The sequence below is a fragment of the Rhineura floridana genome, chromosome 3 (assembly GCF_030035675.1).
Source record: "Rhineura floridana isolate rRhiFlo1 chromosome 3, rRhiFlo1.hap2, whole genome shotgun sequence".
In the NCBI taxonomy this organism is placed as follows: domain Eukaryota; kingdom Metazoa; phylum Chordata; class Lepidosauria; order Squamata; family Rhineuridae; genus Rhineura; species Rhineura floridana.
This window is the reverse complement of record NC_084482.1, coordinates 54,768,443-54,877,647: the sequence shown is the minus strand read 5'-3', so window position 1 is coordinate 54,877,647 and position 109,205 is coordinate 54,768,443. Positions and strand designations below refer to the sequence as shown.

The 109,205-nt window shown below is 43.8% G+C and overlaps 3 protein-coding genes and 1 long non-coding RNA gene across 20 annotated transcripts; 1 reads left to right on the top strand and 3 right to left on the bottom strand.

The window, feature by feature from the left end:
* Nucleotides 1-1,978: 1,978 nt before the first annotated feature.
* USP36 (ubiquitin specific peptidase 36) lies at nucleotides 1,979-30,390 on the bottom strand. Of its 15 annotated transcripts, none has more exons than XM_061615848.1 (20): nucleotides 30,121-30,390; nucleotides 25,900-26,218; nucleotides 25,579-25,794; nucleotides 23,674-23,784; nucleotides 22,959-23,115; nucleotides 22,549-22,616; nucleotides 22,052-22,122; nucleotides 21,314-21,396; nucleotides 20,633-20,744; nucleotides 20,189-20,329; nucleotides 19,257-19,357; nucleotides 16,985-17,123; nucleotides 15,127-15,831; nucleotides 13,546-13,667; nucleotides 10,358-10,879; nucleotides 7,538-7,803; nucleotides 6,682-6,834; nucleotides 5,939-6,054; nucleotides 4,392-4,527; nucleotides 1,979-3,741 (listed from the first exon to the last, which is right to left on the bottom strand). In XM_061615848.1, exons 2-19 carry the CDS (start codon nucleotides 26,150-26,152, stop codon nucleotides 4,396-4,398), a joined length of 3,468 nt encoding a protein of 1,155 aa, XP_061471832.1. In that variant the 5' UTR covers nucleotides 26,153-26,218; nucleotides 30,121-30,390; the 3' UTR covers nucleotides 1,979-3,741; nucleotides 4,392-4,395. The 15 variants fall into 15 exon arrangements, with proteins under 15 accessions (XP_061471832.1, XP_061471833.1, XP_061471823.1 ...); XM_061615849.1 differs by having other exon boundaries at nucleotides 6,682-6,837; nucleotides 21,314-21,393; nucleotides 30,121-30,389; XM_061615839.1 differs by having other exon boundaries at nucleotides 6,682-6,837; nucleotides 30,063-30,387.
* LOC133379832 (uncharacterized) lies at nucleotides 29,046-46,396 on the top strand. The gene is made up of 2 exons (XR_009761281.1): nucleotides 29,046-29,874; nucleotides 46,252-46,396. It is a non-coding gene; the product is annotated as an uncharacterized LOC133379832 (long non-coding RNA).
* TIMP2 (TIMP metallopeptidase inhibitor 2) lies at nucleotides 35,932-81,668 on the bottom strand. 3 transcript variants are annotated; one of them, XM_061615857.1, is made up of 5 exons: nucleotides 81,122-81,668; nucleotides 46,295-46,395; nucleotides 44,457-44,565; nucleotides 41,288-41,412; nucleotides 35,932-38,552 (listed from the first exon to the last, which is right to left on the bottom strand). In XM_061615857.1, the coding sequence occupies exons 1-5, from the start codon at nucleotides 81,249-81,251 to the stop codon at nucleotides 38,355-38,357; spliced, it is 663 nt and encodes a 220-aa protein (XP_061471841.1). In that variant the 5' UTR covers nucleotides 81,252-81,668; the 3' UTR covers nucleotides 35,932-38,354. The 3 variants fall into 3 exon arrangements, with proteins under 3 accessions (XP_061471841.1, XP_061471839.1, XP_061471840.1); XM_061615855.1 differs by lacking the exon at nucleotides 81,122-81,668 and adding an exon at nucleotides 80,486-80,707; XM_061615856.1 differs by lacking the exon at nucleotides 81,122-81,668 and adding an exon at nucleotides 80,037-80,137.
* A 12,671-nt stretch (nucleotides 81,669-94,339) lies between these two features.
* On the bottom strand, nucleotides 94,340-105,530 carry LGALS3BP (galectin 3 binding protein). Its single transcript, XM_061613361.1, is given in 11 exon segments — nucleotides 94,340-94,569; nucleotides 94,732-95,121; nucleotides 95,124-95,199; nucleotides 95,668-95,795; nucleotides 95,798-95,817; nucleotides 96,864-97,124; nucleotides 97,740-97,815; nucleotides 97,818-97,868; nucleotides 103,574-103,676; nucleotides 103,678-103,743; nucleotides 105,489-105,530. Coding segments are annotated over 11 exon segments (1,443 nt in total).
* Nucleotides 105,531-109,205: the final 3,675 nt, after the last annotated feature.

Below are 109,205 nucleotides of genomic sequence, written 5' to 3'. Positions count from 1 at the left end.
CTAAATTTAAAAGAAATAACGAGTTGCCGCCCTGGGCTCCTTGAGTAGGAAGAGGAAGATATAAGTGAAATAAAATTGATCCTATTTTATCAGGAGCTGGAGAGCAGTATATGCGGGGATGCCCGGGTCCCCTGAGGAGAGAAAACGCCCCTTACGTTCTTGTGTTGCTGGGCGACAAAGCGGAGGAAGAAGCTGACGAGATGGATACTAGAAGCTTTGAGCTTTAAAGATACAGAAGACCTCTTGGAGGCCAGACCTGGCAACCAAGAGGTCTGTATCTTTAAAAGTTGTGCAGGGAGAAGGGAGAATTCCACCTTGTGGTTTTTCCCATTACAATGTTGCAAGAACACCTGCACTTGGCTGACTTTCTCTTCTCCTAAAGATACAGGATCAGTCTCAGGCCCTGCACCTGGCAACCCTACCTTGTGGGTATATCTACAACAATTTATTGAAGTGTGAGGAAGTTTCTGTAGATGATCTACAAGTTGTAGCCTGGACAAGTTAAAGACGCTGTTTCCCAGTCCTTTCCTACTGTCTCAACTAGCCCAACTAGATGTCAGCATTCTAGATCAGCAATGGGAATATAGGAAGCCGCCTTATACTGACTCAGACCATTGGTGCATCTAGCTCAGTATTGTCTACACTGACTGGCAGTGGCTGTCCAGGGTTTCAGGCAGGAGTCTCTCCCAGCCCTACCTGGAGATGCTGGGGATTGAACTTTGGACCTTCTGCATACGAGGCAGATGCTCTACCACTGAGCTAAAGCTCTTTTTGAGCACAGGAAACCATAGATGTCCCATCATATGAATGTTGAGGATTCATGATAAAAATAATTAATGCAACCCTCTTCTAGAATTCAGGCTTTTAGATTTCCTTGAGCCAACCTGCATTCCCGTTCTCTTTGAGAGAGCCCAACCCTCTGCTCTGAACAGAGTTTTAGTTTTTGGCATGGGTCATATTTGCACTGATTTATTACTGGAACTACAAGGGAAGTGTCCTCATTACTGAATTAAGTAGTAATTGGCCCTTCTGCAATAGTAATCCAACAATAAATTGCCTTGAGACTCTGCTGGCAGGCTCAATGGCAGTGCTAAGAACATCAGAGTGCATAGTTCTGCTCTCCTAAAAAGCCATTACTGCATCATCCATAGCTACAGATCAAGCAGGAGTCCATGTACTTCCTGTTCTTCTCGTCTCAATTACTGCCACACTTTGCCCCCCCAAAAGCCCTAGTTTGACCAAAAAAAAAAAGAACTTTAGAGCTAGAAATCAAGGAAAAACAGCAGCTGGCAACAGCATCTACTCTTCTCAGCATGAAGCATATGCATAAGGGCAAACCAAATAAAGAACATTTGGTCATCAGAACCATTTACATTAATTCTACAGCTGTAAAGTTGTTGAGGCAGTGGTAGGGTCAAACCAGAAATTACACGGCCTTTCAACCATTGCAATGAACCTCCCCCTCTCAAGCGTTTGAAGAACCTGTGCAATATTGCATATTGGTTCCCAACTCGCTGACCCTCTGCTCCAGTGTAGAGGCAGTTAACAACTAATTCACATTAGCCACCTGCAATGGCACAATCCTACCCCTGCCCCAAAAGCAAAGCTTTACCCATTGTTTCTGCTCATTACGTCAAATGGCCTTTATTTTGGAGATTGGTCTGAAGCTTTTCTTGCTAGCCTCTGCCTTCAGTTATGCAACAGGCCAAAGCACTGGGGTACTGTATTGGGAATTCCTAGAAAGAAAGAGCCCATCAACCCAGCCAATCCCTACATCATAGCCACACAGGATGCAAGACAGTTTGGTGTCAACAGAAAGTGGGATTTAAGGACACAGTAGGAAGAAAGGGAGGTTTGAGACAAGGGATAACAGTGCTTCAGACTAATGGCAAGCCCAGAGGGCAAGCAGTCATGGTGGAATTACTATTGTAATCGATCACAAGAGAAACTGGTTGACAGACTGAATAAAGAGGACACATACACAAAACATTCCTTTATTGCACCATAAACCACTGCTACAACTAGGGCTACTGCAATAAGCCCCAGCATGAGGTGCAAGATGTACCTGTTTAGGGTATCTACATGTTGGTAAGAGATTGTTAAAAGGGCACTGCCAGAGAGGGAGACTCTTCTCCCCACTGAGAGTATCAAGAGTCTCAGTGCCCCCCTCCCCTAGGAATAATTTAAAAAAACCATTAGTTCAAAATAAATGTAATGGCCAAAACTGTTTTGGGAACTATTTTGATATGGACAGAATAAGGCTAGTTTTCAACCTTTGCACCCAATCTGCGAATAGAGAAAATGAGTGCCAAAGTTCAATGAGCAATGCAGGGAGTGCAAGAATGGGTAGGATGCACATGAACTGCCCTCAAGATGATCATGCACTTTTGAAAAGTTACAGGTAAAGGCTGCCTGTCAAGGAGTGAACTGCTAAGGCTAACTGCTTGACAGCAGCAGATGCGAGGGAATAATGAAAAAACTAGGTCAGCCCTACAGAAACAGGAACCCTTGCACCCACTTGGTTTGACAACATCCCCCTGAAACAGACTGGCACAAGCACATTTGGGTCTCTTTTCATTTTGTCAGCAGACAACCCACTCTATCTTGGTGTCAAAACAGCTATGTTTCAGACAGCCTCTCCCCAATACAAACTGAGGCAGAAATCTGCTGTATGAGTCAAATCCTCTTGGAGCCATTAATTTCTGCCACACAAACTGTGCAATGATGCCCACCAGAATTAGACCTAAGAGGAGCATGGAGAAAAGACCCAAACTAAGGACGCTTCAGATTGCAGGTGTGGAGGTGAGTATCTGAATACTCCTTCATGGGAAAGCTCCTAGTTTAGGATGTGCATGGAATTTTATTATCATTATTATTGTGGAGGAAATGCATTCAAATATTTCCTTCCCCACCTGCAGTTTGAAGCAACACTCCTCCAGCAATAGATACATCACTACCTCAAAACATACTGAGACTTAACTATGGCTGGGAGGATGCCACTAAGAAATTGCCATGACTAAGCAGCACCTTTGGAGGGCCCCGGTGTTATTTAAACACAACTACACAGGGCCCGAGAGCCCCACCACTAGCTTTCACTGCTGTATAGAACTCAGTTCCAAAAGTTCTATGCAGCAGGAATGGGATGTGGGAGACTGCCTGGAAAAATATTTCCAGTGAAGAGCATTTCATACTTCCTCTGAAAATGTAGAAACTAGAGAAGGGGACACAAATGAACAGAGAAAAGCCACATAAGTTACATCCTGCCCAAACGACAATAGTGGGGCAAGGGGCAAATATACCACTTCAGTCAACGCAAACAACATCCAGCTCTTCAGAAGGTGGACACAGCTCTCAGCTTTCTCAGTCTTTACTGGCAGGAAATGCAGCAGAGGGCATCACGGCTTATCAAGCCTAGGATTGTGGGGGTGGAGGCAACAGAGGGGGGTTTCATTTTAAAGGGCTGGTTGCTTCCGGCTCCACCACTGCTCCATGCCCAATGCCAGAGGTACCCTGGGACAGAGCCTTCCACAGGTAAAGGCTCCTCGTAGCACTCTTGTAAATAAGTGGCGATGGGTGCCTGAGTTCCCCAGACAATGCACAGATGATCCAGGGCAAGATCCAGGACCTTCCTTGTGAATTCCATAGAGCTGGCAACCTGCAGCTGTTGACAGTATCATGTTGGCCAATGGCAGCTCCAAAGAACTGGAGTCCGTCACAGCACGGCTGTGGCCAAGAACTCACCTGTGGGGTCAGGATGGAGAACAAATTAGTGCCACAAAAAAATTGTTTATTTGATTGCATCATGTGGAGCATGAAGTAGGGGGAAGAAAGTGAAGACAACAAAGGTGTGGGTAGAGCACCATAGACTCTGCAAGCACAGGTTTAAACAAGGGGAAGGGGACAGAAGAGGAGGAAGACTGGCAACGTTTTGTAGAACTCCACCAACAGTATTTGCGTGTTGTAGAACTCCTACAGGTTTCCCCCATAATCACACATTTCCTCAAGACAGAAGGTGGGAGCTGTACAAGACAGGAGTGCAACTTCGATATTAGGAATAATGCAGTCAGACTAAACAAGGCCCACAATTGACATTTGCTGCAGGTATTCAAATATACACATTTTAAAAGCAAACAGAACACAATACCTACAGCTGATGAAGGACCTTGTACTGCGCAAACACAAAACCAGTGCCTTTCTGTTTGCACCATTTAGCAATTGCTTTTGCAGGATTAAAAGCACCTTCTCATCCCTCATGCACGGGCACCAAAGTCCTAATTATGAGCCACTTCCTCTCCCCTCCCCCCCAACAATTTTCCATTTGTCCACTGCCAGAAACCTCATCTTTGTAATTCCATAAATCCCTCTTACTATGTTGCACTCATGTTCCTTACCATCTCAAAGCCGATAGCTCAGACTAGCAACTTTAGCAGGATGTGTCACAGACCAGAAATTACGGCGGCTTTGCAATTTCTGGAAGGCGTTGACATTCCTTCTTCGCTCACGCTTGAGCTTCTTGCTTTTCTTTACCTACATGGAAAGAAGAATGCATGTTTGCCCAATTTCTGATGTCCAAGGCCCCATCCCCAAATGAAGCACAGGCAGGGCATCCCCCATCCCGTGCAAACAATAAAGCAGCTGGTAGGGTAGACAAAAGCTAATTTTTTTAAAAAAAAAAATGTAAACCAGGATGTGATCAGTAAGTCATCAAGGGCTAGGATCCAAAAAATGCCGTCCTGACTTGTCACTAGGATCATCCACTGAGCCAAATTTTTGGCTTATTTTCCATTGATCATATGACTCTTGTCAAGAATGCCTGGTTTGAAACATTGAAAACTAAAATGGTTCTGAGGCAAGGAATTGTGGGGAAAACATCTTGCCTGAAATGGGGCCTCTGAGAAGGCCATGAGCTTGCAGTTCTCATAGCTGAAGCTAGTTAATTAAGCTATAAGCAAGAACACGTGCTTATCAGTGGAGACTGGTACTTCAAGGCCAAGTGGCCTGAGAAGGTTGGTGTGTGTGTGACCATTAGGCCGGAAAGCTCTAGAAGGTTTCATCATCAGAAAGCCCCGATTAGCTAATTAATTCCTGGCTGTTGCTGGGCAGTTTCCCCTAAGAGTAGGATTCAGATCTTAACCTTTGTTCCCCAATGTTCCTTTATGGTTGCCGATACTACCTATGTGGGCTTCCATCTGCTATCCAGGCTATACATCTCTGAGAAGATGTGGAACCATGAGCTGGTTTGCTATTTACCTCTATTGTAAGTATAGATTAGGCTAGACAGTTTTGTTATTTTTGTCTGTGACTGTAACTCTCTGTATTTTACCTGGCCTTTGGGGGTGTGGTTTTTAAGGAACTATTTTGCTGCTATATTTGTGCACTTATATTTTATTTAATAAAGCTACTTCTTATTTACCAGTGTGTGTTCATTGCAGGGGAGATTTGGCTCTAAATGCAGCACCCTGGTCATTTAACCACAGACTACCATAGATTTGGGTATTTTGCCTAAAGGCTCCAGGACAAGGAGTGCACTTTTAGCTCTTATCTTCTGGAATACTTGGCAGGTCTTCTTCTGGCACTTTGGGTTTCCCCTTGGCCCAGAGTTGGTGACCAGAATTAAAGGGTGGTGGCAGTCTACCTACCTTACAGCATTGGTGTTGGTTTACTCAGCCCTGTAAGGGAGGCATAGGTTGTGCCTTGCCAGGATCAATTGCCCTGGGTTTCGGGACTGAGTCCTGCGACTGAACCGGGAGTAGTTCATGACAACTCTAATGTAACAGCCTTGTTTTAATTTCATGGGTATATTTTAATTGTTATAACAACAAGTTAGCATGCATGTATGGTGATGAAACATATGAATTTCAAGATGGGACAGCTGATTTAAAACTAGTCTAAAGCAGCAGCTGAACACAGGCTAGGCTTGCAACAAATAGCTCCTTACCTTGCCACTGTCAAACTCTTCATCCCAGTCATCAAGGACTGTCTGGTGCTGGGACCATACAGCATCATGCATAGCATCCTGGCTGATGGCTGACACCTCACCTTCCCATGTCAACACTGTGAAGCAAACAGTACAGTACAGAAGAGCTACCAATTGCGGCATCCCTCCTCCCTATCCTAGCCTTGTGTCTTGTCCTCATGTCCAGCAATGAGCCATAATCAGAAGCACACAGAGAGAAAAAGGGGCATGATCTTATCAATGTACACTTCTACCATAAAGCGTGGAAAGCCTTTTCAGAATGCCAAAGATCTCAACCATTTGGTTTCCTACTTTAGAAAAATATGAGGCCTCATGGTTCAAGGGGAGAAAAAAACTTTCAAACACACATACGCTTACAGTAATTGCTGAAAAACATAGAATAGGGTGTCTGCATGAACCTTTCTTCCCATGGATCCTAAGCCTTATTCTACTGCTTTGCTCATCTCCCCCAATAGGTTAGGAAGCTTTAATCTGATGTAGGCTATAAAAGTAGATTTGCAGATTTTATACTGTTCGCCCTATAGAAACTGGATTTCTTGGTTGAAGATGCTGGCACAGAATGAAGAATCTTCAGTCTAAGAGAGGGGAGCTGAAAGCACACAAAACTTAAGCCTCTGCGCAGCTCTTTAAATCAACTTTACACAACTCCCACAGTACAGGAAGGCCTCGTCTGTTTACTGACAGCTCTGTTTCCCAAGCAGTACCTTGCTTTCCATAAGCTTTATCCAAAGAATCCTTCAGCAGCTCTTGGACTACATCAGACTGTTGATGCTTGTGTTGTATTCCTTCCTTCTTTGGACTTAGGATGTTCAAGGAGCACTTGTCCCCATGTTTAAGCTGGCTGCTCCAGGTCAAGGCTGCTGTGAAAAGAGGAAGGGGGTAAACACTGCAGCATACTCAGGCAGCAAGCCTGGCCTGCCTCTCTGGAAAGGTGCTGGAACAATCAAGGACACTCTGCTGAATGGGCAAGAAAACAGAACAGCAAGAAAACACAATTCATTACTCCCCAGGGGCAGGTGTGTGATTTGCATTCCTACTGATCCAGAGAGGTAGGTAAAATGCTCACCTGACCTCTGCAATGGGAACGCAAGCAAGACACCATCACACTACTGAAGCATTTCCACTAACCAACAAAATACACAACGTCCAAGAATTTGCACCCAGAATTAATCACAAAGATCTGTTTAACCTGAACACAGGGACAAATGTTGGGTCTCTATGCCAGAAATCTGAGGGCTATGCTTGAACAGATGAACAGAGCTAGCTCATCTGCACACCCAGGAACAGTTGGCCAACCTGCACAAACCAAACGGGGAGAGGTTATGAAGTCTGGGGATAAAAGCAAGAGGTGGCCTTGGGGGAAAACTATGGTCATATTTTCCATCATTGCTGGGTGGATAGGTACCTCTATTGTTTTCATTTGGAGAGTTGCAGTAAGTGAAAGCTTGTCTATGTCCTTTCTAGGAGCTGGGGAACCAGATGAATGTATACCATCACCCCCCCAGTTTCCAAGGTCTTTTCTCCACCCCCAACCAGCCCTGATGCCAATGTGTCTCAAACCTGGAGTGCTGATTCTCGCTGAGGAAATGCCATTTTCTCTTAGTTCTTCTTGTGGGCTGCTGACCTTGGGCACAGAGCCACCCTGCTTCTCCCTCCTCTTATGCTTACGGTGCTCGCTCTCTCCAGCTGTGCTGTCTTTGTCTGAGCCTGGGCAGGGCAGCTTCTTCTTCTTCTTCTTCTTCTTCTTTTTCTTCTTGGCACTACCAGACTCCTCCACTGGTGCATGTGCTATTGGGCAGGCTTTTGCCTCATCCTGTGGAGGGCAACTGCAGAGTGGATTAAAAAAAATGAATACTTTAAAAGTAGGTTTAAATGCTTGGGATTTTTGGGAAAAAAATACAGCTCTGTTAATCCTCCCTTAAAAATAACCTGTTTTAAAACGATGTCTGAATGTAATGCAAAAATATTAAAGTATACATTTAGGCTGCAATCCAATACACACTTACCTGGGAGTAAGTCCCATTGAACCCAATGGAACTTACTTCTGAGTAGACATGTACTGGATTGCAGCCTTAGTTTCTTAAAACTGAATCCATCAAGCACTGAAAAATCTTACTTAGCTTTGGGAGGGGAAGAGAAATATGACACAACAGGCTGCTTTATGTATATATTTTTATTATTGGCAATTCCAAATACGAATATTATTACAGATACAAGTGAGACATGCAAAAAAATACTGTAGCATGGAAGGATCCCATGCAGGATTCTAGCCAGCTAAACACACCCTCTGCCAGGATACTCATAGTCCATTCCCCTCCCCGCATGATCTTCTGTCCCCACCCCTCAACAGCCCAGTCAGTATTCTGTGGCCACTGAGCTGTTTTAGGGTTCCCCTTCCCCTTAAGAATTTTTTCCTAAACATGTTTGGAACTTTTGCAAACCTTGAGGTTACTCCCAAGCCTAACATACTTCCTTCTTGTGCAGAGATGGAATTGTACTGGCTATATAAAGACTGGCACTCAAAAATTAACCGTGATTGTATTTCCTTTTCTATGCCACGGACAAACATGTTTTATCCAGTAATTTTGAGATCACATTTCTAGAAAGGTCCAAGCATTAAGCCTTCAGTTACATGATCTTATTTAATGACCATGTGTACAGAGATCAAGCCAATCAGAAACCATCAATTTCACATATTGCACCTCTAACTAATATATATTCTGCATCTGAACAAAAAATCGTCAACAGTTTGGGATTATGCTCCTCAATAGTACAAAGGTTCTGTTTAATTGCACACAGATAAGAGATGTAAGATTTCTGGAAATTTTGAATCCAAGGGGTAAAATGCTTTTCCCCCTGTTTTTTTTTTGAAAAGCAAAACCTGGGGATGGGATGGGGAACTGAGATATATGAAATACTTATTTTCTTCTTCCTCCTCTAGGATGCACACCTTAATGTGGTGAGGGGGTTTGAGAGTGTCAAAGAAGCTGAGAGCAATGCCGTCAGGAGTCTAGACCAAGAGGCTGGACTCCTAGCAGGGTCACCCAAGGCGGAATGGTCAAAGCTGAAACACCAGATTAAGATGCATCCAGACTCAGAGGAAGGCAATGGTAAACCACCTCTGAATACCTCTTACCACGAAAACCCTATGCACAGAGTATCCAAAATGCAACACAAGATAGTGCTGGAAGATGAAACCCCCAGGTCAGAAGGTACTCAGTGAGCTACTGAGGAAGAACAACAGAAAAGTACGAGTAGCGCTGTGACTAATGACGTAGCTGGGTCAAAGCCGAAAGGAAGCCCAGAGGCTGATGTGCACAGATATGAAAGGGGAGTCAGGAGTTGTACGACATACACAACAGGAACATGGAATGTGAGAAGCATGAACCAGGGAAAATTAGAAATTGTCAAGCAAGAAATGGAACGCATCAACATTACAATACTTGGTGTGAATGAATTAAAATGGACGGGAATGGGACATTTTCAATCAGGCAACTACAAAATATTTTATGCAGGAAATGAGAAATTAAGAAGAAATGGGGTTGCTTTAATAGTGAGAAGTGATGTAGCAAAAGCAATTAAGAGCTATAATGCAAGGTCTGAGCAAGTGATATCATTGAGGAAAACCTATTAACATAACTATCATCCAAGTCTACGCTCCAACGGCTAACACAGAAGAGGAGGAATTGGAGAGATTTTACGCAGAAGTACAGGAAGAAATTGATCACACACCAAAACATTGGATATTGCTCTATTACTCTGGTGAAAGCTTTTCCAAGAAGACTCAAGACACTGGCCAACAGCATAAGCATTCATTTTTCCCATGTGGCTCAAAATAGAAAAGATCCTCAGGAAAAATGGGGTTTTCCTTCCTCATTTTTCTGGACCTTCACACCTCTACACACAGATTGGTTGCTATAAAAATATGAAACCTACTAATACCCATGCTTGTTCAGGAAAATGGGCGTTTCTAACTGTGACACTATTTAAAATCTCCACAATATAAATTAACCCACCGTGAATGCAGGAAGATTATGCAAAACATTAATCAGGAGGGCAGCGAAAAGGAATGGTGCATACACATGGGGTCCTGCTTGGAGCCAGTAGGGACTACTTTTATTATTTTGGGGGGGGGGGGACACTTGCCTGGAAACGTAAGCCACAGGGGAGAAAAAAGCAGATTCTTAGCCTGTGTTCATGGGTCTCCACCCCAAAGTCAGAGTTATTGTCATCTCAGCAGAGGCCTTGCTCCATTACTCTGGTGAGCTCTTCCAAGAGGACTCAAGACGCTAGCCAGCAGTACAAGCGCTATTCATGTCTATGCCACCAGGCCAACACCGCCACCCCTGCCCTGAGAAGGTCAGCTAAGCAAATGCTTACCTGTTCACTGGGGACAGCAAAGATTTGCAGCCTTCCTCTGTCTGCTGAAGCCTCTTTTTCTTCTTCCTCTTCCGGATGGAATTGGTTAGATCAGAGTCTGGTGCCTTACAGTCTCCAGCTATTCCCTCTCTCTCTCCCTTCCTGGCAGGCACTAAGTCAGATTCCTGCACAAGAGGGGAGGCCACAATGCTGCCATTTTCCTTGAGCTGCCTCTTTTTCCTGGGTGGGTTGAAGAGGCAGGTCCCCTCAGCATCGATGGCTCTTGTGCTTGGGCTGCAATCGGTACCTTTTTCTTCCTCTGAGAGGCTACGCTTCCTTTTTCTCTTCTTGGAGCTGGCAAGGAAAGGCCTCTTGTCCTGGTCTGGGTAAGAGTGGCCCAGTGCTTCTTTGGGCACTGGAGGTGGTGACAGAAGGGTGGCAGAAAGGCAGCTCGATTTGAAGCGGGATGAGGCTGTGAAGTTGACACAGGCACTGCTTGCTGGCTGTGGAGGTGCTGAAGATTTGGAAGCAGATGAGGGCATCCTAGAGAATCGCACACACACAAAGCTAAGAGTCAACAGATCCCAAAGTTCTGGAAGTCTTTGCAGAACATCACTATAGTCTCAATTCTAAAAGAGAGTCAGTGCTGGCATCTCCACTAACATAAAGAATCTGTGGCCTGTTATATCACCCGGAAGGACAAAATATTACCAACCTAATCGAAAGATATTAAGGGCCATGTTAGATCAGACCAAAGGCCCATCTAGGTCAACATTCTGTTTTCAAAGTGGCCAACCAAGGGCCAATAAACAGGACATAAGCACAACAGCTCTTTCCCACTTGTGATCCTCAGCACGTCTGATAACCTGGCATCAACACACATTATTTAGCTGCTTCCAGGCTCCAACCAGTATGTCAGACTTCAGAATCACTTTCTACCTTTTCCAAAAGGACAAACCCTAACCTGCCTCACAGTTTCAGGGCCCTCCAATATTTCCTCAAACGTTCCACACCACTTTAACACCACCACCACCACCTATACTGATTTATTCAACTAACACCTAACATAGTATATTTCCACAAAACATGGAACTCTTTCAGATGTCTTGCAAGATGTCTATTCCCTAAATGAAGCATTTCAGGGCCAAATTCAAACCTCTCCCAATGAAGCACTATTGGTGCTTGAAGTTTCTACCTGTCACGGAGCTATATTTGACTATTTCAGGCCATTCACAAGAATGCTTATTTTTCAACTGGCAAGGAAACCCGCTGTGTCCTGTATGGTTTCCTGTTTATATCCCATATGGTTGGAGGACACTAGAGGTATCCTCCTTCTGTTGCTCTGTTCCCCGTTAGTGATTATCCTGCTAGCACAATGCTTCTCGCAAAAAACCCCAAAACCCTTAAGTTCTGCCAGTACTCAAAGCGTGCAAACCTCATGCTAAATAAGCAAATCTGTATGGTTTTAAGCTGCAAAGAACGGAGAGTGTTATGGTAGTACAGAAAGCTTGCAATACTGAGCAATGCAGCTGCATACCTCTGTGGAGGCTGAGCCCTTCTTGGAAGGCCCTGCACCCAGGAAGTGCATTTGTCCCTGGAGAGCTTAGATAAACTATGTGAGCTGTAAGACTCTCAACATGAAAGTGAGAAGACTACTGGACACTCAATAAAAAGGTGGGGGAGGAAGAGTGCACTAAAGAGATTGTTGGCAATCAAGTACTGGGATCCAGTGTTAACAGAAAGAAAAGAAGCTACCGGTTATGAATTACCAAGAGCCCCTTTACTACAGGGGTGATGGATCTCAGGCTCAGGGGGGCCAAATACAGTCAACCAGAACTGTCTATCTGGCCCTCTCAAGGCCACAATCCCTTCCCAGCTGACCTCATGCCCTTCTTGAATGTTTCTGCCTGGCTGGAATGCGTTGTTGAACTCTAGTCATCTGAACAGAGGATAGAGAGGGATGCACGAGTGTGTGTAGAAAGGTAAACATTTACATTCATTGCTCTGCCCACTTCTACCTCTAGTCCCGTACACAACTGGCATGTGGCCCCATGAAGATTGCCCAGGAGGGAATGAGGCCCTCGGTCTGAAAAAGGTTCCCCAGTCTAGCTGGCTCTAGAAGCATTGTTTGGCTATTTTAAAGTAGTGCTGTGCCCCAAGATAATCTCAAAATGACCATCCCTCTTATAACAGCAGTCTGTGTGGCCATATGTCAGACTTGGAAAAAGCCAGTCCTTCCCGAGTTAAAGGTTTGGATAATAAAAGTTTGGGGCCTAGTACATATGGTAAAATTAACAAATAAACAGAGAAGGCTGACAATGAGAAAATAAATTAATTGAGAAACAGAGTTAGTTTATCTCAGATCAGATGCAGTGAACCCATAGACATTATTAGGTGAGATATGTAAATATGAGATATACAGGAGGTCAAATATGAGCAGGGGGTGGGTGGGTGGATGGATGAATAGAAAAAAATTGAATAGCATATTAACAGCATATTCAGAGTTTCAAAAGTTTGTTCTATTGTGGAAAATCCTGACTTGATGTGATTGGAATTATATGATTATGTTAGCCCTTTGCTGATTTTTAAATTATATATTATATTTATATATATATATATAAATTATATATAATTATACTGTATTGAAACAGAAAGATGAATTTTAAGTGATATGTGTATAAGGATGCATATATATTTAAAAATATTTATTATATTAGCTACTAATTTGTTAATGCTTGCTATGGGTTGTACCCAACTAAGTTATATTCAGTGCTGACCGGCTGAAATTTATGGATCTACATTAGTCATGTGCATTATTTCCAGTGGACATACTCTGAGGAAAACTGACACTGGATACAACTCTTTATGTATAATTGACTACTACTGTGTATATATTAATTCTGCAACTATTAAAAAGCAGAGGCTGCTGTCAAACCTCATGTCCAAATGTGACAAAGATTCTTCCTTTCCCAGACCATCTGCCTAAAGTACCCCAAACCAGAGAGAACACCCAGTAATTGGTGGGCTCCAGCACAGAACAAGATCCCCTAGGAATTGCAGCAACCCCCTCCATACTAGAAAAGATTTACTTTGGGAAAGCACTAAATGCTACATTGATGGTTATTACAATCCAAAGAGCTATTCAGCAAGGTGAATGTACAGAAAACACGCCCAGGGGGTGATGAGCCCAAAGGGCACAGGGCGCTTACCTGGGATAGTCGAGCCCAGTGGCACAGACAGGGTGGGTGGTATTTGTAGCAGCTGGTGGGGAGTGGGGCGGCACCCGGGGCTCACTGCCGCTCACTTTCTGCAGTGCGCTGCTGCTGCTGCCCTGTAGTTATTGACATAAATAAAAACTTGGTGGTCTAAAAAGAGGTTTCCGTGACCCCAGGGGACAGGGGGTGGAATAAGAAGAGAGGGAAGGGACAAAACAAAAAAAGAGGTGGGGTGGGACAGGGGGGAAAGAATCAGAAAAGTGTTTGTTGTTAGAAACAAAGGGAAAAAAGGAAGGACATGTAAAAAGACACAACAGCATTAGAATAAATCAGGAGTTCCCAAATTGTGGTCCGTGAACTTCTTTTAGGAGGTCTGCAGCATGTCTACATTAAATATTCATATTGATTTCTAACTCTATCTTTATTGCTTCTTTTGTTTCTTATATTGTGCTTTATTTTATTACAATTTTAATTCTATGGAATGCATATTGGAATACAACAAAATGCAATAAAAGAAACAAAAGCAACAAAAAGTGACATTTGAAGCCCAGTGCGTTAACATTGCTACAACAGACAGAAAAATCATTCAGTGGTCCGCCAAGACCATCAGCAATTTTCAAGTGGTCCATAGGGGGAAAAAAGTTTGGAAACCACTGGAATAAATGACAGGCAACTGGCACCTTCCCATCTTCCTTGTCTCCCCCCCTCCAAAAAAAAAAGCATCACCCTGAGTCTCTCTGCTGTGGTCCTGCGAGCAGAGAAATGCCTCCTTAAATTGGACCTAAGTCACATACTTTCCACTACAGCCTCACCAAGTGAATGGACCTGAGGGGCAAGGATGAGTGGAGACCAGCTCTATATAAAGCGAATTTCACTCCAAGTCTAAGAAAGCAGGTTTCCCTGCACAGAATACAAACACAAGGCAAACCATTTGCTAAAAAAAATAAATACTGAGCTTGTTCACATGTAACACTAAGCCAAACAGTGGCTCAGCATGAACAAGCAAACATGCAGGCTCCTGCAGTGAAGATGGCAGTTGCTTTGCTCCTCACCTGATCCTGCTGCGATGCTACCTGGGACTAAGCCATGACTTTGCTCAGCATTACATCTGAGCCCAGGCTTGTCGCTTGTCTCCCCCAAGCAAAACATGGCCAGTAAACCAAGAACAAACCTTGGTTACAAGCTCATGGTTCAAACATAATACTAAACCAAGCCACTGCTTACCCCTGGGTAGTGTGGGAGGAGTGCTGCAGCTGCAATCTTTTCTCTGGGAGGGAACCTGCCGATTTGCTCATTCACACTAAACTATGGTTTGGCTTAGCATTATGTGCGAACTGGACCATTGCCTCCGTATATGCAACAATGGAGTACTAGGTAAAGAGGATAGTCAGAAAATACTTGGGCCTTAGAAACTGGCCAGGTGAGAAATCTCCCTGGGTTACTATGCCTGCAGTACTGCCACCAGTCTGAAACATTCATCTCCTTGCCCCCCAAATGCACCTCACACAAACACCCCCAATCACCACTCTCTTCACCACCACTTTTCCCATCTTAGAGGAAGGCAAGGTAAAGTACCTCCAAACGCACCTTCCTGGCAGAGAGTGCCAGCTTCTTTGCAGGTGGGGGTGACATGGTATTTCCCATCTCCAGGTTGGTCACATTAGCCAGCAACGACGACTTCAGCTTGGCAAACTTGGAGTCCTCAGAAACAGATTTCCCAGAGGCACAGTCTGAATCCTGAGACGAGCAGTAGCCATTGATGCCCAGCATGGCCTGTGGGGGCCCTTTGACTGGGTTATGTGCTGGGCTGGAGGAAAAGGAGCTGCTAGAAGAGGAGGAGGAGGAGGAGGAGGAGGAAGAAGTAGTAGTCAAAGGTGAAGAGTCCTTGCTTGGCATCTCTGCCCCTTCTTCATGAACTTTGGCCTCGGGGTCTCCACCAGGAGTCTCTGGTGGTTGTGAAGATGATGCCAAGCCTTTGTCTCCCCAGGAGCTCTGCTTGCCCATCTCCACCCTGGCACTGCCAGCCTCGCTGGAGTCCTGAGATGTTTTGAGTGGCAGGAGAGGCTGCTTCTTGGATCTCTTGCTGAAGTCATCCAGGAAAGACAGCTTGGTAGGGAGCTTAGGAGACAAGAACCCAGCAGCAGGGATGAGCTTGGGATGATGAGGAGGAGGGAGTGTCCCATTCTGAGGTTTGGAGTTGGAAGCAAAGGAGTTGCGGGGAACAGGGACGCCAGATTCCTCAGTCTCCAAAGTCTTCCTGGCCTGAGTCACATCTTGCTTCTGTAATGAAGAAAGATACAGAAACTGGATGAAGACAAGGTAGAGCCAACATCATGGAGCACAAGAATGCAGCTCCTGCACAATAAACTAGGCACAGGCTCAAACCACATGCAACACTCAAAACTGCCAGATGTATAGCAGAGGACATTTCAAGTTATCTTATTGCACTAAAATAATACACTTACATCTTATTCATGATTAAGATTTCTACACACACACACACTGGATTTTCTAGAAACGGACTGCTGCATATATTACAATTCAAGTCTGTTGCCTCTGGCCTAGTTCTCAAACAGGAGAGAAAGAAGGAAACCTGTGCCTTGACTGTAACATCTCATACTGCAGGAGAGGACTCGTGTTATGAAATGCACCCCCATTTTTTTGGTAGGGGAGAATACTTCACATAGAAAGTTAGTATATCAGGGAAAAGGCATGCTAGACTCCTTCTCTTTGCCATCTCATTTTCTATATGGAGAAGCATGTAAACATCCTCCTGTAGTCTGAAGTGGTACAACCCACTCACAGGTTTACCACTTCATTGAGAATAAGCTCCAAATGTGGAACAGAAGCACTGGGACGTCCCAACTACTGGAATACCCAATAATCCATTAAATTAAACTGCTGTTTGCAAAAAAAAAAAACACTGGAGAAAGAATAGTACTTAGTTCCTCCACGAATTAACACTAAAGATACCCAGAATTTTGTGGCTGCTTCCAGATTTTGCATTAGAAGCAACAACTGCAGCTGCAGCAGCAATATTCTATAGGAGACTGTCCCCAATATGTAACCAGTGTCCAGGGCTGTGGAGAAGAATGCACAATGGAGAAGAATTGTTACAACAGTCTCAAAATTTATAACAAAAATAACTTTTAACCCATTACGGCTGCAGATATGCTTCAAAAATACGTAGATAACACGTTAAAATCTCAGAAGCCAGAGAGGTGGCTATATAATATTTTCAGTGGTTGGAGAGAGCGTTAGGGTTCTTGCTCAATTTACTTCAGTCTTTAACAGGTCACAGGGTGTAGTTTTTCTCAGCTCAGAATTTACGTTGCTTCAGTGCAATCTTTTCTCTTTTCTTTTAAAGTTCAAAGCACACACGACCGTGACAGTGGCCAATTCTGGATGGCAGGTAGTCAATGCAAATACTCACTTTGCTTATCAGCGGCGAAGCGAGGGCACCGTTGGTCATACTTTTCTTCATATGTTCAGAGACGATGCTTGCTCGGTTGGGTGCAGGGCATGTGCTTTTGGAGATGGGGCCCTCAGAGTTTTTCCTGCTGCTGGGGATCCTTAAAGAGAGGGAGAGGAAGGAGGCACATATTTTACTAAGAGGTTTTATTAAGAACCTCCCAGAACAGGTATGAATTTTAAAATCAAACTTAAAATATGTACAAGAAGTCAACGGCATAAAAAAATTAACAGCAGCTGCAAACAAACAAGAAAACAGATTTTGCTTTGTTCTTCCCAAGGGATATAATGGGGAGCAAAAACACTGGAAACCCCATCCCCTTCTATGGAGTGTGTCTGTCTCCCTCTCTGCTGTGTATGTCTCCATCTGCTACTCTGCTACTCCATCTGCTACATGCGGTGATTGTGTGTGTGTTGACCTCGCCCACTAGTGGTCCTCTGGGCCAAAAAGGGCTGGCTGCCCTCGGCCCATAAAGGCTCGCAGCAGCTCCACAGTGTTCTAGAGAAGAGACTTTTTGGAGCAATACTTCCGAGATGCCAAAGATTAAACCTCTGGCCTTTTGCAGAAAAAGCAGGTGCTCTACCACTGAACTATGGCCTTTCTCCAATATGAAGGATGGGCTAAATACATCACAGCAGAGGGAGGGGCTGGAGCCCGCTGGCAGGCGAGATCTAGAACTGGTCCACCCTCTGCAGGCCATTTTGGCAGTGGGCAGGACCATCCACCTGTCACCTGATGTCAGGAAATTCAAATGTGAAGCTGGAAGAGGAAGCATCAGGAGCTTTCAGTTCTTCCTTCGGTGATATGCCTGACATCATATGACATCAAGTGATGGGCAGGTAGGTGTGGCTTGTTTTGTTTTTTTCAATACAATATTGCAGGCCAAATGGGAAGACTTGCGGATCTAATTAGGCCCATGGGCTGGAGGTTCCCCACCAGGGCTTAATAGCAAGAGTGTACAAAAGTAAACAGCTTTAACAAACAAAAGAGCAGCAAATATAGAAATTAGGGAAGCTTGTCTACATTATAAAATACCATTTAATATACTTGAACAAGAAATACAAACTAAAACATAATGTCTTGCAATGGTCCATGAACAGTTAACAACCTGAAAAGCATAACAGTACATCAATATAATATATACACATAAAGGGATATCTAAAACCCAAATACATTTCAAATCGTATAATTCTTCTTCAACTATAAAATGGACAAGAGTAATGCATAATCCCTCCAAACTAGTTAAAGGACCAGTATAAAACATTACAATTCAGACTGTTACAGCATTTGCAGTATCTTAAATTAAATTTAATGCCTGAATTTATTATTGATTACAAATTATCAGTGGAAAAGCACTACACTTCTACAGATGTTGGTGCAAGGTTGTTCAATCCAGAAATTGAAGACTTCAACAAAAAAGGGGACAGTGCAAATGTTGAATGGAATTATTTTTAAACTGTATATATTGTCCTTTAATAGTTTGGTGGAGGGCTATATACTAGTATTGATGTACAGTTTATCACTGAAAGCTTTATATCAAGAAGAGTTCAAACACACTGGATTGTCGATGTTCTATAAAATGTACATATTTTGGTATACTAATTACCATTTGAGAACCACCTCTAGACACTCTGTTTCCATCAGTATGTCTGAAATGGACTGCCTTCAAGTCGATTCCGACTTATGGGCAACCCTATGAATAGGGTTTTCATGGTAAGCGGTATTCAGAGGGGGGTTTACCATTGCCTTCCTCTGAGGCTAAGAGGCAGTGACTGGCCCAAGGTCACCCAGTCAGCTTCATGGCTGTGTGGGGATTCGAACCCTGGTCTCCCAGGTCATAGTCCAACACCTTAACCACTACAGCACACTGGAAATAAAATGCTCTTTTGCGATTTAGAATTGTTATGACTGCATTATGATAATATAAGATGACTCCATGTCGGTAGAACTAGAGGAGTCCCATGTTAACAGTGACAGGTTAAGAGCAGGAAGGGCTCTTTCCAGCCACTCTTCTGACTCAGCTGTACAGAATTCCAGTAGGAACAACCTTGTTATCATGTACCCCAGCCTGTTATCCATCCTGCTCCACTATCCATTTTCAAAAATGGACTTTTACTCCTCTCCACCCGACCTTGATTAGCAGAAAGGATGGATAGCAAGACACCCTAGAGAACAGGCATGATGACTGAGAAGGGAAATGCCAGAGGAAGGCCCCTTACCACACCCCACTCACCTAAGATAGAAGAGCACATATGCTTGTTGATTGAGAACAACTTTGATGTTGCTTGAATGTACCAATGAGTCATTCATCTGGTACCACTGCCCATTACTAGCCTAAAAATGGGAAGAGAAAGAAGGATTTGTAACTGCCCACCAGCACAGAAAGGCAGCAGCAATCCAGACCTTCAAGGGTGGGCATAAGGGGCATTAAAAGGGGGATTAGATAAACTCATGAAGAACAGATCTGCCAGGAGCTGCAAGCCATGACAGCAAGGAATCCAACATCAATGCTTGTAGACAGTAACACAAAAACAGCCCAGTGCTGAAGACTAGCCCTAGGAGAATGAATAATGCTATCTCACCCCATTTCTAAACTTCCCCTGTGGCTTCTGGCTGACTCCTATTAGTATTTATTATTTTATTTATTTACTGAATTTATATCCTGCCCTTCCCTCCCAAAGGAGCCCAGGGCGGCAAACACATCAACAAAACAATGTAACAATATAATACCAACCAGATCAATAACTGGTTGGACAACTTGTATGTTGAGAGATAAGAGGAAGCATGTTTTTCCAACAGGCTGCCTCCCACAACTTCCAGGCAACTCAACCTTTGGACACGATCATCAGAGTCCCAGAGTAGCAGAGTCTAATCACTAAGATTTTTTGCAGATGAACCTCTGGAGAAAGAAACATTAAAATCCTGGCCACTAAGAATGCCAGTGGAGAGCCAAAATGAGATAGTAGGGATTCAAAACAAGATAGCCAGCCGCACGTAAGTCCAGCTGGGTTTTGCAGAGCATTCACACAATGCAACATTCTCCAAGACCCTTGCAAATGCTTAACGTTATCACTAGACAGCCTTGGATATAAAGCACTTCTCCCAGAGCCAGATATACTGCTTCACTGCCACTGTTGCCCTTTGACAACAGACAAAAGGACTCACCTTGACGTAGCAGTAGTAATGCCCTGCATGGCAACTGTATCCTGAATGTACAAGCACAGCATAGAGGCCATACATGACAGGGTCTCCACTGCTCTGAGACATGTAGGGACGGATATTGAGGAACTCAGGATAGCCTACATCCTGCAAGGGAAAAGGGAAAGCGTTGATGGGGATTTGTGGCACCTACTCGGTGTCTATCTCTTCGGTGAGTATACATACAGGCATGCAACCAGAAAAAGCGTAAGCAGCACCAGGCACAGGAAACAGGTTTTCTCTAGATTGATAGTCACAACCAGGATTTTCTTTGAAAACCTCTATGCTCTTAAGACAACCAAAAGATTTGGCATGAGATCAGTAAGACAACAGCCACTTGTGCTCCTCCAAAACCTCTTCTTGTGGAGAAGGACCGTTGCCTGCACCCTTCCACCTTCCAGATCTCCACACCTTGGTGATCTTGCCCCCACTGAAGTTGGCAAAGCGCTTTAGTGAGATTGTGAGTACATTCGACGCTCGGTGGATGGTGAAGCGCTTGGTGGCTGGCACCTTCTTCTTGCACCTGCAGGGAGAGGAGGAAAGATCAATGTTGGGCATACACTTAGCCAGCACAATGGATCTTTGCTGCAGGACTTAGGGAAGAGGAGATATCACTGCTATGCAGCTGCACAACTGCACCTCATGAGACGTAAGGGAAAGGGTATAAGTCTTTCCTTGTATTCCACGCTAGCATCACCTGCACTATAGCCATTCTCTAAATAGTTAGGGAAATGGTTCTGTTTCGAGTAGGAAGCAGATATACCAAATGGAACACACACTGTGCAGATACATACCAAAACTTCTCTTCTGCTCAGTTATTCCCACTCACTCCCAATCCATCTCTTTGTAGATACCTAGGACATGAACACATCCTCCTCTTCTCTTTTTTAATAACAGCCTCATTTAAAAAAAAAAAGTGAGTCAGCAGTTACTGAAGCTGTGGAGTAGAACAGATTTGCCTGACCTTGTAAGATTCCATTCTAGAAATATGCTTCTTTTTTTAAAAGAAAAGGCATGATTGTGCAAAAGAAAAGGAGGCACATGGGAGGAATAGGTAGGTCACAAGGAAGGCCAAAGGAGGAGGTAACTCACTTGGCACACATGTAGGCATTTTCCCCACTTAGCACATCTGCTTTGACAAACAACTCTAATGCCCGCACGATGTTGGCAGTCTGCTGTAATCAAAGACATAAAAGGGACATTTAGAAAAGACATCTCCATGAGTATATAAAAACTGCACAGGTCCCACAAAAGGTGAGGTTACCCACACTCAGATGATCACTACTCCCAGCTAATGGGAACACCTCTGAAAAGTCTTAGGGAAGGATGAGGCTCCTCTCCGAGTGGTCAGGTCCCAGTTCTTTAGAAGTGGATCCATTTACCCACACCATCCCTCCTATAGTTACCGTTAATTTAGGTTAGACAGGATGCATTTTCTCTTTCTGCAAAGGTGATAGGAAACCTGTGGCCCACCAGATGTTGCTGGACTACTACTCCCATAATACCTCACCACTGGCCATGCTGGCTGGGGCTGATGGGAGTCCAGAAATATTTGGAAGGTCAGAGGTTCCCCATCCCAAATCCTCCTCACCATCTCATTCTTTTCATTTTCCATAAATCAATCATATATTGACAACTGAGTTGTTGTATATGCCACCTGTTCATTACACTTTTAGTGCATGCTAAACACCTCCTTATATGCTGCACTCTTGCAGGAGTCATAAAAAACTATCATATATTCATGTTCATTAGTCCACTACCAGGTTTTATCCTCCTTTTGATCTAGAACTTTAAAAAAAAAGATGAAACAGTTGATGAACACTGGCATACCCTGATTTCCAAAGCGACATCCAGGTAGGGGTCATAAGTGTCCGAAACACTCTTGCACATGGAGCACTTCACTGCAAAGAAAGTAGAACAGTTGCTTGCCTACTCTTCATTGCCACAGCTGCCTGCCAATGTCATATTTCATAATGGGATCAACAAGACACCGACTCTTCTATCTCTACATCCAGCAAAACCAGCACTGGAAGCAGCTAAATCTCTGGATTCCCAGTATCCCTTTTATAGCCTAGACAGAGGCCAAAGAAAGACAGCAGGAAATTCACATGGTATTTGGATATCAACAGCTGTGCACCCACAAGTCATTTGGTACTACAGAAGTATAACTGGGCAAGTCATCGCTAGACTTAGTCAAAGCTTCACTCATATAGGGTATGAAACACAAGTAGGGCGAATAGTAAGGGCAGACCCTCCTCAAGAATCAAAATGGGCAGGTTCTGGTATGCACAGTGCTCTCTCAAGGGTACTTGCTAAGCTGCGCTCACCACGAGATCGGAGGTAGCCGCCAAAGATCTGATGCACCAATGTAGTAGCCTGAGTCTGTCGATCCAGCCTGGAAAGAAGAGCACCCAAGGGTTAAAAAAGAGGACAGGGCACCTTCCTGAAATAAGATGCCTTCCCAATGGCTTAAACACAGGAGTAGGCTAAGGGATCAAGCAAGGGTTTTCCTCCCTAGATAGGATTGATAGCTGAACACTGAGGCTTCTGCTTTCTTGGGCAAGGAAAGGCAGCCACCACCAGCTCAATGGGGTTTTACCCAGCATGCATCGTTTCACCAGCTCACAATCAACCAGAGAGCTTGGGGGGGGGGTGTTTCATGCTTCCAATAAGCTCCTTGCACAACAGGAAAAGGAAAAGGTTGCAAGATCTCAATCTATCCATCTCTTCAACCCACTGAAAATAGGCACTGTCCCTCCTAACCAACGACATGGCGAGATCTTGTCCATACTTGGTATAGCCGTTGAGACAGGCCTTCTGCATGGCATCAATGGTGTAGCGCAGGAACTCATGAGCATCTTCCTGACTTCCAAAACGGAAGTGACGAGCAATCTCTGCCAGATGAAAGAGAAGGAGTCTGAAGATTGTTTCCTATGCCCCCTCAATACCAGTCCAACAGTGCCAAGATAAAAAACAATACTCACATTCGACCAGGACTCAGATGTGACATAAAACTGATCAGCAAACACACAGAAGAAATTTAAATCCTAAAGAAAGGCCTTCCCTCAACATAATTAAGCAAAAGTGCCTACCGCATTCTAGTCTGGTTTTTGTAGTTTGAGATGTTGACAGCGACAAGTTAGATGGTTAAAAGGAAATAAAGGAGCACCTAAGATACCTCTAGCCCATGACTTCCTTTTTATTACACATACACACACAGCTGCCACATCTTTAAACTTTCCTCTGCGCACCTTGCTTTTGCAAAACAAAACAAATCACTTATCTCAGCATTCCGTATCATATGCAGTGCAGTGCACAGCACGCATATGCACACACAGAGTCTACAGTCAACACTTCAAACAAAGATCTTTGGCCCCTTGCCCTGTATGTATTGGTGAGATGCCTCATTTTGCCACTATTCAGCCTCAAAATAAGCTCACTCCGCTGCTTACTTTTAAGATCTCTGATGAAGGACACTGGCTTGATGGCATTGCTGCTGTTGGCAAAAGCTTGTATCATGTGATTCTGCATAATGCACATCATGCAGAAGCCTCCCTGGTGGCCTGCAAGAAAAGAGATCAGGAATGAATTCACACACTACAGAGGAACACTCTGCTTCCAAAGACTGCAGGAGACACCCATGAGAGGAGCACAAAGCCATGCTCAGCCTTGCAGAAGTCATTGCTGGACTTCAACTCCCATCATCCCAGATAATTGGCCACACTGGTCGGGACTAATGGAAGTTGGGAGTCCAACATCATCTGGAGGGTCACAGGATTTCCAACACTGGTTTAGGCATTTTCCCATAGTTCACGTCAAGGACCTCTTACCTTGCGAAAACAGCTCACATTCTGACTGTGGTCAAACTCACAATGCACAGACAGTCAAGTGGCTTCCCAGCCCTATCACAACCACTTCACAAAGCTCCCTTCCCCAAAAACCCAAAGGACCCCAAAATGCAACACATTCTGCTGTGGGGCCTGGGTAGCCAAACGCTACAGACAAGTGTGAGATTTCTCAGGTCTGAACATTCAGCTGTGAAGCAGTTTCTACAGGTGCAAAACTATCTTTGCTGCTGTCCAAATAGTTGCTCCCCACTCCACCCCCTTTTTTCAGGGATAACTTTTGTCTGAGCACATCCCATCCTGGCCATGAGTGTTCACTCCCCTAATGAGCAGTCAGCACTAACAAGAATGAGATGGGTGCTTAGAGCAGCAGTTCTCCTGCAATCAAGTGCTGGCTCTGCTCCTTTGCAGATGTCAGTATAGCCTCCCAACTGCAAGGATGAGTGCACAGGCCGGTAAAGAAACTGCCAGCTACAGAACCCTATTCTGGCCTGGGAAGGACAAGGTGCACTGTGTGCCTAGTTGTCCTTGGATCCACATGCCCCTGCCTCTCTTCTCAGTCACATCACCACCACCACCTTTCAAGCAGAATCCCCTCAAGCTCACAAAGCAATGCAGCCCCTTTATTGCAGACAGACACCATACAACCCACTCTTGTCACAAGCATTGCACCAAGACTTCGGCACCATGAAAACAAGGGCTAAATAATGCTGCATCATTCAAGCCCCCCCCCACACACACAAACAGCCAAGTGCAAACATTTCTTTAGCACTATGGAAATTATCTCTTAAGAGAATTCGATTTAAAATGCAACCTTCTCTCTCAAAAACCCAGATTTTTCTCAGGCACGATATTCTCTTAAGGGTATAAGAATGTTTTGATGAGGAGAATACAACACAGTGAGAAATGTTAAGCATCTCTTGGGAGAAAAACATTGTTTTCAACTCGAAACATGCCAAGTGGTAGCATAACAGAACAGGATTATTTGTAGCTGTGAGAAGACTAAGCATTTGAAAGATTGGGCAGGGTCCGATTTTCTTATTCAAGAAGATTTTGGAGTGACTGCAAAGAATGGTTATATTAATATTTAACTTTTGCAAAGCAGTTTTGAGCAGTCACAATTACCTGACATACATTGTATTGTTAAAACAACCACCTTATAAGGTAGGTGGGTGTTATCCCACATACTAGACCGAGGCTAAAAGGGAATGGCTTTGCCCAAGGCCACCCGGTCAGTCCATGGCACAGGCAAGATCCAAAACAACGTGATTCATAGTTCAGTGTCTTAGCCACTGATCTATTATTTTATCATTGCTAAGGGTTATATATTATGCACTGTTGTTCCAGACACGTCACAGAATGGCACTGGGATGTAAAGCAGGGGACTGCTGCAGCCTTTGCCATCAAGTGAGAAGACACAGATCACATGTGTGCTTTGCCTGAAGGCACTGCTTGAGGCATTAGCCATTCAGCATACAAATGACCACTCCAAAGCCCCAACACTGCACTCACAATTGCGGCTGTGCTCCTTGGACAGCAGGTAATTGGCTAGAGGTGGGGTGTATGTCAGACACTGCAAGGTGGAGTTGAGAAAGCAAGTGTTGCCCAGGTTATGGAGACCAGCTCCAACACGATACACCCGCTCCCATTTCAGGGAGAGACGCTCCACAGGGAAGAGGACCTTCTGTGGGGCTGGCACACCATCACCTCCCAACACATATTCACTGCCTGTCAGAGACAGAAAGAGAGAAAGAGAGAAGAGGAGGAGTCAGCAAGGTTAGGCACACAGAACACAATCAGCTCCCCAAAACACAGGAACAGCACACAAGGCACCTTGCTTCCGGATGGGTCCCTCTTCAGAGCCCTTGTGCCAACTAGGGTTTTCTGTCTTCGGGTTCAACAGAACATACTTGCTCTTGAGGGTCTCCAGCTGGTAGGAGAAGCTTCTGGAGGCTGGTTCAAACTCGATCTTTTGCAGCAATATCTTCTTGGCAGAAGCGGCCAACAGCTTGCCCAATTCACCATCATCAGCAGAGTCTTTCCGCCCAGGCTTTAGGGCTTCTTTCAACTTGTCCACTATGGGCATGGTGCATCACCTTCTGGTGGCAAGGGCTGCTCTGCTAGGAAGGAAACTTTGCTCAGTATGGCAAAGCTGGAAAAGAAATTATTTGACCTCAAAACCACTTTTTCCCCATGAAGTTGTATCCTACTATAACCAAGCCTAAACGTGTGTAACTGTAGCCAGTATTCTTCCCTGTTCATTCCTGCCTCTATTTCCCTTCCCCTCACACCTATCTTCTCTTTTGGAGTATAAGCCTTTGGGGTAGAAACCTATCCTCTTTTATTTTGTCAAGGGTCATGCACACTGATAGTGCTATAAGACAAAGCAACCACCACAAATTTAATTTCAGTGTTGTTTCCAGAGAATCTACATTCAACCCAGAATTCTGCAACACAGTTCCAAACTACGTTCAGCATCAACCAGCTTGGAACATGCTCATGTGTTCAGTTTTCTCAGATACAGCAGCAGAAATTCACAGGAGCAAATACACCTATAAAAACACAGGAAACCCTACTGCAGGGGTAGTGACCTGTGTTTAGCCTGAGGGCCACATTCCCCTTCTGGGGCCATATGCCAGTGGTGGGCAGAACCAGAGGCAAAAGTGGATGGAACGACAAATGTACATTTTACCTGCATGCAGTAGGCTAGTTCCTACACACACACACTTCTCTATCTTCCTTGAAGGCAAGCAAGAAGCATTATTAGAATCCAAGGACACACTGTAGCCAGGCAAAAAGAAGAGTCTGAAGCAGGGTCAGTGAGGGGTGCAGCCTAGGGAAAGGGAAAGTCCTGAAGGCCGGTTAGAGCAGCTTCCAAGGCCACATGAGGACCCCGGGACTGAAATTCCCAGGCCTTGCCCTACCATATTTGCAGCTACTAACAGACACTGCTTTGATACTTCAAAATTTTTTCGCTGTAAGGGCTAGAAATGCACTTCTTTGAAAGCCAGGCGGATTAGAAATTACAAAGTAAGTACATTCTAAGATTCTAGCCTAGAAGGCCTGATTTTTGTGATTCAATCACAGTCAAGCACATTTCTACCTTAATGAGACAGGAAACTCCCCAGAAGGTAAAGCAAGGCCTTTAGAACTTTCCCAGGAAAGAGGTCACATTAAAGGTGTCAAGCAGGGACATGGCTTGGTTCATAAAAGATTCAGGGCACAGGCCCAAAGACACAAATTTGCATGGGCTAGTTTTATTTATATACAATACAAATTTAGAATTTGATATGTCACAAGGAGACAAATCAACCCATCCTAATTGCACCAGATTAAGAGTCTTCAATTCATCTGCACTCTTCCCCAGACCACCCCAATTCACTTCCTCTTCAATTCATTCACCTCCAAAACAGATCCTGCTCCAAATCAATTCAATTACCCTTCAGTTACCTGTATTCATTAGCCCTCAAATCATATCTTAGATAGTCACCTTAAATTAATTTAAGCTGTGATCCTAGCCTCACATATCTGGGTGTGACCCCCATTTAACTCAACGGGATTTACTTCTGAGTAGAAACAAATAGGATTGCACTGCTATTTCCTCACATTAACATCCCCCCCAGTAACCCAGATCAGCGCCCCATTCAATTTATCCTGAATCCATTACCAAAACCACTTGTGGCACTTACAAAAAAATATGTTGGGCATACGCTCCACAGGCTCACCGCTAGCAATGCCCCTGGTCTCAAGATGGTCTGCAGTTAAAGTGGGAATCAGCTTATTAAAGAGCAATTATGCATTGTAGGTTTACTCCAAGTAGTGGAACAATCTCAGCCACAAGATAGCTTGTAACAATTCACATCAAGACCTTTAATAAGGCTTGAGATTTGCCACATCCTCTGATAGGGAGGTTAAGCAGCAACAGCATGTAAAAAAGAGACTTACTGTGTCACTCAAGGACTGCCTGGATTACACCAAAGTCTGATTAGCAAAAAGAAGGAAAACACCTCAACTAGAAACCCCTGGTGTCTCTCCTAACAGACAAGGACTTAAAACACAGTTGCCAAACTGAATACAAGTATCCAACTTGTAAGAGCCTTCCTGAGAGACAAGCCCATACTTGGTTCTTGGAGAGAGCCTTGCATCAGCACAAGTCCTACTGAAACACTCTCCTACGAATACCATAAAGTACACAAAGAAGCCCTTCACCCGAAAGACTGCAACCACTCTGCCTGGCTCAGGCTTCATATTAGATGAATGCATGTGGCACAGTGGCCACCAAAAAATACTTGTACTGCTGCCTAGGGAGGCAGGAGGGTAGTGAAAGGAATTAAGAAGTTAGCTCTCCATAGGGATAGTGCCGTTTCTATGGGGCTACTGGTTTGGAGACTTTTTATGACATCTGTCTGGTAAGCAACCACATGTTATGCTGCTTGCCTCCCATTGCACAGAATCATTTTACAATAGCAACAACAGCAATATCACATACAAAGACCCCCTCAGAGACACACTGCATGGCACCTCTCTCCCCCAGAGCAGCAGAAATGGGCCCTTTGCAAGGGCACTCCATTCCCAGCACCATCCCGTGTCTGTAGGATGGACCCGTACTTTACCTGGCTAGTCCTTTCAAAGCCTTCGACAAATTCCAGATCCATCAACTTACCTTCTATTACCAAGACTGCCAGCTCACACCTCTTGCTTTCAAAGAGGATATAGCAAAAGCCATATTAAGCAATCATCTGGTTGGCAATTGTTTTGTATGTAGGAGAAAACCCTCACCTTGCATGATAGAACTCTGCTAACACTTGCCCGAACAGCAGCATCTAACTCAGCAGTCAAGAGCACATATAGGCTACAAATAGTAAGGGAACAGCGCATGTGCCGGGAATGTGTGTGTGGATGCTGCCGTGTGCACCCTTGATCTGAAGAGCAAGTAAGCAAAACTGAGACATTATGAGCCAAGTACACTGATGTAACTTCTGAAGGCAAGCTTCTCGGGAGCAGCGTATGGCTACAAACACATGCTGATGGAAAGGAACCCTCAACTCTTCAAATGGAGATGAGGAATGGAATAGAGGTTCTTCCAAACTAAGCCTCCAAGAGGAACAGAGCAACAAACAGAGGACGCTGAGAGTGTCAGAAGGCCAGCAGAGCAGAATGTCGCAGGAAGCAGCAAGGAAAGTGCCTCTGTACTCCGCCCAGCTCACATCTACGTGAAGGACGCTTGCTCCACCTCCTGATTTATCAAAGCAAAAGAGAGAAAAGATACACACACACCCCTACACACATACCTTCCTCTCCCTCTCCAAAGCCAGAACACGCATCGGACTCGGCTACTCTCACACAACAAATCGGTGCCCGTACACACAAAATTATCCTCACACATGATCACCACCGGCAGCACCACTACAAATAGCAACCACCGTTTACAGTACCTCTGCAAACAAGGGGAACGTCAAGAGGCTCTCTCATTCCCGGCTAAGCCTTGATCCGAAAGCGGTATGCGTCTCCAAGGCGCCTCAGAACATCGCCGCGTTGGTGCAAAGAGCACCCACACCGTTCTGTTTCCCTAGAAGATCTTGCCCAGGGCCCGGGCCCGGGCCCAGCCAGAGCCGAGTCCTTGTGGCGGCCCTCCTCAAGCCACTGCAGCTCGCACCCGGAGCAAGACGGGCGCCCTTGGTCTCTAGGGCTTGTTACTAAAAACCCGATGCGAGGACACTCGCCACGGGTCGGGCGCCTGCTCAGGTCACCGCAGCCAACAGAAAACGAGTGGCAATGGCCGGCTATACACTAGCAGGGAGTCGCAAGGTAAGACATCCTCAGGGCGGAGCGGGACAAGAAGGAAACACGGAGGAGGAAGAGTTACCCAGCCAGGAACTAGACCCCCTGAGACAGACCACCGATCCACTCCATACACTAATTCCCCGAAGACCCAGGCGATCTCCTCGCCCCCTGACTAGATACATGGAGTAAGGAGAGCTCGTATCCGTTCTAACCTGCCCGGATGCCAGCTCCTAGGCCCCTTTGCCGCTCCGTTCCCAGCCCCGCACTCACCATCCGGGACATCCGCGTGCGCGCACATGCACACACGTGTCCACGCCGTGTAAAAGAGCAGGAAAGCGCGCAGCTCCTGCCGCTAGGCCGCCGCGCCGGGCCCAATCCTCACCCCAAAAGGGCGGAGAAACAGAAGGAGCCCGGCCCAGTTTTCCTCTGACGAAAACGGAGTCAGTCCACAAGTTTCGGAAGGGCAGCGCCGCCTACTGTAGGCCTCCAAGCATCCGCAAGTGCAGCAGAGGCCTCGGCAGATTCTCGACCCTTCTGGTGATTTGAATGTGGCCGGGGCGGTCCTGCTAGCCTTTGTGTGTCGCTAGTATAATTCTAAAGGCTTTTTTGCTTGCTTGTTTTTAAAGAAATGTTACCGCCTGGGCAGCCACGCTTCTTATCCAGTGACAATATATATAATATAGCTTGAGTTGCAAAAATTAAAAGTAGGTCTGGGGTGAGAGAATGGCGCGTGACGAAGGAGAAGGGTTTAGGGATCTACAAAGCGCAGCGTCCCGCAGAGATCAAGGCTAGCACTTCCTGCCACGTACCTCGCAGGGGCATATAAAATAAATTGGGGCTGAGGGGGTGCCCGTGAACGTTAAGTAACGTTTATTTGCGGCCCGGCAGCATTTTGATCTTTCTGTTTACTGGGGGCGGATAGTTTGAGGTTTTTTTCTTCCCGAAGCCTAGGTTACTTTTCTCTGCAGTTTTTGATTCCCAAACCCTAAAATGAGAGGAAAGTTAGAATTAGGTTAAGGCTGGCTATGTAGGCCATCTGCTGGGGCTTCAGAAGGCAGTAATAGAAAAGCTTGCCTGGGGGATATTTTTAAAAGAGAAGGGGAGCTTAAGATACAGGAACTCTAAATGAAATTTTAAATAAGAAAGAGCTGTCCTGGTGTCCTGTAAATTATGGGAAAGAGACGTTTTTCTTCCTCTTTTATAATCCCTAGGCCATCCAATGAAGCGGATTGTTGGAAAATTCAGGTCAGTTGGAGGTACTTCTTAACACAGCAAATAGTTAAATTTTGTAATATGCTCCCATAAGATGTAGTGATGGCCACCAACTTGGATGGCTTTAAAAGGGGATTAGACAAATCCATGGAGGAAAGGGCTATCAGTGTCTGAGACAGTATGCTTCTGAACATGAGCTGCTGAGAAGTGTGGAGACAGCTGTTCATGTCAGCTACCTGCAGCAATATGTGAGCTGATGTGCAAGGGCAAACTGGATTAAAAATGAAGGTGGACAAGATACAGATTGGAGCTGACCCCATAAACATATGAAGAGAAACTCAAAGGGGTTCCAAAGTTATTGCTGCAATTTGTTATCCAAAAAAACACAACAAAATAAGAAAGGGATGAGCCACAAATAATGTCATTTATTAGAAATGTTATGTGGTCTTTTCTCAGGGGCAGAATAAAATCTGGAGAAAAATGTCATCCATAAATTACCTTAGGAACCACCTGAACCTTTATATTTCAGTTACTGAGATAATCTGTAGGAATGTCTTTCGTTGTGCCCCACATTGATAAGGCACATGACAAAACCGAGCCTTCGGTGTTATTAATCTAGGTTTATAGAATACTCTTCCAATAGAGATTCAGCAGGCATCATCAGTATTTTTAAATGTTTGCTGGAAACTTTACTATGCTATCAGACTTACGCTGTTGATCAAAGAAAAAAAATTATAGTTGGCTGGTGATCTGTGATTTTGGTTTTTATTTGTTTTTTTACTCTTACATGGCTTAGATATTTTAAATGAAAGTGCGATATATATGTTGTTTCCTGCTGTTCCTGAGATAGTCCTTTTTTCTTCTTCTGCAAACCTATTGTTTTGAGATTCCTGAGGTCTCCATCAAGTTAAGTCTTTCTCCAACCTGACATACTCAGAACTCACCAGTAAAATTTTGTTTTCTTTTCCCCTTCAGCCATTTTTGCTGGCTGTGTGATAATCCTCTCCAATTGCTAGAGCACACACTTTTAACAAAACAGAAAGAAAAACAGTTGAAGGAGTTACAAAGCAAAACAAGCTCTGCCTTTTCCTTTATGTGGGGACAGGGTAATCCTGCAGATCAGGGATGGGGAACCTGTGTCCCTCCAGATGTGGTTAGACTACAACTTCCATCATCTCTGACCATGGGTCATGTTCTTGGAGCTCCAGCCAGCATCTGGAAGGCCACAGGTTCCCTATCCATGCTATAGATGGTTAATGCTAGAGAAAGTTGATGTTCTCCTGCCCCACTCATAAGGAATGGACCATTTGTCAGTGGTGCCACCAGAGGGCAGGACTTTAGGGCCGAGGTCCAGGGCCAGACCTCACAGAATGAACAAAAAAAATGGAAATGGACTGCCCTCGATTCTGACTTATGGGCGACCCTATGAATAGGGTTTTCATGGTAAGCGGTATTCAGAGGGGGGTTACCATTGCCTTCCTCGGAGGCTGAGAGGCAGTGACTGGCCCAAGGTCACCCAGTGAGCTTCATGGCTAGGTGGGGATTCGAACCCTGGTCTCCCAGGTCATAGTCCACCACCTTAAGGGCCACCGAAATGCAGGTGGGCAGGCTTACCACATTTTGAATACTCATTACCATTTACAGAGGGTTCACACTGCAAAGCCATTAAGTCCAATGGCTCAAAATTACATAACTGCACTATTGTCATTGGTAAGGAATGTGCCATAATAAGTAGTATGTTTACTGGACTAGTCCTGAGTGAATGCAACCCAAGGGCTACTAAGGCCAGGTTATTCCATACTAGTTTCATTTTACATTACAGTTACTGTAACAGGAAAGCTACAGTCTCTGTGGCTGCTTTCCAGAATCTATGTATATGTAGTGATACAACTTACATAACAACGGACTTTCCCAACATGAGTAGACAGCATTTCCACTCCAGGCATCCAAAATTCCTAATTTTAAATTATTTACTCTATCATATTAAACTGCCAAACTATTGGTTCTGCTGTCTAAGGATTATAGTTTCAAATAGAGTATTATTATTATTATTTATTAAATTTATATCACACCCTTCCTCCTAGCAGGAGCCTGGGGCAGCAAACAAAAACACTAAAAACACTCTAAAAATCTTAAAAACAGACTATAAAATATATGAAAACAGAACATCTTTAAAAACATATTTTAAAACTTTTTTAAAAAAAACCGCTTTAAAAACAGCTTAAAAAGCCATTCCAGCACAGATGCAGACTGGGATAAGGCTTCTACTTAAAAGGCTTGTTGAAAGAGGAAGGTTTTTAGCAGGCACCAAAAAGATAACAGAGGGGGCACCTGGTCCCAGGCTATGGTCTGAATGCACATGAGGCCACCACCTTGCTGAACCTAAGCAGGGCTAGGTCTAGTCAGAGCTTGGATGAGAGACCGCCTGGGAACCACATGCATGCCACCTTGAGTTTCTGTGATTGAAAAAAAGTGGGCTATATATGTAAGAAATAAATAATAAATTTAAAGTAGGCAGCACTGCATTATACTTGCCAAGTTCAACTATGTACCTATATACATAGCTCAGTGGCTGAGCATCTGCCTTGCGTGCAGAAGGTCCCAGGTTCACTCCCCAGGTAGGGCTGGGAAAGGTTCCCTGCCTGAAACCCTGGAGAGCTGCTGCCAGTCAGTGTAGACAATACTGAGCTAGACAGACCATTTTGTCTGATTCAGTATAAGGTAACTTCCTGTGTTCCTACATAAGATGTTTTGATTTTTTTTCACATTAAGTGCTTGCTTAGTTTCAAGTCAACATATGAATCTACCTTTATATGGAGTCAACCTGTTGGTCCATCTAGTTCAGTACCATTGGCTTAGACACAGTGGTTCTCTTAAGGCCTCAAGCAGAGATCCTTTCCAGTTCTTCTGCCTCTCTTAATTGGAGATGTGGTTCGGGATTGCACCTGGGACCTTCTGCTTGAGAGCTAAAAAAATCCCTATACATGCCATGATATCTAGTAGAACACTCCCTTTACAGTGCTAAGTTCCTTTAGAGTCCTTATGATGCGAAAACTAAGCATTTACAACAGGGATAGGGAACCAGTGGCCCTCCAGATATTTGCTAGAGTACAATTCCCATCATCCCTGATGATTGCCATGCTGCTGGGGCGGATGGGAGTTGTGAGTCTAACATCTGATGGGCCACAGGTTTCCCATTCTCTACCGGGCTAGGTCTCCTGTCAGTCCATCCCTGCTACTTGGGAAATAACCAGTTCATCCCAGATAGGCTTGTGATCATCGGCAGGAAGATCAAAATTCTCTGCAGCCTGAGTTTCTTTTTTTAAATGTTAGCATTAGGGAGCTGTGTAGAAGATACCCAGACTTGGATCACTCAGGTACTTGTATTAATGAACATCTAGTAGTGCAGGGATGGGCAACCTTTTTCAGCTTGAGGGCCATTGCCTTCTGGACAACCTTAGGAGGGCCACACAGCAGTGGTGGGCAGGACTAGAGGCAAAAGTGGATGGAGCAATGAATGTAAATTTTGCCTCTGTACAGTAGACTAATTTCTACACACACTCACACACCCTCTCTGTCCTTCATCCAGACAAGCAAGAGTCATCATCAGTATTCAATGACATATTCAAGCTAGGCAAAAGCACTCATCATGTGAAGCAGGGCCAGTGATGAACGTGGCTTGGGGAGAGTCCCCAGGGCCAAACAGAGGCCTAGAGGGCCACATTTGGCCCCTGAGCCTGGGGTTCCCCACACCTGTAATAATGAACCTTGTGGGGTAAATATGCAAGCCTATTTTAATTTAAAAGTACCCATCCGCTACCCCAGTTTAATCTTATCTTTATAGCAGTTAGAAGCCTGAAAGCAGAGTCCTCCCACTCTGTGTGACCTCTACAGAACTCCAGATATGTTTGCCTAGGAAACCAAGAATCTTCTCATTGGGAAATGAGAGTCTACAACTGATTTCCAGCCAATCTAAGAGATTTGTGAAAGAAATGAGTCCTTATATCTGTGGCAAAGACAAGGGAATAACTTCAAAGCACTGAATGTGGTGGGATTTCATTTGTGACATGTATTTAGAGAAAGATGGGTTTTTACATAGGTAGCATTAGATATTGTACTTTATTTTGACTGTATTGTGGCTGAGATATTTGGATTCTGGGGGTTGGGACTGGAGAAATATTTATGTACTTTTATTGGACTATGGTGAAAACTTTAATAAAAATGATTAAAGGGGGAAAATAGAAACCAGTAGGGTAGGGAACAGAGGGAGTAGGAGCTATAAAAACCCCAAGGGATGCCCCTCCTCAAGGCAGTTGGCCTGCTACACAGAATCAGAGGCAATACCTCTCAGCAACTCATACAGTACATTCATTTACAAGACTTGCTATATTCCTTCCATGAAGGGGACTGATGAGCAAACACATATTTTGACACGGAGCCTGATTCTGAGAGAATCACTGTGCATTGCAGGAATGATTATTTGCCATCACTAAAGAGAACCATATGCGACATTTTCTCCAACTTTAAGAAATGAGACATGGAAGTCATCAAAATGGGAGAACAGCTAAGGATGGAACTAGAGTCCTATAGTGCAGTTGGAAATAGATTGAGGAGCAGTGAACTAACACCTTGTCTTTTTAGAAACTGAAGACCAGTTTGTGCCAACAGGAATGAGAGAAGGGGGAGGGAAGAGCACAGAGCCTGGAGGAAACTTGGGACCCTCAGTCTCCCTCCATTCATTCCACCATGCTGACTCTTTTAAATGGCTCATTGAGGCTGAATAGCACAGGAGGAATTTCCAGTGCTCATGTCTAATGTTTGCACCTTTGCGTACACAAAGTGTACTCCAGACAATAATAGACTGTTCCCTTTTTATTTGATAATACTGTTTATTGTCCGAAGACTCAAATGTCCACGTATGAATTATACAAAGCATCAGAGACATGCACAGTCTGCTTGTCTATTCAACAATTTTCATGTGTTCCCAGCACAAGAAAATCTCAGCTTTCAGAATCCAACAACAAAAAAGGTTTTCCCCACCCCTCCCCCAATATTACTCTACCCACCAAACAACATCCCAGCCCCAGCTCCCCAATAAGCTTTAAATTATGGCAGCAAGTTAGATACTTATTTTTCATACTTACCAAGCAAAGATTTGAAAATAATGTAAACTTTTTAAAAAATATTTTGAGTTGCTGGCATGAAGAAGGGGAAACAGTGGGTGGGTGGGTGCACGGACACACACACACATATCTTTCTACCAGGGAAGTTTCAGTATGGCACTAAAACCCACAGCTATAAATTAAGCCAATTGAAGAGCCTTTGATGCTGCTTTCCCATAAATAGATCTTTCACAATGGTGGCTTTTCACATTGCCACTAGAATGGCAAACTTGTATTTTGGTATGGCAGTCACGGAACTGCAATTTGTCTTGCAAGACGCAGTCACTTGTCACAGCCAGCCTCCAACCTCTAGAAAAGACCTGTGCATGTTGCAGAGGCAGGAAGAGGAAGACAGAAGGAGAAATGCTAGCCCCCCTCCCCCAAACTGGCACTCAGAAATAACTGGAAGGACTCCACTCTCCACATATTTTGACATTCTTCCCTCCAACACAGAACCCCTTTTAAAATAATAAGTGCAAATCTAACAGCTAACAAGGAAATTCTTTAACAAAAAAAATAATAGAGGAATGATACAGCTGATTGCCAAAACAAATGAAAAACATTAAAATCAAAAACAGTATCAGCAGTGAGAGGAAAAGAGAGAGAGGTAAATGTCACATAGGATATAACCATACAGGAAGCAAAACAGGAATCTTATATTGGACTGAACAGATTTTTTTCCTTTTTCTTTTTTTAAAATATATTGAAATCAAACAGACTGGTCCAATATGACATCTGTAAAACTCTACCTTGATAAACAGCATGAAAAGGCCGCAGGGGGTAGGTCTGGCTGGGGGAACTTCCGGACACCCTCCAAATCAATTTTAGATTATTGCAAAGTGGGGATGGCTATGCAGAGCTTGGGGACCACAGCAAACACAGAACTGGCTCAGAAGAAAAAAGGGGGAGTTGGAGATGGAGCTGAGTGATATGATTATTTTGCAGGTAGCCAAGGTCTGGTTTTATTCTCCGAAGGTGCATTTATACTCACAGTTTACAAGGTTATGCCTTGACTTGTTGGCTCTTTCACTCACATATTTGGGAAGGGAACTCAAAGCTCCTGCCTTCTGGGGAGCTCTTGCCACAAGCGTCAATTTCTACAGAGGGCAGATGGTGGGAACTTGGAGCCACTTTGGCCATTTTGGAAATCATTACTCTGCATAGCAAAAAATTACAAGGAATAGCAAGTGTTACCACTGGCTGGGACCGATTTTGGCACCATATTTCCATTAATGACACAAGCAAGCAATAAGACATAGGTAACACATACGGTTCGGCTAAGAGGCTTAATGGGCTAACCCAGATCCCCTAACAAATGCTCCTTTGCTGAAACTTGATAACTGAGAACACAGAGCCAGAATCTACACGCGATTCATGTGCACACATAGGCAGGGCTTACTATCTGTTTTAACTAATGTTGTGACCCCACTTTTGTCCCCAAATCATTTACTCTGAAAGCAGAGATTATTCCTCTGCCCACTGATGGCTAATTCAGCTTTGTCATTGGAAAGGAAATGCAACTCTCTTCTCCAGTAGAAGAGGATATCATCATGACTTGTGAGTGACAAAGCCACCATTTTATTTTACTGGAAGGAATGAGACATATTTACTCAGTCCCAATGAGGCAGAGAGAAGGGAATGACTTTGAAGCACTTTTGAGTGTGGAGGAATTTAATTTTGTTTGTGTATGGAGGGAAATACGGGGTTACACAGGCAGAAGCCAGTAGGGTAGGGAACAGAGGGAGTAGGAGCTATCCCCACAACAAGGGATGCCCTTCCTCAAGGCAGTAAGAACCTGGTAGGCCTGCTACACAGAATCAGAGGCAACACCTCTCAGCCACTCGTACGGTACACTCTGGTTCCCTCCATGGTACTTTCTCACGTTGGCATAAGTGACTCAAATTGTAAGAAACTGCCCCTTGGCACAACACAGGAGAAGAAACAGATGAAGCAATATACGAGTGGCCTAGACATCCCCATCCTTAGCTCCTTCCTCCACCACTGTTGGACCTGCCCAGGAGACCTTGTCATTTTCATGCTGTTTCCAGGAAACGATGTCAAAGGTGGACCAGTCTAATTTCTTGCCGGCTTTGTTGCTATTGGCTACTGGACTGCCATGGCCTTGGGGACTCAAGGGTCCTCAATGTCAAGAAACTCTTGCTTAGGTGGGGCCACTCCACGGTACCATGCACATGAACCATCACTCCGCTTGATGCAGGCATAGTGCTTGGCCTGCCGCCCATTGATGTTCTTCTCTGTCACCCAGTCAGTCCACAGACACTCATCCTGAGCAGAGACATAGCAAGGGATGGAAGGGCAACGGGAGATCTGCAGATAGAAAACAAACATTGGCTTGTGCGATTTGCCACTACCATAATCACTCTAACAACTGTTCATAAGAAAAACCCTGCTGGAATCAGACTAAAGGTCCATCTAGTCCAGCATTCTGCCTCCTCCTGTGGAAATCCAGATGCCTCTAGGAAGCCCTCAAGCAGGACTTGAAGGCAACAGCCCTCCTCTGACCCCACAGGTAGGATATAGCCATCATGAATGACTAATAGCCATTGACAGAACTTATCCTGCAAGAGTTCATCTAACCCCCTTTAAAAACCATCTAAGAAATGGCTAATTAATATCGCTCAGCCTCAAGTGGCTGATATTTCTCCTATTGACTCATTTTCTCCAAGGCTGGGATAGCTGTGACTTTGAGGACCAAACCAGGCAGGACTCGGAGACCTTGCCTTATGCATATGGGGGCCCCTAGCCTCTCAGCTGCACTTACAGAACCAGCTTCTACAGCTATATCAGTCTCCAAATAGCAGTGCTCATTAGGAGAGTTGGAGCACAATGTCATCAATCCGCTGATAGAATTAGGCTCTGTTTCTCCATAGTATGTGAATCAGGTGTGTCCATACATGCCCTGGACCAGTGTCTGGATACAGTGGTGGGCCTGATAAGGACCAATAAACTAAGCTTGAATTCTAGAAACATGGAAACTCTGAGAGTGAATGGTTCCCATGTTTGGGAAACAGATCAGTTGCCTGTTCTGGATGGTGTTGCACTCCCTCTAAAGCAGCATTTCCCAACCAGTGTGCCTCCAGATGTTGTTGGACCACAACTCCCATCTTTCCTGACCATTGGCAATGCTAGCTGAGGCTGATGGGAGTTGTGGTCCAACAACATCTGGAGGCACACTGGTTGGGAAAGGCTGCTCTAAAGGAACAGGTCTGCAGTCTGGGTGTGCTCCTTGAAGCATCTTTGCTGCTTAAGGCTCAGGTAGCCTCAGTGATTAGAAGTGCCTTCCGCCAGCTTTGGCTGGTACAACGGCTGTGGCCATTCCTGAAGCTGTCGTCCAGGTATTGGTAACCTCACAACTGTATTACTGTGATATGCTCTATGGGGGGCTAACCTTAAGGCTGGTCCAGAAACTGCAGCTGGTGCACAACATAGCCTGGCAAATGTTGACTGGACTTGATTACTGACAGCATGTGACGCCACTGCTGAAGTATCTGCCCTGGCTGCCAATATCTTCCTAGGCCAAATTTAAGATGTTACTGTTAGTGTATAAAGCACTAAACAACTTGGGACCAGCCTACCTGAAGAACCGCCTTCCTCCATAGATTTGTGCCTATTATTTGAGATCTCCTGCAGAAGCATTGCAAACAACTGTCCCTTATGACATCTGTCTGGCAGCCACAAGGAATGGGCATTTAGCACAGCAGCATCTGCATTGTGGGATTCATTGCCCTTGTATGTTAGGCGGGCGTCCTCTGTGTTTAGTATAAGAGGCCAACTTAAAACATTTTTATCTATTCAAACCTACCCAACCATGTGATCCAGTTTTATGTTCTTCGAATCTTTGACTTATGTTTTTACTTTTGTTGCTGTTGGTGATTTTATGTACATTGCTTTGGGAATTTTTTTCCTTGATTTAGTGACATAGAAATTTATGTATAAATACATCATAATAAATTATTTATTTATTTATTTATTATGTATTGGTGTATGTATTCAGATTTATAAAGAACCTAAACTTCTTTTAAAAGCAAAAGTAGTAAAAGGAACAAGAGACAGTCTTTCGAAACAATTGGCCCACTCATTGGCCCAGTTTGCACAAAAAAAGCTAAGCCAAACCACAGCTTAGCATGGATAACCAAATGTGCAAGTTCTTGAAGAGAAGACTGATCATGGCTGCTTTGCTTTTCCTCCAGTTCTGCTGCTGCGAGTTAAGCCATGGTTTGGATTAACATTCTGTCCAAACACAGGCTTGTGGTTTCTCTTCCCCAGAAAAACCATGACTGGAAAGCCATAGTAGAAACCTTGTCTATAGGTCATGGTTTGCCTGGAGACGGACAAACCACCAGCCAGGTTCAGACATAATGCTCACAGCAACACCACAGTGGCAGGACTGGAGGAAGAGCAAAGAAGTCACAATCTTCTCTTTGGGAACCCACATAGTTTCACTTAGCATTATGTGCAAACCGGGTCACTCAAACGTTACAAGGGTCTAAATAGCTTAACCACCTTCCACCCAGTCAAGTCAGCATTTTGGATTGAGGCCAATTGCATTTTGTCAAATATTAATCAGTTATTACTGGATAACTGCAGTTTTCTACCCAGCTAGTGCTTCCACTACGAAAGAAAGAAAGAAAGAAAGAAAGAAAGAAAGAAAGAAAGAAAGAAAGAAAGAAAGAAAGAAAGAAAATGTCTGTGGGCATGGGCACAGCTTTTCACCACTAAATAAGCATAGCCCATCCTCAGACAACGAGGATGATGGCTTCCAGGCATGAAAGCATAGATTCTAAGCAGTTTGAACACAGGCACCTCATTTTCGAAAGCTCTGGAGAAAGGCAAGGGGGGAAATTCCTCTGTATGCAATGAATTGCTGTCAGAGCTGCGTAATCACTCCACCTCCAGATAAAGCCATAAAATATGCAGTTATTTCTCCTGGATACGTCTTCCTTACGTTAAACAAGTGACTCAAGCAAACACTTCTGATTAGGCTCACATATACAAGGTAGTAGGAGGTTCAAAAGCTGAAATGGTGTCATAATTTGGTTTACCTTGCACTCACAGCCCATTTGGTACCGCTGGTTTAGACTCTTCTTCTGGGTAGAACTGAGGGAGTCCCAAGGAATGATGAAGTCACACAGCGTGATGTGCATCTTGCCATTGCCCTCAGCTTTCCCTGGGAGAGCAAAGTAGTTTTAGCTGGGGCATGTATGCCATATGCATGTATGCACACGAAGTCACACACATTTCACATCAGACACATCTTGATCAGCTCCCAGAGTCAGCATGTCCATCAGCAGCAGTCTTACCTTGGCCAATCACAAATCGGTGTGTGCTAAAAAAGGGGGGGTCATTCATACAAAGCACTTTTACTATCCTGGAACAGCTCACAGTGAAATCAAAATGTGTACTGATGTGCTGAGTTAGACCAATGATCCACCTTGCTCAGAGACCCAGGTTGCAATAAGAAGCCAGTTCCAGCAGGCAGTAGCCAGAACTATATTGTCACTGAATATGGAGGTTGCAGTTTTGGTTATTTGGCTAAAAGCCACTGATAAAATGATATGGGTTGCATACATGCCATACATTTAAATTATATGATTTCCCCCAAAGAATCCTGAGAACTGTAGTTTGTTAAGAGTGAATTGTATCTCTGTAAGGGGTAAACTACAGTTCCCAGGATTTTTGGGGGAAGCCATGTGCTTTTCAAGTATGGTACACAACTGTGGATTTATCTAATCCATTTTAAAAGCTGTTTATGCTGAAAGTCAATACAATACCTTGTGGATATAAATTTCATAGGTGAATTGTGTTGCTGCTGCCCACCTATTTAATTAAAACTACAGCAGCAGTGGGGAGCCTTGTGGCCCTCCAGATATTGTTGAACTCCAGCCAGCATGGCCAATGGTCAAGATTGATGGGAGTTTTAGTCTGGCAACCTCTAGAGCAGTGTTTCCCAACCAGTGTGCCTCCAGATGTTGTTGGACCACAACTCTCATCTTCCTGACCATTGGCAATGCTGGCTGAGGCTGATGGGAGTTGTGGTCCAACATCTGGAGACACACTGGTTGGGAAAGGCTGCTCTAGAGAGCCACAGGTTCCCCTGCCTTACAGTTTTTTTTATCTTCAGAGACAGTGAGAGGGCTCATCTACAGGATGGTTTAGTGTGTGTCTGGTCCTACTGGCATCCCCTTCTAATTCGCATGGTTCACATGACATTACCGGCAAACAGAAGCTATCACACAGTTTTCCTCTGTAAATCCATACTAGCCCAATGCTCTGATAATAGGAAAAGGGAAGGAAAATGCCTTCACTCTGTATGTCTAGTGCTTGCAGGCACTTTGCTCCTATGCTTTTAGGTGGGTGTGTTAATCGTTCCCCTCTCCACTCTCTCCTTCTCCTTTCTTTCATTTTGCTTCCTCTAAGCTGACAAGCAACTTTCACTGCTCTCCCTTTTTTATGTTGCTGCAAACTGTGCCTTATTTTTTGTTTCCCTCTAACTTGTGAGCAAAAACATAACAATTCTCAAATGAAGATTTGTATTTCAGCTTTATTGTACCAGTGAAAATACAAATAGTTGCACTTCTGGGTTGTTTTTTAAATGAAACTTACTTGTAGAACAAACTGAGCATGCTCAGTTGCCAAGTAACCAGAGAGAGTGGAGATGTTAAATTAGAGGATGTGGTCATTAGGAAACTGCGTGATTGATCCTTCCCCTTAGTGTGAATAGAAAACACCGTGTTTGCAGCTGGCACTGAGCCCTTACTGTGGACAGTGCAAATAGAAAACAGGTAAAAACAGCATCTTCAGCATGAAGTTATGCTCCCATGTGGATAAGCCCAAAGTTTCTCCCTCTTTTTCCCTATTCAGTCTCTCTACTCGTGTTCTTAAAAACTTCTGTCATTCCCTTGTTCAGGCTACTTTTTTTCCGAGGCTGAAAAGCCCCAATTTTTAAAAACTTATAGAGGCATGCATTTTGAAGAATCCTGAACAGGCATTTTATCAAAATATCATGAAATTTATTTATTTATTTTATTTATTTTATTACATTTCTAGACAGCCCTATAGCAGAAAGCTCTCAGGGCAGTGTACAACAAATAAAATCACAATTAAAATATGAGCAAGTGTGAAAAATATAACATGATAAAAATCCGAAATAGAATTGCCATGAGTTTATAAATTAAAATCCATATTAGGTTTAAAATTAAATTTAAAAAAATTTGCAAACTACGTTGCTAGAGCATTTTTTAAAAATGCAAGTTTAGGATTCTCATCTGGGACACTGGGAGAGATCAGGGGAAGAATATAGAAAGGAATGCAGGCCCGCAAGGAAGAATAAAGGGAAAGGCTCCAGGTTCTCCGCTTTCTCCAGAATACGGGGAATTAAACTATTTTCCCACATACCGGCTATCACCAATACATCTAGATGTGATCAACTGCTTCTTTCCACCCACTCCAACCATATGTGTGGGCAAACATGTAATTGTTAAAGCACACCCAAAAAAACACCACCACCTGCCTTCCCTTGTAGATGGCAGCATAGCATGTGTTTTGTCACTCAAAGTAGAGGAATTTCTCCTTATCATACTGCGTCTATTTTTTCTAGGCACAGTATTTATTACTAGGAAAATGGGTAACCAAGCATAAAAGTGCTATCAGATGAAGCAACGTCTGGACTGCTTAATTATGAAAACATTACAATGAAGTAGTTTTTGTCTGGACAGTCTATTGTATGAGGAATGATTCCACGTCCATGGCTAGGGGAGCAAAAAAGGGTTGTCTGGACTAGGGAATGGATCTGCTTGTTGGTGCCTGTTTGATTGCATTCCGTAGAACTGGCAGGCAGTTCCATTTCAGGTTAGTTATTTTTACCCTATCCTTTGCTTTTACCATTCTGATTTTTCCTCCTGATGAAAAATAACAATATTGTTATCAATGTTTTCCTTTCAGAAAGGAAAGGGAAGGAAAGCAGCTTTCCCTCTGCCCAGCTTAGGATGAATGACAGTGACTCACTCAAGTCCTTACCCAGTGAGCTTCGTAACTGGAGCAAGGATTTGAACATGGGTTTCCCACATCCAACCTAACATAGTACTGTCCTGTTTGCTCTCTGTTTAATTTTCCTCCAGCTCCAAATGGCATCTTTCACATTTGGCATCACAGTTCTTTTCCCTTTCCCTGGCATTTTGGAGATGATAATTCTCTGAAAGGGTTATTCCTTACCTGAAATGAGATACTCCTTCTTGCCACCAACATCCAGCGTCACACCACAAACAGCTGAGGAAGGAGCTGTGTAGATGAATTCAATGTCCTGATCGGGCCCTTTAAACATCTGGGAGGGGAAAAAGTTGAGTGAGGCCAAGTGCAGAGGACAGCAATGCCAGCTTTGACGGAAAGAAGCTAATCGGGAGCGCACAAGGCACTCCTGGATAGGAGATGTTATATACGGACAACTCCAAGGACCTTTTGCATTGACAATTTCTTAGCCACCCTTCATTAACAGGACTCTCAGGGCAATGTACAATTCAAAAACTATTACAATAACATCCATTTTAAAAAAACTCAAAACCAATGTTTCTCTCTGCCATGGCCCCCACCCCTCCCTTCCCTCCAGCAAAATGCTTGCCCTCATAGAACCAAAGAATGTATGGTGGTGCTAGAGGGACTCAGAAGCTGGCCACGTACTACCCAAAGGCAAGCAGGAGGCACTGACCCAATTCAGGAGGGAGGGTGGTGGGAGAAGAACAGGCACATTTCCTCTGAAATCTCCTCTCCTTTTCCCACGTTAGTGTGCACAAGACACCCAAAGGGGTGGGAAATGCTATCAAGCATGTTGCATCAAAGCACAGAGCTGTTTTTCTCCATAAGCAACCTGCCATGGCTCTTGCCTTTTCAAGCGTTTGCTTCTTGCTCTGATGTACCTTTGCTCCTTGTCATTCACATTCATTCAATTTCTTACCCACCTTTCACCAGAAGCTGGGTGAGACAATGGCTTTGCCATTTCAGCACAACTGGCCCTCCACTATGGCCAAGAAACAGAGCCCATCCAGTCACCAGGGGCAGGAAGCAGGTTTAAACCTCATGTTAATGGTGTCCTTCAGTGTCATCCTTTACTTCCTACCACATAAGTGATTGGCTCTCATTCACTCCCATGGAAAAGAGCAAAATGCTTCACTTGAGGGCAATGGGATGGCAGGGGCAAAACCAGGCCACGGTCACCGATGCTTGGTGCAGTGGGTGCCGCTTGTTTCTCCACACAGAAGACATATAGATGTACTGTACTCCTCAGGCGCCCTTGTGGTGCACCAGCCTTCCCTCCACACCATCACTCACGGCAGGAATTTTGCTGTTTATTGCTATGCTGCTGCTTATGTGATAATGCCAAAGCCATTTTAACCTCTACCCTAAGTGCAAATCTCTATAAGGAGGGACTCTTGCCACCAGGTTTTTCTGCAAAGATAGTCAAAGGCCTGTAGGTTCATGTGCATTCTCCCTTCTCATTGAGAAATTATTGTATGTATCAATAAGCCTTTACTTTTGCCTCCCAAGGGGTGTATAGCCAACCTACTTCCTTGTCCTTAAGTCACTATGACACATGGATCTCCTACCAGGCCTGACTCCAAGGCCCTCAGTTCACTCACTTTTTTGGGGGGGGGTGCTTTTACCCAATAAAATAGCCTGGATCAGAGGAGTTCCCCCCCACACACACACACACTTTTCTTCAGTTAATTCTGTTGTATGGTTGCTTCAGATTTGGGCACTTGAGGACCTGGGCTGGGAAAGACTCCATAATGAAAACCTCTTAAGATATTCAGACCTACTTTGTTGAGGATTGTGGGAGCTGTAAGCCTTCAAAGCCCTGTTTGGCGCCATTCCACCTTTTAGCCAAACAGTTGTACTATACTAGCTAGAACAGCAGCAAAGTAACAAGTTCTCTGTATTTTCATTTTTAACATTATGATATGCTACTCTTTTTTATGTGTGCTCATGTATATTTAGATACATCTCTTTTCTTTAGTTAAGGTCCATGTGATGAGGATTCTGGAATACTGCTTTGTTACCTTTATCTGCTTGATTTCATACTGGATGCGCTTGATGGGGTTTCCATAGATGTCATTACCGGAGTCCACCTCTTTTGCAGAGACAGCCTTCCCTCTGATCACTGAAGCACAAAGACACAGAGGAAATCAGTAGACAAATGCAATGCCAGTGCTGGGTCTAGCCTGTCCAAGGCTTGCTACAGTCCTACAGTGCTAACAGAGAATCTCACTTGCCGCCCTTTGCCATGCTCAGTAGCTGTTATCTGCAGGCAAAACCTGACGCTGGTAAACCCTAGAGACATCTTTGCTGCAAACAATATAGTCCCCTCCTCTTCTGCTTACTCTCTGAATTCTATGATAATAGATCATCACAAACAAACATAAAGGGAGACTGCAGCAATTTTGGAAATGCCTTCTTGCTCTATTTATTTCAGAAAAAAATGCGACAGATCTGTAACTGAGCTGCAACAGACAGAGGAGACTGCTGCAACTGAGGCTGTGAGCACACTAGTCACCTACAGCAAAGCACTTCTATTGGCCACACCTGGAGGGGCAATGGGTTGATCTGCTGATCAATTGCAAAATCTGTTTGAAGCTGATTTTTTTTTAAAAGCACTCAAGCAGCTCCCACCAGGTTTTTACAGCAAAAAGGGGCACCCGTGTACCTGTTTTCAGAAAAGAGATGTGGAGACGCATGGAACCGGCAGAACAGTGAATGTGTCTCTACCCTGAAACATGTTGCTGTAAGCATGTTGGTTGCTAATGTGGAGGTCAATAGGTTTTCTTCTTAACTGTATTTGCCATTAATATTCAGACTTGCTCCGAGGTGAAAGCCCAATTTCACACACTGAAACTTCACCCAAATAAAAAGATTTCACATTTGGCCTATACTTCATCTTCAGGTAATTTAATCTTCAAACTGGGTTGTAAAGGGGGGAAAGTGCCGCTTTTGTATTGGTATTATTTTGATCCCTTAAAAACCACCATGTTACCCTTGGCATAGAAGCCAGGAGGAGACAGCATCCTCCCAGCCTTGACATCCTGAGCCCCTTCCCACTAAAGCCCACTCAGGTTGAAACCCACCCATGCAGAGTCTAATGGGAGGGAGGAATGGAATCATCAGCACTGAAAGACTCCAGCCGCCCCCCGTCCAACTTCAGGCACTTGTCAGAAGACCTTTCTATTTCAGCAGGCATTTTAAGTAAAGTTAATAAGCTTATAGAAAGTGTGGTGTAGTGGTTATAATGTTGTTAGTGTGTTGGACTAGGACCTGGGAGGCCAGGGTTCGAATCACCCCTGGTCCATGAAGCTCACTGGGTGACCTTAGGCCAGTCACTGCCTCTCAGCCTAACCTACCTAACAGGGTTGTTGTGGGGATTAAATGGGGGCGAGAACCATGTACTGTACACCCTTGAGCTCCTCGAATAAAAGATAGGATCTAAATGCAATAAATAAATATTACTTGCAAAGAGCAGAGGTGAGGCATGAATGACGCAGGCCAAAAGGAATGTATGGGTGAGTGGTGCAATTTCTTGGCAGCAGAGATGCAGGGGTGACATGACCTTGCCTCCTGGAATAATGGGTTATCAAAAGGCTATATTGCTAATACCTTGAAAAATGGTAATCCATTTGTTACCATGGACAAACAAACCAGTCTGAATGAACTTTGGATGAATCCCGACCCTCAAGTTCCATCAACCAAAACTGTTCAAATACCTCCAGGAAAGTCTATAAGCAGAAATAGTATTGGAATAACAACTTACCCCAGTTATTAACATGTCTTTGCAGTATGTTGACACCCCACATAGAACCATTCATGCCTGGTGTAACATGTTATGCTGAGCAATTGTTCATATACAGAGAGTTTATGGTAAAAGGCTGCACTCTGTCTGAGGATATTGTGCACTAGGGTGCCAGGGACAATGTCCTAAAAAGTATGACGTTAAAGAAACTCTAATTTTGGAATGATTGCACAAACTGTTCACCTGGGGCTGGAACATACCTCATACCTGAGTTAATAAAGATACCTATTGTTGCGCTGATCTTGATATGCAAAGCAAGAAAGGCAATACCTTTTACATAAACCTGCAACCTCTTGCCAAATAAAAGAGTATCTGTATTCCTATGCTGGGTTCTCAAACCAAACTTTGACATCTCTATCTCTATATTCCCCAGCCTGGTGCCCTCCAGATGTTGTTAGACTCCAACCCCACATCTGGCCACAGCCAGCACAGCCAACCGTCAGGGATGTTGGGAGCTGTAGTCCAAAATATCTGGAAGGCACCAGGTTGGAGACGGCTGATGCACCTCAACAATTACTGGTAGAGCCCTGGGTCACACGATCTCTCATGTACCCACTGTGGTAATCACTAAAGGCACTGATACAAAGCCAAGGGATAGAAATTACTCTCAAAGCAAGCATACAAGCACTATAAACTTTTGCTTCCTAAGGCAAGTTCTGTTACTGTGTTTATACACTTTATACATCCTCATCCCAGGGAAAACAAAAATGACAATCGAAGGTCAAACTAAATCCCTGCCAGAAGGCATGATCTAGACTCCCACAGAACAACCACACACTGAAGACCGCTGTGCCACAAGCAGAAAGCAGGAGCTAACCAGGTATGCCACACCTAAGCGCATGAAGAGCATAATCACACATCCAGAAAACTTAAGTAAACCAACCCACATATTACAAGATATGTCAAAATACAATGTGTATGTTGCATATTGTTTAGGAACTGGGTTTGCTTGGCAATTGTACTTCTTTAAAATCTTGCTTCTGGGCCACAGAGACCGGGAGCAAGGACGCAAAGCAGCCTATAGACCCTTCAATACTTTGGGCTGCATAACTAAGGCTACACTGAGCAACCCAGTCCTACTCTTTTCATGATTCTATCTGCAATTATGAGGGCTGGAGACTTACAATTAAAAAAATTAAAAAGCGAACACTTAAACAAACAGCAGAAGCATAGGAAGCTAGCTTATACAGAGTCAGACCACTGGTCCATCTAGCTCAGTATTGTCTATACTGACTGGCAGCAGCTCTCTAGGATTCCAGGCAGGGCACATTCCCAGCCCTACCTGGAGATGTCAGAGATTGAAGCTGGTCCCTTCTGCATGCAAAGCAGGTGTTCTGCCACTGAGCTACATGGTCCTTTCTCCAACTGAAAATTGAACTACAAATGATTGTAATGCTTTGGGGGGAGGGAAACCCATTTCAGAACATCCTGGGGTGTAGAGGAACACATTTCCTCAGTAAACTGTTTGCTGCTAAGAATTTCCTTTGCTTTGTTATACACATGTTGCCAATCAGTGTAATTGTGTATAAATTCCAGAGAGGTAGCCATGTTTGTCTGTAGCAGACAGCAAAAACAATACAGAGTCCTGTGGCATGTTAAAGGCTAACATGTTTATTGTGGCATAAGCTCCCATGAGCCCAGTCTTGCTTTGTCAGATGCGTACTACGCATGCCACAATAAGTATGTTCGTATTTAACATGCCACAGGACTCTTCATCGTTTCACTGGATACAGAGTTTTTCTGTGTTGAGAGAGACTGAATAACATTTCCTTGTGCATAAGCCTGACTCAACATCCTGCTTGCCAGCAGATTCCTCATATAAAGCTGCCTGATGGGTCCTTCCAGGCTGTGCTGGCTGCGGCTGGTAGGAGTTGTAGTCCACAACATGTGGAGGGCGACAAGTTAGCGAAGGCTGGTTTACTCATATTGGCAGAGACTCTCCAAGGCCTAAAGCAGGGGTCATTTCCAGCTCTACTGCCTGAGATTATTTAACTGGAGATGCCAGGGACTGAACCTGGGACCTTGTGCATGCAAGCCATATTCTTTACCGCTGAGCTATAACCCACTTCATTACACCCTGCCGCAGAAGGTTCTGATGAGTTTCAAATTAGTCACCGATGCATTTACCAGAGTTTCCTCATGGTGCTTTGCCTTCATGCTGGCCCAGAACAGTTAGTCCAACTCAAATATCAGAAGGAGGCAGAGGCAGTGGGTCTCTCTTCCCCCCCTTGTTCAATGGATGGGCCCCAGAAAGCAGCCTGGAGTCTCACCCAGTCACTCATATCAGTTCTGACTCCATACAACTGTCTCCCCTGCAGGAACTAGCAGCCCTTGGTTCTTCCTCTCTTTCAAGTGTCACCTAGCAGCAGCCATTCCATTAGAGAGTGGGAAGATGGGAAGCAGGGTCACTCCAACTCTGCTGAGACACAAGCTCCTTTTGGCTCCTCCTGTCCATGAACTATTTTCATCTCTGCTGATTGTTATAAGAACACTGTAACTTTAAGAACTGGTGCTTGAGTTTGCATTTTTCCTCTACCTCCTCCATCCTTTTTTCCTTTTGTGTCTTTTTTTAAAAAAGAGTATAAGGCTGAGAGCAAGGACCACCTTGCTTTTTATTGATCTGTAAGCTACTCTGGGTGCCTTTCTTGGCTGAAGAATGGGGTAAAAATGTTTCAAACAAATGGGGTTAGGAAACCATCCAAGCACTCCCTATAGTTTCAGGTCTAAGCACTGCTGCATATTACTCTTACCATGGATATTAAATTAAAAATGTACCCACCCAATCCCTGTTATTCCATTTAGGAGCTCTCATCGTATGTCAAGAAGCCATGTCCGCAGCAATGGGCATCAGGTATATGGCTACTCACAGTTTAGTAGGATGATCTGCACTGTAAGGCTTTCTAAAGATGAATGAAGTATAGCAATACTTATCCAGTTACTTAAATTAACAAATGTAATTATTAAATAAACTGTGATATATTCAGAATGGAGCTGAAGAAACAGCAAAAAATAGTAAACAAATGCGGAGAAGTGATAGACATGCTTCCTTGTTTGGGAGCTCAGTTGTCAGTGCTCAAGAGATACTACTTTAGGCTTAGAATACCCACCTCTCACCAACTCCTGATTACTGGAAGATACACTTTATGCAAATTACTGTGCCTGAGGGCTCCTGATTTCTAGGTATCGATGAGAGAGGGATTGTGGGAGGTTTTTTTCTTGACAGGGTTGGGGCAGGATGCATGCATAGCTGATTGGCTCTTACTCTCTGCTGGATAGAAACTGGTGTTTCCTTTGGAATCTGCTGCCCCCAAACAAAAGCTTCATGATGCTTTATGGTAAAAGCTGGACCTACAGGCCAAAACATACCTCTTTTGTGATCTTGGACACTGCAAATGGAACATAGGAATATAGGAGGCTGCCTTATACTGAATCAGACCATTGGTCCATCTAGCTCAGTATTGTGTACACTGACTGGCAGCCGCTCGCCAGGGTTTCAGGCAAGGGGTCTCTCCCAACCCTACCTGGAGAGGCTATGGATTGAACTTGGGACCTTCTGCATGCAAGGCTGATGCTCTACTACTGAGCTATGGCCCTTCCGCTATGATGAAATGATGTGTTGAATCCCCTTCATCTAGTTATTTTGCCAAGAGTAATCCAGACCAGAAGTGGATAGCTCACCTCGGGTCCTACAATCCCACCCTTTTACGACTCTAGGAGGCAAGCAAGACAGAGACAGGAAGTTAATTTATGTACATTGGGGACAGGGAGAGAGTAGCTGTAGGAGACTTACCCATTGCAACCAGCTGCTTTTGAGTCCTACATTATTCACAATGCATTATATAAAACAAAGGGTTGAGGACATTTTGTGATGAGATGCCAGACAAGATGTGCCTTGCTCAGCTATGGATCAGCACCATTGTAAGTAACTGGATAATCTCAGTTTAGCTATCAGCAAGGGTATTGCATGCATAACCCAAACAAGTGCAACACTTAGGTGAAGAATCCTTTTCTTCCTCACAGCTTCTGAAAACAAATTTCAAGTGCAATCTTGCAACAAAAACTGTGAGCATTTGTTTACCACATTTTGTACAAAATGTAGTAAGGCCCTTTGAGACTAGCAACAATTGCTTTGTAGTTCAGATGTAACTTGTCAGCAATCCATTGGCCATTCCTGGAATTGACTATCTGTTGGACCCTTTTCAGCTTTTCCATTTCAATTCAGCAAATGATTGAACCAACGGGCTACATTTAGCGAACAGAAAAATAAGGGGAGGCATGTGAAAGGCAGCCATGAGTAAAACGGATAGTCCATGTTAGCCTTTGCCTGAGCTGCTAGGGAGATGGCATTGTAAGTGAGCAACTCTCAAACAGTTGTCTGTAAACAGTGGTGCAGCTAGGTAGTTTTAGGCCCTAGACTAAATGGGGGGGGGGGCTTTAGATGGCCATGTGTTTTACTTCAGTTGTGAAGGACACAATTAACATTTCTCTTTTCCCTCACCATTCCATGCTTTACAACCGCTTCTAGATTCTTGATGTGTTAAAGCAAAACAAAAAAAGTCAACCATGTTTGTCTGTTTAAAGAAACATTCTGAGCATGTGCAGTTTCACATTTTTAAAACTCACTTCAATCATATCACCATCGTGACTACAGGAATAAAATAGTGTTGCTTAGAAAACCATGACATCTGTTTTGCAAAACTCTTTTTTAAGATAACATGATGTGTCCTTGCTTTACAGAAGAACATAAGAAGAGCCTGCTGGATCAGGCCAATGGCCCTTTTAGTCCAGCATCCTGTTCTCACAGTGGCCAACCAGATGCCCATGGGAAGTCCACAAGCAGGACCTCAGCACAAGAGCACTCTCCCCTCCTGTGGTTTCCAGCAACTGGTATTTAGAAGAATACTGCCTCCAACTATGGGGGCAGAGAACAGCTGTCACAGCTAGTAGCCATTGATAGCCTTATCCTCCAGAAATATATATTCTGCTTCTTTAGGGGGGGAAAAAAACTTCCGTTAACATCCAACTTTTGAAAAAGTATTCTGTGTAACTCAAAAGTCTGCATGCATTATAAGCAATGTTTGGTCCTAATGTATTATTTTACAAAACTTGTAAATTTGGGGGGAAGTATCACTGGCCATGTTCACATGTAACAACAGGTCAGATATTGTGGTTTCCTGTGAACAAGTACTACACTGCTGCATGATGCCTGATAGTTCCTGTTTCACTCCTCTGTGGCACAAGGGATCATGGTTTGCTGCTCCCTAACAAGTGGAAATGGAGGAGAAATTTGATCAGTTCATGTTTAAAGCTGAATCTATCAAATTCACACTTTCTGAAACAAAATGAGAATTGAAACACAGCCATCCTTTGAAATTCACACTTATCCAAGTTTTTCAATGCAGTTCTCCAAACAAGGCTTACAAAAATGCTTATATTAGGGGAAAGTGTGCATAAAATGAATATATTAGTGAAATGAACATACAACATGCGTTATATTAGGAGAAATTGTTTGCAAAAATGTGTACATTAATCAAAACTGCATACAAAATGTGTTAGAAGAAATTCTGAAGAATTTTCATGAGGATTTTTTAAAATGTAAACTGCTGCTGAAATGTGGAGAAAAATGGGAAACAGAGAACTCAAATTGACAGATCTTTCCATTCCTACTCATAATCAGCAAGCCAACAACAAATCATGGCTGAAGGTTGGCTAGCAGGTGGGACTTATTAGGGAGCAACAAACCATTATCCCTTGTTTGTACGTAAAAGGAAGCCAAGGCTTCCTGGTTTGTTTATTCCATTTGTGACATGAGAAAAGTTGCTTGCTCACAATAAAACATAAAGTCTGGCTTCTTGTGACATACAAACGTGGCAGCCACTGAGTAAAGAGCTGGCCTGAAGGGGCTTGGAAGTCCAATTTTCACCCTTTCCATCTGTACATAGTCCTTGCTACGAGTTTCAGGCATCATAGAAAAGGAAAGGATACATCTCTGCTTGTAGAGCCCTCTCTCAGCATTACACATATGGTGCATCCATCATCAAGCTTAGTATCAGAGCCCTCTTTGCGTTCCGTTTGCTGCAAATTGCCTGTGGCCTAGCTTGGATGTTTTTGGCCTGGCCCAGAGGATTATGTGACAACAGCTGAGAGTCTTTAGGCCTGCTGGCTAATAGTTATGGCTCCAGGCTTTTCCATTCACGTGCTGCTGAATCACTGGCAAAAAATGCAACCTTGTAGAAGGAAGATTTTTGTTCTGAACAGTGCGGCTTTGTAGAGGGGAATTACTGCTTCACACTTTCTAAGCCAAGCATCCAACAGTTCAGCCAAGCCCGGGGGGGGGGGAGATATTCTTTGTAGCTTCCTCACTTTTTATCTTCTTTGCTTTGTGAATTTATAAGGTACTCTTCAAGATAAATATTTCCAAAGTAGTTCACAAAAACAATAATAAAACAATGGAAGAAAGGTAAAACAGATAATAAAAACAGCAGCTTAAAACAATATCAACAGTCAAAACCCTGGGAAAATAAAGAGGTACTTGCCTTACCAAAAACCAGACATCAAAAGTAGGTCCCCAAAAAGTATTTAATAAAGGCCCTCTTCCCAGTTGCCACCCATTCTCCTCAGACAGCAAGGGCACCTGAAGGAGGGCCTCAGCTTTGACCACACTGCATGGGAAGATGAGTACTTTAAGGGACCCAGGTTCCCAACCATGTAGGGCTTATGGTAAGGGTCAACACTTTGAATTGTGCTTGGAAACTGACTGGCTGAGTGGTAGAGCATTTGCTTTGCTTGCAGAAGGTCCTAAGTTCAATCCCAGGCATCTCCAGGTGGGGCTGGAAAAGACCCCTCTCTAAAATCCTGGAGAGCTGCTGCCATTCAGAGTCAACAGTACTGAGCTAGATGCACCAATGATATAACTCTAAGAAAGGCTGTTTTCTCTGAGATGTGTTCCCAACAACAGTCCCATTATCCCAGCAATTGTTCTTTGAACTGCAATTTCCAAATCGTCTTCAAAGGCAGGCTCATATACAGTGCATTGCAGTAGTCTAATCTCCCATCTGCTTTTCCCAATAGGGCAACACATAACTTTTGGGCTGACCTAATAAGCCTTTCCTCATACAGGGAGCAAGTGTAAAGGGATGCTGGTCTCCATTCTAATATTCAGCTCAGCAAAATGCAACTGATAGAACTAAATGCTAGAAGTGACACAAGAGGACCAAGAAATGGGATACATTTTATACACATAAAGTAGTAATATCCTGTAGCCTCCAACTGGACCAATGCTCCTGATCTAGACAGACAGCCTTCTTATATCTAAAGCTGTCACTCTACCTCCCACTTGATAGGTACTGAAAAAGATCAATCAATGCCATTCAAGCTCTACCTGCAAAATCTACTCTGCCCAACCAGAGCCATCTCTCTCACATTTGCTAAAGAGAGAAAGCCCTCTCTCTCTCCTATCTAGGGTTGCCAGGTCAGAGGCATCCCAAACTAGGGTTGCCAGGCTCAGGGCCTGAGAATGATCCTGTATCTTTAAGAGAAGAGGAAATTCAGCCAAGTGCAGGCGTGCTTGCAACACTCTCATGGGAAAAACCACAAAGTGGAATTCTCCCTTCCCCCTCCACAACTTTTAAAGATACAGAAGACCTCTTGGTTGCCAGGCCCAGCCTCCAAGAGGTCTTCTGTATCTTTAAAAGTTGTGCAGGGGGAAGGGAGAATTCCACTTTGTGGTTTTTCCCATGAGAGTGTTGCAAGCACGCCTGCACTTGGCTGAATTTCCTCTTCTCTTAAAGATACAGAATCATTCTCAGGCCCTGAGCCTGGCAACCCTATCCCAAATCCTGAGAGTTTGGGGGCTGCCCTGGGTGACATCATGGGGTGTGCCCGAGTGACAGCATGGGGTGGGTCCAAGTGACATCATTAAGCATGATACGTTAAGCATCAACCACAGTTGCTTGGTGTATACAATTCATACAAAAATTTATCTGATTGGAAATTAAGATAGAAGTCTTAGCTAATAGATGGAGCCTGGGTAGAGAACATTTAATCTAGCCAATTCGCTTCTGGCAAAAAGGGTTCAAGTGACCTAAGGCCAGGCCAGGCCAGTCACCAGAAGGCCACTGTAGGAAGAAAGGAGCCTAGTGTTGTGGAAATGTTAGATGGGAGCACTCAGGGGTAAAGATGGATGCCCCCAAAGAGCTGCAATTCTAAGCACACTAATGGACTAAGACCCATAGAACTCAACAGGACTTACTTCTGAGTAGATATAGTTTGGGTTGTGTTGTTGGTAAAGATTAACTGGAGATCCTTTGCAAAGATATCCACATCCAAGTAGGGTTGGCAACCCCCTGCCTGGAATGCCCTGCCCCTGCTTTTTAACATCCAAATATACAGATTTGACCCTTCAGAAAGAGGTCTGAGAAATAAGTAAGAAGATTCTCTACCCCTTTCTGTCTCCCCTGTGGACTGCTATAAACTCATTTAATCAGCCACCTCGATTCCAGTGAATGTAATTGACAGAGAGAAAGCACACATGATTTGGTCTACCTTCATAGACAACAACAATTGCAGCCATGCTGCCCAGTATGTGAATTCTCTTTTACCACTATTGGACAAGAAACAAACAACAAGGTGCATCATCAGTGGGTTTAAGAAGGTTGAGCGGAGTGCATGGAACCACTGTTGCTGCTTCTATGGATGAAAGGGAGTGAGGATAAAGGTAAATGAAATGCAAATAGAAAAAGAAGAACAAAAGACAGTGATGATTTCTTAAATGCAGTACCATACCAACCACAACAAGATTCCTACGAGTAAGGCAGAAAACTAAGTATCCCACAACCAGTCAGGATTCAAAACCAAAAACCAAAAATATGAAAAATGAAGAAATATTTGTATAAGCATGACTATCAAATATGTTTATTATTTACACAACCTGTAAAGATATTTATAGTGCAATCCTACGTTTATTTATTCAGAAGCAAGTCCCCATGTATTCAGTGAGGCTTACTCAAACAGGGACAGAACTGCAACCTCAAGTGATAAGCAACTTTATTCAGGCAACCCAAAATTCAGAATCATGCCACTTTAAGCTGTTTTGCAACTGTTTATACTTGTTTTTATGCTTATTGGATTTTAAAGGGATTTATTTCTTATTGTGAGCTGCCTTGGTTTCCAGACTGCAACCCTACCTCAAGGGTTGTTGGAAAGATTCCCATACATACCACACACTGGAGATGTAAAAATACATACACCCCATATAATAGTTTATTGTCAAAACCAGTTGATCATTGCAGAACATTTTAAAAAAATAAAATCAATATTAGTTTCCTGCATAATAAAAGCAGTGACACCTAAGTAAGCCCTGCCTAATTGCTTTAAAATAGGATTGCAGGGGGAGAGATGATATACAACACAAACACAATTCTTTCCTATATTCACTCAAAAGTCCCATTAATTTACAGCCCAATCCTAACCATGTCTACTCAAAAGTAAGTCCTATTGAATTCAATGGGGTTTACTCTGGGTATGTTTACTCTGGAAAAGCAAGTACTGGATTAAAGCTTCATATTGGGAAGTTTGCAAAGCAAGTACTGAATTAAAGCTTCATATTCGGAAGTTTGCAAAACACTGCCCTCTTCAAAATTTAAAGCTGCCTTACTCCTAAACACAAGAGAGAAAAAGACAAAGCTTACTTATTCAATCTGTGAGCTGTTCAGGAAAGCAGGAAAAAGCTCGTTTTCTGAGCCTTGGGCCAGTCACTGCCTCTCAGCCTCACAGGGAGGCAATGGTAAACCCCCTCTGAATACCGCTTACCTTGAAAACCCTGTTATTAGGGTTGCAATAAGTCAGAATACACTTGAAGGCAGACAATTCAATTTGACTCTATAGGTTTTTGGCTCTATAATTCCTTGTCAATCACAACCCTGACATCTTATTGGCTAAAAACCTGAAAGGGCAGGAATTAGAGCAGAATTTAGAGCAACTAAGAAGTGGGGGGCCCTGACATTTTGGTGTATATCTCTGGAACCAGACCATCTAGAAACTTTTTTTTAATGAAAGCTGAAAGTCCAGAGGTTAAGGTAAATCACCCAGAGACCCGGAGGGAACCCCCGAAAACCTGAGTCTCCAGCTGAAAAACGGAGTTCTGTTAACCCTACTTCTATCTTACCTGTAGCCCTTACCAGTAGCCCTTCACTCCTCAATGGTGCAGAGTTAGCCAGTCTGCAGAGAACATGAATACAGGGGAATCTCTGGATATGAGAAGCAGGAAGGATAGATTGGTTATAGCAAGGAACCTAATGCAGAAGAGAATCTCTCAGGTGAGCCCCGTTGCTCCCCAAACCAGCACAAGCAAGCTTCCACTTGCTCAAAGGCTCAGGCTTGACCCTAAGATAAGACGCAAGCATGTTTCTCAGGCTTTTATTCCTTGGACAACCCCAGTGATGTCTCTCCCAAATCTAGTCAAATCTAAATTACAAAAACAAGAGCAGAAATGTAAAATATATCCCACCTCTGTGGAGATTAGCACATGTCAAAAGTTGGCCAGCTCATCTCAGATGCTCACCCCATAACTACTAATAACTATAAATTAAAGGAGATTTTATTAAGAAAGTACAGGTAGAAGGCACAGAATAAGTTACACAGTAAAATGCATCTAATGATAGTCTAGACTGGATTGTCAAACAAGATTATCTTTTGGCATGCTAATCTGGAAGAGGATGACTTCTTTCACGGCAGATTGCAACACCTTGCCTAGCACTGGATGCAAATATCCGTCCCCTACAGACCTTTTGGTTTTATCCAGTCTCAGGGGTTATCCAAACGGAGCGGGATAATCCACGGTTTCCATATTCGGTTTGTCATCTGATAGTCCTCACTTTGCTTTTTAGTTCGCTCTTTCCCAATTAAAAAAAATGCTTTTTTGCACCCACACCCGCAGCGGTAAGACCCCTACATTATATTCGCTTTTTCCAAGCTCCGCCTCTAAAACCTCCCCCTATCAACCAATTGGTCAGCAAAAAAATTACGTATGCTCCTCTCCCCCTTTGCAACAAAGCACAATATGGCTGTAAAGGAGTTCTCGCCTCAGAAGGAAAGGCTGCTGGTCAGTTTCACGCCTGCCTTGTTTGTATTTGCGATATTATGCTTAAAGGAATGTATGCTTTTCTGATTTGAAGCAAAAACCCCAGCAAGTAGAATGAAATTGACAAAGCTTTCCAGGCAGGCTGAAAAAGACCATCCCCCCTTTCTCGCTTGTTGTGCATTGCAGATCTCACCCAGAGCGGCCACCCAGTTTGCAGGCTGGCAAAAAATAAAATGCATCTGCGCAGTAGTTGCAGACACCCCCCCCAACACCCCACCATTGTGATGATTGGTTCAATTTTCCCAGGCTTATTCTCGCACATGTGCAAAAGTGCAGATACATGATTGGCTGGAATGAGGAGAAGGGGCAAGGGGAAACGCCCAAGAACCACCCATCAGCTGTAAAGTCTGTGGTATTGCATCCTAACTCCTGAAGGCACAGCGGATAATTCCCGATTTTAAACAGCAAATCGCATTTTTGCCGGTATTGCACGGAGCGGATTTAACCCGCAAAAATGCTTAACAGTGCGAGACGTCATTTGGACGACTGAAAAATAATGAACACACATAGCTGGCGTGTCACACATTTTGCAGTCGTCTGGATGAGCCCTAAGTCAAAACCACATCTCCAATGTGTGCAATGTGTGTAGTTCCACAGGGTCTTAGTTCTCTCTCAGTAAATGTCAACAACTGAGCTAGTTGCATCACTATAACACAGACTTCCCTTTTGTTTTGCCCCAAAACATATTTCAGTTCTCTCAGCACAATGAGCACACAGAAGTCCCTAGCCTGGCTTTGAGCATGCCAGTCTTTACAGGTACCATCAGAACGGTTGGTTTTCTTGGGTCAAGCAGAAGTTAAACTAGCCATAGGGAGTTTGGTTTAGTCCCTGCTGGCAGCTACGGTTTTGGGAGTGACAGTTATAGTATGGGAAGCCTGATGCATTGGGTCCAAAAGACATTGCAAAGAGAAGAGAAGACGCCATAACAGCTCCAGAGCAATGTAACAAGGCAGGCGTGTTTAGATCCATGGTGGGCAAACTTTTCTCTTCTGGGCAACCTTCCTGGGCAGTGGGCAGAGCCAAAGGCACAAGTGGGTGGAGCAACAGATGTGACTCTTCCAGAGCTTGGAAAAGTTACTTTTTTGAACTACAACTCCCATCAGCCCCAGCCAGCATGGCCACTGGATTGGGCTGATGGGAGTTGTAGTTCAAAAAAGTAACTTTTCCAAGCTCTGCCTTACCTTTGTTCAGTAGGCTACATTCCAACCATGCAAAAGCCTGTGGTTACTGCCTATACACACACCCTCCATCCAGACAAGCAAGAGGCATTATCATAGTTCAACATATTCCAGCCAGGCAAAGTCACCTGAGGAGGGCGCAGAGCAGGACCAACCAGGGGCATGGTCTGGGAAGAGTCCCAATGGCCAGATGAAGAGGCCTGGAGGCTGCATTTAGGCCTTGGGCCTGAAGTTTCCCACACTTGGTTTAGATGAAATGTGGAAAGAGAAGTAATTTACACCAAATCAACTTTTACTGTGCTTATTTGGTGATGCAGTGGCATGGATTTTTAGAACAGTTTCCAGAAGTTTGTCTCTGTAAAACAAAGATATGTTTGAGGCGGCAATTCCACAGGAGCACAAAAACTACAGGCAGTCATAATGGTTATGGGATACAGTTTCCTGAGAATTTCAGTTCTCATTCTTGAAAAAGCCAACATATACGAGTTCCCAGCCCTTATGATTATGAATGTATATCTGAAAGTGTGTGGGTAATCCCTGCTAAAATCTTAAGAGCCAGAAGAACTGATAAACAAGATTTCCAATAGTTGGAGGAGGGGCTTTCATATCCTTGTCTCTCCTTGGTTTAGCAAAACCTGAATAAATTAAGAAAAATATAAAATTATGCAAGTATTAGCACAATTTATATCAGATGTACAATTCACATTTTCTTGGCACAGAAGGATGTTCAACTAAGTGCAGAATTTTTATTTTTAGCACAGAGTACAATAAGCACTATATATTATGTTTCTGACATTAAACTTTCATGCACTCACCGCATTTGTACGTCATGGTGAACCATAGTTAATGGTTTACCGAGAACATGCCTACCTAGGTTGTTTTGATCTTCTCTGCTAATGCACTGAGGAAATAAACCACGATTCTTTGATTAGCATTTCACTTAAAACCATTATAGGTAAGACAAGAACAAGCCTTGGCTTATCACTATGGTTTGTTTAGATTGAAACAAACCAAAATCCTTTATTCAGCTGCAATGCTGAGGCAAGGATCATAGTTTGTTTCTCCCCAGGACTACTGGTAAGGAGGAAAGATCCCTGTCTTTCACACATAAGAAGTGACTGTGAGCATAAACCTCTTCTCCATCATGCATTCATTGGGCAAGTTTCTGTTTCCCAACCTCCATTTCTTATCCATATTTACTCCCTCTAACAGCAACGTGGGTAGATGAAGTGTGGAAGTTGTGGTTGGAGAATTGATAAGGAAGAAGTGAGTGCTGAGACTGCTGACTGACAGAAGAGGCCTTCTAGGAAAATCTTGGCTTTTGGAAAACAGCCCTCTACCTCTCTCTGTAAATCTCTGCAAAACAGCAGGGGCCTAGAGCAACATAAAAGTGCAAGCTTTCAGCCTGCCAGGAATAAGAGTTAAATGGTGGAAGGGCAACAAGGGGCCTACACTGGGAAGGAGGGGGGTGCTTGACCTCAAATCTCTGAGCTCAATTTCTTCCACATACAACCCACAGAACCCTTTTGACTTCCCATAGGCATCTAGTTGGCCACTGTGAGAACAGGATGCTGGACTAGATGGGCCAGTGGCCTGATCCAGCAGGGCTCTTAAGTTCTTATGAGGATTGCCCTCGTGAAGCTTAAAGGATGGGGGTGATACTTGACTAAGGGAATTGGCCTTGGACACATACTTGCATCCAGTTTCCTCCCCACTTCTGCCTAGCAAAAGCCTCCATATGCTTTAGAGCCAAAAATGGGAAGAAGCTGGCACTGTTATTACTATTATTATTCAAATTTATAGACCACTTCACAGCATAGTCATCAAAGCGGTGTACAAGATAAAAACAGAATAAACAACACAAACCCAAGCGCTAAAAACAATAAAAACAATTCAGCAATTGTACACACACACACACACATTTCAGTTCCAGAAGCTACCACAGGGGTGGCCATCCAGTGCAGAATCTGAACCAGGAATTGTCCAGCTTGGACAGAGGAGCTGCTGTGGGTCTTTTTGGAGTAGGGAAGATGGAGGACATCTTTGAGGACAGCCACTGCTGCTGCAGGCTCCTGGTTTGATCTGGGCATTTCCCAGCAGAAGAGCTACAGGACTGATAGCTCTCTTGGATTTTATTATTAATAAAAAATAAGCAGAAATCCATAAATGTAGCTGCCATTGCAACTATATTTGGTGATCTATTCCCTGATCCAGCACAAAGTAAAAAACTCTCCCCAGTTCTCCACACAGGGAACATACAGGGAACTTGAAGGTGTGAGGAAATGGCCTGGTTAGCATATAACAGCTAAGCTGAGTGTGAATGAACAGCTGTGCTAGTGCACAGCGAGAAAATCATGGCTGTTTCACTCTTCCCCTGCTCCTGTGGCTGCTGTTCTACTGGGAGCTATTCCATGGTTTGGCTAAGTGATATGTCCAAACCCGGGCTCATGGTTTGTCTCTCTCCAAACAATCCAGGAGCTGTAACCAAAATTTGTTCTTCGCTTACGGTTCATGATTCGTGCCCTGGAAAGATTCATACAAAATTGGAATAATGGGCCTAGCTTTTGATAATTTCTGCTGCTGGGGCACTACTGCATTGTGTGTTCAAGCATGAGATGAGAGTCAGCCCCCCTTCTGTTCTTTTTAAAATAGGCAAATTCTGTTGACATCATACTCCTGTGATTGCAGCAAAGAAAGCTATATGATATGAGCATAAAAAGAAAGAAAGAACAGTGCAATGCAGTACAGTGCAGTGATGTAATGTCTATTAACACTCACAGCATAATGCACAGAAGAGAACAATAATGCAGAGAGCAATAACCACCACACAGCATACACACAAGGAAACCAGTTCAGCCTCACAGTATAGTAATTACCACACATTGGGTCCCCAGACATGCTCATCAGCTCACCACTGGTGAGTACTTTTTATTATTATTCTGATAAGATTCCCGCAAGTTTTCCCTTTTGCTGTACCTCAAAGAGGCTCGGAAAGCAGTCTCATTGCTTTCCAAGGCTCAACATGAATCAGAGAATTGGCTCCGGCGAATGGCAAAGGGGATCTGGCGTCTGATCAGTAGCAGAGGGGTTTGCAACACAGTGCAATGTCTTACTGCTTAGCAAGCCTCTCTGGGGGTCAGTGCTTACAGGTTCCAGCCTCTGCACCTCCAGGTCAGAGATGGGGGAAGAAGAGGGGAGCATAATCCCACAATGACACTGGGCCAAAGAGGCACATTAGTGCCTCCAAATCTTTGCATATCACAGGCAAAACCTCACCCTTCCATTCAAGGGCAATCAAAAGTTGTGGACCCACTACCAAAAAAAGAGCAAAAATTGTAATTAGCATCCCAGGAGAAAATACAAAGCACTATACAAACAGCACATAAAGAAACAAGGGTTCACACCTTCCTTCAGACCAATGTACACATAGTGTGTCAATGACACAAGTGGAATACACAGGGAGTTGCAATCACAAATGTGTACCAAGGACCCCTCCAGATATCCTTTCTATTGTGCATTCATGATGAGTCGTGCTTGTGATGGTATTGGAGTAGATGTATGTGCTTTCAATATTGTTTGTTACTGCAAAGATTTTGTAGCGGACAAACTGTTTTTGTTTCCAGTCAGTACATGACCTGTAGCTTCCTGCTGAAATCCAGTAACTTTTCATACCACAAATATTTGGGGAGGCCCCCCCCGCTTTTTTGGTATTTTTGGTGGACAATTTTTAAAAACTATAGTGCAAGAGCATTAGAGAACGACTAATAAAGCAGAATAATGTGTTTTTGTTCTGTATAAATCCACCACTAATGCACAATTACTGCATCAATAACATGTTGCAGAATACACCTGCAAAAAAAACCCCCACCAGTCTAGAGAGGCCCTAACCCTCCAGCAACATAATAAAATGAAAGCAATATCCATGCAAGAGAGTGGAGATGCTGTTACTAATTCACTGAAAGATGAAATGGAAAAGACAACTTAGTTGTGGAACTAAGTTCCCTGCAGTGAACTACACAATTCCCTGCAGTGTGGAAGGATTCTCCATCTGTAGATTAGTTTACTATGTCAGAATGTGAATCTGTAGATCCACACATGACCCTCAATATACCCACTTTACTTATCCCAAGAAGGTATCTAAAAATAGCACCAAGCTGTAAAAATATATAAGATTTGCATTTTCATCCATTTGTTATCTAAGCCCTCTTGATTTTATCTAAATCCATCTTAAAAGTGAGTGTCCATTGGACTGTTGTCTAGAGTAAATACACATTCACACACTTTATACACATAAATACTATATATTTACTTTCTCTGGCCTTTCCTGTTTTTTCTATACAATACAATCTCAACAACAACATGCATAAGCCTGATGGGCAAGGAATGATACCAATGAGTTAAATTGAGCATGACTGTCACTTTCTTTCCATTTTTGTTCATCATTATGTGGGAATTTTAGATTACAAAGCACAATCCTTCTTTACAACCCCTATCACAGTGGTTCCCAACCTGGGGGGCGGGACCCCCAGGGGGGCCATGAAGTAATCCAGAGGGGGCCATGAACAGTAAAGAAATGAATTATTTATTAATTTTTTTAAAAAGTCTTCACTCCTTCTACACTGTCTGCTTTCCACTGCCGCTGCAGATGACACCTCCCCCTTGCTCCAAACAAGAGGGGAGGCCTTTTCTGAAGCTCCAGAGCGTCTTTCAGGCCCACTAATGCCTATAAAATACATGGCAGATGCCAAAGGAGGCTGAGGGTGGAGCTACCAGGAAGAAGAGGGGATTACTATCACTGATTCCCGTCTCCTTGCACTGCCGCTACTGGCAACATCCTTACTTAGAATGAGAGGAGAGGGCTTCTTGTGAAGCAAAAAAAGCAAGCCTGCAAAGAAAGGCTGCTTTCCCCCTTCCTTCCTGGCAGCCAGCCTGCCTCCCTGGGGGGAGGGGGTCACTTTTTTCCCCCAGCTTATAAAGGGGGTCCAGTGCTCATAAAGGTTGGGAACCACTGCCCTATCATATACTTCATGGTTTTGAAGAAATGGTGCATAATGAGGAAAGTTAAATGTGATCAAGAAGAACTTCTGAGGTAGAGAAGTGACCACTGAGATTATACATCCGTCACAGACCAGATTACTCCCTCCATTTCCAGCTATTGCTGCCAGCCCCAGCACTACTATTAGGTGGAGTGAGGTGTCTGCCTGACATGGCAAATGCTGATGGGCAGGAAGCAGATAGAGATGTGCCAGCCTATATGGCCTCCCCTGCACCCCTTTACCTAGCTTTCTGCCCTTGGGTGCAGCAGAGGGGGTCTGTCCCATTACCCGTTAATATAAGATTCAACTACCAGGCTAGTCAGATGTTGTACATGGGATGAGATGTGTCATCATGTCCTTCGCCTCAGACAGCAAAGTGTCTTGCTATTTTCCTTGTATCTGTTAGTTACGTAATATTTATAAAGACAGTTTTTGCCTTTGCAAAGTAGAGAGGATATCCCCACCCCCCAAAAAGCTGGGAGAGAATCCACTTTTCCTTAAGCATCCTGTCCCAGGGTCCGGTTAGTACCTCGCTGCCATGTCAGTGCAACTCTATAAGACACTTGTGTATCAGATACAGTATATCTAATATACAAACAAATCCATGTGATCTGTGCTGCAGATGAGTGTTCATGCTGTCTTTGTCTGGAGTGGTACTGGTGCCAAGTTGTCCCATGCCACATCATTCCTCTTTAAACAGGTGTATTCTGATACACGATAGGTCATCCCACAGAAGCGTCAACATAACCGCAACTGTAGCTTCTTCACAGCAGTAACACAGAGAATCCACGTTTCAGAACCAGGTCCTCCACACACAGAACCAGGTTTCACATGTAGATATCCCCATCACACATGCAAAAATCTGCATTAATGGCCATAGAGCTGGTTGGGTTAGTGTCAATCAGAGTAAAGGCCTATGTTTCCCATGTGGTGGAAGCTCCAATCCAAACACCTGCCAAGATCCAGTAACCTTTTAGCACTCTGGATTCAGGTGAGTCCTGCTGTTCTGAAAATCACACTTCAGCCCTCAGCAGAATGAAACCCGATAGACAATAAGACTTGCCTCTGAGCATGCATGCCTTCACTGGCACGGTTTCAAGCAGGGGGTTTTCTTGGACAAGGAGGGAGCTCATTGACAACTATGGGGTTATTTTTTGGGGGGGTGATGGGTAAATATCTCTCAAGGATATTACCACAAACACAACAACAGGCAAGAAACCCAACTCTGCACTTGTGGAGCCCTTTCACCTCAATGCAAGGTAGACTCAGGTCAAGTCTCCACTTTTACTCACTGATAGTCTGTGTTCCACTCCCAGCACATATAAAGGAGGGTCCAAGTCACTCCACCAGAAGCAACTATAATAAAGGCAAAGAATAACATAGCAAGGCAAATCCAAACAACTCAAGAAAAACAAGACAAGCCACACATTATGTGGGAAGATGTAACTCTTCTGCCATCCACCCCAGATTTACCAGCTGGTTCAGTGGACGAGTGTTTGAGAACTGTGAGAAACCTCTTAACCAAGAGCATCTGCACTGTGTATAGATGTATGAAAGACTCTGAACAGGCATGTGAATTAAAAATAGGCATATAAGATTCAAAACCAGCCATAAACAGTTATGAGGGTTTTTTTAATGCAGAACTTTCCACCCTAGAAAAGCCACCCAAACTTCTCAGAAAACTGCAAGATATGTGTAAACAGAAGACAGGAAGCCTAAAAAGTACATAGTAGTAATGTGATCCCAGCTATAATCTACAAATCTGAAGCACTGGCAGCACAAAACACAATAATAATGAGGTTTAAATGGATTCCATGGCAGATGTCCCAGAGTGATTCGCAGAGTAAAATATCAGAATAAAGTGACACATGAAATCATGAGACATGCAGTCTCCTGCTCTATAATAAGGAGGAGGCCCTCCAATGGATTTTGGATTGTGAGTCACCTACCAATTCTGTCCACTTTGACCTGGAAAAAGTCTTACAGCCTGTTTCAACCTTCTTTAGTCCATAGTAATGAATTCTTCTCTTGCTCTCTGCCAGCATCCTGGTATACTTAGCACAAGACTCTTGTGACCAGCTGCTGGACTGACACCAATCTTTGGAAGAAGTTGCCAGGCAAGACAAGTCCCAGCAAGTGGATTTATTAGTCAGCTCAGCACACAATTTTGGCATGGCCTTCTAGACAGAATACAGCACCACACTAGAAATTTGTTAGAAGAAAAAAAGCCAAAATGTCATGACCCAGATGGCATGGGACTTTCTTAAACCTGGGGTCGGAGTGGAGAACTTATTTAAAATGGGCACATAGGTACTGAACTTCACACACACCGCTTCTAATGGGTTGTTTTTCCAGAGTCCAACACTTAGGGCTCCTCTAGATGACCTGTTTATTCAAGCATTCATCACAATTTGCTTGCACAAAAGCTTACAAGATTAGACTATGTCTAGCATTCATTCTGATTTATTCACGGGGCAGTTATACAACAATGAGCATTCATCCTGATTTGCTTGCAGGGCGTTTATATGTCTTCCTGTTAATCATTCATTCCCTCCAAAACTTTCAGTGCATTTCCCCATCATTTTACTAACCACAAAGAGTCAGGACTTTTTTAATGGATTTGTTGTGCTAGGGCAGGGTAGGGAACCTTTTGGGCTCAACGGACCAGATTCTGAACAGGAAATATCTGCTAACAGTACCTTGCACCTGATGTCACTGTGAATGACAGCAAGGGATTCTGAAACATGGAAGGGGCAGGTGATTCTATCACGTTGGCGGCCCCAACACCCTCTCTGCTTCTTGCTCTGGAGAGCACTTAAATAACTCACCAGTGCCAAACATGCAGCTTAAGAGCTGGGACTGGAAGGTGTCAAGTCAGGTGCTTTGGGGGGGATTAGAAACAAAATAGCTGGAACTGAATATAGTCCAAATTAGCTACACCAGCTACTCCTACATTGTGTGGGAGCCTTTCCAGCTTATGAAACAAGGTAAGATGTTTTTTATTTTCCACCTACAGTCTAGCTACAAAAACAGCAAAAAGTGCAGAGTAGTTTTAGATAGAGTCTCATGTTCTCGATAGCTGGGTATCTACAATGTTTAAGACTGTATTCCATAGGCATTTCTCATCACAAACAAATTGGCTTAACAATTCCCTCTCCCAAAAGAATCCTGGGAACTGCAGTTTTCTAACAGAATTGTCAGTGCAAACACACCAAACTACAATTCCCATTATTCTTATATGAGTTTACAGCGCAGAGACGGCCCACCTTATTCTCTGTGTCGCAGAAGAACCCATACCTAGGACAGCCTCTCTAAAGCAGGGGAAATTCTGTCCACTAGTTTCCTGACACCAAATTCGCCAACCACATGTCTTGGTTGTATTGCCCAAATGGAAATGATTAATGCATATCCTCTCCATCCTTCACACGTACACAATGCAGATGTACCCTATCCCCATAAAATTTCCAACTCTGTCATTCCAGAATCCTAACACATTTGAAACTCACCAAACTGTCTCCAAACATTGCCTAGCTATAATGTTCAAAGAAGTTTAAATAGGCCAACACATATGGCAGAATGAACTAAATGAGCCCCTAAACACCATGACATAATTTTTCAGTGTTCCCAGCCTCTCAAAAAGACAGTACTGTATCAACCATTATTATTGCATCCTACAAAAATTAGTTGTCAAGTCCTCTCCCCTTTCAGTCTTTCTGTCAGCAATGGTGGGCTTTCCACAAAATGGTAAATTAGGGTAACTTGCATAGGGAAATTTTCTGATGCCCTAGAGCAGGGGTGGCGAACCTATGGCACACGTGCCCAAGGTAGCACACGAAAAATTTTTGTTGGCACACCTGGCTCACCAACTTCCTCAAAAGAGACCAGGGTCTGAGAACCTTGTGGGATCTCTTCCTCCCACAGAGGCCTTGTGCGTCTCTGCCGGGGCTCTCAGACAACATACTGTGCTTTCACACGTCCTCCTATAGCGCGGGAGGGGGGGGAAGGGGAGGAACAACTGAAGGAGAAGGACAACCACAGGCAGTGGGAGAGGACAGGCGGGAGGGAAGAAAGGGTGCCTTGGTGCTGCCGGGTGGCAGGAGGGGCCTGAGCCGCCAGCTCAGTTTTGGGGTTCTCTCGCTTTCCTCTTTTCCCCTGCCCCCGACCTAGAGTTGGAAGAGAGCGAGAGGCCAGCAGACTGTTTTTACACCGAGCTCTGGGGAGGTTGCCTGGCTGGTCTAGCCTACGAAGAAGGGACTCTCCAGGGGGTGGGGCCAGAGGAGAAAGACAGACAGAAACCGAGTTTGGACTTAGCCATGAAAGGAGAAGAGGAGACTATGACCTGGTGAGGAGGCTGGTTGGCAGCCTTGTTTTAAGAGCTGCTGCAGTTGCCACAGCCAAACAGCGCAGAGGCGCAACTGGGCAGGAGTGTGGATGCCCCCGTGCTGAGGCAAACAGAGCAAGGCAACTGGCCGCCACAATTCCCTCTTAAGTTATATTATCATATTTTAGTTTATCGGTGAGATATTTCTAAATTGTATTTACCCTTTTCAGCTTGTTCAGAATGTCAGCTCAACTAGCAAAGAAACAAAAACATTATTAATTTTACTTCTTCTGAATTACTAGTTATTAATAATATGTAATTCCTAAGGCTGTCCCATTTTAAACAATTCAAAGAGTTATTGGTGCCTAAACAAACTTCTTTAAGAATCCTTTCAAGCATTTTGTTCTCTTTCTCCATAAAAAAATTGTAAAATACAAATATAATAATAATAAATGAAAATCTGCTGCTCAAAATTACCATGGGCATGCAAGAGAATATTTTAGAATATTATCGCCAATTTGGGCACACACTCTCAAAAAGGTTCGCCACCCCTGCCCCAGAGAGTAATCTAATTTAGCATGTCTATTTTATTTATTTATTTATTGCATTTGTATACCGCTCCATAGACGAAGCTCTCTGGGCGGTTTACGACAATTAAAAACATTAAAAACAAATAAACAAATTTAAAACACATTTTTAAAAAGCAATTTAAAAACACATGCTATAACATATGAAATAAATAGATGAATAACTAAATCCACTCGGCCATTAAACTTTCACTGATCATCTTTACTGCCTGCTGGGGACATAACTTTGCTTTCCTTTTGCGGATGGAACCTGGGTAGAGCCAGTGGTGGTGTAATGGTTAGAGTGTTCAAATCCCTACTCAGCCATGAAACTCTCACTGGGTGAGCTCAGGCCACCCAGTATTCAGAGGTGGTTGACCACTGCCTTCCTCTAAGCCGACGGCACCCAGTATTCCCAGGCAGTCTCCCATCGAAGTACTAACCAGTAATAATAATAATAATAATAATAATAATAATAATAATATCCCACCCTTTCTCCCAGATGGAGCCCAGGGCAGGAAACACTAAAAAATCTTAAAAACAAAAGACTTTGAAACTTATTAAAACAAAACATCTTTAAAACGTATTAAAACATATTTAAAAACATATTTGCAAAAGGAAAAGCTTAAAAAACATCTTAAAAAGCAATTCCAACACAGACACAGACTGGGATAAGGTCTCTACTTAAAAGGCTTGTTGAAAGAGGAAGGTCTTCAGTAGGCGCCGAAAAGACAACGGAGATGGCGCCTGTCTAATATTTAAGTGGAGGGAATTCCAAAGGGTTGGTGCCACAGCACTAACGCTAAAGACTTTAAAATTGCCAAGCATGCCTAATATGTATTTGCAATTTACATGCATTCATGTAAATTACTAATGAACTTACAAAATGGGGAAAAAATTAACAGAAAAGTGGAAGTGAAAAAATTTCCACCTCACATACTTACTTTCTGCTAATCCTACGCACTGTCTTTCCGCAACCAGATCCTGCACTCTGTCTTTCCCCAGTTCTCCACATAGGGCCAAATTATATGTTACATTAAATGCATAGTTTAGCATTACATTATTCTTTTTAAAACTTGTAATAGTAGCCATGGGTATTTGGATTGCAGTGAGTTAAAACAACAACAACACTATTTCCCCTCTGTGCCACGATCGCAGCAGAATTACCACCCTGAAAGGAAACTGCCAATAGAAACTTTCCTCCCATGCCAAAAAGCAGCGGGGGGGGGTCATTTTTGTTGGGATCACCACTTTGGCAGGGAAAATGGGTTAAAACAACTGTGGTAGGGAAAATGCAGAAAAAAGATGCTAACATGGGGAAACGCTGGTTTGGAAAGGGAAGGAGCCTTACGTTCCCTCTGCCAATTACTTTGTATATTAGGAAATCTATTCTAAGAGGAAAGGTGGAAAGCCAGTGTGGTATAGCAGCTCAGAGATATAGACAAGGCCTCAGGAGGCTTAGGTTCAAACCCCTACTCAGACATGAAGTTTACTGGGTAACCTTGGACCAGTCATACTCTCCCAGTCTAACCTACTTCATAGGGTTGTTGTGCGGATAAAAGAGTAGGCATATACACTGCCTTGAGCTTTCTGGAAAAAAGTAAATCTAAGTAATAGTAATAGTAGCACAGAAGTCAATATAAATGGAGCTATATTGGGCATGGCCTTGTTACAGCTCTGCCAAGAGCAGATGAAGGCAAAAACGAAGAACTAGCTTGAGCCAATGAAACTAGCCAATGGCCTTCACTCTCTTCATCCCAATTACCAACAAGGTCCTGTAATATACAGACCTGCTCACGTTTGGGAGAAGTGTGTGAGTCACCCAGGAGATCAGTAACTTGAAATTAATCACAGTGGGCTTCTTGTGACCAAAGTATTTTAAAATCTGAGGCTGTAACCGAAGGTTAAACCACATCTGAGGGAGCACTTGAAAGGACATCAGGTATTAAAAAAAAATAATAATAAGAGGTGCAAGGAGTCATTTTTATCAGGACCGCACCATGTAGGAGGGGAGATTTTTCTCCTAAGGCTAATAGCAAGGGTGGGGGGACAGAGAGAGAGAGAGAGAGTGAGATTTGTTAGGCTCATGGCTGTGGAGGGAAGGGTTAAAACTCCCCTCACGGAACACTACAGATCTGATGAAGATCTGATGAAAAGTAGGGAGGGGGGCATTATTAAACATTTTTAAATCCCTGACATGATTCCAAGTGACCCATTTAGCATCCCTTGGCCTTGTTCAGTACAAGTCCTATGCTGATGATCTCACATGACAGGCAGCTGAGCAGAGGGAGGAATGCTCTGTGGCAGTCATAGGAGCCAGAAGAATGATATAATCATCACCTGTGCATTGCTGTACAAAGTTGCTGCTGCAGATCCTAGACATGGAGTGGAACCTAATGTGGGTGGGGTGATCACACCACCCTAGGCCGCCATGAACTGGTGCCATGGCCAATGACATGAAAGCAATGGCAAAAAATAAAAATAGTACAATACAGCATGCTGCTTTCCAACAGATTCTGCTACAAGATAATGGAATGCCAGCAGAGTAAACAGACATCTGTTGCTTCTCCAAGGGTTGTGTCAGCCAAAAGGGCTTCCCAAGAATTGAAAAGAGCACAAATGCATCTCTGTCTCCCTCTGCATACTGGTGTGTGACTGCCTGCACACAAGGGAGAGGCAAAAGAACATAAGCAGAGCCCTGCTGGGTGTGACGATCCATCTTGCCCAGCTTTCTTTTTTCAAAAGCGGCCAACCAGATGCCTCTGGGAAGCTCACAAGCTGGGCATGAAGGCAGTGCCCTTCCCCTACTTTCTGTTTCCAGCTGCTGAACAGGGGGTCTCCATTTAGCTATGGCTAATAGCTATTGATAGAGCTATAATCCATTAACTTGTTTAAACTTTTTTTATATGAGCCAGTTCCCATGCGTAAAAGCGTGAGTGAACATGTAATCCTAACCCAACGGGTTCACAATCATTTGATACTAGCAAAGTGACCCCAAGGCCACCCTGGGCTCCTTGGGAGGAAGGTTGGGAAATAAATTTAAAACATAGTAATAGCAATAATAAGGCAAAACAGATTCCCCACAGGAGTGAGACTTTGATGATTGCTCTGACTTTTTCCAAATACTGCTTCTTGCCAGCCCATGTTTCCCATCAGATAATTCGCAGCAACTTCTTTTACTTTTATTCACACAGTCAACACCCTTTAACCAATGAACCATTCTGGGAAGCTCATTACGGGCAACATGTACCTATGAAAGTATGGATACTGTGAGAAAGGGATAGGGGCCCCCTGCCAGAAAGCACGCCCTGTGGGAATGGTGTCTGGGCTGTGAAGAGTAGAAGAAAATCTAGGCTCATCCAATCTTCCCTTTATCTATGAACTTTCTAAAGCCAGCACCATTGCGGTCCAGAAAGCAACATGCTACCAGTCTTCCCACTGATGACAGGAAAAAGCTCTTCTCATCCTCGTCCGCAGGATGGAGAAATTTACACACATACAGGAAAAAAACCCAGCAAGGCTTCAAAATGATCCAGGAAGTCACTTCTCCATAAGGTGCTTTCTGGTTCATTCTGAAGCTGTAGAAATGATTGTTGCCCAAGATAAAATAACTAAGAAATCCAAGATAGGGCAGCTGTGACTGGGCAGTAGTGTGTCCACCCAAAAGCAAAAGGTAGTAACAAAGACAGAATTCATGCTCTCTCACACACAGATTTAATATCATGCACACACAAAAAGGTTTTTCTTGAGTATGTGAACATTTTTTTAAAAAATCCTGCTAATGCACATGCAAATAAAATCCAGTGTATTATTTATTTAAAAATATTCATAATACACCCTTCATCCGAAAGTCCCAGGATGGCAATACGTAAACTTCAAAATCAAACAAATATAAAACGAACAATAGGATAAAGCAACCAAAATTAAAAATAAAAAAAATTAAAAGTCAGCAACAGCAATCAGGGCTTACAAATTCCGAATACATCTCACCTTTCCCCAAAAGGTTAAGCAAAGAGCGAACAAAAAGCAGTGTAGTAGTGAGGCACACCTCAGAGGAAAGGCAGTTCCAAAGGCATGGGGCCACTATGGAGAAAGCCCTACCACAGGCCCCAACACCATTAACCTCATTAGCTGTGGGAACCACTAGAAGGTTTCCCTTGCAGATATTAAAGTTAGGAGAGGTTGGTATGGGAAGAGGCATTCTCTCAAATATTTGAGGCCTAGTTCATTTAGGACCTTAAATGCCAACATAAGCACCTTAAATCAAGCCTGGAAGATGACAGGCAACCAGTGCAACTGTATCAGAAATGGTGTTACACGTGAATATCCAGAAGCACTCTGGCCGCCGCATTTTGCACCAACTGCAAAATAATATCCATATTGCAAGGAGATATGGTTGAGGAAGTATAGGTTACATCAGCCCTACAAAGTAGCTCAGTGTTGCTCTACTAATATTGGAGAGCAAGTGGGGAGGAGAGCAGTGTATGACCACCCTGCAGCGTAGTCCAGTGTCTTGATATGTTGGGTTCTTTTTAGAGAAATGTAGTTGCAGAGCTGTTAAGGTGACTGTGACAGCAACGTAGGAGTGGGGAGGGATTAATTGCTTTCTGATTAATTACTTTCCCACCCAGGGTGGAAAAGGGGGGAATTACTCGGGGTGAGTTCTGCTTAAATTTGTATATTCATGTCAAAGATTCAAATCCTTTTGGGTCAAAAAAGAAAAAAGGATGGCTTTTTTATCTGATCTAATAACATTGCTGTCTAGCCTTTCCCAATCGTTTGGTTCCCAGGGGTTGCTGAACTACAACTCCTATCAGTCCCAGTCAGCATGGCCAATGGTCAGGAATTATGGGAACTGTAGTCCAGCACCATTTGGAAACCCAAAGTTTAGGGAAAGGCTGTGTGTAGTCATTAAAAATAAATAACCACAGCACATGCTCTTAGAACGCAGTTTGTTTTTTAACAATTTAATCTTGAATTTATCCAAGCATGGGCACCTGAATCTTGGTTGCTATCAGTCATAATTCACTCTTAACCCACCCCCAGACATCTGAAATACCATGCCTGTTCTTGCAGTGAATTATTATAGCCAGCATGGATTTTTCACATTCCGCAATGTTAAATTGAAAATATCCCCCATGCCATTCTGATGCTTCCCATAAGCACATTTCAAAACAAAACCTTACAAAACTTATAGTCCTGAACTCAGAAATGCTTGCTTAACAACCCTCTAAGTTTTCATGGTGATACACAAAATAGTCAGAGAGAACTGAGAGTTCAAAGTGTAAAACATGAGAAAAAAATCCATACCACTATTGGACTTTTTTCTGTCAGTGGTCTCATAATTTGTTGAAATTAATTAAAAATCACCCACATTCAGAGTACCTGTAATCCTATTACCTTGCCCCATACACTGACCTTCATTTACTGCAGTTTAAAAGCTAAAAAAATGCCTGGCGGATTTTTAATTAATTTAAGAAATTTTACATTGAAGTCTATCATAACATTGGGGATGCTCAGTAAGAACCAACTGTCAGTGTTCTAAAAGCCAGACTCACAGCTTTTTCATTTGGCTAATCAGGGGGCCACATCCAGGCCAGGCCTTTATTTCACTTTAGAGTTTAGACAGTCATGGCTTCCCCCAAATAATCCTGCAGTTTGTGAAAAGTGCTGCGAGTTGTTAGGAGACTCTTATTCCCCTGACAGAGCTCCAGTAGCCAGAGTGGTTTAAAGAGTCTGTCCCTCTTGAGGATTACAGTTCTGTAAGGACAATAGGGCCTAGCAACTCTCAGCATCCTTCACAAACTACATTTCCCAGGATTCTTTGAGGGAAGCCATGAATGTCTAAAGTGAAATAAAGATCTGGTGTGGATGTGGCCAGTGACAGCTTTGGTCTAAATTTGGGTGGGAGACTACACGTGCCTGCTGTAGAATGAAAAGATGGGGGAAACCCTAAAAAACAACGATACTGTTCACAATGTTTTCCTTTGGAGAGGAAAGGGGCTTTCCATCTGCCCAGTGCCTTTGGTGCCATGGCAAAAAGGTAGTATATGTGTAGTTGAATGAATGAATGAATAAATAAATAAAAGAAGCAATAAAGATATAATTAGAAATCAGTATGAATATTTAAATGTGGACATGTCATGGACCACCTGAATGAAACCCGCTGAGCCCTGGACCATAATCTGGGAACGCTTGCTTTAGCCTATTTCCTCATATTTCTGTATCTATCTCTCCTCAAACAATATTTCCTGCTGTGGCTCGCATATTCCTATCTGGCTCCAAATTGATTCATTTTCCTCTATGGCACCTATCAGGGCATCAAGAAAGACTCCCACTGACCTCTGGGTCTAGTCTTGGGGAACTTTTATGAATTTTGGGGTAGGGGAAAACAATGGAGAATCATGAGACTTCTTGGAGGGTTCCATGAATACATAATATAATAAAAGGTCTAAAAGTTCCTTCACACAGGAAGACGACAGACACTATAGCAAGATGTCTCTTTACATAGCTGTAACCATTTCACAGCTTGGATCCCTTCTGGTAAAACTGAACACTTGGAAATAGCGATTTAAATGCATGTTAGAAATCATACTTTATTTTCTATTTTCAGAATAACTAATGCGGCTTCTCTCCCATCTTGACATTTATTTCTACTAGACTACTGACATTCCTCTACAGACTTTGTGCTTGTTTACTGTAAGTAGTAATATGTTTCGGCATATAGCCAAAGGCCTTTGTCAAGTTCATATCCATTCATACCACAGATTAATAATATACAAAATAAAATGCACTTTGGCAGCATACATAAAACTCTGTCATAACTATAAACTACACTTTGGTGTGCCGTCCAAGGGATACTAAACAGAAATAAACAGTTTAAACTGTGTAGTCCAATTCCAGACTGTAAAGTGCATGGAGCTCAGGGCATCATTGCTGCTAGCCTTATAGAAATTGAGCCATGACCGAAGGCCATCACCCAGAAGATGTCACTTGTTGCTAAAGGGGGCTCTACTCAATACCCGTTTGAGTACAAACTTGCTAAAGAAGGCACTGTTGAGTGAGGGGTCCAGGCCAGGGTTAATTTGATTTAAATCATTATTTAAATCACTTCTCTGAAGGACTCAATTTTAATGATTTAAATCACAGTTTAAATCACAGTTTAAATCACTAGTGGGGAAGATTTCATTTAATCATCAGTTTTTAGAAGTACATTGCTGTTTTTTATAACCTTATATTAATACAATACATATTCAGAGATGTGGGTTTCATTAGAAAGTAGGTACACACTAAGCAATTACTATGAACTGTTTTCAGATTAATTTTCATCAAAAATGGGATGATAATTTGGTCATTTTAGTACTAAAGCAGAATGAACTTGTGAAGTCATTCAGGAGATGAACCAGCTCCAACTCTTCAATTAATCGTGATATTTTTGTCATGATATGCCAGAATCACCATCATCACACAGGCTTTTAAATTGTACTAATATGATTGTTTATTCTTCTGGTTTGTTTTCTTCTTCAATAACCAACGACATTAACAAAACATGCACATGGATTTTTGAATGGTTAACTATTTCAGCTTTTAGATAAATGTAAAGTTCTTTTAAAAAATTAGGCAATTTCAACCGTCAACATGAAAAATTTAAAATACTCAGTGGTACAGTTAACCCAGTCTTCTTCTTCACCTTTCTCTTCCTTGTTCATTGCCTGAAAAAGAAATCCAAGCTTTCCTGCTTTTTCAGTTCCCAATTTATTTATTTATTAAATCATTGATTTTCATCAGCCCTGGGTGGTTAAAGGAGCTCTCACTAGATTCCCACATGAAAGGTTTTATATGCAGAAAGTACCTGTTCCAGAGACTATACAAATGACTGATTCTCATATCTCAGAAATGTCTACTCCCATGAAAGGAAGAGATTCTGGAAAAGCAAAGTGAAACCGCAGACAGTGGCTGCTGACAGCAACCGCTCAGTTCCTGGACACATTACAAAATCAAGGAAAGCAGCCTGGGGCACACCAAGAGTCTGGAACTTCTAATGGGCAAAATCACTGCAGCGGAGAGGCTGCCTTGCCAAAGTATTTCCAGATTCCACCTCTAGAGCAAGATCTGGAAGCTGGGGCCAGGGCTGTTTAATATGTCAAAATTTAATAAGAGGATTATTCACAGGGGTAAATGGAATTTGAGGCCCAGCCCTACCAGGCCCAGAACTTCAGTAGCTTCCAAGTTGAGCAAACTGGGAAGGGACAACAACAACACCTACCAATAAAGAGCAACCGGTAAATGACCCAACACAAGAGTGCCTAGTTAATTAGAAGGGCAAGGTAGCCTCTCTCTTTCGCTCTCTCTCTCTCTCTGTCAATTCAGCTGTTTGTTATTTGCCAAGTGCAAATGACACATAGTGACATCACAAAAAGGAATGATCAAGCCGTCCTCTTCAGCATTTAGCTGAGCCGGCAGATGAAGGCCTTGATTGAATCAAGATGGAAACACGCTATTTTTCTCACAAGGGCCCCAGCAATGCTGGGCAGGAGGCCATGGTGCAGACTTCTCTCCAATCACACTGAAAGCCAGTAACCCATGATGCACTGCTCTGGCTGGAAGGATTAGTCTCCAAAATCCTGTACTCTCCAAAGCTAGTGAGGTAGCAGGTGGAACAGAAAGCACAGTGCAGCCTTCTCAACTCAGGCCAACCAGAGATCTGTAGTCACACTGAGATCAGGGTTGGGTAACCAAGGGGGTCTCTCCTCTCAGTTCTAGAAAGGAAAACCACTGATTTGCACTAGTTAATTTCTAAAAAGACAAGTCCTGGAAGTTCAAGACTACTTCTCACAAACCACACCCACTAACCTGGAAATCTTGTTCTCTAATCCCAGATGTTGGAGAGCCTTATGTGGTTATTATTACTTTGTGTGTTCCAGGGCTACACACCCTCACATTGAAAACAGGTTCAGACTGTGAGTTTGGCGAAGCCTGTCTCATATTCAGCCTTGACAGACTGGACCAGGTGATCAGACACCAAAGGTTCTGATGGCAGCAACAGAGTGCCCCTATTTCTTGTTCTCATGATAAAATTAAGGATTCAAAAGCTGAGCCTACCTGCATGAGTGCTAAAAGAGGCATTCCCATCTCTGCCTCTTGGGCAGACACAGGTCACATCCATACCATACATTTAAAGCATAAAGAATCCTGGGAACTGTAATTTACCCATGACAGAGCTACAATTCCCACCCCCTTAGCAAACTACAGTTCACAGAATTAGGGGAGGGGAATAATGTGCTTTAAATATATGGGTGGTTTCTGCATGGAGCTCATAAGTAGCCATCAGCAAGGAGGTAATTTAATGTGACTTTCTGCCTCTCAAACATTGCTACACTTTTTGTTTCCTGGGGCATCAATAAACCAATGAAGAGCCCTAGGCATGCATAGATAGACAGATAAATAGATATTATACCCAGGGGCCTTGTTTATTAAGCAACCTGAGGCTCTAGCTTGATTACTGCACAGGAAGGAAATGCCAGTTGGTGATGGGGCAAACAAACGCCCACAAGCATACTGTTTTCCTGGAGGGATGCCCAGGGCACCTAGAAGTAGGAAGCTGAGGTGTATTACAGAGAACCAAAAGCAACTGAAAACAAGTGTGAACACAGCAAAAATGACAACAAGAACCAAGCTTCTCCTAAGGCTTCCCCTGAACCAGAAGCAGAAGATATTTACATATATGGAAACTACCCAACCACGCTTCCTCAGGCCCTGCAGCCTCCCTGGCAGTGCCATCACAGGCAGGCTCCATAGCCTCATAGCCTTCGACGCCTCTCCATCTGTCTCCCTGGCTTCCTTCACAGTTGCCCATCTCCTTGGAGGCTGTCGGCGCAGAAATACCGAAAACGGCATTTTGAGGTTTCTACCAATCACAGGGAATTACCCTGGGACCCGCCCCCCCAAAAAAGCCCAGTCATAAAAGTAAATCTGCCCCTTGAATTCAAGTCAGAGAAAAGGGAACTTTGTACACATGCTTATTTAAACTTATAACTGTCAGCATGCTAATGTTCTATACTTGCATTGCCAACTGATTTACGGAGAGGAAAGTCTGCGGCTCCCCCTCCCACCATTCCTGCTAGCAACGGGTTTTCCCCTAAAAGGTGCATATATTTAAATCGGTTAACCTAGCATATAGGAATGGACACTCGTCCCGCCCTTCGATGTCACAGTCAACTCAGCGAAGGTAGCCCAACGTTTTCCGTTTGCCTTTGTGAAGTTTTCATTTCCTGGTTGCTTCCCTTTCCGTTCCCACCAACCCTTGGCAGCCCACATCTTGCAGGCAGAAAGCCATGGCCAGAAAAGAGGAATGCGAGTCCGTGGTTGTCTTTGTGCTTCCAAACGAATTCCTGTGGATCGGGTCAGAGCGAGCGTGCTGGGGCGGGGGAAGGAGGCAAATACCAGCGGAGAACGCGACGTTTCGGTGTGTGCGTGCGTGTGTTTTAAACCGATGGGGAAGAATCGGCCGGCAGAATAACAATCTAGTCAAACCCGGGGCATTAAGAAACCCTCGTTAACAAAAGCAACTGCGAGCCAAGGCCAGGGGCAGGAGGGAATCAACCGCCTCGCTCCCTTCCGCGCGCAAACCGCGGCTCTTTTCTTGCAGGATAAAGGGGTGGGGTTGTTTTGGCTGCTAACAAGTGAGTTTGCAGCGGGAGAAAAGGCAGTTCCGGGTAGAAAAAGAAATACGGGGTTGGATCACGCCACGAAAGAAGCCACTAGGGGAGCCGCAGAGAAGGGGAGGGTGGCAGTCCTTTTCTTACCTACATCTGCATTGCAAAACGCTTGTTGCGGATGCACTGGGGAGCAACTGCAGGCGTCGGCGAGGCGGTCCATCCTTCCCAGGAGCAACACGGCCAGCGAGGCCAGAAGGCTCGGGAGCGTAGCGCTCATCTTGCACACCAAAAGAGAGAGAGAGAGAGAGAGACAGGGAGGGAGGTAGGGAAGGATGGCGGGTGGGTGAGATTTCACTGCTCCTGCCGCCTCATTCAGACGCGCGCGCGCGCGCGCCCGCTCAGTCGATCTTCTGAGCTCTACGTTTGCGGCGATCCCGGTAGGGCTTCTTGCGCTTCAAGAACAGGAGGCAGTCCCGAAAGTTTGGCTTGCGCTCGGCCTTCTCACTGGGGCCTGGCAAAGGATCCCGCCGCTGAAAGAAGAGGAAGCCTCGCAGATCGTAGCTGCTCTGCTGCCGCCGCTGCCTTCTATGGAGGTGTTTTCTTCTTCTGGCTTCGGCTAAGCTTGGCTTTTTAATGGGCTCTGGGGATTGGCTGCCCCTCCTCTCCGTGGCACTGGGCCAGAGCGGGCGGCTTGCCTGCTCCTGTCAGAGCTCTTGTTCTGTTCTCTCTTCCTTCCCCTCCGGGTCCGGCTTGGGTCTTTTCTGCAGATCTGAGCGGGCTTTCTTTAAGAACATAAGAACATAAGAAGAGCCTGCTGGATCAGGCCAGTGGCCCATCTAGTTCAGCATCCTGTTCTCACAGTGGCCAACCAGGTGCCTGCGGGAAGCCCGCAAGCAGGACCCGAGTGCAAGAACACTCTCCCCTCCTGAGGCTTCCGGCAACTGGTTTTCAGAAGCATGCTGCCTCTGACTAGGGTGGCAGAGCACAGCCATCATGGCTAGTAGCCATTGATAGCCCTGTCCTCCATGAATTTGTCTAATCTTCTTTTAAAGCCGTCCAAGCTGGTGGCCATTACTGCATCTTGTGGGAGCAAATTCCATAGTTTAACTATGCGCTGAGTAAAGAAGTACTTCCTTTTGTCTGTCCTGAATCTTCCAACATTCAGCTTCTTTGAATGTCCACGAGTTCTAGTATTATGAGACAGGGAGAAGAACTTTTCTCTATCCACTTTCTCAATGCCATGCATAATTTTATACACTTCTATCATGTCTCCTCTGACCCGCCTTTTCTCTAAACTAAAAAGCCCCAAATGCTGCAACCTTTCCTCGTAAGGGAGTCGCTCCATCCCCTTGATCATTCTGGTTGCCCTCTTCTGAACCTTTTCCAACTCTATAATATCCTTTTTGAGATGAGGCGACCAGAACTGTACACAGTATTCCAAATGCGGCCGCACCATAGATTTATACAATAGCATTATGATATCAGCTGTTTTATTTTCAATACCTTTCCTATTATCGCTAGCATGGAATTTGCCTTTTTCACAGCTGCCGCACACTGGGTCGACATTTTCATTGTGCTGTCCACTACAACCCTGAGGTCTCTCTCCTGGTCGGTCACCGCCAGTTCAGACCCCATGAGCGTATATGTGAAATTAAGATTTTTTGCTCCAATATGCCAATCTTTGACAGCTCTCTCGCCTCTCAGTCTGGAGCTCTCCGGTTAAGAGGATGCCGCTCCAGTGGGTCCGTGCAGCGCCAAGCATGCGTGGAGTTCAAGAATTTAAAAAATGAATAGCAGCTAGTAGGGCTGCAGAAGTGTGACTAAAAGGCGTTACCATGCGTTAGCGCCCCGCTACAGAATCAGTCAGAGCTCTTTGCCCACTCACGGATTTCCTCTTCCTTATTCGTATCTCCCCACAAAAATCTATGAACTAATACCAGGTTACTTGAGAGACCGCCTTATAAGTCACTGTGTTCTGCAGAAGAGCCTACCCCCACAAATATCAGCAACCCGCTCCACAGAAACCCGGAGCAGAGGTTTTAGTGTGGCTCAGCCGGTTTTGTATAACAGAATCCCTACTGTCTGTACTTTCCTGAAACAATTGAAGACATTTATTTCCACAAGCTTTTCAGACAGTGCCCCTGGAAAAAGCATTTATGTTAATTCAGGAGAAGTAAACATCTGGGAACAAATCAACTGGTCAGTCAGTTAGCAAGGATCCATCTGGCTCCAGTGACCTCTGGTGCCCGATGTTGCCTTACAAAACGGACCAGCCACTGTTGGCTGGTCAACCATTGTTAGCAAGAACTCCAGAACATACTCTCAAGTGATGGTGCGGAAGCAAATACAGGAAAAATGAACTGACATTTTTCTGAGGAAAAGAGTACTTATCTCCCCCATCTAGAAAAATGGCACTTTGCAGATTTTTCTTCGCATATTCTCCACCATTTTTTGCAGTAGTTGCCATTTTCCTTTCACAGTGACCCAGAATTACACTAGATCTAGGACACTGTGCACAATGCAAAATGGTGGCCAGGCTGCCAACACAGCAGCAGCAGTAGCAGCAGCAGCAGCAGCAGCAATAAAATAAGGAAAGAAGCTGTTCTACTGCCACTGCTAATGGTGAGCTCCACCACTGAGCGGGGAAAATTACTTCCCCTGGAGAAAATCAGTAAACTAGTCCTTCCAATTTCTCTGCTTGGAAGTAGGGTGGAGAACTCCAAGAGGCCATTTGCACACAACACTGGTAGGTATCCTGGCAAGGAGTGCACCCATCTGCCATGCTTTATCTTACCCAGGGCTGAAGAGGAAGCTTGATACCAGCATATCAATGCTGGGAGTTCTGGAAAAATATACAATCCACTTTCATGACTGGGTCATAAAGTGCTTCCAGATCAGAAGCTGAAATTTCTAGGCAAGCTTGAGCTCTATCAGTGATGAATCTGGGTTTTTAAAAACCATCATCATCTGGAATTCCATACTAGCATACTGTTTCCAGCCTTCTGATCCCAGATGTTTGGAACCTATTTATGCTTATTCTTGTGAGAGAGAGGACATCTGCACATGCACAGTCGCACCCTGTTTATTTATTATTGCTTTACTTAGGGCTGAACCATGGCACTGAAAGGTTTCTGGGGCTAAACACCAATGAGCCCTGGCTTGAGTTAAGCTGTGGAAACTGTTTTCAGTGCTGCAGCTCAACCATAAAACTTGATTAGTCCCTACCCTTGTTGTGCCAGATGGAGGCTCATGGCAATGGAAGGAAAGACATTTAAGCTGTTGGCAGCAAGGCTGAAGGCTGCCCAGCATCTTGTTCCAATAGGTTTCTGCTGTTCTCCAGAATACAGGGATTTCTCAGTCCCTCACACCAGTGTCTAATCACTCAGAGGAAACTGAGAACCACAGGTCCCCTCTCCATACCATCAAGAGGCAAAAGTCTCACATGCTGTGTTTCAGTGTCTCCTTTCATAAGCTTGAGAGGCCTTCCAAAGCATTTTGATTTAGCTGTGCTGAGCTGAGCTTCCCAACATACAGTCAATGTATGTTCATATGCACTGAGCTTGATATCAGCAAGGTTCCAAGTAATGCCACATCAGTTAAGAGTCTGCTGTGTCCTGAACATGCTGAAGAAACAGCATGGGTGTTGGGTGCTGTGCTCACTGCATATTTTAGGGTGCTGTCCTCCACAAGCTTTTTCTTTTCTTTTCTGAAACAATTCCAAAGAACTATGGGTATCCTGACTGATGCCTGTTTCTTGCAGCAGGGACCATGGCTTCCATCATGATGGAAAGTCTAGCCATTTGATTGACACCATGCTCCTGATTAGCATGTGGTCCATTTGACATAAGGAAAAGTGGTTCACCTCATTCACTTTGTTCTGTTTTTCTCATTGGAATTCACTACTGCCCTGAGCTCTTCTCTAAGTCTCTCCTACTGAAAATGAGCAGAGGTCAAACTCTTCGGTGTCATAACTCCACTGCCATACCAAGCAACTTCATGTTGGCACCAGATCTTGTCCTTTGCCAGTTCCATCCTTATTTCTGAACGTAGCGAGAGCATTGTCCCCTTGGTCCTCCCTAAACCCTTCTGTTCTAAACTCAGGGCAAGATGCTGAAAAGGAGGTCTAGTTGTAGTACAGTAGCCTCAGAATGCCCCAGGGGTGTGCAGAAATGTGCAATAGGCACAGAAGGACATGCATGACTGTTTTGACAATGCTAGGGTCAGGAAGCCAGGGTGGAGGCGGGTCCTGCTGACGGCCAGGGAGTGGAGCCGGCTGAGCGCCCAGCAGTGAGTCATGACTGGAGATAAATGGAAACACATGTGCAGCCATTTGCGGGCTTTATTGCTCACAGCACAGAAAGCATGGACACTTAGTAAACACAGGCCAAGAGCCGGTCCAATCCTGGAACTTAGACATCTGCAGTTCCCACACCCACTGTCTCAGAAACCCAGGCATGGCGTGCAGGGAGGGAGGTCTTCCAACGAAATTCTTAATGCTGGTCCAATGCATTTTTCTGCCTGAATCAGAGCACAAATGGGGGGCCTGCCCTGCTGTGGCCAACACTTTTTAAAGCCTTGCTTTATCATTCAGGCACCAATTCCTGATTTCATTAATTGATGCTGCTTGAAGAAGTTTGCTTCACTCTGCCGAATTGTGGGTGAAACACACACACACTTATAATAGTTTCAATCAATGCCATTCTGACATTTAACACTTATGCTGCACATTTGTACAAATCCTGGGGTGAGAAACAACAGAATTAGGAAGATGTCCTGTTCTAGACAAAAACACAAGTGCATAGCTGGGAGGGTCCTCCTGGATTTAGCTGTATCAGGCCCAGGCAGCTTTAGAGGCTAAGAGTGCCTATTTTTAGCTATGGCTGGTTCACCAGCTATAGCCCTTCCTGGACCAGGAGAGCCTGGCCACAGTCACCCATGCTCTGGTAATCTTGTCATTATACTATTGTAATGTGCTGTATGTTGGGCTATCCTTGAAGATGGTTCAGAAGCTTGTGGCTGCTGCAGAATGCAACCACTAAAGTTTTGAGTGACACTGCAAGGAGGATTCATATAACACTAATCCTCCAGGATTGGCACTGGCTGCCTATCTGCCAATTCAAGGTGTTGACTCTGATGTATAAAGCCCTGAATGAGTTAAGATCCAAATGATGAAGCATCATTCTCTCCCTATACCTGACAGTCCAGGTCTTACGATTTTGTCTGTTTTACTGTATTTGTGATGTTTTACTTTGCTGTTGTATACTGCCCTAGGATTCTATATGATGAAGAGCTGTTTAGAAACAACATGACCTGGGCTCCTGCTGGGAGGAAGGGTGGGATATAAATCAAATTATAAATAAACAGATGTCTAGCTTTCCCATAACCACCACCCATCACAATCCTGCTTAAGAGGATATATAATTTTATATATGAAAGTAGGGATTCTGAAAAAAAATCATGGATCATTCCATTGGGGACCCCCTATAATCAATATTTTTTTATTTTATTTTAGACTCTTTTATCAGTTGGGGTGTTGAAGGTTTTGTCTCTGCTGATGGACAAATCTGTCAGTACACCCCTGGCTTCCCTTTCCATCCCAGATGCCAGTACCTTGTGTATTATCATGGTTTTCTATTGTACAGGTGTTTTGAAAAGAGATGAACATTCCCACTGCACTAAAGCAGGTGATGGCTTTGGGGAACTACATTCTGCCAGAGGGAAGCAATAATCTGAGCTGTCTCTCTTTCTCCTTTATATCTTTCTAGAGAAGCAGTTGAGATGCCACTCTTGGGCAGATGTGCTCTACCCCATACCTTTTTTACTGGTTCTGGGAGGCAGGGATGATCCAGATCTTATAATTGGATTCTAGGCACTAAGCTCACTTCCCCCGGTTCTTTGGATAAAGCCATGGCTGTTTGTAAACTAGTATAAAGCCAATGTAATTTTACAGTATTGATATGCGGCATCTACTATTATCCTGCTACTTATGTGTATGGTCAGCAACAGAGGCATGATACAAGTTATAAAAGAAGGAGCTGGGGCTTGGAGTGGTCTTTTGGACATCTATAAATAATTCTTCATAATAGACAGTAACATACTTCCTGTGGGTGCAATACTGTACAGTTGCTTTTAAGTAGCCCATTTCTCTAGGACTGCCATTCATAGTACTTCTTACGGAGCTTCCAGGTGACTTTGAAGCCTAATGTTTTCTGTGTTGTCCTTCCATATTTGTTTTCACCTATAATACTACTATAAAATGCAGTTGCATCATTTGTGTGCCCAGTGTGGATGGGCAAATCTCTTTTTAGGCATTTTTTAGGGTTCCTGTACCTGTCATTGTTTCCTGTTGATTGTGGCCTGTCAATTCTCTCATGGCCTCTCTTTAATTGCCCCATGTCAGATTCAGGGGGAGAGGGTGTCTTTAATTACTGGTTTTCTATTGTTATCTTTTTCATTTCATTTTTTAATGATGAAGCAACACTGTCTTGCTATTCTAAAAAAATGTAAAGAAAAAATACTCAAAGAAACAAGTAATTAAAAGCTCAGCCTCACTTTCACGGGAACAGAATGTGACATTAGGGCAATTTAGAGTAGATCTATGAATAACATAAGAGCCCTGTTGGATAGGCCAGTACTCTGTTTGCCATAGTGGCTAATCAGCTATTTATAGGAAGCCCACAAGCAGGACATGAGGGCAATAGCCCCCTCCTGCTGTTGTTTCTCAACAACTGCTAGCCATTGGCATGCTGCCTCTGATTTCTATTCAAGAGCCAATTAACAGCCTATTAATCAGTAATCCTCCAGCTTTGATCAGCAGTAAGCAATAACATTGGCAGGGTTTTAATTTAACATTGGAAGGGACCTATGCTGAATGGGATTTGTAAGTAAATAGAAGAATCTTGACCATGGAGAAGGGCATTGTTGGATAATATAAAGCTATATTCAGTGCTGTGTGTAATCTCCATTTTAATTCCACTTCCAGCTAATTAAAGTAAAGCAATGCCTTAGCAACGCTAAAGGGAAGATACCTTAAGAACAAGATATCACCACCAAAGCCTTTTTTAAAATTTGTTCACTAAATACTTTTTTGAAAGGAAAATAAAGCCCCCCTCCCAAAAAAAGAAAAAATGCAGACAAAACATTTTTCTGAACTTCTGAAAAAAACAGACAAAAGAGCCATGAACTGATACTAGGAACATTAAGAGAGAGCTTCATCCTTGGATATTTAGGTCCTGGCTGCTGGAGGATGACTTTTGAAAGAGACAGGACAGCTAATCACTCAGGATGGGACTCACATGCAGAGGCAGACTACATTGCTAGAATATATGATGGGCAAGGACCTCTCTGTTTTTTATATGGGACCAGCACTACTCCTAAGTTTTTGCTCCCTTGCAGGGTATTCACGTCAGGTTCTGTTTGTTCTACAACTTTTGTGCTGTTGCTTTCCGGACTGAAATGCTGACAGTGCTCATCTAGTGGCCTCACACCTGAACAATCAAAGCAGCTATTTAAATGCTGATACAGATACAGGAAATGACATATTTTTGCTGTGTATGTTGCAAACAGTCTCTCTCTTTTTTTAATATAAATTTTTATTCAAGATTTCAAAAACAAAACAAAACAAAAAGAAAAAGAACAAATGAATAACTAATACAATAAAAAATATTGACTTCCGATTTGTCATAAATCAGCTATAGGTCTATAGTATATAACAAACCTGTCCCTTAATATATTACAAAATCACTTTCCTCCAGTGGTTATCTTGGTTAATCATTAAATCTCATTAACATAATATCATTTTATTCTTTCCACAAAAAGTCAAAGAGAGGTTTCCAGTCCTTGAGAAATATATCTATCGATTTTTCTCCAAATAGACATGTCAATTAATCCATCTATTCAAGTCTAGTAAATCCAGTAGTTTCAACAGCTATTCTTCCATTATCAGTGTTAGTTCCATCTTCCATCATCCATCCTTGCACACATAATTCTGCTGTCATAGTCATATAGTAAGAGTCTGATAGGAATTTCCTTCATCACAAATATTTTCTTGCCATCAATTCTGACTGTGTTACTGAAATATTGTTGTAAAGTCATATCTCTGTTCTTCTTTTTTACGGGGTGCACTAGCACATCTCTTGAGAGTTTTTCCATTGTCACATATCTGGAATTAATTCTATAAACTTTCTCTATCTCAGGTTCCATCAGATCATTCCAGTCCAGAAATTTTTTTGAAACATTGATAAATTTATCTCTGATATCTTCACCAATTCCTTCAGAGACAGCGCTGAATTCCAAGCAATAATCTTTGTCACTAGGATCCATCACAGCTATAAAATCCAAATCTTTTTCCAATTCCACATTTGATATATCTATTCCAATCTCCAGGACTTGCACCTTCCCTTTAATTTTTCTTTCATCTTCTGTTGCTTGTCCAGTTATATCTTCTTTTCTCATAGAATCCTTTATTTCTTTCAACTCCTGTTTCATTTTGCCAAATTCAATTTTCATCTCTTGTCTGCCCTGTCTCAATTCTTGTTTCGTTATCTTAATCTCATTCATTATTTTCTGAAACATGTTTAGAGAGAGAACCCCTTCCTGTACATCCAGGGTCTCGGCCACTTTCTTGATTGTCATTCTTAAGACCGAAAAAAAAAACCCCTTCAGTTTCCAATATAGCCACTATTCCCAAGCAAAGAGCAATTTATTTCTTTTTCCAGCAACAAAGGAGTTAATATTCCAAGCCTGTTGACATCATCTTCTAGACAGACTGCCTTATCTCTTATGTTACCAAGAGTGCAAAACAAATTTAGTTCACAGCATCAAAATAATTAGTGGCATAAAGAATAAGCAGATTCGTCAAAATAAAGTAAACCAGAAAAAATAGTCCCAGACAAATAGTACTCAAATGTTCGTATTAATCAGATTTTCCTCCTCAGATTAGATGCCCCTCATCCGTTTATATCTTTATAATGCTCAATTCCATGCCAGCTTTTTGCAATAAAAACAAAGATAAGCTATTTCGATTTTCTTCTTCCTTAATTCCGTGTATAAAAGAGAAAGGTATAACTCACCCAGGGATTCTTTGTTGCTGATTCTATAACAAATCTCTTTTACTGTAACAATGATAAGGATGATAGGAGTAGACAGAAGAATGCTTGCCTGTTAAAATCCGTTTTTCTTTAAAGAAAAAAAAGTCTCGCTTAGTCAGTTTGAGCTTGCTTGAATTCCCTAACTCCGTCCGACGCTGCTGGCTACACCTTCGTTCATAGGCGATCCTGATGAATTCCAGTCCCCAACAAACACAACGAAGCTTCTGTGGGTGATCTCTTCGTTTCTCCCTTGCCTGGGAGAAAGTTTTTACCAGTCAAAAAATTCTTCTGACTGGTTTTAAAACTGAAAAAGCTTCCTCTGAGACGGGAGCTCGTCTCAGAGGCAGTCACAGGCGGAGCAATCCTCCTGGGAAGTCTCTCTGAGGCTGAGAAGGAAATCTCTCTGGAGCTGGATAACAACCCCCATCCCCATGTGCAATAAGTACCCTAGCTTCTCAAGGAACTTAAGAGCATCAGCACACCCCAGAGAAAGAGGTAAGAGATCCTGGTAACCTAAGAGCCTGTTTCTTTATAAACACAGATCAGAAGACCAGCTTCCTATGTCCATATATTATTAATCAGCCAATGGATTATGTCCAGTGTGGATGGATATAAATACAGATAGCAATGTGATTTATCAGTGGAATAGACAGCAATCGTATAGATGATTTTTTTAATCTATGAAAAGGTCTTCCATTGTAACTTCACATGCATGTAACAGAAATGGTTCATGTTATTGCATAAATTATTTAGTGAAATGTGATCAAATTATTCCAGTATAGGAGAAATACATTATCCTGCAGGAAATTTCTCCAGATTTGGAAACTAGCCCTTGATATATCTATCAAGCAAGGATTTAGCCTGCATGTAATCATTCAGCCCTGGTCAGAGGAGGAAGCTGCAAGGGGTGGTAGACATGGAAGGCTCTTTCTGACAGTAGGCCAGAACAAGTCAGGCAATATGCCCAGACTCCTGTAAAAGCTTCCAAGTCAAGCCTGCTTGCAGGTCTGCCCAACTTTGTTACAAGAGGTTAAGAAGCAAATTACATGTGATGCTAGACCTCTTGTTAGCAAATGTCAGTGTGTTTTTTAAAAAGACTCAATAGCAAGTGTTCCTTCCCCCAGATTTTCACTGGGACATCAATGCATGAGGATTGGAGATTTAACCCTTCTCCTGCCATACTCCTAATGAAAATTTCTCACTTTGTGGCTCTTTACACCAATAGAAGCTTTTCTTCCAGGGCTAATAGCAGTCACAGGCTGGAAGGACAGTTTTGTTGGGTCCACTCCACATTGGGAGAGGAAAGGATTAAACCTTGTATTCTGCACACATTGAGGTCCCAGTGGAAATCGAGACACCCTGACGTGGCAGCTCAAGATGCATTTCACATCCCATCTGATTGAGCTCTTCCCTTGTGGAATGCTTTGCTTCCTTCCGTCATTACACATGTTCCCTAAAATGCAACATGTATGACTGCCTGAAGGCTGTAGCTCAGTGGCAGAGCATCTGCCTTGCACGCAGAAGGTCCCAAGTTCAATCCCGGGCATCTCCAGGTAGAGCTGGGAGAGAATCCTATCTGAAACCCTGGAGAAATGCTGCCAGTATAGATAATACTGAACTAGATGGACCAATGGTCTGATTCAACATAAGGCAGCTTCCTCTGTTCCTATGTTGACCATGTGATGTTCCTGCTTATAGTGTAAATATGGTAAGTGCTGTTTATATAGAAGACATATGGTAAGTGGAGTGAAAGAGGAGGGGGGGAGTACATGAGCAGTAGAATGCTGGATGATTGGCTGAATGTTTAAAATGGCTGACAGTATAAATGGAAGAATGACAGTTGAATCTGGGTGGATGTTGGGAGTGTGGAAAAAGAGGTGTTTGAGGGTGGAGGTCAGGAGTGTGGAGAAAGAGGGAGTTGGAGTTCTGATTAATAATAAGTCAAGTACAAAGCAGGAATAGATGAAACCATACGCTTGTGAAACATTCTAAAACTAATCTTGTTATTTCTGATATTTAATAAATACTTATTTGGTTTACCAAAGGCCTGATCCTTGGCTGGGGGATATACATACCAGAAGGGAGGGCAAGGTAATTACCAAGGCTGAACAGAAACAGTATCTAATGGTGGCAGCGGTGAAGGGAGGAATAATAACAATTCAAGTATCCAGAGCAACCCAGAGTTGTATGCGTTATCTATAAAGATACAAGGGGGTTGGGAACAGCATAAGCACGCAGTCACAAAAGTAACCAGCTAGAGAGAGACTCAGGCAAAGTCTCTGGGAGTATTGGTTATAGGATGTGACTGGTGGTGTTGCCTAGCAGGGGGATCTAGTGAGATCTGTGCTAGAGCAGAGTGAGAAACCATATAAAGGATGGTCCGGACTGGTGGTATCCCTGGTGGTGCCTAGTGAAAGGCAGTAGCCACAAGCAGGTGGGAACCTGACAGGGAGAACCAGGGAAGGACGTCACAGACCTCCCCCCGTGTTAATAGCAACTCCTCCATTCCATGGTGGTGGGCAGGTGATCTTGCATTGCTTGCAGTAACATCTATGTCAAAAGAGACAAGGCTCTCTTCTCACTTTGTTTCTTCTTGGCCGCCTCCTTCAAGAGTTGCTAGTCTTGCCCCATTTCCAGACTCCCTCACAGAAACTGACTATTATGGATGGAGTTCTTGTGCTTCTCAGCATCCTACCAGTTTCGTGCAAACTTGCAGAACATCCATAAGACCACACCTGTGAAGGCCATGAGAACCAATACTTCGTTTTATTTCATAACATGGACAGGTCTTAGCCAAAGGAAAGCCAATTTTGGTGCTGCTGAACCTGCTAAAACTTAAGTTTAAGCTTTTGGATGGAGACTTTGTTCTGCAACATGTATAGGGGAACCATCCACACCTTGCTGTTTGGTTACTTTAGGACATGGCAGGAAAACTACTCTCTCGCGACTCCAAGCTAGTTTCAAATCTATGTTAAATTAAGTCTTTGTCCAATATGAAATACCAACGGAAATACTTCTGATTGGTTCCCAGACACCCGATTTTAACTGTGTAAAACAGAGCTTTCCATGTATAGAAGACCTATTTTTCCCTAGGGCACATTGAGGTCCCAGAGGTTCTTAACCTTTTGTGGGTCATGGACCCCTTTGAGAATCTGATGAAAGCTATGGACACCCATAAATAAATAAGCAAGCAAATAAATAAAAGTTTATTACATAGGGAGGGGAATTCACCCAATTCACAGACCCCCTAAAGCCCATCCATGGACCTCCTAGGGGGGCATGGTCCATGGGCCACAGGTTAAGAACCCCTGCCCTAGAGAGAAAGCAACATGAGCAAACAATCTGCCAGAACTCAGACTGAGCAGGCAAAAGTCTATAAGCATATGGCTTAGTAATTTTCTAAGAAATCTGAAAAGATTTTTTAATGTTTTCACCCTGCATCTCTGGCTTTGACCATCTTCCATTATGTAAGAAGTTTAATTGTTAGCCTGCTGTTTTGTATGCCTGAATTTATGTTCTGTTTGGTGTTCTTTGAATAAACCTTTCTATTATTTTAATATTCTGCTCCTGTGAATGCTTAACTGGGGTAAGCCTTAGTGGGACTTCAAAGTAAACACAGACAGGATTGAGATACATGACTACTAGCTTTGCTGAACTACACGGGCTTACCACAGGTACTCACTGGGAGGGTGCAGGGATTCTTTAGCTCTGTAGGATTAGAAAAAGAAACTGGTTCCCTTCACAAAGGAAAAATACATTGCACACATTCAGAAGAACTGCCCTGTTAGGTCAATTTTCAGAATAGCAGCTAATACCCTTCATAAGGGAAAGACACTCTGAATGCTTAAAGGCATTTTTCTTTTTAGAGGAAAGGCATGACGTTTTTTTTTATCACCAAAATACTTTAAATCAAAAGCTGACAATTTGTTTTTAACTTTTTATTAAGAGAGAATCTCAAGCTAGGGAAATATAAAAGTGCAGGGAATACACATCCGACAGCAGAAGGACTCCAAGTCAAGACTCTTCCACTAGGATTCACGATTCATCACAGATGCATCTATAAAACTTGAGGGTGAAAAAAATTACCCAATCTGTTAGAATCAGGTCAGCATGATACAGATGCTGGGGCTGAACTATTAAGATACAATGCTGGATTTACAGTAGGAATCGCAGCTAGAGGACAACAGTGAAAGCAGTGGTACTATCTGACATGCCTCAAGGGCAGGTTTTGACTTGATACAGAGTCTACCTCTGTAAGAAAGAGGGTCCTAGCCATTTATGCATTCAGCTTGTAACCAGGATGTGCAACAGCAAGAAAATCCAAGTAGCAAGTTGAACAAGGAAAGGAGGCAACACTGGTGACATTAGGGACCACAGACACACCTTTCTGAAAATTGACAACACTTGTGATATAGAAACATTGGCAGAGGAAGTGTGCTTTGTTCTCATACTGGATAGAGTTGTCAAGAGAACCAGTCAATGTAAGATGGAAAATAGGGGTACTGCCTAAGGAAGAGCAGCTAGCATTTTAGCTGTTTTGTGCAAAAGCATGGTAGGTGAAGGACCTGGATATCATCTAGGTCTTGAGAAGGAAGCTATTGTGTTTGGTTGTTTCAAATGGCTGGGAGAGTTGATCCATTGAAGCGGTAGGGAATATATTGCTGCAACAAGCAATCATAGTTAGGTACATGCTCCAAGTGGACCCAGTGTAAAAACCAGGGATGTATAAATCACTTGTGAGGTCATGGAGCTTGTACTGTTCTAGGAATGGTGCCTGGCACCATGTGGAACCAAGGGCCTCCATAATCTTCCTCTGGAAGATTTTCTCCTAATTCTCATAAAAGGTCAGATTGCAGTGTTGCTCAAACAGCTACTTTGGAAAGAGCATGGGGAAACTGACCTTTTCTACAAGGCCTTTCTTTATTTCATTGGTTTGGGCTCACTGGTCCACAGCTTTCAGCAGTGACCATTCATTCTCAATCGCCACATCTGTAAGGGACAGCAGAGTCTCCATCATCTCTGGCACAAGGGCCAGCCAGGCTTCAGTGTGAGTCAAGCCTCATAGTTCCAGTCTAGGTACTGCATTATGAGATCCTGCAGCTAGGCATCTCCACTGGTTAGGCTGTAATCATATAGCTTCAATTAACCATGAAAGGTGTTAAAAGAGTATTGGTAAATTAGCCGAGTTTAGCTGAATGTACCTGTGCAGAGTGAGTGTGGTTTACCTGAGAGAACACAAGCTTTTACCTTGCCTTGAGTCACTGTAGACTTGGTAAAACAAGCAGAGACTTCTTTATTAATAGAAATACATACTTGACAGGAAAAGCTTACTCCTAGCTAGCTAGCTAAGTAGAAGGTGCAATGACCAGGCTTGGTTGTTTCCCCCATGCTAGAAGAGAGAGACAAAGACAAAGATGTCTGCTGTCCCTCGGCTGGTCTGAGAAGGAGAAAACGGAAGTAAGGTCAGCTCCATGAGAGTATCAGCTTATAATGGAAGACAGAGGAACATAGGTAAGGACAGGCAGCCTAGCCAGCTGGAGGATCCTACCTCTATCTCTCCTTAGGTGTGCAGAGAAAACCAAATAAGAGTTCCTCTTGCCACACTTCCAATAAAAGGTAGGGTCCAATGGAAGGAGGTAGGGGAAAAACCTGGCTGCAGCATGCTTGCAGACCTGGGACTCCGTAGGCTGAAGCCAGCTTGTGGAAGCACTTTACTGAGCTCCCTGTCACTTAGTCTGCCCTGAGTAGAAGTACCTGAGTAGAGGGAAGGAAACAAGAAGTGAGATAATTGCTATTCAGCTGCCCATGACTTATTTTTATCCTGAGGGGTTTTAAAAGAGAACGGCTTAGATCTTGGAAAAGAATGCTTAGTGGTGCCCCAAACACAACCAATTAAAAAAAACCCCTGAGGTTTTCTTAAAATGCTCAGTTTCCATTACCTTCTCCACATGAGGAGAAAGGGAGGGGGGGGAAACAAGCAAGACCAGTGTGGTGTACTAGATAAAATATTACAGTTAAGCCTGTAATTTAACTGAACTAGATTCAGTCTTAAGAGCAAGCCACATATTGCATGCAAATGCCAGAAAGCCCCTTTTTGGGTTTTATAATGAAAAGGAACCTCATGAGGTGGCGTGGGTGAGGGGTTGGGTGCTTAACGCTTGCCCTGCTTGTTATTTTTTTGCTGGAAACCACCCACTTCACATTTGTGTGCTGCAAAGATAATTATAAGGGCATTGGAGACCCCTGCCTACTGGGTATGTATGTGAGAAGACATCCTGGTAAGCAGAAACCCCACTGCTTAACGTTTGCTTCAATCAATTAAAATTTGTCCTGAAAAATTTAATCAACAAAAGCTTTAACTCGATTAACTACCAATTTAAAAAATGAATGCATCCAGCTTTGGTTTTTACTCTTCCTGAATGTCTTTCCTGGTTTCCCCTGCCCCTAAGAAACCAATGGTACAGGGAAGCTGTATAAAAAGTTTCTGTCTGCCCATGAAACATAAACATCACATAAAGCAGGCAGGCTATCCCTCAGGACAGTAGTTCTCTGTCCTTCTCACTGGCCACATTTTACAGAAGATGGGAGGCTAGTCAGGTATCTGCCAAGCCTTTTGGGGTGCTTCTGTTGTCTGAGTGAGTGCTTTGCTTTAGATTAGCACAGTGAAGGAGCTAATATTAGGTACAGAACAGTATACTGTATGGCTTGAATAGTGTGGGGATCATCTCATATTGATGAACAGAATGCAAAAGTTATGAGAGTAGGTTGGACTTGCTGTGTTGAGCCCTCACTATTCTCACCTGAGAAAGCTGTTCACATTGGGTAGGCACTCCTCATCTACCTGCAGTTTGCAAGAGTCATTACTCTCCTGGAGCAGAAAGCTGGCCTCACTGTTTGTACAATGAATCAGTCTATATGCACACAGACTCAAGAGTTCAGTGTTGTTATCTGCTTTCAGCACAGTGATGTTGAGGTCACAGTTCTGCTGGCTGTCATACAATTTGCCAAAGTCCTCAGGAAAACCTCCAGAATGATCCAGGGAAAAACACCCCAGGATTAAACTTAATTTCTGGAACGATGGGAACAAAAATTAGTCGCAAGGAAAACAGAAAACCTTGCTGACCATGAATTTGTAGTATAATTTGCTCTAAAACACAGCCCCACTACAAAGTGTGTGAGAGAACACTTAATGGAACAATAGCAGCAAAATGACTTTATTTCCATATATAAAAATGTATGGAATTAGTCCAGGTCGAAGGCTAAATGGTGTTATCCAACATTTTGCAAGCACAATGGGACTTCCCCTTCCTTTTCAGACCCCCATGTCCCCCCAAATTCTGCTCTGAAAGGTCCCTGAGCCCTCTGGAGCGATCTGGAGGTTTGAGGGAGCTGCAGGGTGGGGGAGAGGAAAGGGAAGTCCCATTGCACAAGGGGCAGTCCATTCCACTGGTGGATAGACAGTTGGCTGTCACCCACAATCATCTAAGAAATTGAATTATAAATGTCAAGCTGAAATAGCAAAACCAGCTAGGCTAGGTTTGAGACAGGTATGACAACAGAGTGGAAGTTCGACCTGGGCAGCCCCCTATTTGAAACTGGGCAGATTTTATCCTCCTGCTGCCAGCATTCCCACCTGTGACCCTTGGTGGCACAGCAAACCACATCACACTGAAGACTCATTGTCACCGCACACTACACCTGCATCCTCCCCATGTCCGCAGTTGCCAGTCAACCAGCCTTGAGAGTGACAATGTGCACCTCTGTCCCATCACAAACAACATAATCTAGAACAATGGGTCCCAACCCTGTGAAGAAAGCAAATGTAGCAGTCAGTCACACCAGAGATAGGGAGTACAAAAGAAGGTGTGGTGTTTAAAAAACAAACAAACACCTAATATGACAATAAATAATATACCCATATTGTAGGTTGGAGAGGGTGGCTGAAAGTGGCTTACAATTGACTTGCAATGTACCCCATGCTAATATTGCAGGTCGGAAGTGGGGCTGAGACTAGGATGAATTTCCAACATGCAGAACTTGCCTCAGGTTGCAGCAAAGGTCAATTCAGCTCAGTTATCCCTCAGAGCCACTCCCAGTCCAAATCCTGCACTGAGCTGTATGCAGAAGCTTCCTCATGTTCCAATGACTTGCATGCAGAAACATTGCGCTTTTAAATGCTTAAAAACTAAACCTCAACTAATTAACTTTCACACAAAATAAGAGTTAGAAAGAGAATGTATTTGTTTGGTTTATATATCCTTTTTCAAGCAATATGCCTACCGAAGCACTTTACAATGACAATTAAACATTTCAGAACAGCTTAAAAATAATATAGAATTAAAATCTACAACAAAACAGTCTAAGGATGCTTCCAGGTGGTTGCTGTTTTGTGAATGGGATTCAGTTGCATATCAGCAAATTCAGATTCACGCATAATGTGGCTTTGGCATGCTTGCACAACAAACCCACTTTCCAAAAAAAAGTGTACTGTTAAAAACAGTGATGGGAAAATGCACTGGAAAGTGTGGGATAACTATGGGGAACAGCTGCAACACTGAGGGACTAGAGAACACCTGCCCTGGGAGTGAGTATCTGAGCATCTGGGTGCTTGCTTGCTCCTCTGGGTTGCTGTCTCTCAAGATAGCTGCAGTCCCTAGTAAGTGCTGCAAGGACTGGGACCCCCTGCCTGACCCTGACTCCAGAGAGAGGCTGCAGTAAATCTTACAGCCTCTTGCATCAGCTCCTGGCTGGGTCAGGGGGCATAAAAGCCCAGCTGCCCATGAGTGGCGGGTCTGACACCAGCGGGTCTCCACCGAAGGGGTGATACCAAAGGGGCTAGCCCCTTGGGGAGTCCCGAGGGCAAGGCACTACCCCCTTCCATTTTTTTTAATTAATCTAGAGGAGATTGGTAATGGACAGGTCATATGGCACATGTGTAGTTCCTGCACAGGGTGAGAGCCTGTGCAGTGATCTGAACAATAAGAGAAAGTCACCAGAGTCAGACAGGAGGGAGTAGATGTGCCCGGTGTGAAAAATATTGAGTGGGTCTGACCCCAATTCTCTCAGAGGCCTACTGGGATAACTGGTTCAGGTAGGTTTTGTTGGGAAGAGGGAGGTATAGCCATGGAGAGGTGGTGAACTACCATAGAAGACAAGGGCAAGGCTATCTACACCTTGTTCCTCGCTCCCACTCCCCTCATAGACTGGTTCCTTGTTGCTCATCTGCTGTGCTCACTGGCCTGTGTGCAGGGCTGGCTCCAGGAATGGTGGGGCCCTTGGCCATCAGCTTGCCCTGGCCCCCGGTGTGTGTGTGTGTGTGTGTGTGCGCGCACACACATGCACGCACACAGCCCCCCACCTACCTGTCTGCTGTCTTTTACCATTGCCCTTAACGAAGATGGCGGCTGCGGTTTCCCTAAGGGGATGACGCCTCCGCCGCCCTCTTTGTTGATGGCACGCATGCGTGCTACGCGTGTGCATCTCTGCCATCAACTAAGATGGTGGCAGGGGCTTCAGTACCTTAGGGAAACTGCGGCCACCATCTTTGTTAAGGGCAATGGTAAAAGACAGCAGACAGGTAGGTGTGGGGGGGTGTGGATCGTGGAAGGGGATCAGAGGGGCGGCTGAGGAGCCCTCTGTAGCTCCAGGGGCCGTCGGGCCAGTGCCCCACCTGGCCGCCCTTTAGAACCGGCCCTGCCTGTGTGTGTTGTTTAATGCCAGATCAGTACACAGTAAGACCACACTCATCCATGATTTGATTGTGGATGAAGGTGCCAATTTGATGTGCATTACTGAGATCTGGGTGGGTGAGCTGGGAGGAATTGATTTGACCCAGCTTTGTTCACCTGGATAATCGGTGAAACACTAGCACAGGCTGCAGGGATGGCAGGGAGGAGTTGCTGTGGTCTACAGAACTTCCATTTCTGTCACCAGGAAACTACTCTGTCTTGGAGCTGGCTGTGAGGGCCTGCACCTGGTGTCAGGCCAAGGAGACAGTAAGCATTGCTGCTGGTATACCATCCATACTGCTGCCCTGAGGCTTCTCTGACCGAGCTGGCAGAGGCCATCTCGGCTGTGGTATTGTTGGAGCCCAGAACAATAGTCCTGGGTGATTTCAATGTCCATGGTAAGGCTGCCTCTAGTGTTCCAGCTCGGGACTTCATGGCCTCCATGACGACCATGGGGCTGTCTCAAGTCGTCACTGGCCCGACACAGGGCAGGGCACACACTTGACTTGGTTTTTGCTCTATATGAAGGAAGGGGTGGTCTGGAGATGGGGGGGTGGATGTCACCCCATTGTCATGTTCAGATCTACTTCCTGGTGAAGTTTAGACTTATGTCTCCAATCCTCCCCTGCAGGGGTGATGGACAGATTAAGATGGTCCGCCCCCAAAGACAAATGGCATCCACAGGATTCCTGAAGGCCCTGGGGGAGTTCCCAGTAGATGTATTTTATTTATTTATTTATTTATTTTATTACATTTTTAAACCGCCCTATAGCAACAAGCTCTCAGGGCGGTGTACAAGAGGATAAAAACAGGTTAAAATACAAGTGAGCATAAGTACAATACACTACAAAAGATATATAAAACAAGATTAAATCAAAATAAATTAAAATTAGAATTTAAATTTAAAAATTTAAATTTAAATTTAAAATGTAGTAGGTGACCCTGTTGAAGCCCTTGTCACACTGTTGAACAGCAAGGCTATTGACAGTTGCCTCTGAGCACCGTCTTTGACATAGTGGAGCCTGGTTTGCACCTTGGTGCACCAGTGAGCTAAGGGCAATAAAACAGGCTGGACAACGGTTAGAGAGCAGGTGGCGAAAGACATGCTATGAGGCTGATCGGTCACGAGTAAACATCATAACTCTGCCTACTGTGAGGGCGGCGAAGAAGGCCCACTTCTCTGTCACCACAGCATCCTCAAGTAGCAATCCAGTAGAGTTCTTCCGTATTGTCATGGATATGTTGACATCAGCTCCAGGAAATGGAGTTTTAGACCCTTTGGAGGCCCACTGTGAATTGTTTGCAAGGCACTTTGAAGGAAATGTTGCTCGCCTCCGTAGCAATCTTGATGCCCCATCCATGTCTACTGTAGTCCCCAGTGAGGTGTCCAGTGCAACGTCTGCTGCAATTTCTTGGGAACGGTTTCAGTTGATGCTCCTGATGATGTGGAGAAGGTGCTTGCAATGACGCGGCCAGCAACATGTCCTCTTGACCCTTGCCCTTCTTGGCTTTTCAAAGTTTGGTGAGGGGGGTTGATCGAGTGGATCCAGGGTGTGGTCAATGCATTGTTATGGGAGGGAGTGGTTCCAGCTGCCCTGAAAGAGGCAGTGACCCAACCACTCCTGAAAAAGCCCACCCTGGACCCATTGGTTTGTGACAGCTATTGCCCGGTTGCAAATACCCCTTTTTTAGGGAAAGTGATTGAGAGGGTTGTGGTGCAGCAATTGCAAGTACTCTTGAATGAAACAGATCATCTTGACCCATCCCAGTGTGGGTTCAGGCCTGGTTATGGGACTGAATAGGCCTTGGTCACCCTGATGGATGACCTTTATTGGGAGAAGGACAGGGGTAGTGCGACCCTCTTACTCTTACTTGATCTCTAGGCAGCTTTTGATACCATTGACCATGGTATCCTTCTGGGCCAACTTGGTGAGCTGGGTATTGGAGGCACTGTTTTACAGTGGTTCCGATCCTATGTCCAGAGTCATTTTCAGATAATAGCATTGGGTGACTGTCTTTTGGCCCCCTGGCAGTTGTGCTGTGGGGTGCAACAAGGTACCATCTTGTCCCCCATGCTGTTTAACATCTATATGAAGCCCTTGGGAGCTGTCATCAGGAGATTTGGGATGAGGTGTCAGCAGTACGCTGATGATACCCAGCTCTGTTTCTCTGTAATATCTGAATTGGGAGAGGCCATGCAAGCCCTGGACCCCTGCCTGGACTTTGTGGTGGGCTGGATAAGGGCCAAAAAAATTCAGTCTGAATCCTAGCAAGACAGAGATGCTGTGGGTTGGTGGTTCTTGAGTTCAGATAGTTGATAAGTTGCCTGCTTTGGATGGGATCATACTTCCTCAGAAAGAGCAGGTCTGTAGTCTGGGGGTGCTCCTGGATCCATCTTTGTCACTAGAGGCCCAGGTGACCTCAGTGGCTAGGAGTGCCTTTTACCAGCTTTGGCTGGTAAGACAGCTGCATCCGTTTCTGGACTGGGATACCCTGACCACTGTTGTCCATGCACTGGTAACCTCCAGGTTGGATTATTGTAATATGCTCTACGTAGGGTGCACTTGAAGTTGGTTCGGAAGCTGCACCTGGTGCAAAAGACTGCTCACTGGGGCAGGGTATTGCCAACAAGTCACCCCGCTGCTGAAAGAATTGCACTGTCTGCCTATTAGCTACCCGGGTAAGTTCAAGGTTCTAGCTTTGGTGTACAAAGCATTATACAGCTTGGGGCCGGATACCTGAAAGACTGCCTTATCCCTTGTATACCCAGTTGATCACTGCACTCTGCAGGTGAGGGCCTCCTGCAGATACCATCTTATCAGGAGGTTCGTTCTGCACAACATAGGAAGTGGACCTTTAGTGTAGTGGCACCTACCCTTTGGAATTCCCTCCCCTTAAATATTAGACAGGCGCCATATCTGTTATATTTTCGGCAGCTACTGAAGCCCCTTCCTCTTTTAACAAGCCTTTAAGTAGAGACCTTATCCCAGTCTGCATCTGTGTTGGAATTGCTTTTTAATATGTTTTTAAACCTTTTTTTAAAAAAGATGTTTTTAAAGCTTTTTAAAAATGTTTTTAAGGATGTTTTGTTTTAATATATCTTAAAGTCTGTTTTTATGATGTTTTAAAGTTTTTTTTAGTGCTTTTGTTTGCTGCCCTGGGCTCCTACTGGGAAGAAGGGCAGAATATAAATCTAATAATTAAATAACTATTGCTTGCAGTGCCGTCGAATAACCTTACCACAAACAAGTCAGAATGAATAAATATAAACAGCTGGCACTGTATAACCTCTCTGTAAACTTTGTGCAAACAAATCGCGATGAACACTCAACAAACAAGTCATCTGAAAGCCGTGCTTTTTTTGTGTGATGGAACTTAAAGTATGAGTACCGGCTCCTAATTTTTTACAAAAAAATAAAAAATAAAATAAACCGCTGTCTTAAAGTGACTAAAAATAACGGGCAATAGTCAAGATACAGAGAGAAACCTAAATGCCTGGGTGAAAAAGTAAGTTTTTCACTAGTGGCACAAACTCCTAAGAGTCGCTATAGATCATATTAGATCATATCTGGATAGGAAGGGAATACCATAGTTGGCTATACCAAAAATTAGAAAAAATGAATTGGACGGGATCTTGGAGGCAACCTAGACAACTACCTGGAACTGCAGTGCAGGATGCAACTACATCATCCCAGACAGATGGCTGTTCAGCCTCTGCTTAAATGCCTCCAGTGTAGGAGAGTCCACCAATTCCTGAGACAGGCTGAAAACCAGTATTGTACCTTCTCCATATGCTGCTTTTGTCTTTGCTTCTGCTCCATTTATGAAGCCCAGGGAATGGCAGATCACATGTGCATCAACAATATTTCAGTTATCATGGCATACTTGTCCCCCAACGGCCATCATAGTACATCTCCACTCGGCCCTCACTATGAGAGTTCCCCTGAATCAGCTACCCTTTCAGGTTTATAGCCAATAAGTGAAGTCAGGGTTGTGATTTGTTGACCTCTAGTCAGTACCTAGACCCCATTGCTAGGCCAGAAAATGTCTTTTCCCCTGCTTATCTGAAAATCACACCACTTTAAGCTGTTTTGCAATGGTTTATATTTGTTTTTATGGTTATTGGATTTTAAAGGGATTTATTTCTTATTGTGAGCTGCCTTGGTTTCCAGTCTGCAACCCTACCTCGCAGGGTTGTTGGAAAGACTCCATATACACACACACTAGAGATGTAAAAATACATACACCCCATATAATAGTTTATTGTCAAAACCACTTGTCATTGCAGAACATTTTTAAAAGGTATAAAATCAGTATTAGTTTCCTACATAATAAAAGCTGTGATACCTACGTAAGCCCTGCCTAATTGCTTTAAAAAGTAGGATTGGAGGGGGAGAGAAAGTTTTACAACACAAATACAATTCTTTGCTACGTTCAGTCCAAAGTCCCATTAATTTACAGCACAATTCTAACCATGTCTAATCAAAAGTAAGTCCTATTGAATTCAATGGGGTTACTCCCAGTATATAGGATTAGCATTGCAGCTTTACTCCTAGAAAAGCAAGTACTGGATTAAAGCTTCATATTGGGAAGGTTTTCAAAACAGTGCCCTCTACAACAACCCAGGAAAATTAAAACTTGCTTGACTTCTGCACACAAGAGAGAAAAAGACTGAAAGCTATACACTTACTCAATTGATGAGATTTTCAGAAAAGCAGGAAAAAACAAGTTTTCTGATTTGCAAAGGGCTCTTGTTTCTGCCTTGTCAATCACAGCCCTGACTTCACTTATTGGCTACAAACCTGAAAGCTCATTTAACTGAAGTTGGTGTGTGTGTGACATTTTGGTGTACATCTCAGGATCCAGACCACCTAGAAATTTATTTATTTTTAATGAAAGCTGAGAGTCTGGAGATTAAGGTGACTCATTCAAAGACCCAGAGAGCACCCCAGAAATCTGGAGTCTCCAGGCAAAAACCAGACACCTGGCAACCCTAGTTCAGAAGGAGTAGAGCTTTCATTTGGAAAGCTTTCAAGCAGCCTCCCACATGGTAGATGCATAATAAGAAAATATGGTGGGGCAGTATAGTGATTGGCAATGCACCACATTTAAGAATTACTGTACTCATTTTCATTTACCCACACAGTGGCACAGTTCCAGACAAATATTGTCACTTCAGACAAATATTTTGAGTCCATCCATAAATAGGGTAGTGAATGGAAGGAGAAGTCTTCTTTCCTCCATAGACACAACATGTCTCTCTTAGGCTGTTCCCAGCCTCCCCCTGCCAGCAACAGCAACATGTATAAGGGCTTCCACTTCTTTTCAACTGCAAATTTCAGAAACTTGAGATTTCAATGAAATATTAAGTGAAATTATTCCAGCAGAGGTTATAAATCCAAAACAGGGTGCGTTCTTCTGCCCCACTGAGCATGGCAGCTATGACTTCAGTAACATGAACTGCTTGTCCAGACAGTGTTTTCCTGAACACCTGGTTTGGTGCTGTAACACACAATGGAAAGCTCAGACATGAAACTAAAATCGGTTCCAAGCTGCCATTTTGCAATTTCTAGTACTCTATCTGATCAAAGGCACAGATGCAGACTGAATAAGTAAATAGTATATCAACACCACTGCATTACAAAATAAGCCTTGGATGGCCCTAAATCATAAATCAAGCTGACTGACAGACTGTACCTTAACAATGTGCCAATATGGTGCATCCAACCAAAGGATCATGCCAGGTTTTATTCAAACTGCACCTGTATCTTTGCACCACATACAGAACTAGGAGCTGAAAACAAGGAACTGGGAAACAACTTTATCCTCAAATCAATATACCTCTGCAGGAAGAAAGCAATGCAGATCTCAGGAGGCTAATTGTGGCACAAATGTTGACAGCCACATCCCACAGGGAAATTGGGGGCACTGAACAAGCCCTCCTGGTCCTCAAAATTTATCACCTAGATGAAACCTTGGAAGAACAGGTCTCAGAGCTAGCTGCTACTTGTAGATATGCTTTCAGTAGCCTTTTCCCTCTGCAAGGGTGGGGGACCTATTAAATTGGTCCGCCCCCGGAGACTAATGAATTCTGAAGGTTTTCAAAAGGCTCTGGGGGGTTTTCTGGCTGATAAGACTGGCGCTCCTGTCGAAGCCCTGGTCGATCTGTGGAATACAGAGATGACCCGGGCTGTTGACACGATCGCTCCTGCGCGCCCTCTCCTATGTAGAGCTCATACAGCTCCTTGGTATACTCCGGAGCTGAGAGCGATGAAACAAGACAGGAGGCGGCTTGAGCGGAGATGGAGACGAACTCCCGACGAATGCAATTATGAGCTGGTTCGTGCTTCTACTAAGCTCTATGTAGGAGCGGTGAGGGCAGCAAAAAAACAACATTTCGCCGCCACTATTCAGTCATCTCTCTCACACCCACGGGAGCTTTTTAAAGTGGTTCGTGGCCTACTTCATCCAGGCCTACAAGACACGGCAGATACATCGGTAGCTCGATGTAATAAATTTGCTGAACACTTCCAGCATAAGATCTCATGCATTCGCCGGGACTTAGACTCCTATTTAATAGCAGTTAATCCTACTGAGGTGTCCAGAGCACAGTCTTGTCATGTTTTGTTGGATGAGTTTCAGTTCGTTCAGCTCGAGGACGTGGACAAGGTGCTTGGACAGGTTCGTGCGACCACTTCGGTACTGGATCCTTGCTCCTCTTGGCTAATTAAAACTAGCAAGGAAGGAACAGTTGGCTGGGCCAAGGAAGTGATTAATGCCTCTTTACGAGAGGGAGTGGTCCCTGGCTGTCTGAAAGAGGCGGCAGTGAGACCACTCCTGAAAAAACCTTCCTTGGACCCAGAGGATGTCAGCAGCTACAGACCAGTAGCCAATGTTCCGTTCCTGGGCAAGATCCTGGAACGTGTGGTTGCTGACCAGCTCCAGGCGCTATTGGATGAAACCGATTATCTAGATCCATTTCAATCGGGGTTCAGGCCTGGTTTTGGCACTGAGACTGCCTTGGTCGCCCTGTTTGATGACCTATGTCGGGAGAGAGACAGAGGGAGTGTAACTCTGTTGATTCTCCTTGACCTCTCAGCGGCTTTTGATACCATTGACCATGGTATCCTTCTGGAGAGGCTTGCGGAATTGGGAGTTGGAGGCACTGCTTGGCAGTGGTTCCGCTCCTACTTAGCGGGTCGTCTCCAGAAGATAGTGCTTGGGGAACATTGCTCGACACCGTGGGTTCTCCAATGTGGGGTCCCGCAGGGTTCGGTTCTGTCTCCCATGCTTTTTAACATTTATATGAAGCCGCTGGGGGCGGTCATCAGGAGTTTTGGAGTGCGTTGTCATCAGTATGCTGATGACACGCAGCTCTACTTCTCCTTTACATCTTCTTCAGGTGGGGCAGTCGACGTGCTGAACCGTTGCCTGGCTGCGACAATGGACTGGATGAGAACTAACAAACTGAGACTCAATCCTGACAAGACTGAGATGCTGTTGGTGGATGGTTTCTCTGATCGGATGGTGGATATATACCCTGTCCTGGATGGGGTTACACTCCCCCTAAAGGAACAGGTGCGTAGTCTGGGAGTCATCTTAGACTCTTCCCTCACACTTGAGGCTCATGTAGCCTCGGTGGCCCGGAATGCGTTCTACCAGCTTCGGTTGGTAGCCCAGCTATGTCCCTATCTGAGTAAGGAGGACCTCTCATCAGTGGTACATGCTATGGTAACCCCGCGTCTGGACTACTGCAATGCGCTTTACGTAGGGCTACCTTTGAAGATGATTCGGAAGCTACAGCTAGTGCAAAATGCGGCAGCCAGACTGCTAACAAGAACTAAGCGGTCTGAGCATATAACACCTGTGCTAGCCCGTTTGCACTGGCTTCCAATATGCTTCCGGGCCAGATTCAAAGTGTTGGTACTTACCTATAAAGCCTTATACGGCGCGGGACCACGATATCTGTCGGAACGCCTCTCCCGATATGAACCGGCCTGTACACTACGGTCTACTACGAAGGCCCTCCTCCGGGTTCCGACTCATAGGGAAGCCCGGAGAGTGGTGACAAGATCTAGGGCCTTCTCAGTGGTGGCCCCCGAACTATGGAATGGTCTTCCCGAGGAGGTGCGCCTGGCGCCGACACTATCATCTTTTCGGCGCCAGGTTAAAACCTTTCTCTTCTCTGAGGCATTTTAATTCCTGTTAATTGTAAATTATTATATTTTGATTTTAGACTGTACAGTTTTGTGTACAGTTTTGTGTTATTTTTATTGTATTTTTAATGTTCACCGCCCAGAGAGCTGTTGCTAGTCGGGCGGTATATAAGCTTAATTAAATAAATTAAATAAATAAAAATTTTACTTTGGGAGATCCAGGGATAACTGAGGATAAGGCCTACAGAGCTATGGATGGGAAGAAATTGTTAGTTTCAAGCTGTGGCTCATAACCAGCTTTACTGTCTGCATTCTGTTGCAAGGGAGGGCAGAGATTTCCCCCAGTCTGGACCTCTGAATTCTGAAATGAAGGGAAAGACAAGTGGTTGCTATGGTGAATGGGCCTTGGCCAAGTAGTGCCAGAGTGGACCATATTGTGAAGTAGATAGGAAACTGGATATTTTTATTGGGTCTGGGCCCAGTGTACCCAGATAAAACTCCAGGAGCACATCAGTTGCTCCAAGACAAAGGGAAGCAGTTTCCGGACAGTAAAAAAAAAGTGGTATGATGAACTTTCTTTCCCATTATCTTTCATTTACCAATACAGAACCAAATGTTAGTTGTGACTAAAGTAAAGAAGGAATTAAAAGAACCAATCAGCAAGCAGGAAAATATTTTTGGGATGTTGGGGAGCTGAGAGAAGCTTCACTTTATTATTCACAGAACTCCATCTTAGATTAATCTGTTTCACACAACCTGTTTTTTCCCCTGATGTCTTTTTGTGCTGTAACCTATCTCTTCTCTGGAACACACGCATAAAGAGAATAAAACTTTGCTTTTAGATTTTATTCTTGCTGGTTGTAATAATTTTGTATGGGGTTAGGTTTTTCTGGGCTGCGTTTTCCACATATCATATGTACAGCTCTGATTAATCTTTGTTACTTGTTTTGGGAGATTTTACTACTTCTCTGAACAGAGCTAAGTTTTTCCTGAACTACTGCCTATGTACAACTTTGAATTCATTTTATTTTTATAGGTTACTTTATTTTTCTTCATTTTATTTGTTCCCAGGTGAGGTTTAGCCTTCATTATTTTATTCTTGAAGATTTTAATTTTTTTCTTTAACTCATTTTCTATTTGAATGTTTTTGGATCCTCTATCATGGTTACCAGATTGATCTCACATTCATTTAAGACCACAGGAGCCTGTTTCCTGGAATTCCACTCTAGATTTGTAGCTATGTTCTTCCCTTTTAGTT

Excerpts from the sequence above, each read along its gene's own strand:
- USP36 (XM_061615839.1), bottom strand. The coding sequence starts at position 26,152 with ATGCCCATAGTGGACAAGTTGAAAGAAGCCCTAAAGCCTGGGCGGAAA. Across the intron at positions 20,330-20,632 it reads GTGGGGGCAAGATCACCAAG|GATGTAGGCTATCCTGAGTT; the intron begins GTGTGGAGATCT and ends TTTCCCTTGCAG. Across the intron at positions 17,124-19,256 it reads TATGTGCTCTTCTATCTTAG|GATCCCCAGCAGCAGGAAAA; the intron begins GTGAGTGGGGTG and ends CCTCTCTTTAAG.
- TIMP2 (XM_061615855.1), bottom strand. The coding sequence starts at position 80,633 with ATGTGGGCTGCCAAGGGTTGGTGGGAACGGAAAGGGAAGCAACCAGGA. Across the intron at positions 44,566-46,294 it reads ATGAAATCAAGCAGATAAAG|ATGTTTAAAGGGCCCGATCA; the intron begins GTAACAAAGCAG and ends TTCCCCTCCCAG. Across the intron at positions 38,553-41,287 it reads AAATGGGCTGTGAGTGCAAG|ATCTCCCGTTGCCCTTCCAT; the intron begins GTAAACCAAATT and ends TTCTATCTGCAG.